Source organism: Tenrec ecaudatus, chromosome 1 (assembly GCF_050624435.1).
Source record: "Tenrec ecaudatus isolate mTenEca1 chromosome 1, mTenEca1.hap1, whole genome shotgun sequence".
Taxonomy (NCBI): domain Eukaryota; kingdom Metazoa; phylum Chordata; class Mammalia; order Afrosoricida; family Tenrecidae; genus Tenrec; species Tenrec ecaudatus.
The window spans coordinates 21846824-21968719 of record NC_134530.1 but is presented as its reverse complement, the minus strand read 5'-3'; the positions used below and the strand labels follow the sequence as shown (position 1 = coordinate 21968719).

Below are 121896 nucleotides of genomic sequence, written 5' to 3'. Positions count from 1 at the left end.
CTGAGCTCCTGCGTGAGGTTTGTCTGGGCACACCCCACTGCAAGTGGAATTGCTAAGTTCCCACGGGAACGACCTACTCTAGTCAGCTTTCTGAGAACGTGCCAAGCCCTCTTCCACAAAAGCAGTGCCCTGCAAACCCCCAGCAGTGGAGGGTCCGAGCTGGGTTGTGTTCTCAGCAAGGATGTCCCTGGGCGCCCCACCCCCCACCATGCCCCAACAGAGCCCACTCCTCAAGGCCACGAATGGACAGGAAGTGGCACAAACTTTAAAATGAGCTTTAATTCATTGGGTGGTTTTCCTTAAGTGCATTGACGGATGTAAACAGAGCATGTTAACGATTCCAGGGAACAAACTATTGCTGGTTCATTGGGTTTTAATCCCCAAATGAAGGAATTATTACACCAATGGCTTGGACTGACAGTAGCTGGGGGAAGGAGGGGTGAGAGAAATGGGAAAGGTATGTGCCCTGGTGACGCCTGACTGGCCACCTGGTCCCAGTCCTGCAGTCTCTAGGGAGCTGCCCACAGAGAAGCTGGCAAGGCCCACTCAATGCCGCAGGGCGGCTGTGCAGCAGCCTGACCACGTGGAATGTGTGTGTCTCCGCCGGACACCCGGCCCAGGAAGCAGGTGGCCCAGTCTTCTGACTCTGCTGCTGGGATTGGAGACGGGTCCCCTCATGGCCCGGAGAATCTGGCAGAGTGACATCAGGGCGAAGGGTGAAGCGGGGTGGGGTCATTGTGGTGCTGACAGTGGTGTCCTGGTCCTGGGGGCTGAGTGGGCTGCTGTCACCGTGGCTTGCGGTCACCACTGAGAGCATCCCTTCAGCAGGGGCAGCAGCGGTGCCCTGGGGTCTCGCTGGGGCCACAGGCAGGAGACCCGCCCTGGCTTCTTTCCTCCTGGCGCTCTGCTTGGGCTTCCTGTAATTTGTGCTTCCCTTTGGTTTGACAGTAAAAAAAGAGGGTGTGGGGCAGGGACAGCTCTGTCACTTCTCCGAAACGAGGGCGGAGACAGCGGGAGCTGGGGTATCTGGGTGGCTGTGTCCTGGGCCCGGAGCGCCATCGCCCTGCTTGGGCGGTGGTGGAAGGCACCTGGAAGAGCCCAGGCGGGGGCCCTCGCTGGCCAGGGGGCCACCAGCCGAGCTGCAGCAGGACCAAGGGCTGGCGGCTGGAGGCCTGGCCGCGGTCCCGTTCTTCCTGGTAACCTGGCGCGCAGGCCCGCTCTGTAGACATCACCGGAAAATAGCGCACTCCTAACTTACTCCATCTCCAGAGCTGAGAGAGACCAGGCAGTTACTAAAATAAACAATTTCTCGATTTCGTTCTGGGGGCCCTGGGCCCATGGCCTTGGCCTGGGCGGGCGTGGGAGAGGGGGAGGCCCCAGCCGAGCGAGGGGCTGGCTCGGAACAGGCACAGTCAGCTGGGCTGAGCAGAGCTCAAGTAAGGCGGCGTTCCTCACAGAAGAACACATCGGAAGAAGCTGCTTCTCTTCTGCTGGTCGGGTGTGATCTTGACTCCCTGGCTGCTCCCCTGGGGGCTGTTACCTTCCTAAAATCACAAGAGGTCCTCTGAAGTTATGGCTGACCAAGTATCCAACAAGCCAGCCAGCCACCCATCTGTCCACCCTCTTCCAACTATTCTCCTCTCCATGGACCACAAGCCCCTCCCCTCCCACTCCACCACCTCTCCATGTGTCCCCTTCCAATACGTCCTCTTCCAACCATCCATCCATTCCCTTTCAATCAAGCATCCATCCATCAGTTCCTTCCTACTTGCCTTCTGGTTTCCATCTCCTCCCATTCACCCACGGACACATCCCCTTCCCTTCCACTCACCAGTGCCCTCTCTCCTGTCATCCACCACCAGTCCCCTTCCAGCCATGTAATGGAGCCACCTCCAGCCACCCCCTCCAGGCAGTCCTCCACTCATCCCTTTCCAACTCTGTCCAATCGTCAGTTCTACCCCGGCCCCATCCAAGCCTCTTTCCAACCATCCACCGATCCATCCCTTTGAATCAAGGAATTGAGCCCTCACACACACTTGTCACATGACAACGCGGCAGCTTTTCAGACCCACAAGTTATTTCCATCTCCTACACACCCACCTCCTCCTACCAGTCCTTCTCATAACCAGGTGGTCCCCGTCCCACTCTTTTGATCCTGTACAGCCCACCTCCATTCACCTGAGCCCTTCCTCCTTTCTTGCCCACAGCAGGTGGTCAGAGAGCAGCACACCGGCTTTGTACAGGGGAGAGAGACCTAGTTGAGAAGTCCTGCTGCGACCTACATGGAAATGGCCCGGTCCCTGTGACTCACCACTTCTCCAACGAACTCACCTTCCTCATGGCTGCGGGAGTGAGGCTGGACCTACCATCTGACCTGGACAACTCCCTCCCCACTGCAGATCTGTCTGTACCCCCCTCCCCCCCACTGCTTCTAGGGGACACGCCAGGTTCTGAGTTTGACATTCAGGGCGTCAGTGTGAGCAGTCTCTTAGAGACCTGGGGAGCTAAGCTTCCGTCTCTTCCTGCCTCACCCTAAAAGAGGCTTTCCATCCTTTCTCTAACTCCTTCTCAGTGCTTTGGGAGAACCTTAAGTATTCAACAAGTAATGATCGGATGCTGTGGGATAAAGAACTCAACTGGGCTTCTTGCCTCTGGTTCTTTAAAGCAAACCTGGGAGTTTGCCAGCAATTCAGTTGCAGTGCCTTGTTTTCCACAACAGCCAGGCTACACTGAAACATATACGATGAATAGGGGATACGCAGCTCTGTCCTGGCAGCAAACCTCAGGAAGTGGGGGGTGGGGAGTGGTGGAAGGGGGCATGGAAATGATGGAACCTGCTATGCATACGCAAGTTTTAATCCGTGACTAATCATGAGGTACCTCCCGCCACCCCGACCCCCAACAGCAAATGAATATCCACTGGTCAATCAAAGCCTGGAACACAGAAGTTAGAGGATGGTGAGACTCTCTTATACAATAAACGAAAGCTGTGCATGAAGGAGATGGCCGTGCTAGCGCAATAACAGAGCCACGGGGGCAGCGAGAACCAGCAGAGGGCCTGCTGCTGCCAGGGCGAGGGAGGAGGGGGCAGAGGAGATGTGAATTCTCTCCACATTTGGGGAACTGGCCGTATGTCACTTCGGAGCACCATCAATGCCAATGCCAATGCCGGATGCTTTTCTGGGCCCTGGGTACATGGAAGCAGATGAGGCTGTCTTGAGAGCTCCGCTTGGTTGTGGGTAGGGGTGGGATGGGAACTACACAGTCATCTGAGTCAGGGGTGCCTCCCAGGGAGGGAGGGAGGAGGATATAGAAGGTGTGTTTTGATGACAACGTCTCGAGATGCCACGATGCGAAGCAGCAGAGATGCAGGAAGGCCCAGGGGTGTGGAGGGTAGACCACCAGTCCCGAGATGCTGACATCCTTGCCCCTGGAGCCTGACATGACAAAAGGGTCTCTGGGGATGGGGTGAAGCCATGGATCTGAGGTGGGGAAAGAATCCTGGATGACTCAGGTGGGCTCAATGGAAACACGCGAGAACCTAGTAATACAACTTAACACCAGAGACGAGCAATCCAATCAAAACACAGTAATGGACTGGAACAAGCGCTGTACTGCAGAGACATTGACATGGAGACGATGCTCCAACTCCTTAGTCATCCACCCAAACCCGCCACCCTCCCACCCACTCTGACTCACAGGGACCACACATGCTCTATGAGAGCAGTCATCCCATCTTTCTCTTGGAAGAATAGCTGATTTTGTGGCTAGCGGCCCAGCGCTTAGCCCGCAGTGCCACCAAAGCATCTTTCACTCGCCACTACCCACGGCCCCTGAGTCAGTTCCGACTCAGTGGGATCCTGTATCAGGTTCCCAGGCTGTAGTTCTTTTTCGGGGGCAGCAAGCCCGTCTTCCTCTCAGGGAGTGGCTGCTGGGTCGGTCACCAGGGCTCCTTTGCGTTAATTGTTGAAACGCAAACAAGCAAACAAACACACAATCCGCTGCCTTTGAGGCGGGGGCGGGGGAAGGGGGGGGCAGAGCAGAACTGCCCCTGTGGGTCTCGGAGACAGCCCCTTTCCTCGAGGGCACCAAGGAGTCATTAAAGGAGATGTGAGACTACACGGACACACCCATCAGATTGGCAATAGAGGGGGAAAATAAAAAGGAACACCACAGGTGTTGGTGAGGTTGTGGACAAACTGGGACCCGCCCCCCCAACACACACACACACGCACACACACACGCGTGCGCGCAGGAACCTAAAACGGTCCAACCACCGTGGCAGCAGTTTGGTGGTTCCTCAGAAACTACCGTAACCCAAAGCAAACACACTGCCATTCTGACTCAGTGAGCAGATAGAGGGTTTCTAGGCTTTACATCTTTTTAGGAGCAGCTGGTGGGTTTGAACCGCCAACCCCGAGGTGAGCAACCCATATTGCCACCAGGGCTCCTAACCGGTGACCCAGCCATCCCCATCCCACGTGTCTACCCAGAAGAGAAGGCAGGGACGCCCACAGGAGCCTGCACGCCAGCGTTCAGGGCAGCCTCAAGGTGGAGACAGCCCAGGGGACCGCCCATGATGATGGAGAAACCCAGAGTGGTCCACACGCACAATTACACAGCCACACAGAGAAATCAAGTCTGGTGCATGCCCTATCACGCAGCGTGAAGTAAGTCCGTTGCAGAAGAAGAAAAACAGCGTCATTTCATGTACAACACGTGAGCAGACACCTAGAAACCCAACCCTGCCAGAGCGGAGCTTGCTTACTGGGCGGGGCTGAAGGGAGAAGGGGGTTTCTGCTTGGGAGAGCAGTACGTTCCCGTCACAGGCGGTGAGTAAGTTGAAAAAGGACAGCGAGAACGGATGCACGGCTCAAAGATGATCAATGTCGCTGCACTGTCTGGGGAGAAGATGTTAAACTGGAAAGGGTGGAGGCAGGGAGGCAGAAAGGCCTTGCAAGCGGTGGTCGGCGAGACGCTGGGCTGCAGGTTGGGGTGAGGGAGACAGGGCCACAGCAAGGGGGCGGCAACCCCGCGATCAGGGAAAAGCAGACATCGGTCAGTGCTGCGCCAGCGGCCACGTGTACGACGACTTGTCCCTGAGCAGCCACAGGGCAGGGCTGTGCATCTGTTAGACGGGAGGCTGGACCAACGAGGCGTGTCTTCAACAATAAGGGCACCAGTGCCCTTTGCCATGCTAAGTCTTAAGGAAAAATCACCTAAGGATCATTTTATTTTCCCATCCAAATTTGACACTAAATAAAAAAAGTCTTTTGTCTCTCCCTTTTCTATAAATTCCATGCAATCCCCGTCAAAATCCCTACAGTCTTCATGGCAGAATGGAAAAGTTGGGGACACACACACACACACACACACACGCACGCACGCACGCACGTCCTGGTTTAACAGGTGCAGCAGCCAGAGCAGCCTCCAAGTGGCAGGTCATTAGATCCAGACCAATGGACTAGCACCCAGGGCCGGAGACAGACCCATACCTCTGCGATCCATGTAGTGATACCAGGCGCTCTAACCCTTCATGGAAAGGGAGTCTCTTTAACAAACGGCTGAGATAACTGTGTTTCACACGTCAAAGAACGAAGCTGGAATGGATCCTGAGCTCACAGTTGGGGTCATAAAGCTGTTGTGTGGGGATTCGTTTCTCCTAATATGGAAATTCACTCCAGATGGACCCTCTTGATCTACAACCTTAGAAGAAAACATCAGGGACTCCGTTCGCAACAGCGGTTTCTCAGTTACAACACCGACAGCACAAACTAGATCAAAGGATGATTCTGCCGCCTGGAGGATGGCGACATGGGTGTGAGACGCAGACCACCCAGGGTGCGAGTCCCATGAGGAGCTGGGGCCAAGCCCACCTGGGTGATCTGGTGGCCCTTCTCCTTCCTCTTGGCATGGTTGTGCCCGGGTACCCTTCTCAAGGAGAAACGGAAAGGTCTGAGTACTTCCCTATCTGTCTGGGTGACCTGGCACTGATGACTGTCCAGGGAGGGAGCTGGCGAGTGGGAGATGCTCCAATCTGCACCTGCAAGCCCTTCCCTTCTCCTGAAGCGCATCCTCGGGGGCTGGCTGGGCCTGGCAATGCATCCTGTCCTAGGCCAAGGACACGTGGGTTTGGGAGAGCACAGACTTACCAATTTTTTGTCCATTTTTGCTTTGATGTCTCTGGCGAGTGTGAAGAAGGCCTGTGGAGGAGTCAGGCTGTGAGCCCGGGGCAGTGCCAAAGGCAAACCCGCTGGGCTGCCAGCTGAAAGGTTAGAGCCTCACACCCACCCAGCAGCGCCGTGGAAGAAAGGTCTGATAATCTGTCCTCCAAAACCAGTCACCGAACACCTTACGGAACAGAGCTCTACTGTGCCACACGGGGCCCTGTGTGGGGGCGTGAAACAGCCGGTCTGGGGGGGATCCTCCACTCAGCCTAAGCCTGAGTGGGGGTTCTTCAGACTGATGGGAGAAGACCCAGCCTCCCAGAGACAGATGCCTTGTTGAGGGAACCCGTGGCAAAATGGCTACCACGGGAGGAGGAGCCAGTCCTATGCTTCAAGGGCCTGCCTATGCCTGTCCACTCGGGGCCCCTGGAGGCCGCACAGGCAGAGACAGACAGATCGAGAGACGCCCGAGGCAGTGCCAGCTACAAAGGGGGAGGCACAGAGGCACAGGCAGGGCGGGGAGAGGTTCATCTCACAGGGAGCAACCTGAGCTGGCCTGACCTGGTCCCTATGTCCTGCCTCATACGGTTCACATACTAGCTGTCTGCTCAGCCCACTCTCAACTTGTCACCCAGTCATGGGAGAAAAAATGAGCCCAGTGAGGGAGTCCTGGCTGGCAGGAGGCAGAACCCAGTAGAGGACTGCAGGATGCAGCACGCTCCACCATGGCTCATGGTGTGGGATGCTTTAGGATAGGGGCTGGGGCGACCTCCTGGGGATACTGGGGCTGGGCTCTGTGGGGTAACATCCTGTCAGGCAATGGGGAGTAGGAGCAGAGGACACTGGAAGGGATGGGGGCAGGAATGATGAGTGTGAGTACACTGATTCTGCTTGGGAGTGTGGAACTATCCACATGGTCCCGTGGTGGCATCTCGAGTCTGAGTCAGGGCCTGGGAACCCAGCGAGTGGGGCCTCTCCAAGCCTCAGTTTCCCTGATTACAAAACCTGTTGTTGGGACAGGGGACAATTCTCACGGGGCCAGGTCAGGGCCTGGCATGCAGGTACTGCTTGGGGCGTGCCTCTCAGGGGTAAGGGAGACACAGGACGGACACCTGGTGGTGGGACTTACATTCTCCACGTTGATGTTGGCCTTGGCGCTGGTCTCCATGAACTTGATCCCGTAGTCCAGGGCCAGCTGTAGGGGGGCAGAGGGAGGAATGATACACACACACACCACATACCATGCACGTACATCCACCCGCCACCACTACCCACCCCACTCTCCCACCAGGCTTGGCCCCCTCTCCCAGGAGCGGGGGCAGCAGGGGGTGGGGGTAAGCCTAGCTTAGCGGCTCCGAGGCCAGCAGAGGTAGGGGCTGGGAAAGGAGGTCCTGGGGCTTTTGGGGGCCCAGGAAGGGGCCAGCACCCAAGGAACATGTTCTAGCCTGCAGCCTGGCAGGGTGCCAGCATCTGACCCTCCCTCCACATGTTATGTGGGTGATAAACTCTCTGACGCCCCAGGAACAATGGTGAGGGAGCCCTGACATGATATCACCCCGGCGGCAGCCAGGCCCACCTTCTCTCCTCGCTCCTTGGAGACCTGTCTCTTGTCGTTCACGTCACACTTATTCCCTAGGATCATCTTTTCGACGTCGGCAGAGGCATGCTGGGGGAGGGGGCAGATGGAAAGGTGTGAGGCGGCAGGCTGGAGCTCGGGAGGCAGACGGAGAGAACAAACGGGATGGATATCCTGGCCTCTTCTAGACAAGCCAGGGTCGAGGCCACAGGCCTCTGCCACCCACCTCAGCAGGCACGTGTGGGAACGCTCTCTGCTGGGGCCCCGGGCTCTGGGTGGGGCCTGGTTTATGGGGAGCTCCAAGGCAGATTCAGCTGCTCCAGCAGCCTCCTCATCATCCCTTTTGCCAGAGGCCGCACCCCTGACTTCCTGATGCCCAGAGGCCTCCCATCCCAAGCAGACCAGTGGGTCAAGCTAGGCTACACCCCCACATCACACTGAGGGTTGGTGAGTCTCAGCCAGCAGTGACAGACCTTTCTCATGGCTCCTGGGGGTGGGGGGGCGGGGTGACGTTTTCTGGCTGCTTCCCACACCTGCTTAGTCATGAACACTGTGAGGGGAGCCAGCCAGCGCATGATCTTGGGGTGCAAGAACGGAAAGCAGAGCTGGCCTCCTCCTCCCAGAGTTCAAGGTCTGATCTCTAGGATGCAGCTGCCGCAGAGAAGCCCACACCTACCTTGCTGCAGCTCAAAGTACAACCTGACATGCCTTTACACCACACCCACCAAAGGATCACGGTGGCTCTAGAACCTTCCCTCTCCAGCCTCTTCCCCTAACTGAGGGACTGGCCAAACCCAATGGCCTTGGTGGGTATGTGGATGCTCAGAGCCATGGGGTGGGCCTAGATGCACAGCCGCTACCCAGGCTTGTCCGAGTCAGCATGGGGCCCAGGGGCCGGTCCTGCGGGAACCACTTAAGAGTCTCCGTGAACCCAGAGCTCTGGCACAAGGGCTCAGCCAGCCTGCCTCACCTCCTCAATGTTCCGGATCCAGTTCCGGATGTTGTCAAAAGACTTCTCGTTGGTGATGTCGTAGACCAGCATGATGCCCTGTGTGAGGGGACAGAAATGTTCCTGCATGACAGGCCACAACCAGGTCCCCTTTTCAGCTGACACGAGGCCCCCACAGTTCCTCCCTGTGCACTGGCGATCTGCTTCCTTTGCACACTACCTTGCTCGGTTTGAAGCCTCCAGCCTGGCCCCACTGGAAGAGCCCCGTCACCCCCCAGCTAAACGCCCTCCCAGGTGCTAGGCACCTGTACTAACAAGCCCTGGCTAACAAACCTTGCCAGCCCCTTCTGCAGACGAGGGTCTTAAGTATGGGGGTGTTTAGGTCCATCCACAGGCAGATGGGGGAATAAGTGGTACAACCAGACCCCAAAGTCAGTGTCTTCCAGTGGCTCTAAGTCCCAGCAATTCCCCAACAGATGTGTGGGCATCTACCCCCAGATCCCAGGGTCCATGACAGAGAAGGAGACGTTGGGTACCTCCTGTGGGCAGAGTTTGGGGTAGATAGGTCAGCACACACTGCCTCTCCTGTCCTGCAGGAGGGCAGGCCACCCTGGGCTGGGGGAAACTGACTCAAAGTTGAGTCCAGGCCGAAGAGCCAGCCCTTACTCAGGAGTCATCGGCCTCCTCTGCAGTGAAGCCTTGGGTCCTAGGATCCTCAGCCAGCCCACCTTTGCCGTCCCTCCACTCTGCTCTGCCCTGGGGCCCTGGGCGGCATCCAGGAGACCCAGAGGGCCCCCCTGATCCCACCAGTGTTTGCAGAACACAGCTAGGGGCACACGGTAACTGCTGCTACGTGGGTATGACTTACCCACGGTTGGGGTAAGATGGGGGCAGGCCTGATTCTGTGAAGGCAAGCATCCATCGGCACTGCCCATGCCCAAGGCAGGACCCCATACATGCTGTCTGAGTCCCCCCCATGCTGAGATCAAAAGGTCAGAGCCGGGCTAGGCGGAGAAAGACCAGGAGGATACGTTCATCAAGGGGCCTCCGCCTCTTGCTTGAGACCAGCCCTGATCCCAAAGCCCCAAGCACCCGATGTTTATCTATCACTGGGGGCAGGGGCACAGGCCAGGACTCTGGGACAGGAACTTGGGTGGAAGTTTCTGGGCGGGGCAAATGGTCCATGGACTCTGCTGCTTTCACGGAAAGGTGGAGGATCGAACCCATCCAGAGGTGAGGTTCCTTGGAAGAAAGGCCTGGCAATCATCGTCTGAGAAACAAGTTGCTGACACAGGTCTCGGGGATAGGCCCATGTTTATTTGTAACCTGACTACGGTCTACCACCACCTTTTTGGAAATGACATCCAGGACTTCCCACACCTCGGATTCCTAAGCGTCTATGTGAAGCCGGATGGGAACAAGGCCAGAACATCCTCCATTAGCTGCCAGCGTGGCTCCTGAGAACCCAGGAGGGGGTGGGGGCCTGGAGCCGTTCATGTCCATCCACTCCCATGCAAACAGCCACTTGGGGCTGGGGCTTCTGGACAAACCAGCAAGCGCAGGTGCAGGAGGCCAGACAGAAGGCAGGGGCAGCCTTCTCACCTTCTTTAGGGAGGCCTGGGTTCAAGCCCCGGCCAGTGCACCTCACACACATTGCCACCATCTGCCAGGGCAGGTCTGCAGCCTGGCTGGATGCAGAACAGGCCTCAGCTGAGCTTCCAGACTCAGACCAACTAGGAAAAGTGCCTAGTGACTGGCTTCCAAAAACCCACCAACGAAAGCCCATGCCACAAGGGTCCAGGCTACACCCAGCCAGGGGAAGGCGCAGGATCAGGCCGTGAATTGCTCTGTTGTGCCTGGGGTCTCCGGGGTGGTGGTTGGGTCAACCCTGATGGCAACTAGCCCAGGGATCCTTGGCGCCACAGCACAGGCCGGGGGGAGGTTCTATCCAGGCTGGCCTGGACCTGGTGGAGGTGGACATCGTAGGTGCCGGGGACAGACGGACAGACAGCAGGTTGAGAACCAGCCTCACCTTTTACCCCTTGGGTACATTCAAGCCTCAGGCTGTCTGTAAATTGGGAAGGCCGCCTTTGTGGGAGAGAGGTGGGCTACAGCCATGACACACTGAAGGAGGTGGGCAAAGACTTGGGCCCTGCACCCACGCCAGCCCAGAGAGAGATAGGTCCCACTGGCCGAGACAGCAGAATGTGGCCCTCCAATACCGAGGGCCCTGCGCACTGTTTTGCCCTGCCCCTGTACCCTACCCATTGTGCTTCTGAGCCAGCAGGGCCGTCTTCACCATGCCCAGTCTAGAGGGAACAAGGACCTTGGCGATCAAGCCATGGGATTGCTAAGGAAATGTGGAGCTGCCCCCCGTCCCCATGGCCTATTCTGTTCCTGAACAAGGAGACATCACTCTTGTTCCCAACCCGTTGGGGCCTGCAGCCCCATCCTGCTCCCGGCCACCACTGGTCTAGTCCAGGCCTGACCCAGAGAAGGAGCCCAATGAATACTTCAGGGGTGAGCGAACATGTCTTCCTACCACGCGCGTCACATGCCTCGGGCCCAGGCGAGCAGCTTACCACCACCCACCCGGGCGTGTTGGCTCCTGGAGGACCCCAAGGTGCAGGTCCCAAATTCACAGCCTGACTCGGGCCAAGCGAATGCTGTGCAGTACCTGGAAGAACCGGCTTTTGGGTCCCGCCCTGTGTCCCTAGAGACGGCGGCTTTGACTTCACCCCTACGACTCACTGCATTTGTGGCTGAGGAGCTATCCAGAAGTGGGGGGCGGGAAATGCATGATACTCTTGTTCAGAGGGGCTTGACCAAGTACCCACCCCTAGAGGGTATGCTGCCCAGAAGGCAGGGCCCCAACGTTGACCACCTTCCCCCATGCATACCATGGCGCCCCGGTAGTAGGCAGTGGTGATCGTCCGGAACCGCTCCTGACCGGCTGTGTCCCTACAGGAGAAAGTGGGGTGGTGTGAGAGCAGGGAGGAGGCCCCTCCCTGCTCTCGGGGAGGATGATGATGAGACTGGTTAGGATGGGCACACTGAACATGTGGTAGAGGCCCCACCCCAGTCTAACCCATGAGTTTTTCCCTTCCCAGAGTTTCAGAGGCACAAGGGAGCCCTAGCTAATTGTGATGAGTTAAAGTGTCTCCCCGCCAAAACGTCCATGTCCCCCATTTCAGGAGTGGTCAAGGCTACTGGAGACGGGGTCTTTTCACATGGAAGCTGTTAGGTTGACATGAGGTCATGGGGGGTGGTGTGGCACATTAGAAGGAAAGGGAGAGAAAGACACACAGGAAAAGGCCATGTAGAGAAGGCAGCAGACACTGGAGTGACATGGCCACCAGCAGCAAGGGAGGTGCCACCCCTCCCACCACATGCCTAGCCTGTGTGCAAAGGTCTCACTTGACTTGGAGCTACCACTAACAGGTGGCTTCAGAAGCTCTAAAAATTCCCTTTCTCCTGGTCCTGCTCACTGGCCCTCGAGGAGCAGGGGCTTTTTTTTTTTAAAACATTAGGGGCTCATACAACTCTTATCACAATCCATACATATACATACATCAATTGTATAAAGCACATCCATACATTCTTTGCCCTAATCATTTCCAAAGCATTTGCTCTCCACTTAAGCCCTTTGCATCAGGTCCTCTTTTTTCCCCCCTCCCTCCCCGCTGGCCCCTCCCTCATGAGCCCTTGATAATTTATAGATTGTTATTTTGTCATATCTTGCCCGATCTGGAGTCCCCCCCCCCTTCTCTGCCATCCATCTCCCAGGGAGGAGGTCATATGTGGATCCTTGTAATCAGTTCCCCCTTTCCAACCCACTCACCCTCCACTCTCCCAGCATCACCCCTCACACCCCTGGTCCTGAAAGTATTGTCCACCCTGGATTCCCTGTGCCTCCAGCTCCTATCTGCACCAGTGTACAAACTCTGCTCTATCCAGTCCTGCAAGGTAGAATTCAGATCATGGTAGTTGTGGGGAAGAAGCATCCAGGATCTGAGGGAAAGCTGTGTTCTTCATCGGTACTACATCGCACCCTGACTGACCCATCTCCTCTCCTAAAACCCTCTATGAGGGGATCTCCAGTGGCTGACAAATGGGTCTTGGGTCTCCACTCTGCACTTCCCCTTCATTCATTATGGTATATATATATTTGCATGATGCCTTATACCTGGTCCCTTTGGCACCTTGTAATCGCACAGGCTGGTGTGCTTCTTCCATGTGGGTTTTATTGCTTCTGAGCTAGATGGCCGCTTGTTCACCTTTAGGCCTTTAAGACCCAAGACTATCTCTTTTGATAGCTGGGCACCATCAGCTTTCTTTGCCACATTTGCTTATGTACCCGTTTGTCTTCGGCGATTGTATCATGGAGGTGTGCAGCCAATGATATGATTTTTTGTTCTTTGATGCCTGATAACTGATCCCTTCGGGACCACGCGATCACACAGGCTGGTGTGTTCTTCCACGTGGGCTTTGTTGCTTCTGAGCTAGATGGCCGCTTGTTTATCTTCAAGCCTTTAAGACCCCAGACATTATCTCTTTTGACAGCCGGGCACCATCAGCTTTCTTCACCACATTTACTTATTCACCAGCTTTGGCTTCAGCAGTTGTGTCGGGAGGGTGAGCATCGTAGAGTGCCAATTTAATAAAAGAAAGTATTCATGCATTGAGGGAGTGCTTGAGTAGAGGCCCAAGGTCCTTCCGCCACCTTAACACTAAACCTATAAATATAGACACATAGATCTATTTCCCATCCTCATATATATATTTGCATGTACATGTCTTTGTCTAGACCTCCATAAATGCCCCTTGACTCCATCTCCCTTGACTTTCCTCCTGCCCCACTACCATGCTCCGTCCCCACCTGGGTACAGCTATACCTCTTCTCTACGCAACCTTACCCTTGATCATTCCCTACCAGGCCTGCCAGTCCCCCCTCACTACCATTTTGGGTCCCATGTTGTTCCCTTGTCCCTGTGTTTGTTAACACTACTTCCTTACCCCCCACCCCAAACCCCCGCCAGAACTGTCGGTCCCGTTGTTTTTTCTCCAGATAGTTGAGGAGCAGGGGCTTTTCTGCTTCACATGGAGTTATATGAACACTCTGCCAGACTTGTGAGAGCAGAAGTGGGGCCATGAACTAAACAGTGTCTCCCCCCACAGGGGTGGTCAATCTGCCCCTCTGCCTGTGGTTATCATCCCATTGGGACCTGCGGTCTGTGCTATGTTCAACAGATACGGTGAGTGAAGGGTCAATCTCTTTTGAGACACAAACTCACCCCCCCACCCCCCGCCCAACTCATTGCCATTGATTCCCACTCATAGGGAGCCTACAGGACAGGGGTTCTGAGACTAACTTTTTATGGGAGTGGAAAGCCTATTTCTCATGGTGAGGCTGGTGGTTTCGAACTGCTGACCCTGAGGTTAGCACCCCAAAAAGTCACCACCATGCCACCAGGGCTCCTTTGGAGACATAAAAAGGTGAAGCCAGCCAGGCACAGCAGCAGAGTTGGCGGGAGAGATGGCAGGCTGCATGAAGGCCGCCCAGGAGTGGAAGCTGAAAGACCAGAGCCAGGGCCTAGGATGCAGACCTCCAGCCCAGTCTCCCTGGGCGGTGAGAGAGCACACTTGTCTGCTCCGGCCCCCACATGGAGCCTTCCTAGAAACCGGAGTAAGATAAGAAAGAAACGGAAGCAAGGGGAGCTCCCGACTGGGACAGTGTCCCTTTGGGCTTGGACACAAAGGTGGCTGGGGAACCAGGTGTTGGGAGGCAGAGGACTGTCCAGAGGGGCTAAATGTCCACATTGGTGGGAAAATGACAGGATGCTGAGGCCGGTGGGGCAGGTAGGGCATCAGCCTTTGTCCAGATCTGGGATCTGAGGTCAGCCTTTGCAGAATGGTACCAGGAGTCCAGGGGAAAGCGTTCTGAGAGTGGTGGGTGCGCCACTCTGAGCTCTGGCACTTGCCGGAACTGTGCCATCATTTCTTGTCATGCTGCTCCCAGCAGGGCGCCACACAGGGTGTGTGGGTGCAAGGCCTGACTCCCCTACCTCTGACCATCTGGAGTCCGGGAGGCAGACTCTGAGACTCAGCCTGCCCTCCTGCTGTGAAGGCCCCAGGTCTGAGGCATGGAACCACGGCTCGGCACCAGGCCTGGACTCAACTGACTTTCAGTTTTGGGTCTTGGGTCAGCCTGCTAGGAAGTGTGTGCTGGTCTTCCCCAGGAAAACAGAGGATGCTACACCAATCCTCTCTCAGTGGGAGCCAGGGATGGGAGGGAGCTAACTTAAGGTGACCAGATTTTAACATTGGTAAAGTGGGACACCATTGATAAAACTCATATCCTGGTGAAATAGCCACATGGCAGCCGAAAACCGTGTACCCTAGCTTGTCGTGCATTCTTTCCAAAACTCGGGGCTTTTCAAAAATGCTGTGGGATGCTGGATAAATTGTTAAAAATCGGGACTGTCCCGCCAAAAGTGGGACGTCTGGTGACCTTAAAACCGGTTGGGGCCTGCTGCTGGTGATGAGCTAAAAAATGGGCTCAACTCTTACCCTCTGCACCCGAGACTATGAACCTGCTTGGGAGCCCCTCCATGATGCAGATGGTTAAGTGCTCAGCGGCTGAGTCAGCCCATCCACAGGTGCATTGGAAGAAAGGCCTGGAGATCGACTCCTGAAAGACCAGCCAGTGAAAACCCTGGGGAGCCCGGGTGTCCTCGGACACCGAGCGGCCACAAGCAGGAGGCCCCCCCAGGGAAGCTGCGTTTGGAAGCAGGCTCTCCACTTGTTTTGTGAAGGAAGTCAGATCAAGCCTCACCCCTTCTGGGTGATGTTGCACACACAGACTCACAGGGGGAGGCAGACACCGTGGGAGCCACCCTCTCTGCGTCAAATGATGGTAAAGCCCGCCCGGCAGCTCCTCGAGGTGGACGGAGACAAAGCTGGGCCCTGCACCCCCAGCTGCCAAAACTCAGAGGAAGAAAGTCCCTCTCCATTCGCTCACTCACTTGTGGGACTTTTTGTTGGCATCTCTGCCTGTATGGGGGTGGGGTAGGGGTGGAGGTTGGGGCCCACACCCTGGCTCAAGGGGAGCAGAGTAGCCCCTGCAGCCCTGGCTCATCAGCATGGACCCTGAGCCAATGGGGATGGGACAGTTGTGTGCAAAAGGCCCGGACCCCGAATCCAGACCGCAGAGGCAGGCAGAGCACTGCTCCTGGGGCAGGGTGTGGGAGTTGAGGGGCTTCTGAAGATCAAGGCCATGGTCCCAGGGCCCAGAGGGGGCTGCCAGAGAACCCTGGAGCTTACCAGATCTGCAGTTTGATTCTTTTGCCATCGAGTTCTATGGTTCTAATTTTAAAGTCAATTCCTAGAAGGAGAAAAAAAAAAGGGAAAGGGCACATCACTGCCAGCTTCTCCAAGCTGGGTCAGAGAGGGTGCTGCTGAGTGGACAGGGCACAGCCCTCCTCTCCAGCTCACCTCTCTGGCCTCGATCTCTGCACAGTGCTCCTTCTCTATGTATACCCCTCCTTATGCCCCCGCCCCCCCGCCGCGCGCGCAAAGCATAGACTTACCCAAGACCCTGCTCAGATCTCGGCTCTGCCCCGGGCACTAGGCCCAGCTCCCTCCCGCCAGCACAGCCTCCTGATGCTTCCATGCCCCCTTGGCTTGCTCCCCACAGAGACCTTCAGAACAAGCCAGGGGGTCAGTGGCTAGACTGGACCCTTTCCCAATCACACACCATTTGATTGGCAAGCCCCACTATTAGGTCCATAGAGCCAGCAAAAAGACATAAAATGTCAGGAGGTTACACGTACACTGAGGGGAACAAGCAAGGTGACCAGTTACTGACACGTGGATTCCGACAGATGGTGACCGTGTGTTGGAGTAGAACTGCTCAGAAGCAGGTTGCCGGGCCTTTCTTACACGTGGCCTCTAGTTCTAGCTGCCAACCTTGGGGTTAGCACCACCCAGGGACCCTAAAAGTTTGGTTGGGTAGAGAATGAAGCTACTCAGGACAGGCTTCCCCAATGAGGTGGCACAAAGGAAACTGAGGGGAGGGAGCCAGGTGGCTGTGGAAGGGAAGAACTTTCTGGGAAAAGGAGGAGCCAGGCAGGCAGGCAGAAGCTTTATCCAGGAGAGCTGAGGGACAGGCAGTTGTGGGAGCAAAGGGCAGCAGTTTGCATTTTACTCTAGGGTGGAGGGCAGCCCCTACTTGGGGGGTTTGTTGTTTTCTGGAACCATTTTACTGAGATACACTCACGTACCACACAAGACACCACTTAAAAGAGCAGAGTTCAGTGGTTTTGTCCATTCACCATATGTGAAGGCCCCACCTTTATCTAGTTCCAGAATGTTCTCAGTGCTCGGAAGAAGAACGGTGCCTGTTAGCGCTCACTCCTCACTCCCTTTCGAACCTAGTGGACCAGAAGCCTCCTTCCCGCTTCTGGCATTGCCTGTTCTGGAACTGTCATGTCGTTGGGCTCAGACACTGTGTGAACTTTTGTGTCTGGGAACCCGCACCCCATTGCCATTTCTATCAGGGCTTCAGGCCTGTCTGTCCTCCCTCCTAGCACGGACACTTGGAAAGTCTGGGCGGAAAGTGGCAGGGGCAGGAGGCGGCGGCCCCTGGGTGGTGCGGATGGCTTGTGCTCAGTGGCTAGCCTAAATATCAGTGGCTGGAACCTACCCAAAGGTGCTGTGCAAGAAAGGCCTGGCGAGCAGAGCTGCTTCTGGGAAGATGACAGCCAATCCTGTGGAGTAGTTCTACTCAGCCACACCGGGGTCGCCACAAGTCAGGAATGACTTGGGTTTGGTATTTTGAGGGTTGGGGGCTAGAAGCCACCTGCTCAGTTCTGTACACAGCCCCTGGCCCTGCCTGGAGATATACCCATCACTTCTTCCCAGCAGCACTGGGGCAGATGCCTGGTCCTCAGAGGCCTCTGTGAAACGGGCAGGATCAAAGAGAGACAAGCACCAGGGACCAGAAGAGTGGTGCCCTTTGGTAGGTGTAGAAAGCCCTTCTGTACATACCCTCTACCTCACTGAAAGAGGGACTGGCCTCCAAAGGGGGGTGGGAGGCCAAACTAGCCAGCCGAGAATCCACTCCAGGAGCCACAGGGCCATGGTTCCCTGATCGATGGCTGGAGCACATGGAAAGTGATAGTGTGGCTTGGCACAATGTCACCCGGGCAGAAAATGAACAGGCATTCAATTGCCGATCCATAAAGAGAACCCAAAGGAGCAGCTGCTGCCAACACGGATCCCTCGGCAGTCAGCTCGGCTTCAGGCCCAGAGCTGATTCCACCTCCGGAGGCAGACAGATGGGTGTCCAGGAAAGAAAGGAGCCTTGCTCAGTCGAGAGAGCCCTGAGCCAGCACTCTTCTCCTGGGTTTTATGAACACATCCTGTTTAGTTAGGAAGTGCAAACTTTATGAGGCTGTATCCGTTAGGATTACGAGGCCATAACTTCAAGGTCCCACTGAATTACATTTTCCTAGAAGGCGACCTGTGTGGCCAAAGTGGCAAAGTGCTTGCCTACTAGCTGAAAGGGTGGTAGGCTGAGCCCATCCAGGGGCACCTCGGAAGAAAGGCCTGGCGATATACCACAGAAAGATTTGGAAAGCAAATGGAGCAGTTGTCTCCCTGCACATAGACAGGGTCACTGGGAGGCCTGCTAACACCAGCAAACATGAAGGGAACATGACAGAGGGGAGGGCTCCTGGGTCCAATGCTCCTGCCCCCTCCCACCTCTCCCCTCCTCCTCTCCCTCTGAAGTGGCGCTCACCTCTGCTCATGGGTACTGGGAAGGTTTTGAGGCTGCAGAACTGAGGTCTGGGTTGAGATCAAGCCACAGTGCTGCCAGCAGTTAAAGTCACTTCCGGGTTAAAGGTGGGGAGGTGCCTCTGGTGATCCCCAGGTTTGACCTTGGAGTGAGGGAGGACTCAGACACACCTGTCCCCAAGGGTAGAGCACCATCTCTGCAGGAGCCATTCTGCTTCCTCTAGATGGCCTTTGGGAGCCAGTCACCCCTTCTCAACAACAACTCATGGCTGTTAACTTGATTCTAATTCACAGCGACTCTACAGGCACCATATAATTCTGGTCCTTGGCCACCAGGGCACTGGCTGAGGTGGGCACTGCCCCTCACACCAAGAAATGGCTCAGAGAGGTCATGTGGCTTGTTCAAGGGCAAACAGCAATGGGAAACCAAGTCTCGTGGCTCTGAGTCTAATTCTATCTTACACCTGGCGCCTGAGGATTTTACAGAAGTACAAGCCCTGGGCAGGGGGTGGGGGGAGAGGTAGGTGTGCAAAACTCATCCCCTAGGCTTTCTCCATTTAGAATGAGCTCCTGCGTTTGGCGGGGAGAGTGGCGGTTCGGTGGCAGAGTCCTCACCTTACATATGGGAGACGTGGGTTAGAATCCTGACCAATGCACCTCATGCCCAGCCACCACCCAAATGTCAGTGCAGGCTTGCGTGTGGCTAGGATACTGAGCACATTTCAGCAGAGCTTCTAAACTAAGACAGACGAGGAAGAAAGGTCTGGTGAACTGCTTCTGAGAAACCAGCCGATGAAGGCCCCATGGATCCCCCCAGGGTCCAATGCACAACTGACCACGAGAATGGCAGTGTCTCTGTCCGAGGTGCGGAGGGTCCCCCTGAGGGAAGCTAACAACACCTGGGTTTGGCAACTCTTCCCTGCTCACCCGCTCCTAGGCAGAGCCATACCACCTGATCCACGCAGGACCTTTGAATGTGGGCAGCGATGATTTCTGTGGCGAGGTCCATTCCACTTTGGTGGCTGTCAGAACCGAGATGCCACAGGCCGATTCTGTGCAACCACCCATATGGGCTGGCTCTGCAGGAAACGCTGCTCTGCACAAAGTACAAACTGTGGTCTGGGCCTCTTAATAGGGAAGTGTGCAGCAGGGGCCGATCTCGGTGTCTGGTGGAGGTTTGCATCTGGCATTTCCTCTGAGTGACAGGCCTCGGGGCAGGCAGCTGCCACTGACCACTGCTGTCACCCATGAGGGGGGATGCAAAGCAGGAAAGCCCTCTGGTTCCCTATCACCAATCCTTCGCAGGAAGGGTCACCCCAGGAGCAGATCCACCCTGGAGCTCTCCAAGGTTAAGAGCTAGAGGCGTCCCCTGGGCCGGTCTGTCTGCCCTGCAGGCTCGAGCTCTGGGATGGCTGAGATTTTGAGTTTAAATCCCATCCTGGCCACCTGCACACCCATCGTGTGACCTCGGGGAGGCTCTCCCGCCCCGGAGCCTCCAATTCCTCACCTGGGAAACGGGAATCTCAACAGAACCTAATCCGGCGGGCAGCTGGGAGGGGGAAACGCGCAAAGTACACCTGAGAGCAAACGCTCCGTGAGTCAGCTGGCCCAGCCCTTTCTCCCTAGGCTAACGATCGGTACCCAGTTCCACTTCTGTCAGGCGGGGACCCGCCAAGACCGCCCGGAGCGCTGCTGCAGTGGCAGAACTCGAAGAGGGGCGCGGGGACTCCAGCCAGGGGTGAACACGCCCGGACGAGCGGGCTAAGGGTCGGGCCTCAGTTTCCTCATCTGCAAAATGGGCACCTGGTACCCTCCCCCCCCCCCGACTGCTCTTAAGATCCGGGAATCCCCGCACGGCGGTGGAGGTGGCTGTTTGTCACCACGAGTGTTCCCTCGACCCACCGAGACCCCCTCAGCTCATCTGTCCCGGCCGCTCCCTCAGCCTCGGCCCTTCAGGGGAGCACCCGGCTCGGGCCTCCCGCGTCCCCGGCCGCCCCCCCGGCCACGCTACCTATGGTGGAGATGAAGGTGGAGTTGAAGGCGTCCTCAGAGAAGCGGAACAGGACACAGGTCTTCCCCACCCCCGAGTCCCCGATCAGCAGCAGCTTGAACAGGTAATCGTAGGTCTTCGCCATATTACACTCTCTCCCCGACGGGAAGTGCAGCCACCGCCTCGCCACTGGACGCCCGTCCCGTCCATCAGCACCGAGCCCACCCCCCATTGGCTGCCGGCCCGCAGCGCGTCATCGCGGCCGACGCCCGCCCCCGCGCCCCGCCCAGAGCGCGGAGACCAGGGAAGGGGCTAGCGGGCACGGAGGCGGAAGCGGCACGAGCGTGCCGCCCATTGGCCAGTGCTCCCGACCGGGAGAGCTGCGATTGGCTGACGGCGCAGAGCCGAGGGGCTTCAAATGAGGACGAGGGCGGGGGCGTGGCGTGCCGTGCTCTCGCTTCTTCCAAACTCTGGGGCGGCCCCGCCTCAGCCCTTTATGGGACGGGGAGGGCGGGAAGTGTCGCCAACGGCCTCGCGCGCCGGCAGCCCGGGGGGCGGGGCCGGTGGCGGGTGCGTGTACGCATGCGCAGAGGGAGACCGTTAGGTGCCAGCAGAGGGCGTACGCGTCGGCAGCTCCGGGGCCCGCCCTGACGGCCTGCGCAGCCTCAGTAGGCGCTGAGGAGAGCGCGGGAAAAGAGGCTCGCGGGTCGGGGTGGGGTGTGCGTGACGTTGTCTAGGGAATGCAGAGAAGAGGCAGTCGCAATCGGAAAGAGCTCTGGAAATCTCTGTGGTGGACCGGGAGGCTGCTTGAGACAATCCGGACAACCTCCAGGACCTCATCACCACAAACTGCGCCCTGCGGGCTCCTCTGGACCAGCCCTGGACCGCACTGACCTGTCCTGGCTCAGCCTGGACATGACAGCGTGTGACACGCTAGTGCGCCACTTGATGCAGGCTGGGCACCTCCAGTGCCCGGTTTCTGGTTGCCTCGGTAGTTTTTCCATCAGTGTTGGGAGATCATTCCATTCCGCTTGTTAAAAACCGAGGGGGACACGGAACAGAAACGTGGGTGAAGGGGGGGCAGCGGTCATGTAAGATATGAAAATAATAATAATTTATAATTTATGAAGGGTTCACGAGGGTGGGAGAAGGCAGGAAAAAAGAGGAGCTGATACCAAGGGCTCAAATAAATGTTTAGAAAACGATGATGGCAACATATGTACAAATACGCTTGATAAATTGATGCATGCATTGATGTAAGAGCCCCCAATAAAGTGATCTGAGAAACAAACGTAAACAACCTACAGCCGGAGGCACTATTTTCCAGTGGCCACCTCGGGGCAGGGTTGGGGTAAGGAATGCCCCAGGGTGCTCTGAGCACAAGGATGACCGTAATTATAACCCATGAGCCTGTTCCTTGCTTAGCCATGTTCTCAGCACATGTATTAACCTCCACACCAACGCAGGGAGGGAAGTGAGGTAGTGGTTAAGCTGATAACTGCACATAGGTGAGCAGTTTGAAACCATCAGTCACTTCGTGGGCGAAAGATGAGGCTTTCCACTCCCGTAGAGTCGATTCAAGTCTTGGAATCGCACCGGAGCTCTCCTCCCCTGCCTGTAGGGTCATCATGAGTCAGCATTGACTCAGTGGCAGTATAGTAGTGAGTCCCATAAGGTTAGCAGTTAGTGACGTTCCCAAGCTCCAAAGGGGGGTTTTGTATTGTACATCTGCAAGCCTGAGAGGCCAAGGTGTTTTGTTTTGTTTTTCTCCTTTCCCCTATAACAAATCTTTTTATTGGGACAGACATAGGTGAAATGCAAGATGCACTGTCTCTGGAATGTCTACTTGTATGATTCTGTGACGTTGATTGTCCTCTTTGGAGTCCCTTTTCCTAGAGGCCAAGGGTGCAACGGATGCTCCTAGATGACTTCCAGTTAGCAGCTGGGCCCTTTCCCTCGAAGCACCTCATCACCAGGCCTCCTTCCCCCAAACCCAATTGTCACTCGGGCAGTGGTCTCATCCCTCTTGAGGATGGTTCCTTCAGATGGTCTCTGCTCCTGTCTCCTGGCCATGGTCCTGGATTATTGAACTACTTTCCTAGCCAGCTTTCCTGTCTCGTCTCCCCCTTTCGTTGCCATTGTCATGGGTTGTGAAGTTGATTCCCATTTATGGCAACCCACGTGGCAAGAGGAGACCCTGCCCCATAGGATCTTTTTTGGTTGTGAACTTTACAGAAGCAGATCACCAGGTCTGCCTGACGAGTACTTGGTTGGATTTGAAGCATCAACCTCTTGATTAGCAACCCAGCTGTTCACATGAGGGCTCGTTTCCCCTTCTCCTCACCCAAACCAAGCTTGCTGCCATTCAGCCAATTCTGACTCAGAGTGACCCTACTACAGGACGGAGTAGACTGCCCCTGTGGATTCCTGAGACAATCTTTACAGAAGTAGAAAGTCTCATCTTCCTGTAGAATGGCTGGTGGTTTTGAACTGCCGAGCTTGTGGTTAGAAGCCCAAGCATAGCCCACTATGCCACCAAAGCTCTTTCCCCTCCTCTAGGGGCCTTCCTTTAAAATGAAGGCAGAGTGGATTTTCCTTATTATTTCATCTCTCTCATTAGTCTCGACCCACCCTGTCTCCTACTTCGACCCAGCTTTCCTACTTCTGCCCCACAGAGAAAACTTCCCCCAAACAGGTCTCATGCATTCCTGAGCAGGTCGTCCCTGATGCTATCTCCAGCTATTAAAATTCAACTCATTCTTGACCGCCTGCCTCAGGCAGGATGGGGGAGAAGGAAGCCCGGGAGCTTGTGTGTGACCAAGGGGAGCTTGTGTGTGACCAAGGCACAGCGCTGTCATCCACAGGATGAAGAACGTGATTGTTGTATCATGGCGCCGTGGCATAAAGCAAACATTTGCCAAGTCACGCCACCGTTCTCTTTCCTTTCCCTGCCACCAACCTGCAAACACAGGCGTTGGTTTGCCCCCACACATCCTACAACGGACACATGTATAGTTTATGTAAAAATTTATTTGACCAAAATGTAGAAAAAGAGATACTATTACATATGATACAGTTGCAAGAATCGTAAATGAAAAGTATGGATCTTAAGTCAATTACACAATTGCTAGTGTATCTCCTGGGTAGTGTGATGCTTAATAAATAGGAGTGAGGGGCAGAGGAGGTGGATAAACTCAAAGCAAGGTGATTTTGGCCGGGATTGTAAACTTGACTTGGGCCCCCCCCTGCTCTGCTGGGGAATGTGGAATGTTTCAGCTCTGAGATGCTAATAATGGAGAAAGCAGAAATATAACCAAGCCAACATGTGCAGCCCCGTCTACAACTCCATATCCAGTCTCATCAGGAGTGTCTTGGTCTCTTATTACTTGGTCCTGAAGAAGGAATTGAAGTCTTACACCAGTACTCTTCAACCTGCTATGCCCTGAAGTATGGAGATCAAGCTGGGCCAGCTACTCTTTTACCTCTACTTTGAGAGGCCCCTTATGCCCAGTGTTTGTTAAGCGAAAATCACTTTGGTCCAGTTTATGGGTGGCTAGCAGGTTTTTTGAGATGGCGGGCCTGGGGAGGACTGAACTCCACCCTATTCATCCCTGTTGAGAAAGATGGCCTCACACCAGAGCAGAGAAGCATGGGTCATTATTGGAAAAGACATCTCAAAGGCCCACTCGGGAAGGAAAGAAACCCGCAGAAGCACATAACCTCGAGGATTGTTCAGAAAACACTTGGGCGGCTCTCAAGACTATTTCCCAAACACTCTCATGCTGGCTGCTCAGAGGATGTTTGCTGCCCAGTGGAGTGTGGAAAAGGGCCACAAGGATTAGGCTAATCGATCTGTGGTTTATAACTTCCCACTGTGGTCATTGCCCCCACTCCTGGATGGAAAATCCCCACCCATAGTAACTCGACGGTCCCTAGCCTCCCGCCGTCTGAAGAATGGTGGCCCAGAAAGAAGGCCTTGTTCTCCAAACTTTGCAATTGATTCACGAAGAGCCAATCGACTGTGTTCTTGCAAGTATGTGTGGGTAGAGGGGAATCCTCTTATGCTCCCAGGAGCCAAACACCCTCAAGCTGAAGAAAGTCTACTCAATAGGAAATATCCTGCCTATTTTAGGAATAAATGCAACATAAGGATTAAAAAAAAAAGAGAGAGAGAGAGCTGAAAAAGCTGGTGCCATTGGGGAAAAAAGAAGGACATTATTTAACTGGTGCTCAAAGCTTCTCTGATACAAAACAATTGGTCATGGAGTCATAATTTGCTTGACATTTCCAGCAAAGCGAAGATGCAGTAACAAAAGGAACTTCTTACAAGAGAAGAGAAAGACACGGAGCGCTGGAGTTTCTGTTGGAAGAAGACTCTTCTGTCTTGGTTATATACAGTTAAGTTCATTTAGCGTCTGGTCCAGTGTCTGATGTAAGCCCACGTTCTCTTCTTTGGCCTGGGCGAGTTTTTCTGGTAAGGATTAAGAGTGAGGGGAAACAGAAATTAATACGCATCTTTGTTAAAGCTTCCTAAGCCCCAAACTGCCAGAGTGAAATCCATACCGGGGAGAGCACTTTGTATTTCAACTACAACCACCCACCATGGACAACTGGGGACCAGGTATCAACACTTGGGAGTCAGAGCATTTTCATAAAATAGAGAGCACCAAGTTACATCTGAATCTCAGATGAGACACAAAGAATCTCTTAGTATCGTATTCCCAAGTACTGCCTGCAGTGTGCGCACACACACACAAGGAATCTCAAATTCAAATTTAACTGGGTGTCCTGTTTCGTTTCGTTTTGTATTTTTAATTTAAATCTGGCAGCTACAGAATGCCTGGATATAAGCCCAGTTGTGTCATCTCACCTTACCCAGGTCTCAGTTTTCCCATGAAGTGGGGACACGGATACAATGTGTGGTGATGGATTCCTTAGGAGGCGCACATGGGAAACACTTCATGCTACCCAAACATGAGACTTGAATCCAAAATACTGCTGATGCCTTTTATTAAAAATGGGTGCTAGAACAGCCCTTTGTTAGCTGGCAGTGTTTTGAAGCCTTTTCAGATAATAAGGGACTGACTGCTATGAAATCACTGCAGTTTGCAAACAATGGACTCAAGCACAGGAACAATTGTGAGGACGGTGCCCAGCCAAGCCTCGGGTTACTGTGGTTAGGAAGGGACTCACCGGCAACGAGTAACCACAGCGATCTACTGTTAGTATTGGGTGCTGTTAAGTCCAGTTCAACTAAACGTGCCCCATGTGACAGAGGAGAACTATCCCCTAGGGTTATGAAAACTTCTTAGACACAACCAAACGCCTCGATGGGAAGCTCAGGCCCACAGTTCCGGGAGACACCAAGGTCCACTGGCAGAACATAGTTCACAAAGACAATGTTGAACATCCTACTTTGGTGAATATCGACTGGCATCTTAAAGGTTCATGAGCGGACATCCATGGTGCAAATATTGGTCTCTCCCCATACAAAGAAGAGTAATCAAAATTTAAAGGCACGTGGAAACGATTTAGTCCAATAGACTCATGGACCATTCAAATACCAGTCTTCACAACCCAGAGCCCAGAAGAACTAGAATGGTGCCCAACTTCCACTACCAACGACTTGGAAAAGGATCACATTATCAAGTCCTGGATAGAGTGGGAGAAAAATATGGAACAGAATTCAAAATAATAATAATTTAAAAAGACCCAGCTTACTGGTCAGAGAGACACTGGTGGGAACCCCAAGACTATGGCCCTTAGTCACCCCGAGATCTGGAACGGAACTCACCCCCGCGTGAGAATAATCCACCATCAAAAGGACAGTATTTACCCCAGGTTCAGAGGGTTTAGAGAGGAGGGGAAATGGAAGCAGGAAACAATGAGAGGAGGAAGGAGGATAGGAGATGGTACATTGAGTGGATGAGCTGAAACAAAATGTTTACAAAATTGCTGAATGTAATATTGATCATCCCTTTATGTAAACTCTCACCCCAATCTCTCTCTCTCTCTCTCTCTCTCTCTCTCTCTCTCTCACACACACACACACACACACACACACACACACACCTTGCTCTAGAGGGTTTCAAAGCCTATCTTCCTTGTGAGAGCAGAAAGCCAGATCTTTTCTCCCTGAGACCAGCTAGCAGATTCAAGTGGCTGATCTTTTGTGGTTAACAGTTGAGTGCTTAACCACTGTGCCACCAGGGCTCCTCAGATAGTCCCTGAGTGCCAGTCCATGGGTCCTCAAGTCTTTGGTAAGAAAATATACTTCTACAACCCATCTTTCCTTTGGAGTTTCTAGAAATCGCTGTGTCACAATTGGGTGTCTGTGCATGCAGTGCCATAAAGTCAAACCCCAGGTATATGCAACATGATTGAGATTTAAAACTAGAATATGGTCCACTGTGGGAGGAGTAGTGGTTACACGTTGGGCTTCTAACTGCAAGGTTAGCAGTTCCAAACTACCAGCCGCTCCATGGGAGAAAGACGGGCTTTCTACTCCTGTAAAGAGTTAAGAGTTTCAGAAACTCAGAGGCAGAGCTACCCTGCCCTATAGGGCCACTCGCTATGAGCCGGCATCAACGGGAGGGCAGTGAATTTGGAAAAATGCTTTGGGAGGGTCGCTGTGAGTTGCAATTGACTTGATAGCAGGGAGTTGGATGTGGCTGGCGATACTGTCTACTCTCATAAAAAGTTGTAGTCTCGAAACCCCCAAAGGAGCAGTGGTTCTCAGCCTTCCTCATGCCGTGACCCTTTCATACAGTTCCTCATGTGGTGGTGACCCCCAACCATAAGATTATTTTTGTTGCTACTTCATCACTGTCATGAATTGGGTGATCTCTGAGAAAGGGCCGTTGGACCCCCAAAGGGGTTGCATGCACCCACAGGTTGAGAACCACCCTCCTCAACAGCGGTCACTGTGAATCAGAATTGACTCATGACAGTGACTGAGTGCGTGATGTATTGGGTAACAAGGTGTGACGCTGATCGCAGGTTAGCAGTTTGAAAGCACCAGCCACGAGAAAAAGATGAATGTTCTACTCTCATATAGAGGTATGGCTTTGGAAACCCACGGGGACAGCGCTACCCTGTCCTACAGGGTCCCTGTGAGTCCGAGTCAGCCCGAGAGCAGTGAGCGAGTGAGACAGCAGTGGTGCTGTGGGACAAAGGCCTGACGAACTGCTCCTGTGAGAACTACAGCCAAGGACCACCCCCTCCACCCCCCAAGTAATTCTATTCCATCACACCATGTCTCCAGGAGCTGGAATCGACTCGACGCCCATGGACCCGTCCTTCGTTTGGCTTACAGGCCTGCCAGTAAGTGGCTGAGCTGATGACATACAACGGAAACAAAAGTAAAACCGCCAACCAGTGCTGTGCGTGACAGAGCACAGGGGAGCTGGTGTGTAGACCCATGACAACTGATAAGGGACTGGGCCAAGGCTGAGTCAGCTAAAAGGTCTCATAAAGGTCTGATACGATCAGCCAGGAAAATTCCAAAGGTCGTGTGTGTGGGGAGTGTGGTTGAGAATCAGTGCAGAGCACGGCAGCTTTCCTCCGGCCACTACTGACCCATGCCTATGACTTGGCATCACCACAAAACCCATGCTGCCGTGACCCAGAGAACACTGGCCTGCCTGCACTGACCCAGGCTGGATGGACAGCCTGTCATCGAGTCCCGGGTCTGGTACAGGCGAGCCAATTTCTCCATCATCTCACTTAGGGGCCACCACAACCTGGAGCGGCTGCCTGGATTTTGCAGATAGGCAGCTAACTCCAGGCCGCACAAGGTGGAATAGCGTGTGGGGCTGGGATTCAAACTGCGGTTTCCTGATTTGCTGGACTACCAGTCCTACTTCCCCACCCCTCGCCAGCCAGATCTTTTGTTCTCTGTTATCATCAGTCGTCATCCAGTCGCTGGTGACTCCGTGCACATCACCGTAGAAACGTGCTCCGTTTGGAAGCTGATAGCCAGCGTTCCAAAGTGCCTCCGTGTGGGTTCGAGTCCCCAACCTCTTGGCGAATAGTCCTACCCAAGGGACTCCACCTGAAATAAAGCCGCCTTCCCGTCAAGTGTGAACTGCCCTGCATAGAACTCCAGGGCACAAATCTCTGCCCGTGAAGCTCCACCTCGGTGCTTCCTCAGGCGGAATGACCGGCTGGGCAGGGCTGCACTTCTGTCAAAGGGCGGAGGGGAAAACTCTCTGGAAAACCCCCAGAAGTAGCCCCTCCTCCAGGCCCACCCCATGTGCCCTGCCAAGGACCTGTTTTCTCAAGGGCCTGTGCAGGGCAGTGTGGTTCAGGATGGGTGGTGAGCAGAGAGAGGCGAAGGGTTAGACAGCTGCGAGTTGTGTAGGGGAGATGTGTCTTGGAAGAATCATCTAGGGAAACATTGGGAAAGGGGTTCCCACCTTGGAGAAGAAAAGAAAAAAGACACAGGAGGCCTAGCAAGCTGTGCTGCTTGTTGCTACTGGGTGGATCCCAACCAAAGGCCCCCTCCCCGGGGACAGCGTAGAACAGCTTCATAGGGTCTTCACGGCTGTGTCTCTCCCGAAGCAGTTCGCCAGGCCTTACTTCCACCCTACCCCTGGGCAGGTTTGAACCAGCAGTCTTTCAGCTAGTAAGCCAAGTGCTTAGCCAGCGTGCCACCCATCGACGCCACCACAAATCATAGTGACTCAGCAAACTACCAGAATAAAAAACGCTCCAATGGAAAACTCGTGCCAGCTCAGCTAGAAGGGAAAGTTTGGAAAGTCACCGTTTCTGGGACACTCTGAGGAGGTGTGTGTCACTGAGCAAAACTGGACAGACTGGAATGTGGAATATCTTGGGGCGGGGGTGGGGGATCAAGATCAGTATGACTTCTTAGCACCCGCAGGCCAATTTCCAGTTCTTGGTAAGCCAGAGCCAAGGCTCTCGGTCATGGTTCCCTCAAGGTCGGGAAGGGCAGAAGCCAGTGACCCAGTCTGCTGTGTTGTGACCCTGATAATGGGGTGCCCCCTTTAATTCTTTGTGCAGAGAGGTGAGGCCCCGTGGGGGCACTGTCTCTTGGCTTGGGGAGCTGGATGGAAGTGCCACCAACAGTGAAGATGCAGGGACCCCTGGGTGCTGTTTGCACAGAAGACACACAAGAAAAGGAGGAACAAGGAGACCAGAAGGCCGCTGCTGCTCTTTGAATCTGTAGCCCGAGCCCCCTTGGAGGGCAGCCTCCTTGTAGAAGTCTTTGCCAGTTGTGGCAATTTTAAGACGCTGCCGTGAGGCTTCCCGGGGAGCAAGCTCCATTCAAGACGGTTTCAATTTAAGGAAAGAGGCACCACTAGCATGCACGCAGCTGCAGTGAGCCAGGCAGCTCGCTGGAGGGCCCCAGCGAAGTTGGCTTTCGTTTCCATGCCTGCAGGAGAGCCTCAGGCGGGCATGATCCACCTTCCCACCCAACCACTTATGGAGCAATTTTGGAAACTCAGCTCCTGGTTGGCACGGCCAGCCACTTCCTTTCAGGGGCCTCCCAGCCACGGCTCAAAAGCGGCAAGCGGAGCACCGCGAACACGAGAGGACGTGGAGGCAAGGGCCACCTGTCTTTATTTTGCCAAGCGGTCAAAGGCACATCAGAAGCAGGGAGCGAGCGGGTGCCCCCGGCAACCCCTAGGGGCAGAGGCACAGAGGAAGAGGCCGACCGCCCGCGGCGGCACCGCCAGGGCAGAGGGCAGCACCGAGCGGCTCCTCACAGAGAAGTCATGTCGTTCAGGGCATGGTCCAGCTCCTCGCTGATAGCTTTGTACTTCAGCTTCTGAGCGTATAACTCGTCTAGAGAGACGGCGGAGGTCCCCGGGGGAGAGAGTTCGGAAGAAGAGGTACAGGGAACAGAGCACAGCGCGAGGGTCGGGATGGAGGGTCACAGATGCGCCACGTGAGGGAAAGGAAAAGAAAAGGAAAAAGTGAGAAAACCAAGCGTGAACTGGGAGAGAGGGAGGTGACTCATGAAGCACCAAGAGAAACAAAAGGTCCGGTCTCAGCGCTATATGTTTGGAAGCCCCACCGGGTGGGGGGTAGCTGGGGACTACCAATGGACAGAGCTCCACTCCTCCCGCCCCAGTTATTTCTGGCTTCCAATGATGTCACCAGACCAAAGGTTATCCTTTGGAATGAGGCGTTTTCTCTTATATGGAAACCTCCACCCACCCACCCACCCCCAACCAAACAGTGGGATGTGCAAGCGGCGGAATGCGCTATAAGCCCTTTCTGTGTGCAGATAGGCCACTGGGAAGGATGTTTGTTGGGACCTCAGGATTCTGGAATTCCCAGACTATTCCATGAAGGACCACGGGGCAGCTTTTTAAAAACAGGCACCCCACCAGCCCATGCTGTAATAAATACACTGTCGCCAGACTGGCCGCCTTCACTCAGGCCTCTCACCAGAACCGGCAGCCAACAAGTGGATTCTGATTCCTGGCGACTCCCACAGGAGCAGGGTCCAACTGCTCCGCAGGCTTTCCAGAGCAGACAGCCTCTTGGAAGCGGAGAGCCAGGCCTTTCACCCCCGGCAGCGATCTAGATTTTTGGTTCACAGTCAGGCGTTTGACCATTTGGACTGCTCAGGGGACTCTAACAGGCAGCCTCCAAAGGCTTGTGGAGAAAGAGGCGCCCCCCCACCTAACAATCTTGTATAGTTCCATTTTCTCATCCTGCCATAAGCTTTGACCTCCCAGGGAGTGCCGCTCAATAAAAAATGCAAAGCGTCCCTCAGGAATGACCAAGCTACAAGAATCTCTAAAGACTTAAAAAAAAAAGCGCCAAACCAGACCGCCGTCTTTGGGTCTGGACTCTCACATGTGGGGCCAATTAAGCAGAGAATATTTTTCATTCCTTGAAAATGCCAACGCCAGTCCGAATGGGAGTTCCACTCCCCGATTCCCTGGCCTCAGACCGCCAGATGCGCTATCACCGCTTGACTTTCTGAAAGGGAGCGGTGGGCCCCACTCAGCCCCTCCGGGGGCCTCCCCCGACTGGCTGGGGGATGCAGCCTCCCGGGAGGAGCAGGGCAAACCCACTGAGGGGCGAAGTGCCTACCTTCCAGGTCATCGATGGTCTTTTCCAGCTTGGCAACTGTTCTCTCTGCGAACTCGGCGCGGGTCTCCGCCTGGACAGGGAGAAAGGTGTCACCATGGGTGCTTGGGATTGCCCCCCTGCCCACCCCCCAGGAAACTGGGGCTAGTTGGGGTGGGCCCATATTTCATATTTACCTCTTTCAGTTTGTCAGACACCAGTTTGATCTCTTCTTCATATTTATCTTCCTTTTCAGAATACTATGGGGGAGAATGAAACACAGCTTTAGCAAAAGGGGGTGAGGGTCGGGGTGTGGGGGGAGCAAAGGCAGGTTCCAAAGCCCTTGGAAAAAAGTCCTTCAGGCCAACACGCCAGGAGCCGCTAAGAAGCGACCAGGGGTCACGGCTGCCCTTTCCACCAGAGCCACAAGGTGGCGACAACCCACGTGTCTGTCCACAGATGCCGGGGAAACGCCACGTGGTCCCTTCCACGCAAGAAAGCACTGCCCACTGCTCTCAAGGCAATTCCAACTCACAGCGACTGCTCAGCCGCAGGAGAAATGCCACCACCTGGCCGAACCTCGAAATGTCCAGGTGGAGTGAAATTAGCCAGCCCCCCTAGAAAACCCTGGTGGGCAGCAGCTCCGCTCTAGAACGCACGGCATCTCTCCGAGTCGAAAATCCACCAGACGGAACCTACTCCACCACCAACCAGGGGAGGGAGGCGCCTGTGTTTGGGGTGGTGGTCACGGCCGTGCAGTGACTTGGGCGAGTGGCTACACGGCTTGAGGAACACCATCGGTGTAACTCAGTCGTGGACGGCAGAAATCCGTGAGGCGCTGTGTATTTTGTTGAGGGTAATTGTCCAGTAAAAAGAAATTTAGGTAAGAAGAAGAAGGTGCACTGAAGATGGGGCAGGCCGGCTGCGACAGAACGGAGGACCCCGCCACTTGAGACCCCTGACCTGGTCTGTTTCCAACCCCACCTTCCACCCACCTCCATGGGGGCGGGTCGCACTATGCTCGCTCCTGTCTCCCAGGTGTGTGCAGCCTAGCCTGCGACGGCCTGTCCCCAGGGCCACCTGCTGGACCCTGTGTCCTTCAAGGCTCAATTCAGATGAGTGTTGTTAGTACTGTCAAGTTACCCCGGACTCATGAGACCCCACGCACAGAATGGTGACACGCTTTGCGGCTGTCACCCCTCCCCCAGGGCTGTGTACACCCCCTCACCCCCAGCTCAGACCGCTGTGCTACAGGGCTCTCACGGGCTGATGTTCGGACGTCGATAGCCAGACCCTTTCTTCCTAATCCCTCTTGCTCTGAAAGCACCACTGAAAATCGCTGCCACGTCCCACAGCCACACGTGTCTCTGCTGACGGGGTGGGTGGTGGCTGTGCATGAGGTCCACTGCGCAGTGGACCTGCGCGGTGTCCTGCACGGTAGAGATGAGAATTCTACCACCGAGGATCATGTCAACATCTAGCTTTGTGTTGGGCCCAGAGCCAGGCCAAGCGCTTGCTGTGTGGACAGGAATCCTCACCACGTTCAGAGACAAGGACATAGTCACCGTGGTGAAGTCACGATCTAGGGTCACTGGCCTGGCTCTTGGGCAACAGAGCCATGGTTGGACCTGGCTCTGGAACCAATGCTCCTGACTGTTCCGTACGTCACTTCCTCTGGGGCACCTTTGTCAAAGTATCAAGGTCCCCCAATCTGACTCCCAAATCACTTGGGTTACTTGGTATGTGCTTTTGCCCACTGGACTAGACCCCGAGCTCTTCAGGGATTGATTATCTTTGTAACACCTGTCCCCAGGCCTGGTGCGGCATTGATTGCTCACACACCCGACTATCACAAATGCACCAGGCTCAGGAGCAGGGAAACATCTCTGAACAAGCGAGCTAAGACACCTGTCGTTGGAAGTCACAATCTAGTATGGTGGACATGCAACGGACAGTCGTCACACTGGGTGGGATCAACAGGCAGAGCAGTGGGTCACACGTCAGAGAGACACAGCCAACCTCGAAGAGAGACCTCGGAAGTGACTCGGCGGCCGGGGCTGGAAGGAGGAGTCCACTCCTGTCAGTGTGTCGTACCGTGGTGGCTTGCGTGTTGCCGGAAGCGATGCCACCACTATTTCAAACACCAGGAGGGTCACCTGTGGTGGGCAGGTTTCAGAGGAGCTTCCAGACCAACAGAGACTAGTTGGAAAGGCCTGGAAATGGACCTCCCTTCCCGGAAACTCAGCCGACGGAAGCCACATGCGTCGTCACAGAACGCAGCGGGCTCTCTGGCTCTAACGGAGGACTTCCTGTTAGGGGAGACCTGCAGTGCACAGCGCCGGGCTGGCACACTGGCGACAGGCTGGGCACCGTTTCCTTCCGTTGGCTAAGGGGTCATCAGGTCAGAGGCAACCCAGTGGCAGTGAATGATAACAAATGAACGAGAAGGGGTCTTCCCGAGGAGAGAAGGAAGGGGAGGGGACAGAGGAGGGAGGGAAGCGGGGACTGTGTGAGACTGAAGCTCGTAGCAGATGGAGCGCAGCAGCAGGAGGGAGAATCTGAAGCCGGGCTTCTGCAGGGACACTGCCCTCCCTCTGCCCCCAGGGCCGGGTCCTGTCTCCAGAGACTGCTTTGGGGAAGGCTCCCATCTAAAAAGCCCAAGAACTCACTGACTGCCCTCCTCCGGTCGATGCCGGCTCACAGTGACCACCCTATAGGACAGGGCAGACCTGCTCCTGTGGGTTTCCGAGACACTAACTCTTTATGGGAGTAGAAAGCCCTGTCTTTCTCCCGCAACAAAGCCCAGTACCGCCACTCAGCCTTGGAGAAGGCATTTCTGGAGGTACTGGGGTAAGAGCAGGCCGCGTGCTCACACCGCTGTGCCCAGGGTCTCCCTAAGGAGTCTCAGACGGAGGAAAAGCAAACTACTGCCAGCGAGTCGATCCTGCCGCATGGGGACCCCGCCCATGTGGGGCAGAAAGATGGTACAGGCAAGGCTGTGACCTACGGGAAGCGGTTCTCCTTTCCTGTCCGGTGTGTCTGCGCGGAGTTGAACTGACAACCTTTCAGTTAGCCGTCGAGTGCTTTAACCACTTGTACCATTAATACACACACACTCACACACACCACCAACCCCGTTGCTGTTGATTCTGACCCCAAAGTGTGGGGGTAAAACTGAGCCCTGTAGGCTTTTAAAGACCTTCCAGAAGCCGATTGCCAGGCCTCTCCTTCCACGGCACTGCCAGGTGAGTTCCCACAAGGTGAGCAGGCGAGGGCTCCCCCATCTCATCCTGCATCCTCAGGTAAGAGGAGCTCAAAGAGGGTGCCCAGACCCCAGGAGCCTGCAGTCGGGGTGGGGGAGGGTCTTGAGCCCGCTGGCACCCATCCCCACAGGGAACGAACCTAGCTGCTAGGTCCCCCGAAACTCCTGTTCACAAGGAAAGGTTCAGATTCCCGCCACCCCTTGGCACACACACCCCATCCTTGGAGAAGCAAAGACCACCAGCCGGTCGCTGCCACCCACCTTTTCGGAGGCCGCCTCCAGCGATTTCAGATTATTGGTGACATTTTTCAGTTCTTCTTCCAGGTCGCCGCATTTTCTGCCCAGAGAAGACAAAGGGCTTTTGTGACGAACCCACGGCTCCCCGAAAAGATGTCCTTGCCCCCGGGCCCCAGGAAGGAATGTGGGAACGCATTTTTCAGCGGATTCTTCCGGGAGGGAGGGCTGTGTCCTTACTCATCACCCCCCTTTCCCCCACCGGCAATCCTCCAAGACCGAGGCCCGGCCTGCCTGGCAGTCTCTGAGAGGTTTGCAAAGGGCCCCTGGGCTCCTGCCAAGCGTGAGACAATGCGAGCCAGCGGCCTTGTGCAATCTGTGACTGCCCAGGCCAGCTCCGCTGCGGAAGGCGGGAGGAAGAGACGGGGCAGGAGCCTGGGAGCCGGCAGCCAGCTCCTCCACTGGGCACTCAGGGGAGACGGGTGTGCCCTCGGCCCCCCGGGAGCTCTCTGAGATGGAGTCCTCGGCCTCCACCAACGGGGAGAATTTGGGGCGAACTTCTCACCTCTCCCCCAGGAAGGTGTGTGTCTCAGGCAAACTGATGCCCGGAGGTAGATATTTGGACACCACAGGGGCTGCATGGCTTCCCCAGAGACCCTCTCTTGGGAAATGGGGTGGTTATCGACGGAATTGCGTCCACCCCACCTGCCACTGGCCCCCTAAAAATGCGAGTTAGCATCCTAACCCCTGTGCGTTCGGGTCTCATCCATTTTGAAAAACGGGTTTCCTTGTTGGGTTAACGAGGCCCCATCTGTGCAGGGCTGGCCTGTCTTAGGCCAATTCCTTTTGGGACATGAGAGGAACCGATAAGGCACAGCACTGACGGCGGTGGATGCCTCCGGAAGAGACACTAAAGGAGATGAGCATCCTCTGCCCCCCGCCCCCCTCCCCCGAGACTTCCTCTGAGTCAGCACCCTGAACTTGGAAGTCTGGCTTCTGGAACTCTGAGACGATACATTTTCTTGTCCTTGAAACCAACCTCCTGTCCCCGTTATGGCATTTCTTCTCCATCCACTTGGGCACACGGAGACCCAGCCCAATCTACCCCCCTCTCTGCAGGAGCAGTCTGCACGTGAGCATTGTTTTCCAGGGCCAGGGGAACAGGCACCGTCTGACACCCTCCCCCATCACCCAGGGAGGCAACAAGCAGGGCGACCCAGGTCCCCACACCCACAGCTCCCGCCCATGGGCCGGGCCCGGCCCGTCCGGTTCTGCCACTCACAGCTCAGACACTTCTGCTCGCTCCTCGGCCCTCTCCAGCTCGCCCTCTAGGATCACCAGCTTACGAGCTACCTGTAGAGACAGAAAGCCTCCACTGAGGCCCCCTCCTTCAGGAGGTCTCCCGGCCCCGAGGGAAGCCCATCCGCAGTGCGGGCTTCCTGCCTCATCCCCAGCTCAGGGAGTCCTGCTTGTCAGGCCCCACGCCCGCCAACTGCGGCACCCCTCCCTCATGTGGCAGTCAACTGGCTCTGCAGGGGGGTCCCGGGCTGTGAGCTTTTTGGAGCAGACTGCCAGGTCTTCCTTCCGATGGGCCTTTGGATGGGTTAAACCACCAGCCTTGCTGTTCGTCCAGAGCTTCACTGCTTGGTCACCAGGCCATTCTTCTGGGTGGACTAGAACGTCTCACCTTCCAGACAGCAGTATCTGCAGCTTCTCCACCCCTTGGGCCTCAGGAGTGAGGCAGATGAGGAAGGGCAGAAGAGCAGGGCCAGGGGGGTGTACAAGTGGGTGTGGGCTTCTGGTCTGCAGATGCAGGACCATCTGGGTTTTAGCCCCACAGTACTGCCAAAGGGCCCCTGGGTGCACTCCGTCCACGGTCAGCCGCTAACCGGAAGGTGGGCAGCTCCAATCCAACCAGCGGGCGCCCCGGAAGAAAAGCCTGGCTGTCCACTTCTATAAAGAGGATGGCCCGGAAAAGCCCAGGAAGCGGTTCTACTGTGGCACACACAGGGTGGCCAAGAGTCAGAAAGGATTGCACGGTGTTACCCAGAGTCAGGGCGCTCTGATCACCCGGTGTTTTCCCAAACACAGCTCCCTGGGGACCCTCGCTCGCCAGCACAGAGTCGATTCTGACTCCTCATGCCCCAACAGAGTGGAGTGGAACCGCCATTGGCTTTGGGGGAGGTGCAGTTTTCTGGCCAAGGGGTCGACTCTGGGACAACATGTGGCTGCAGGGCAGCTGCCCCAGTCCCGAGGCTCTCCCCGGCCAAGCTCCACTCACCTCCTCGTATTTGCGGTCGGCCTCCTCAGCGATGTGCTTGGCCTCCTTGAGCTGCATCTCCTGGATCTCCATCTTCTCCTCATCTTTCATGGCCCGGTTTTCTATCACCTTCATGCCTCTGCAAGGAGCCACCTCATCAAGACCACCACCCACTCCAATACGACCCCACATAGGTGCCAGTAAGCACTGTCTCCAATCTCTGCTGAGCACCAGCCCCAAGCGGCCCTGCAGGCCATCTGCCAGGCTCACAGACTGGCACCCTTCATGTTCCCTGCTGTGTGCAGACCGAAGGGGAACTCTGACCTCTACATCTGTGGATGCCCCTGTGTTTGGGAATTGAGTTTCCTTTGTTAGATTCAGGAAGCCACTTCAGGGTGGGTCCTCAACCTAATCACTTCTGAGCCTTAAGGTACAGCACACAGGCATCGTGATTGGTGACTGCAGAATGGAACTGTGCTCCCAGGCTTTTCAGGAACAGGAAGTCAGGGCTGTCCTCGGAGGTGCCGATAGGTGGGTTTGAACCGATGACCTGTCATCTAGGTATGGAGTACTTAACTGTTTGTGCCAGGTGGGGACGCCATAGGACAGGCACAGAGACAAATGGGAGAAAAGTAGATGCCACATGAAGACTGGCAAGGAAGCAAGAGAAGCTGAGCCAAGCAAGGGCCATTCCTCAGTGAGGACAGATGGCAGACACCTTCCCCTGGAGCTGGCTCCCTGAATTTAGACTTGTAGCTCCCTGAATGGTGAGAAAAGCAACTTCTGCTTGGGAACAAGGAGGAGCTGATGCCAGGGCTCAAGTAGAAAGGACATGCTTTGAAAATGATGATGGCAACCTGTGATTGGTACAGTTGGCGTATGGATTGTTCTAAGAGCTGTAAGAGCCCTCAATCCAGTGATCAAAGAAACAAAACAAACAACCACTTGTTTGTGGTCTCTGTGGGACACGCATTCTAGCTGATAAAGGCTGTTTTATACTGAAACTCTGTCACTGAGGCAATTCTGAATCATAGCGACACTGGAGAGCAGAACAGGACAGAGCTAGTCCTTGGGTTGCTGAGGCTGTGAACCTTTTATGGGAGCAGAAAGCCTCATCTTCCTCCTGTGGAGCGGCCAGTGGGTTCGAACTGCTGACCTTGCAGTTAGCAGCCCAACCCGTTAGTGCCTCAGCTACCAGTGCTCCTGTTCTATGAGCCCCGTTTTAGAGAGGAGAAAACTGAGGCACAGAAAGGGTAAGCGCAAGGTGGGTGGTGGCTCTCAGCTGCCGTGGAGCCGGGCCCCAACTCATGGTGACGCCGTGGAAAGAGAAGGCGGGGATGCCTGGTCAGGAGCCACAGGATTTCCATCAGCTGACTTCCGGAAGCAGTTTGCTAGGCCTTCCTTCTGCGGCACCTCTGGGTGGGCTTACCCACCAGTCTTTCAGTGAGTGCTCCAGCAACTAGCCATCTGGGCCCCCGGGGACCCTCTTCAGATCACACGGAGCGTCAGATAAACTGAGGACCTGAAGAGGCTGAGCCAGGCTCCCATGTCAGCACGTGTGGCGGTTGCTCAGAACACAGGGACGCACACTTGGAGCCATCATCACACCACTCTCAGCTGTCCACACACCCTCAGGCCGGCCCCGGCACACACAGAGGTCCCTCCAACCCCCCACCCCCCACCATGGTACTCCTCTGGTAGGGCGCAGGGGAAGCCATGAATCTGGGCCTTCCAGTTCCAAGTCTAGATCTCCTTCTACCAATCACCTGGAAACCCCCAACACCCAACACCAGGACAAACACTTCAAACTCGTTACCATCTAATCCATTCCACCACCACCCACCCCCCGGTGACCCCAGGCGTTTGCTACAGTGTCGAACCGCTCCATAGGGCTTTCTGGGCTGTGGTTCTTAATGGAACTGGATCAGGTCGCTTCTTTCTGCAGGTGGGTTTGAACCGCCAACCTTTAGGTTATCAGAAGAGCCCAAACCATCTGCGGCACCCAAGAACCTATCAAAACACAGCCATCTCCAACACAGGTGTCACCGAAGGTCTCTGGGGGGTCCTGTGCAGAGCAGTGTGTGGCCTGCCCAGCTCCCTGCCATTGGAGCCTCCTTGAAGGTGCGACATCTGGCTGGGCTGACTGCGAACAGGACCAGCAGCTAGGCACAGCCGTGAGCTCCCCGGGCCTGGGACCTTCATAGGCTCTCTGGGCTGCTGTCACCTCCCTCTACCACAGGGCGGAAGCCTCCATTGGGTCCCTGTCCCAGCTCTTCCATAAACCCTCCCCCATCTGCCGGCAGAAGGAAGCCTGGCTGACTGTGGGCTGAAAGTCAGTGGTACAAGCCCACCAGCTGCTCTGTGAGGGAAGGGTGTAGCCCTCTGGGCCCATGAGGGTTCTATCAGGGCAGGGCGGGTCCTAGATCTAATCACTTGTGGGTTATAAAGCAAGCAGGGTTGGGCTCGGCCCAGAGGGGAAGAGCGCTGCTAGGGGAGATCACCAAGGAACTGAGCAAGTCCCGGTATACAGAAACTCAGAGACAAGGTCCTTCCCCCAGAGCAGATGGAGAGGGCCTTCCTGCAGAGAACTGAGCTGGATGGACCAACGAGGATCCTGGTGGAGTCACATGGCAGAAACCCAGTGATCGCCATCACCCCATGTGGCTGAGCCATGAACCCTGTGCCCTGAGAATCACAGTCGACCTCCACCCTGCGGTGCCCACGTCACGGAGTGCCAGAGAGTAGGCTGCTGCCCGGAGGGAGCATCCGGCTGTAGGCGGGGGAGTGCCGCCAGCCTCGCGTCCCTGATCGGGACTGAATGTCTGGTGTGATCGCTGAGTGGACTGACCCTCCTAGTGATCCTATGGGACAGAGTGGAACTGCCCCACTGGGTTGGCAAAACTGCAGTCTTTATGGGGGCAATTAGAGGATTTAAACCACCAGCCTTTGCCTCAGCAGCTGAGCACTATGGTGCCCCTTCGAATACGTACTGTAAATCCTAACCTTGTTATCTGTGGATAGGTGGTATGTGGAACACATTGGCTATGTTCTCCCTCACAGCTATGGGGTCGATTCTGACTCAGAGTGACCCCAGGGGACAGGGTAGGGCTGCCCCTGTGGGTTTCCCAGACAGGAACTCATAACCCTCGTCTTTCTTCCGCAGAGCAGCTGGTGGCTTCAAACTGCTGACCTTGTGGTTCGCAGCCCAACATCTCACCTACCATACCACCAAGGTGGGTGAGACCATGTCTGTGTAGGGTGGGTCCTAAATCCAGTCACGTTTGAGACATAAAAGGCACAGCTTAGGCAGAGACAAGAGAGCCTGTGCAGGGAAAGTAGAGTGACTCCTGGTGATCACCAAGGTGCCAAGGGAGAGAAGCTGAAAGGGACAGGCGGAGCACCTTCCCCCAGAGCCAAAAGTCAAAACCGCACCCACTGCCATCGAGTCAATTGACTCACCGTGACCCTAGAGGGCAGTAGAACTGCCCCCTTGGGTTTCTGAGGTTATACATCTGTCCGGGAGCAGAAAGCCTCATTTTCCTACCTCGGAGCAGCTGGTAGGTTTGAACTGCTGACCTTGTGCTTAGCAGCCCAACTCATACCCCCTATGCCACAAGGGCTCCTTAACCCCCAGAGCTGGTGCACGTAATTCAGATGGCCCAGCCTCCCGCCCTGTGAGAAAATGAGTTTCCATTCTTGCCGGTTGTCTGTGAGTCAATACAACCACTGCACCGTGTCTATGTCTCATGTGTGCGATCCGACCAAACTCAACGGACCCAAGGGTTGGTGCCGCTGGGCGGGATCCCTATCCCAGTCGCATGGGGGCTCCTTGGGTCCAAACGGTGCCTTGAAGACAACCTGCGTATGCGCACGCACAATGCAGATCTCACCAAGGTCCACCCCAGCCGCCTGACCCTCATTTCCCGGGAGCCAACACTGGGTCGGGAGCATCCTCACCTCTCACTCTCATCCGCCGCCTTCTCGGCCTCCTCCAGCTTCTGCAGGGCTGTGGCCAGGCGTTCCTGGGCCCTGTCCAGCTCCTCCTCCACCAGCTGGATACGACGGTTGAGAGCTGCCACATCGCCTTCGGCCTGCAGGGTGGGAAGTGGACAGAGGGCGGCCAGGTTAAGAAAGGAACAGAACAGCCAGCGGCAGGAACACAAACGCCGTACCCTTTCCTCGGCGATGCCACTCTCCCACCGAAGCCCACCCAGGAACCCAGGCAGTAAGGCACTCGCACTCCTGTCGGGAGCTGGAATGGAAATTGCTACTAGCGTGGTCCCCCCAGATGGGGGCGTATGTCACTTAACAACAAAAGGGGTGCGTTGCAGCACAGGATGGGGGGTCAGGTCGACATCAGGAAAGAGATGAGCTCCAATCATGAGCTCCGAAACTAGAGCGCCGGCCTCTCTAGCAACCCGTGAAGGACCCACGTGTAAGGACCCACGTGGTAAGGACCGTGGCAAAGATACAGCACACAGACTATTGCTGGTTCCTAGAGAGCAAGCCCACTGGTGACCCAGCTCACCCTGCTGCGGGGTTACCTGAAGGGCATGGAGCCGCAGCCTGTAGAAAATCCTGATCAAAAGGAGGGAATGTAGACAAGAGCCACAAAGACTCATAAAACCCAGACTCTCCAGAGCGACCGGTCCTGGAGGAGCCCCTAGCCACTGTTGCTGCAAGGAAATCTCTATGCCTGATGCCGAAACTCCCCTGAAGGTGTCAGCAAACCAAACCCACAACCATTGAGCGTTTCCAAGAATGTCTGCCTCGAGCACTGTGTGCTTTAAAAGAATGATCTTCCCGGGGACCACACTGAGGACAGCAGCTTGAGAAGCTAGACGGGACGCTCAGGGGGCAGTTAGTTTGTGCTAATGATGGTGAAATGACAGAAAAAGATACTGAGGCACAGCCTAAAGAAGGCAGCCAATGACGGCGCCAAACCGTACATGTAGACTGGCTAACTGTTGAGCAAACCCAAACCAAACTCACTGCCATCAAGCCAGTGCTGACTCAGTGACTCCTCATGGGTTTCCGAGACTGTAACTGTTTACGGGAGTAGAAAGTCCAGTCTTCCTCCCTCGGAGCTGCTGGTGGTTTCAAACTGCTGGCCATGCAGATCGCAGCCCAACGCGCATAACAACTACACCACCGGGGCTCCTAGAACTGGTGTGGAAGGGGCTTCAAAAAGTGCATGTAAAAGTGGAATGCAGAGATAAAGAAAGGGATTTCCCTATGAGCTTTCTGAAGGCCCCTTATGTTTTGCTGTGTCGATTTTCATAAAAGTAAAACTAGTTAGGGAAGACATCGTTGCCTGGTAAAAAGTGTTTTAAAGACTAAGGTAGCCTCGCCGAACGGAGATACCCCCCTGACTCCTGTTAGAAAGGCCACATTCCATAAATAAAACCAAAAACCAAGGGATGGAAAACCGGTGTGGGTGAGGTTGTGGAGAAACCGGAGGCTCATCTACTGCTGATGGGAGGAAGGTCAGTGGGGTAGCCGCTGGGCAAACAGTTTGGTAGCTCCTCAAACAGCTGGAACGCCGACCCAGCCACCCTCCCCCAGGTGTCTGCCCAGGGGACGGGCAAGCAGGACCGTACACAGAAACCCGTGCACCGGTGTTTACAGCAGCGTGAGGACTTCAGTGTCCATCTACACAATGGAATACTACTTGGCCAGCAAGAGAAACGGAGCCCTCGTGCACGCCCTACCCGGATGAACCTGGAAAGCATCGTGCTGAGCAAACCTGGTACGATCTCAGTTCACAATAGGCCAAGATGTACAAGGAGCCCAGGCGGTGTACTGGGCTGACGGGTTGGGTTGCTAACCACAAGGTCAGCAGTTTAAAACCACCAGGTGCTCCGTGGGAGCAAGATGCGGCTTTCTGCTCCCATGAAGAGTTACAGCCTTGGAAAGCCACGGGGGCGGTTCTGCTCTGTCCTAGAGGGTCAGAATTGACCCCATAGCAGGATGTTATAGAAACCAAGGGTGGTTGGTGGTCTTCAGAGGTGGGAGGGGGGCTAGAGAGAGTCCTTGCTGGTAGAAGGAGGGTGAGTTTACATTCATGGCAGGAGAACAATCAGGGGAGAAACAGAAAAGTACAACTGATGCCACTGAATGGTTCGTCAGACTATTGAACACGCCACAACGCAAAAAACAAAACAAAAAAACCCAAAAATCAAACCCCGCAGATGTCTCAGTAAACTGTAGGGCAGGCAGGGGGACCAACAACAGGTCTGCAAGGGAGCGAAAACTCGACTTCAGGTAGAGAAGGTGTCTGAATGGTGGTGATGGCTTTCTAAGATGCTTTCACCCACTTTAAGGCAGGGGACTTGGGCCAGAAGGCTTCCCCTCTCTGAGCCTTTCCCCTCTCTGCTGGGAGGATGACCATGGAAGGGTGGGGGGCTGAACTCGATATATGCCCCCAAAGAGCCCCAAACCAATTGCCACGGAGTTGAGTCTGACTCAGGGAACCCCATGAGTGTAAATCCACTGAGGTGTGGAGGTCAGTCAATCTTTAGGGCAGCAGATTGCCAGTACTTTCTTCCACTGCACCTTTCTCTCACTCGCTGCCATCGAGTTGATGCGAACTTAATGACCCACCCTATAGGACAGGGAGAGCTGCCCTGGCGAGTTCCTGAGTCTGTACTCTTCATAGGAGTGGAAAACCTTGCCTTTCTCCCACAGAGTGTCTGGTGGTTTCAAACTGCTCACCCTTGGGATCGCAGTCAAACTCGTAACCACTATGCCACCAGGACTCCTTACAGCAGCACTGGGCGGGTTTAAGCTGCCAACCTTCACATCAGCCAGTAGTTGAACAAAAAACATTTATAGCACGCAGGGACCTCTGAAGCCACACAATCTTCTTCATACCAGAACAAAGAAAACTCTCTGAACTGGGGGAGGGCACACTGAGTTTACAGCCAGGAAAAAAAAGTAATAAAATGAGCATGAAACTTCTTAGTCCGAGAGTTCTAGAGACAGACAGACAGACTGCCACAGGGGTTAGGGATCACAACTTTTCTAAAACATCCATTTGGAGAAGCATTAAAACCACTGGCAATGCCTAGGAGACACTTGATAAAAACAGAACTAACTCACTGCCCTCGAGTTGATTTGATGCCGAATGATCCTTTAGGACAGAGGAGAACTGCCCCTGTGGGTTTCCAAGCCTGTAAATCTTTGTAAGAACAGAAAGCCTCATCTTTCTCCTACGGAGTGACTGGTGGTTTTGAACCGCTAACCCTGCAGCCCAACATGGAACCCACTGCACCAGCAGACCTCCTTGAACCACACACCGGATATATTTAATGTCGCTGAACTATCCATGTAAAGATTGCCGAAATGGCAACTGTTTAGTTATCCATCTATCACCCATAATTCAGAACAAAATACAACACTGACCAGCAAATAAGACGTATCCCTCAAGTCCTCCCTCTGATGACTGGGCACCTTTGGTTTTTGTATTGGGTTTTTTTTTTCAATCACAGGATCTTTCAGTCAGCCCATTCATCTTCAGCAACTGGGGCGGGACTTTTTATTGCTTCTCTCAATGGTTTTTCAGAGCCACAAGAGTGTCTAGCCGAGCCACGATCTAATTCGGAACACGTTGAATCGCACCAAAGAGAAACCTTGTGCCCATCAGCAGTCAAGAAATTGATGCTTAAGATCAAACACTGCCCTGCTCGATTCATGAGTTTATCTTTGAAAAATAGTGAGCAATCCCCCCTTCCTCTCTTTTGTAGGAAATGCTAGATCTTAGCCAACTCTGCTTTTTGCATATCTACAATTGCCTAGAATCAAGAGAGACCAGAGATACAGACCTACACTCCCAGGGGAGTGAAAAAAAAAAAAAGTCACGGAAAAACAGAATGGGCAAATAATGGAAAATTCCCACAAACATTTGGAAACCTCCTTGTTTGAGCCCGTTTATGTGTGTGTCCGTGTGTGGGTGTGTCCAGGGATGTGGACAGTAGGATCTGTGAGTGCCAGACCTCCAGGGGATGACCTTGTTTTCCACGTCCGAAAGCTTCTTGCGGGGCTTCTGTTGTACACAGGTTACGGTACACATGCTGGCAGGTGCTGCCTTCTGACCCCACGTGTGCAGAGTAGACGCCTAGGGGGTTACCTTTCAGAAGCAGATCACCAGGCCTCACAGGGTGGGCTTGAACTGGACACCTTTGGGCACCTGTACCTATGTTACATATTTTGCAGTAAGCAGCCTAGGCGGTGCTCTAGATTGAGTTGGCGGTTCAAAACCCATCGGTTGCTCCGATGGAGCAAGAGGAGGCTGTGTGTTCCTATAAAAATCCAGAGACTTGGAAACTTTACATAGGATTTGCTGTGCGGGGAGATCAAACCCATGGCAGTGAGTATGTGTACACATACATATAAGCGTTTTTGGGAAAAAAAAAATGCTTGTCACTGCTAGTCATGTCGGGCTCCACCTCTTCCTGCAATCAAAGCCTTCCACAGGCTACAAAGGATTTCCCTTATAAGGTAAAAGAGACTCTAGATACATGTGGCAAAGAAACAGGAAGATGTCGGTTAATCACACAAAAATCTAAATGAAACCAGCTGTTGGGCGGCTGCCCCAGAAGCCTGCCTCTGAGAGGCTCCCCTGCCCCCCTCCACCCCCCCCCCCCACTCTAGGCTTGGTTCCTCTCCCCAGAGGCCCTCTCCAGCTCCCAGTCTCCTGCCCACGGGAAGCATGCTTTGTAGAAGGAAGTTTTAAAGAGCCCTCAACTTTCCAAACACATCTTCCCAACCAATTGGCCTGCCCTGTTACTGAGTCTTGGCACACCACAGAAGGCCATTTTTAAAGCAGAAGTAATTGTCCTCCAGCGACACGACTTGGGAGGAGATCAGACAAGAGGTTCCGAGCAAGAGGCCAAAGCAGCTACTGTGTGAGGCCCGCACTGAGTGCCTCTCCTGGCCCAGGCAGCCCCATCGAATTCAGCGGCCCAGCACTGTGAGTGGGGGGACGGCCCTGGCCGAGCGAGTTCTCCCCAAGATCTTGCCTACAGATCCCAGCAACTCTTTTCCCTTTCAGGACCCCTCGCCCAGCCCCCACCCCACCCCCCAACATCCTTGCCTCGGAGCCTTTCTTTGTACTGGGAGGGCCCTATCCCAGCAAACGCTTATCCATCCTTTAAAACCTTGCCCATTCTCCATTTCGAGACTGCCCCGTTCACAGTCTAGGGAGCACCCACTACACGAATCGCCCCCACATCTGTGCATGTCCACAAAAAGAGCTGAGAACTCCCCAGGAAGATAAAGGGAGAGGACAAAGACACAGGCGGAGTACCTACTATGTGCCTGCCTCCACGCCGGGGTCCTTGCCGATGGTTTTACAGGGGTGGGGGGACAAGTACATAGCCAGAGTGGGGTTCTAGGTGAGACGGGACTAGAAGCCAGGTGTCTACCGAGCACAGGTGGGGCCACCCTGTCTCAAGAGGCGGTGTTAAGGGGCAGTTGAGACCCCTCCTTTCAGTCTCAGGCCTCCCAGCCTGTGGCGCAGGTCACAGAAAGCACCCAAAGTATGTGGAGAGAGGATTCCAAGTTAGATAACATCACGCCCTAAGCGCTCGCGCCCGGCCTGGCCGGGAGGGGCAGGCCAGCGGCTGGGGCAGCACTTCCGCCGGCCCGCCCGCCCGCCCGGGAGAGACACGTCGTCGCCGCCGCCGCCGCGCCCTGGGAAAGTTCGGCGGGAGTGGATCTGAGCGGGAAAGCCAGCCAGTGAGCCGCCCCTGGGCGCCCCGCCGCACCCAAGGGGAGTTCCACATCCCCCTCCGGCCTCGAATTTGCACCCTGGGCCAGGCGGGGCGCCCACCCGTGCTTAGAGCGTGCCCCTACCCCGATCGATCGCGTATCCCACCCCTCCCCCCATCCCCCCTACTGGCCCACCCGGCCCCGCCCTGCCTGGCTGGGTGCGGGGCGCCCCCTGCTCGGGCTACGGGCTGAAGGGCCTTGCTGAGGCCTCGGTGGGCGGCGGGGGGACTGGGGGTCGGCAGGATCTGAAAGCAAGGGATCCCAGCGAGTGGCGGGCAGGGAGGGCAGGAACTGGGTGGCACCGGGAGAAAGAAAGAAAGGAGGGGCGCCAGGGGGAAGGAAAGGCTGAGAGCAGGGGACCTAGAGCTGGATCGGCGGGGTGGGGGGGGCGCAGAGGGTTGGGGTTCCTGGGAAAGGGAAATGGAGGACCAGATAAAGCGTTAGGGTGCCGCGGGGGGGCGCAAAGAGAGGTTTCAAAGAGAGCTAGGCAGGCAGGTCCCAGGTGGGGGACTCGGGGTGCAAGGCTGGGGGCTGGGAGCGGGGAGGGGTGTAAGGCTCCAAGGAAGGAGCTCAGGGGTGGCCCGTGGGGGGGCCCGGGGCAGCCAGGGGGGTCCAGGTCTGGGAGGCGCCGGGCAGGGAACGCAGGGCTGGGAAGAGGCTGGGAAGGGTGTGCCTGGCTGGGATCCCCAGGTCTAGGGCCAGGTCCCGGGGGATGGAGGCGCCTGGGGTGGGGTGGGGTGGGGTGGGATGGTAGGATGGCAGGGCCGGGGAGCGGGTGGTGAGCCGCGGGCCCAGGAGGGTCAGCACGGGGATGCTGGGAGCCCCTCACTTTCTCTCGTCGCTCGCGTTCGCCGTCCAGCTCCCGCTGCAGGCCCTGCGCGCGGTCCTCCGCCTCATCCGCCTGCTGCTGCAGGGCCTGGATCTTGCGCTTCACCGCCTCCAGAGAGTTGAGGCCGGCCATGGCGGGACACGGCGGGGCGCAGGCTGGGCTCAGCAATGCTGCAGCACCGCGGCCCGGGCCTTTGCTACACCGGCTGCCCCCGCCCGTCCCCGCCCCCGGCCCGGCCGCCGTCGGGGTGAGGTCAGCGCGGCCGGGGCGACGTCACACCGCGGGGGCGGGCCTGACGTCTGCACCGCTGGCCGCAGCTGCTGGAGAAGGCCCCGATTCGGGACATATTTGGAGAAAGCGCCAGGAAGGCTCCTCCTTTCCCTCGGGCATGCACGCCCTCCCGGCCGGACCCTGGTGACCCTGCCGCGCGCGCGTGCGCCTGCGCGCCCATTACTGCACACGTACGTCGGAGGCTTTCTTCTCGGTCAGCTCCAGCTTCTCCTGAGCATCCTTCAGGTCCTCCGAGTACTTGTCCAGCTCGTCCTCTGTCCCCTTCAGCTTCTTCTGGAGATGCGTCAGCTCCTCCTCCACCTGGGGACAGATGGGGGCATGGGTCAGCTCGGGGCCACTTCCCCGAGGTGCAGAGGTGGCCCGTGCATTCACTGCTCCTGGCCTGTAAAATAGGGGTGGCAGTAAACGTGTTGTTGGCAACTGCTTCTCCAGGGCTTCCAACTCCTGGCGACCTCAAGTGTGCAGGGTAGACCGGCATTCCCCAGAGCTTGCCAGGCCTTACTTCCTAGCTTCCTCTAGGTGGTTTTGAACTACCCACCTTTCATTTCATAGTCAAATACCCACCCATTGGCATGCCCTAGGGACTGTACATAGATTGTTAGTTCTTATAGTTAATCAAGCCAACTCCACTCACAGTGACTCTTGCTCCCTAAAGTTTTCTTGGCTGATTTTTTACGGAAGCAGCTCATGCTGTGTCGCCTCTCCTAAGGAGGCAGTGGGTGGGTTCCAACTAACAACCTTCCCCACAGCAACCGAGCACTTAGCTGTTGGGCTACCAGGTCTCCTTATAATAACCCCAGCACCCAAGGCCATCATAGTCACCCTATTGGGCAGACTAGAACTGCTCCCTCAGGTTCCCAAGACCATAAACATTTATCAAGGCAGAAAGCCTGCTCTTCCTGCTCTTTCTGTTTTCTTCCAAGCTGCTGGTGCATTCTAACTGCTGACTTTACCCGACCTTGGGGTCAGTAGGCCACTCTATGTCCAAAACCCAAGGCCCTGAAGTCAAGTTGATTCCAGCTCAGCGACCACACTCGGATTCAGTTGAATGGCTCAAAAGGCTTTTAAGGCTGTAAGTCTTTAGAGAAGCAGACTGCCCCATCTTTCTCTCTCAGAGCATCTGGTGGGTTTGAACACCCAACCTTTGGGTTAGTAGACAAGTGGATTTTAACCACTGTATTACCAGGACCCACAGTAGTATGTAGCCTTGAAATTGCTACCTGTTAACATTATCTTCAAGGTCCCTAGGTAGCACAGATGGTTTGTGCCCAACTGTCTGTCAACCTTTAGCAGTTCAACCTCACCCAGAAGTAATGTGGAAGAAAGACCTGACAATCTGTTTCCATAAAAACTCTATGGCGTAAAAGAAAAAAAACAAACTCTTGGAGGGAGGGGGAAAAAAAGAGGACCTGATGCAAAGGGCTTAAGTGGAGAGCAAATGCTTTGAGAATGATTGGGGCAGGGAATGTGCGAATGTGCTTTATACAATTGATGTATGTATATGTATGAATTGTGATAAGACTTGTATGAGCCCCTAATAAAATGTAAAAAAAGAAAAGAGGAGAAAAAAAAGAAAATGATTAGGGCAAAGAATGTGCAGATGTGCTTTATACAATTGATGTATGTATATGTATGGATTGTGATAAGAGTTGTATGAGCCCCTAATAAAATGTTTTTTAAAAAACTCTTTCAAATAGTTCACACTCCAGTGTAACATACATCATCACCATGAATTGTAACTGACTCAGTGATAGCTAACAACAGTAACAATATTAGTTTAAAAGTCTCCATCCTCCCTGCAGCTCTGGCCTGGGTGCCAGGGCTTCTTCCCTCTGCGTGTCTCTCATACCCTGGTGGTGTAGGGATTCCTCGTGGGCTGCTAACTGCAAGGTCGGTGGTACAAAACCACCAGCTGCTCCATGGAAAACAAGGCTTTCTATTCCCATAAAGAGTTAGTCTTGGAAACTCACAGAGCCCCTTCTACCGATCCTGTCAGCATCGATTTTCTGCCAGTGAGTTTGTTTGTTTTTTCATGTCCTTGTACAATTGAGAACTGCTTTTGGGCAGCGGATAGATGTTCCCACACATTTCCCAGAAAAATATGTTAAAGTTTGCATCCCAGTTTCAGGAATACACCCTCTTTATGACCCTGGGTTTAGTGGAAAAGGGGTCTCACCTGAGCCCGAACCCTCTCCCACTCCCATCCCCAGGCTCTCCCACTGTGGGCCCTCTCTTCTCTACACACACACACACAGCCAAAGAGATGATATAACCATATCCAGCTGCCATCGAGTCGATCCCGACTCACAGCGACCGTGTATAGGGTATTAAATCTTAATGGGAACAGATGGTTTCATCCGTCTCCCGAGGAATCACTAAGTGGATTTGACCCACTAACCTTGCAGTTAGTCCAACACTTCCCAGATTTTGGAACGCTCCCCATATGGAGCCCTGGTAGCAGAGTGGGCTATATGTTGGGGTGCTAACTACAAGGTCAGCAGTTCAAAAGCACTGGTAGCCCGGTGGGAGAAAGGTGACGCTTTCTACTCCTATAAGGATGTATAACCTCAGAAATTCACAGGGCTGTTCTACTCTGTCCTATAAGGTCACTCTGAGTCAGAATCAACTTGATGGCAGTGAGAGTTTGTTTTTTATAGGGGTGGGGGGAAGGCTCCCCATTGCCCTTTGGCATTGATTCTCAGATTCAAAACCAAACTCACTGCCATCAAGTCGACTGTGACTCAAGAGTGACCTTATAGGGCAGAGTAGGACATCCCTTGTGAATTTCTGAGTAGAAAGCTAAACGTTCTCCCTCGGCGCTAGTGGTGGCTTTGAACCGCTAACCTTACCGTTAGCAACCCAACATGCTGCAACCACTATGCTGCCGCCAGGGCTCCTTAATTCTCAGATGGTCTCAGCTAAATACTCCAAGGGGTATGGTGCTCAGAGCCCCAGTGGAGAACTTTGGGGACCTAGCTAAAAGTGATTCCGCCCCCACCCCAAAGTCCATGTTCCTTATAGGCGCTGGTGAAATCTGTTAAATTCTTGCACATTTGCCTGCATTTGAATAAAATGTCACTCCCCCCCCCCAGATGTTTCATCTTCTCTGTCGTCTCCAAGTCTGATCCACTACCCATTTCACCCTCCTTTGAGAACCCCTGGTGGCAGGCAGGTTAGGGGTTTGGCTGCTAACAGCAAGGTCCGCAGTTCAAAACCCATAAAGCCTTCCAGCCTCTGAAACCCACAGGAGCAGTTGTACCCTGCCCTATAGGGTCGCAGTGAGTTGGAATGGCCTGGATGACAGCGAGCTTAGAAGTTCAGCCCTGGGGGATACAGATTCCAGACCCCAGAACGCTCCATCCCTCCCAAGCCCCCACCTCACAGGTCAAGGGTCAGCTGAGGTAGGTGTGTGTGTGTGTGTGTGTGTGTGTGTGTGTGTGCAGTCAAGTTCAGCTCAGAGCTGGAGCCTGGCTCAACCCTGCTCTAGCTTGTCTGGTGGTTTGACCCCTGGTCCTCCAAGGTGGACAGGTCCTCAATCTTCCCCCTTCACTCTCCTCAGCTGGAGACCCAGAGAGGTGAGGCAACTTTCCCTAGATCACTCTGCATATCAGTGCCTGGCCCATCGCTCACCTCAGGCCTGCTCTCCTGCCCCCTTCCTTTCTTTCCTTGCTTCTTATCCTCCCTCCACCCCCCGAGGCCACTCCGCACCCCCTGTCCAAGGGCTGTGCCCTAAGGCCTGCAGCTCCCATTGCTGTAAACCAAGTTCTAGGTCTGGGTTGCACATTCATGTGAAATATGCAGAATGGGCCAGGTGCAATGTTCCGGGTTAAGGTACCAGTGCTGTGGGACTGTGCATGTATCAGTACAAATTCTTAAAAATGTACCTGCCTGGGCATCTTGTCCCTGCCAAGTGTCCTGAGCTAGAGGAGGGGGCACGAGTGGCAACCAGATGGGGATGGGGATTCAACTGAAGTTATGGAGGTGTCCTATGATGGTCCCTGGCTGAGGTGTTGTGGAGAGGGAGGGAGGACTGGCCGGTCACAAGGTCCCGAAGGCCACTCATCCTCTTGTTCCAGACTGTCCACGGTGGTCAAGGGAGGTGGCAGGGCCCAGCCAGGGAGAGAGTGAGGCATCTCAGACCACAATCTGAATCTACAAAGCCCGACACTGACATCCAGGCAGGGAGACTTGGAGCTGGCCTCCCCATCCCTCCTGGATCTTGTGCGTTTTTCTGGTCTGTTTCTGCAGAATGCAGCCTTCTCTGAACTCTGGCCTCACCCGGGACATGAGCCAGCCTTCTTACAGGTGGTCACAGGCCAGCTGACGCCTCTGGAGCCACCTGGCTTCCTCCCAGACCTGTGGGGTGTGGCAGTCACCTGGCACTGACTGGGTACCTGGCACAGCACGCAGAACCAGGAAGAGGGCGAGCAAAATGTTCAGTGTCAGCTGGAAAGGGTTTTGTATTGGTGTCTTGAAAACTTTTTTCAGCCTCATTTGGACAGGGGCACAGGGGTGAGAGAGGCCTGCGGAGCATTTTGAAGGTGCCCAAACTAAACGCATCGCCCTCTAGTCGATTCCAACTCCATGGCAACCCGGTGTATTTGGGGCTGGAAACCACAGAAATGGATTGCCAGGCCTTTCTTCTGTGGTGCTGCCAGGGAGCTTCAAGCTACCAACATTGACAACAGTCACCGTAAAGCCCCTGTGTGATAGCAGCGTACACTGAACCCCAGAAGGGGTGGGGCTTGCCCAAGGTCACGAAGATTAGGGAGCTGTTCCCCTGACAGACTGACTCCAGAGCCGGGTTTGTCTGAGCACTACACCTGCCATGTCCACTGCTCCCCACCTTCTGCTGAGATGGGGGTCTCCTACTCACCCTGGACACCTCAGCCCTCACACTCCCTGCCCTGAGAAGAGACCTCACTATTGTGCAGAGTTGCCCACTGCCCTCATTTTGGCTGTTGAGGCTGGGGCATCTGTGTGTCTGTCTGTCCTAACCTGGGCACTCTTCTGAGGTTGGGCCTGGGGCTCAGGTCACTCTGAGCCCCAGTATCAGCCAGCACAGGGCCAGGTCTGTCACAGCAGGAGCCGAGGGGAAGTTTGGGGAATGAATACATGCCCCACCCCAAATCCTTGGGTGGAAGTCCGCCAGGTATGAGGATAAGGAAGAGTGGCATGAATCAGGTTCCTGTCAGCGTCTGTCTGCATTCCAAGGGGGTGAAGAAGCTAGCCTGGAAGGCGGAGCCTGGGCCCGGTGCTGGGAGGTCAGGCCAGTCACCTTCCTTTGGACCTCAGTTTCTCCATCTATGAAATGGTCCGGAGGGAAGGGACCCAACCCCTTGGTCCCTGCAAATGGAGCCTTGGGGCAGGGCTGAGGCAGGATGTGGGGTCAAAGGCCAGGAGTGGCGGATGTCACTGCCCTGGGAGGGGAGCAGCAGGAAGGGAGGCTGTGGGCTTCCCTGTCCTGTTCTCACACTGCACAGGATATCACTGCTTGCCCTTGGGGCAGGCTGGCCTCTAGACCATGCTGCCTGCCCGCCATGTACATTGGGTCCTGGCTAGGCTGAGTCCTTGTTTCCTGAGAGATCTGGTGGCTTGTAGTGGTTCCGCATTGAGTTGCTAACTGCAAGGTCAGCGGTTTGGAACCCACAGCTGCACTGTGGAAAAGATAAGGCTTTCTGCTCCTGCCAAGAGTCACAGTCTTGGAAACCCACCGGGGCAGTTCTGCCCCATCCTTGAGGGTTGCTGTGAGTCCGAGTCTGGCCATCCGAGTCTGAGAGCCTTGCTTCTGAGCCAAGACTGCCAGGACTGGCCATCTTGGTTGGGGCTGGGATGTGGGGGTCTTGAGTTCCACGCTGGCTCTCAGAAGGCATCCTCTGCCCCCATTTCACAGATGAGAAAACTACGGGGCTCAGAGAATATGCCCCGAGTCAGGACTAGAGGTGGATCCAGCCAGGCTTTTAGCTCAATCGGCCTCAGTGGGCAGCCTTGTGACGGAGGAACGGACGGAAAAACAGCTGGAAAAGGCATCTCCGCGGTGACCCAGCTGGCTTTTGAGGAATATTTTCTTCCGTACACTTAGCTGGCTCGGGAAATCAAAGCCTATCAGCCACTCATACTTTAGTGAGAACGAGAGGCATAAACTTGCTTTCCTCAGAATCCCTGGCTGCGTGTTCCTCAGGGTGAGGGTGGCCCGATGAGGAAGGAAAAACTTTGGCTCCGGACCCATGGAGGAGGGGTTCAGGGAGGGGCTCTGGGAGCAGGGCTGGTGGCAGGCAGTGTTGGGGCGGGGCTGGCCTGTGTGGATGTGTCACAGGCACCTGGGCACCCCCAGGATCCTGGGGGTGGGGAGGCCTACTGGGGAGGTTGGGCGGGGCAGGAGATGGCCCCACATTGAGTGTGTGCTCACTCTGTGCCAGGCGCCAGGTGTGAAGTCAAGGGGTCCAGCTACACAGCCACCCCTAAGCCTCCCACTCTGCTGGGGAGGCAGCTGGGGTCAGGCCCCAAGCTCAGGGTCACCGCAGAGAGGTCCCTGGGACGGAGCTGTGATTTGTATGGGACCTGATTGAGGGTTGGCCTGGCACCGGACTGGGCTGGGTACTGGTGCCACAGTGTGCGTGTTCCCAGGTTTATCTGAGTTGGGCACACCTGAGGGCAGGGGGGTGGGGAGCCTGCAGGAAATAGGTTGCTGTGGGCGGGGCAGGACCCACTGCCTCCTCCCATGGCTGCTGCAGCTGCCTAGGCCCAGGATAGGTGACATCAGTTCAGCCGGGACTTCTGGCTGCTGCCGCTCCTCCATGAGCTCCCTGGAGAGCCTCATCCGCCAAAGCCCCTGACTCATCCACAAGCTCTGGGCCCAGGGACTGTGTGTGCTTCTGGGCCAGGAAGGTGTGGGGACCTGTCTACCTGCCCTCTGAGGGCCACCTCTGAGGACTACCTGCCTCTTCAACAGGGATGGAGAGTCACCCCCAGGGACAGCGAAAAGCTCTCAGGCCCACCCTCAGCTCTCCACCCACTTCGTCCCCAGGCCCCACCCTCCCGGACCCAGAGAATGCACCACAGCTCACAGACACTGCATCCATCACCCACATCCACCCCTTAGCCCCTCACACAGACGGGTCCACCCCAACACACGCTCACACCATGCATACACTCACTCACCATTGCTGAGAGACACATATACCTACCGCACACACACACCACCCCAACACACACGCTCACCCCATACCGAGAAAGACACACACACCTATCACCCAGACCACTCCAACCTACTCACACACACCATGCTGAAACACACACTCACCACACCCAAACCACCCCAACACACATGCTCCCCCGACACACAAACACCCCTAGCATAGACTCATTCACCCTGACATACAGGCCCTCATCGAACACGCACACACACATTTACCACACACAGATCTACTGCAACACACACTCACCCTGACACACAAACATCCTTACACGACAAGCTCCAACAGAAACCCATTCACCCTGACATACAATTGTCAAACACACACCCAGTCCAACACTCATCACATGTCACACACACTCACCCAACACACACGCTCCAACATGCATGCCAACCCTGACTACTGCACACCCAGATCAACACACACAAACACACACACGTCCAACTTGACACATAAACACCCTCACACACGGACCCCCCAACATAAACATATAACCATGACATGCACATGTACTCACACTTTGACACACACATACACACTCAGCTCCATCCCCCAAACAGGTGACATGTGCCCACAGAAACACACACCCCGTGTGCTGACACACTCACCCCCGACACATGTGTACCCCAACACCGCACCAACCCGGTCACTCCTGCTAACAGAAACACACTCCCCTGAGACACACACGCCCAACACCTGCCGTCATCAGCATTTACGGACCTTGACATGCACACGACACACCATGGCTTCCACACCACATTTGGTACAAACATGCGCACGGACCCAGCCTCTCCCTTCTGTACCAACCTGACACTCCGTCTCTGCTCACACATGTGCACACACTTTTTCACACCTGCACAGGCTCTCCCTGTCACCGCCACCCTCCGTCCGTCCTCTTCCCCTCCAGTTGACCACACACACCTACACTCACAAGCACACGAGGGTGCACAGTGCACGCACCTCCGGCCGGTCCGTCGCCGGCACACATGCCCGCCCACCACACTCTCCCCTTCCCATCCGGCGCCCACTGTCCCCACTGGTGGTGTGCCCAGCCTCTCTCCTGCCTGGTGGGTCCCCTCACTCTGGCCCCCAGCGCAGAGGGAGGTGGCCCGCGCCCGGCCGTCCCAGCGCACCTGCTTGTACTTGTCCTCGGCGGCCTTCTTGTCGGCCTCGGCCTGCTCGGCGCGGTCGATGGCGTTCTCCTTGTCCAGCTTCAGCATCTGCATCTTCTTCTTGATGGCCTCCATGGCTGCGGCGGGGCTGCGGGCCGAGTGTGAGGCGAGGCTGGAGGAGCGGCCTTTTAACCTCCGTGGGCGCCGCCTCCTGCCCCGCTGCCGGGCCAGCCGCCACTCGCCCGCCGGCCCGCCCGCCCTCACTGACTTGGCGGCTCACCGCCGCCCCGGCCCTCGCCTTATTTGGACTTAGGATTTTCTTCAAGGGGGGGAGAAAAAAGATGGAAAGGCCCAAGCCGTTTCCATTTTTAACCTGGTGACACAGTCCTGTGTGGGTGTGTGGGCCCCTGTGCCCCCTCCTCCTGCTCTCTGGGGGTGCCTCTAGGGATGGGGTCCCAGCTCCTGCCACCCCTCCCCGTGTCTCGCTGGGTCTCCCTCACCAACTTCTGGAGGGAGTCTGCCTCTGCCATCCTGAGTCTACCCCAGGAGGACAGTCTCTGCCTCTGTCTTTCTCTCCATTTCTCCGTGTCACTACGTCTCTGTGGGTCACTCGGGCTTCGTCTCCCTGTCTCGGTTTCTCTCAGTATCTTTCTGTGTATCTCTGTCTTCATCTTCTCTGTCTCTGTCTCCATCACTCGCTCTGTGTCTCTGTCTCCATCATCATCCTCTCTCTGTCTCTTGGTTTTTGCTTCTTAGACTCTCACTGTGTCCCTCTCTCCATTTCTGTGTCTCTCTCCATCCTCCTCCTCCTCTCTCTGTCTCTTGGTTTTTGCCTCTTAGACTCTCACTGTGTCTCTCTCTCCATCTCTGTGTCTCTGTCTCCATTATCATCATCATCATCATCATCCTCTCTCTGTCTCTTGGTTTTTGCCTTAGACTCTCATTGTGTGTGTCTCTCTCTCCATCTCTGTGGCTCTGTCATTTTCTATTTTCCTCTCTCTGTCTCCATCTCTCTCCCTCTCTGCCCCCCCCCCTTCAGGCTCCCTCCTGCTCTCTGCTCCCCCAGGCCTTTGTCTCGCTCCGTCTCCCTGCCTCCTGGGTCCCTTCCATGCCATTTGGGTCCCAGGGAGACAAAACCAGTCCACTGGTTGATCTGAGGAGCTCCCCCCACCTCTGCTCAGAACCAGCAGAGCCTCTGTGCACCCACAGGACACCAGCTTCTCCCCACCGCCCCCCACTCGTGGCTCCTCCTACCACAGGGCCTTTGCACATGCAGCCCCTCCGTCTGCAGTACCTGCAGTTCCCCGCCAGAGAAGCCTACACCAGAGAGGCCATTCACTGGCTTGTGTGCTCAGCAGATGCAGATGGTCTAGCGGCCGAGCCCTCAAGGGGTGCCCTGAAGACATTGGGAACGGCTGCTCTTGCTGTGGCGGTTACTGCTGTTGCCCTCAGCTGCCATCCAGTCAGTGCTGACCCATGGAGGCCCCCGGGCACAGCACTGGTATGCTGGACCCCACTGTCTCAGCCATTGAGACACCACCTCGGGGCGTCCATCACTGAACTGGACAATGTTCTGTGAGTTCCACAGGGAAGCATACCGCCAGACCTTTCCTCCTCGCCTGTCTGTCCTGAGAGCAGCTATGAGACCTGTCCACCAGGACCATGCCAGTGTTTGAAACACCAGTGCCGTGGCTTCAAGCATCATGGCACATACAAGCCACCACAGTACGACAGACCGACTGACAAACCCCAACCAAACTCACTGCCGTCCAGTCTCTGCCAACTGAGAGCGACCCTCTAGGACAGGCTGGAACTTCCCCTGTGAGTTTCCCAGACTAGTCCTTTATGGAGTAGAAAGCTCCATTTCTCTCCAGACTGATGGGCGGTGATTTATGATCTGTTGTTATTAAGTAATTGTGAATGACTGGAGGCTGTGACTCTTCCACAGGAAACCAGAAGATGCTCGTTAAATAAAATGAAGTCAAATAACATTTACACACACACACACACACACACACACACACACACTCTTTTCTGCCTAGAGAACTTCCACTGCAAGGTCCAAATCAGGTGACACCTTCTCTGAGCAGCTTTCCTGGTGCCCTGGGCCAGCATGAGGCCACAAGCTTCTATGTCCCTGTTGTTCTGCGGGAGGACACAGGGCCAGGCCACCATGCAGCGTCCCCAGCTCCCCCTGCCCCACCAGGCATCTTTGGGGTCCCCTCAATCAGCGCCCCTCCTCTTCATCATGAGATGTTCACCTCCATTGGTGCACAGGCTTAAACAAGTGCACACAGAACAGGCTGACCTCCTGCTTGCATGCCTCCCTCAGCACCCCTCCCCCGACATTGCCTTTAGACTCCGTTGCCTCTTGTGATAACAGAATAATTGCCTCCAAGAATGCCCATGAAGATGGAGAAGATGGAAGGATCCCACAGGGAGACGGCGTGGCCTGCCTGGAGCGCTCACCAAGCGCCTGGAGCTGGGCTAGCACTGCCCCCTCATGACACCCCATCCCCCTGCCCTGAATCCTAACCCGCTTGTCTTTATTCCCCTCAGCCAGATCAGAGGACCCCTCATGGTAAGCCCAGTGGTTACCTGTTGGGCTGCTATCCACATGGTCGTCAGTTCGTAACCACCAGCCACTCTTTGGGCGAAAGACGAGGCTTTCTAATCCCGAGTTACAGTCTCGGAAACTCACAAGGGCAGTTCTACCCTGTCCTCCAGGGTCCTTATGACTCGATTTGATGGCAATGACTTTGGCTTTTTTTTTTTTTGAGGTACAGATTGGGAAGTTGAGGCTCACCTGCCAGGCCACACGGCCAAGCAGGTCCAGGCAGCTCACCACCGCCTTTCTCTGTCTACACAGCTCAGAAACCAGCCCCTCCCCACTTTGTGAGTGGTCTTCTTAGTTGCCATGGAGCCAGTTTCCCCTTCTCAAAACTCAACTCGCTGCCACGGAGTTGGTTTCCACTCACAGGGAACCCTGGGGATGTAGTAGGTGTTGGGCTGCTAACTTCAAGGCCAGCAGTTCGAAACCACCAGCCGCTCAGAGGGAGAAAGATGAGGCTTCCCACTCCCGTGAAGCGTCATGGCCTTGGGAACCCACAGGGACAGTTCTACCCTGTCCTGCAGAGTCGCTCTGAATATGAGCTTCCTCTTACAGGGAACTTGTGGACACAGTGCCCAGGCCTGTGCCCACTCCATCATCATCGGCGTGCCTGCATCCGTTGATCATTCTGGCCCATCAGGAACGTCCCTCATCCCATGCATTCTCTTCTTCACCAAATACAGTGTCTTTTGCTAGCAGTTGGTCACTCCTGATGATGGGCTCCTGAGAAGGGGCACAAAGTCTCGATTTCTTGAGTCTACCGAGCCTTCTGGCTGGGTCCCTTTGAGACCCATTTGCTTGTTCTTTTGGCAGTTCACGGTATAGTCCACATTTTTCGCCAACACCATCATTTGAACCTAACTGTGCCTCTGTATTCCCTTTGCCCCATCAAGCATTTGAGGCAATTAAAAAGACCACGGCCTGGCCCAGCTGCACCCCAGTCCCTGTTTTGTAGATGGGGAAACCGAGGCACAGAGCAGTTTGCCCATGCTCACCCCAGCTTGTGAGTGGCAGAGCTGGGAGGTGATCCAGCTGCATCTACAGCAGGGTGAAGGGGGATCCTGTGAACCCCCTTCCCTGTGCCCCCCACCCCCTGACTGTCTCACTCTGGATCTGCAGAGGTCAGTCCTCACCTCTCCGGCTGCCCCCAGAGACCCTGGGTCAGCCTCACCACAGGTGCAGTGGCTAATTCCAGGTCTGACACCACTGTCTCCGGAAAGAGATCCCTCCCTCAGGAGTATCTGACTTGCTCCGTGGCCTTGTAGGGCAGACCCCGGTTCCTTGGCCTGGCCCCTTGCTCAGGGAGCTCCCGCAGTGGAATCTGATGCCCAGGGTGGAGGAGGCCAGACATGCGTCTTCTGTTGGGGCTGGGGGCCTCTGGTGCCCCAGGGACACCCCAGGAGTCCTAGCCAGGGCTGCAAGGGTTATCCAGATTTTCTGGCCCCTGGGGCTCTGGCCCAGCTGTCTAGGCTATGTGGCCTGCTACAGGGAACTGCCTTTTATAGCTCAGAGTGAGTGAGCTCCCAGTCTGTGCAGAACCTCCTCTTTGGGGGCTTCTGAGGACAGGAGAGAGGGCCCAGCACCTTTGGCACCGTTATGGCCACCAAAGCATGGTGAGACCCTGGGGCATTTGTGAGTGGACTCCCACCTAGCACTTAGTCCCCGGGTGGTGAATGTGGTGAAAGTGTTTGGCTGCTAACAAGTGGTTGGAGGTCAAGTCTACCAGAGGTGCCTCAGAGTAAAGGCCTGGTGCTCTGCTTCTGAAAAACTGACCATGAAACCCGTGTAAAGCAGAGATCGGCTCTGACATACGCATGTTTGCCACATGTCAGAGTCTGCTTGGTGACAACTGTTTGTTTGTTTGGGGTTCTTTTAGCCCATTGGGAGCCCAACGGTGATGCAAACATTGAACATGCGTGGATGTGAACTGAAAGGGTTGAAGGTTCAAGTCTACCCTGATGCACCTTGGAAGAATTTCCTGATCATCTACTTTTGCTTTCTGAAAAGTCAGTCCCTTTAAACCCATGGCCTTCAGTTCTAGACTCAACCATATGAGCTCACCAGGAGAGACAAGTGATGGGTTTGGGTTTCTTGTTCTCCCTCTTAGGAGTTCCTGGGGGCTGTTAATGGTGGACATACGCAGCTGCTAACTGCAAGATTTGGAGGTTCACATCCCCCCAGATGTGTCTTGGAAGAAAGGCCTGGCAATCTACTTCTGAAAAACCCCAAAACCAAAAACAACCCAGGCATGACTAATTCTACAGAGCACAGTTATCCTCTCACACAGGCTTGCTGTGAGTCAGCCCTGGCACCTTGGCACTGGATGGGTTCTGGCGACATCATGGAGGACGGACATGGCCCAGCCTGGTGGAGAACCAACTGGGTCTTAGACCAGATTTACCCCCCACGCAGACCCTGAGACCAAGATTTCAGGGCAAATAGCTTGTCCTTGGTGCCCCAGGAGACATGGGTTGGGGAGTGAGGTAGGGGCGTGTATTAGTTTTCTAGTTCTGATTTAACACTGATACCAGAAGGGGGTGGCGCTCAAAAACAGAGCTTTCTTCCCTCAAAGTTTAGGGGGTTAGGGGGTCCACACTCAGGATGCGGCTTCTGGTCGAGGTCTTCTTTGTCTGTGTTAGCCTCTGTGGTGGTGAGTTGCTCTCCGGACTCAGATCACGGCAGCCCCACGTGGGCAGAGGACAACCATGCTCGGGGAGCTTTCCCCGACTGGGACCTTTCAGAAGCAGAGCACCAGGCCTGTTTTCTGAGGCACCTCTGCATGGATTCAACCCACTGTCCAACCTTTCGGCTCGAACCCTCCCTGGTGGAGCTCATGGTTATGCGTTGGGCTGCTAACCAGCAGATCGGCAATTGGAAACCATGGGTCCGCCCCACAGGAGAAAGATGAAGTCTTCTAGCTCTGCAGAGTGTTACAGTCTCAGAAACCCACAGGGGCAGTTCGACTCTGTCTTCTAGGGTCACTTGGAAGTCAGTGAGGATTCCATGGAAGTGGCCTTAGTTTTGGGTTTTTTTGGCCAACCTGGTTCTATTTCAGCTTGTCTTGTGGGGCATCCAGCTGATTCTGACTCACCACACCCCCATGAACTAGACTAGAACTGCCCCAGGGAGGTTTGCTGGTGGTAGTCCCCATGGAACGGATCACCAGGTCTTTCTCCCGTGGAACTGCCCAGTGGGTTTGAACTGCCAACCTTTTGGTTAGCAGCAAGCACTGAACCATGATCAACTGAGGGCTTCTATTTCAGCTTCTCGTGGCTGAAACCCGACACGTTCCTAGACTTTCAGAGAGCACGCTCTTTTTTCTGGGTCTGCACGCACCTCTACGGCTGGGTGGCTCTTGGCATAGCTCAGAAATGATTAGGTCTTGAATCCAACCTATACCCGTGTGAACTCAACTGAGTGAGTTGGGTGCATTGGGTGCTTTAGGGACAGTAATTACATTGCGATAGACAACCTCCACCGAGCTGCTGTGAGTTGCTGTCTAGGTGGCTCCCACTCATGGTGGCCTTACACATAGTAGGGAGAGGGTTGCCCACTCTTGGCCCATCTTCGTGATCTTTGCTACCTGTGAGTCCATAGGGGTGGCCACAGTGCCAACTAATCTCATGGAAGCTTCCCCTCATTTTCACTGATCTGCTTTACCAAACGTGGTTGTCCTCTTTCTAGAGATTAACCTTTCCTGATGACCTGTCCACGGTGAGATGTAAGTCGACATTCCCATGTCTAAAGAGAATTCTGGCAGGACTTCCTGTCAGGTGACTCCTCGGTTCTTCTAGTGGACCACACCCTATTTAGTTTTCTTGCAGATGAGCCAAAATCAAACGGACGCATAGCGACCCTATAGGACAACGTAGAACTGCCCCCATGGGTTTCCAAGACTGTAACTCTTTACGAGAGTAGAAAGTTCTCTTTCTCCCGTGAAGCTGTGGTAGTTACATAATTTCTTGTCACTTTGAGTGTAGGGATGGTATTCAACCCAACAATCAGGTCAAAGCCCGATGGTTCTTCCTTGTGGATGTGACCTCCTCTTAAGGAGAGTCCTGAGAACCTCCCACCCTCTCTCTGCCTTCACTTTCCTGTTGACAAGTCATGCTGAGACCTGTGGGAGTCCTGGGGATGCGTCCACCGCCATTGGATCCACAAGCCTATTCACCCACCAGCCTGTGATCTTCCTGCATTTTGCATCATTGCTTGTGGCTGTGTGAGTTTGAAGAGGGATTTATGGACTAGTATTGGACTTAAGGACTTGATCTGGATTGGGCTGGGTTGTTTTCCTGATATATAACGTCGTCTTGATATAAAGCTTTCTCTTACACCTATATGAGTGTGTCTGGATTGGCTTCTCTAGTCAACCTGGCCTAGCACAGGAGCCACGGGTGATGTTGAACTACTGACTCTACAGTTTAGCAACCCAACTCTTAGCCCATTTTGCCTCTTGGTCTCCTCATTCTTTGCCAATACTATGAGCCAAATGCATAACTTCTTCTTCTCCGTCTTTCTTTTACATTGTCTAACTTTCACATGTGTTTGAGGCCACTGATTATGCCGTGGCTTGGGTCAGGGCATCTTAGCTTTCAGAGTGACTTCTTGGCTTTTGATCCAGAGGTACAGGAGGTAGGATTCCAATACTTTTTGTATGGGGGTGGGTTGGGGAGGGGGCCACAACGCTGTCCACCACAAGAAGGCAGCCAGTACAGCCTATTCCATGAAGCAAAATACCGCTCATCACTCTGGATCCCAATCTCTCAGGGTAAACTGGTCCTGATGATGCCCAGTGACCTGTGGCTTTGATGCCTCAATCCCCATCGTCCATCTTTGGTTTGATCTCTGGCTTGCCTTCTTGCTGATGGTCCACATCAGCTTCAGAAGCCTGGAGACACCTCTTCCTGCAGCAGGAAGGTTCTTGTGTTGGAGCAAGAAACCCACACAGTGTGCAAGCTGAGGGGCCCTGGGCAGGACCCCAAAGGTGCCAGCTCATAATGGAATATACAATTCATCTTAGGTGGCAGTCAGGGAGGGCTTCCCAGAGGAGGTGGTAATTGAGGTGAAGGCAACAAGATGATTGAAAGTTGGGGTGTGGGTGGTGGAGACAGACCCTCACCTGCCTAGGTGGGAGGGACTGAAAGGAGGTGAGGGGACCCTGAGGACAGAGAGAAGAGGGAATGTGGTGGGTGATGAGGTTGTAGATTTCAGATGACTGAGTAGGGTGTGGACTATTTCCCCATGAATGTGTCTCCTGGGTTAGGGGGAAAAGTGAGTGTGGTAGTTAGGCAGTTTCATGCCAACCTTATAAAAGAACGAAGGGGTGGAGTCTACCTGCCAATCAGGTCACAGCCCCTCTGTGGGGCATGGCCTTTTATGTGTATTCTGGAAACTTTCTCTCTCCCTCTCTCAGTTTAACATTCCTTTTGACAAGCCACATGGAGCCACGGTGATGGAGGCCAGAGCCCTGCGGTCTTCTTGCATTCAGCATTTTTGCATGTGCTGCATGAGTCTGAAGAGGGATTCATGGGCTAATATCAGACTTAGTGGGCTAATATTAAACTTATGGACTTGATCTGGACTGGACTGGGATGTTTTATTGATGCGTAATTACTTCTTGTTATAAGGTTCTCTCTCACACACGTATATGAGTGTCTGGATTTGTCTCTCTAGTCAACTTGAACTAACACCGTGAGTCTATCAAGCAGTGCTGGAAAAGAGCCAAGATGTTTTCAGCTTGCACCCTACGGAGTCTCTATGTTTTAATAATAAGATGACACTGTTGATAAAAGTGATGTTGTCTAAGAGTAAGCCAGAGGGTTTGGTGGATCAGCAGTGGACTCCTCGTCTTCCACCCAGGAGACCCAAGTTTGATTCCTGGTCAATACACCTTGTGTGCGGCCACTATTTGTCTGCTCGTGGAAGCTTGTATGTGGCTGTGATGCTGAACAGGTTTCCGCAGCGCTTCCAGGATAAGACAGACTAGGAAGAAAGGGTTGGCCTTGAGATCTACCTTTGAAAACCAGCCAATGGCAACCCTGTAATGACTATGGTCTGGGCCACAGTGGATCACGTGGTTGGCGCAGGACGGAGCACCGCTTTGTTGCGCTGTGAATGGGGTCACCAGGAGCTGGGACTGACTTGACATCAGCAAACAAGAAGAAGCAGCGTGATCCAGAGAGTTTCATGTGCCGTGGGCTCTTTCCCAGAATGCTGTTCACTGTGTACAAATGCCCAAGACTTGAACCTGCAGTTGGCTGATTCCCAGGGACCCCAAAACCATCCCTGCCCCAGCCTTGCTGCCATTTTTATTATGAATCACTGGAGAAAATAGCCTCTACGGAGAGAAATTATTTGCAAATCACACGTCTGATAAGGGATGAATATGCTGAATATAGTGTAGTGGTTACGAGATGGGCTGTGATCCGCATGGTTGGCAGTTTGAAACCACCAGCAGCTCCGCGGAAGAAAGACAGGACTTTCTCCTCTTGTAAATAGTTACCGTCTTGGAACCCCATAGGAGTCAGTATTGACTCAATAACAGTGAATTTGTTTTTACCCAGAAAATATCAAGATCCCGTATGACTCAATATAAAGACAAGCAAGCCAGTTGAAAATGGGCAACGGACTTGAACAGATACATGAAAAGATACTCTGTATCATTTATCCTCAGGGGGATGCGAACCCACACGACAGGGAGACGTCACGTCACACCCACTCTGGACTAATCTTAAGAAGCTGGAAAACAGCAGGTGCTGGCCGGAAGACAGACAGACTGGAACCCTCGTCCACTGCTAGTGGGGAGGCAAAATCACGTAGTCGCTGTGGACATGAGTTTGCGAGTCCTTCAAATGTTCAACATGGAAATGCCATGTGACCCAGCAATGGTATAGTCCCAAGGGAAGGAAAGGACAGCCTCGAACAGACGCTGGGCACCAGTGTTCCCCGCAGCAGTACTCACACCAGCCTAAAGGTGGAAACAGGCCCAGTGTCTATCAACAGTTGTTGGATAAACACACTGTCCAGACAATGGAGTATTATTTAGCTGTCGGGAGAAACGAAGTCCTGGGACATGTTATAACACGGAGGCATCTTGGAAATACTGTGCTCCGTGAAATAGACCAGACACAAAGGACACATATGATATGATCTCACTTACAGGAAATAAGGGCTATCCGTGTATCCATAGAGACAGCCCATAGTGGTTGCCAGGGGCTGGGGGAAGTGGGAAATGGGGTCGTTGCGTAAGGGGGACCGAGTTTCTGTTTGGGGTGGTGATACCATTTTGACATTAGTGGTGATGCTTGGACAGCATTGTGGGCACCATTCATGTCTCTGACTTGTACCACGTGAAAGTGGTAACAGTGGCAAGTTTTATGTTACAGACATCTTACTCCAATTCAAAGAAACTGTAAGTACCATTGGGGAAGGCACATGCCAGACTAGGGGAAGAGAGCAAAGATCCTCCAGTCCTCCGCAAACTTTCTCAGACGGACTCCGACCGGAATTTAGCCCATGAATGCAGAAAAACAGGCATGACCACAAGCTTTACAGCACCTCATGATAATTACGACTAATTATAGTCAACTCTGACATAGCTCTCAGTATGCCCGCACTGTCCTAAGTGCCTTGCACACCCAGACTCAGTTAATTTTCATAATAACTCTGTGAAGTAAGGACTATTATTATTTCTATTTTACAGAAGGAGGAACTAGGGCGGAGAGAAGCCAAGTCACTTTCCCAAGGCCATTCAATTAAGAAGGGGCAGAGCCAATATTCCAACTCCGGCTGTCTGACTCTAGAATCTACACACCGAATCTCACACCTCTGCTCAACTTGGAGCCCAGGACACTCCCACACAAAAGAGCCATTGCCTTCTGGGATATTGTGTTAGGCTCGGTTCTCGAGGGGCGCCAGGCCAGTAATGACTTATTTTTCTTACTAATAGTCATATATGCATATAAATTTATAAACTGTCTTACACAATTGTAGAAGGTGGTAAAGCCCAGTATTGGTTCAAGTCTGGGCATCAGAGATTAAGTGAGAGGCTGACCTGTGGCTGAGGGGACTGATGAACCAGGAAGGTCCACTAGGAAGACCACAGGCTGGTGGATGCAGCGGCAGATGAACCCAAAGGCAGTAGACTAGATGGTCGGTTATTGATGGCTCTCAGGGTCTGCAGACAATATGCGAGGTCTTTGGCTCAAATCCAAAGAACTGGAGGTCTGTGAGCCAGAGGCAGGACCCAGGGGCAGGAGGAAGCAAATACTCCAACAGATCTACTTATATAGGAATTAGGCCACGCCCTTGAGGAAACCTTATCAGGCATGGGGTCAGAGCAGGGGTGGGGGCTGCATTCCAGCCTAATCTCTTTACAACCAATTGGTTTCTCACAGCAGATTCCATTCTGGGGTTGATTACACTGTGTTAGGTCACAACATGGGGGATTACTAGGCCTTAGCTGCCAAACCACTGAGCATCCTGGCCCAGTTGACAAAAACCAGCCATCATGGATTTCAATGCCATTATCGGGGGAGAATTCTCTAAGCGTCTCTTGCATTCTGAGGGCTCTCAGGGGTGGCAGACAAGCAACCACTTGTCTGGCAGTTTGTCGTACTGAGGTGGCTTGTGTGTTGCTGGAAGCTAGATGACTGGTGCTTCCAATACCAGCAGTCGCCCATAGTGAACAGGTCTCAGTGAACCTTCCAGAATAAGAACAGACTACACGGAAGGAAGAGGCTGTCCACTTCTGAGGAATTAGCCCCCGACAACCTTATGGGGAGCATTGAAACACTGTCAGACTCTGAAAACCTCATGAGCAGAAGCAGAACATTGTCAGAATTAGTGTCCAAAAGACAGTGCCCCTCTGGTTGGGAGGCACTCAAAATACGGCTGAGGAAGAGCTGCCTTCTCAAAAGAAAGTCAGCCATAAAGACGGAAATAGAGCAGAGCCTGTCGAGTGAAGCCTTCAGGACCTTCATTTGCTGACGGGGCATGGTTCAGGGCAAGGAGAAACAACTGCAAAGATCTGCTGATGATCGGAACTTGGAATGTGCGAAATGCGAACTTAGGAAAGTTGGAAGTCGCCCCAAATGGAGCGGAATGCACAAAGACTGATATCTTAAGCATCGGTAAGCTGAAATGGCCTGTTAGGGACCATTTTGAATAAGAAAAATCACATTTCCCCCCCTTTTACTATGCTGGGGTTGACACAATCAAGAGGAATGGCGTTGCATTCATTGTCAAAAAGGATATTTCAAGAAGTGTGATGCTGCCAGTGATAGGATTACACCTAGCCACCTTCAAGGAAATCCAATCAATACAACTATTATTCAAACTTACGCACCACCACCAAAGGTAATTTTGAAGAAATAATCCTATCAATGACGTCAGCTGGAAACTGATCAAACATGCAATCAAGAGGCATTGATAAGTGCCGGTGATCGTAATGCAAGAATTGGAAGCAAGAAGTAACGATAGCTGACGGACACGGGCTTGGTGATAGGAATGAAGCTGGACATGGCACGATAGCATCTTCTTCATAGCAAATGCCTTTATTCCACAACACAAACACGAACCATGTCTGTCGACCTCTCCAGACGGAATACACACAAATCAAATGGATACATCAGTGGGAAGAAATGACGGAGAAGCTCAATATCAGCAGCTAAACCCAGACCGGTGGGTGACTGTGGAACGGACCATCAACTGCTCCTATGTAAGTTCAAGTTGAAGCTGAAGAAAATAAAAACAAGTCCATGAGAGTCAAAATACTATTTGGAGCATATCTTTCCCCTCCCCCTCCGCCAAACATTTGAGACCATCTCAAGAACAGATCGGATGCATTGAGCACTAATGACAGAAGGTTAGATGAGCTGTGGGAGGACATGAAGAACATATATCAAGAAAGGAAAATGTCATTAAGAAAATAGAGAAAATGGGTTGTGATAAGAGTTGTATGAGCCCCTAATAAAATGTTTAAAAAAAAAAACCAGAGAAGAAAGCAGAGATTAGGATGGATGCCAGAAGAGACTCTGAAACTTGCTCTTAATCATAGAGTAGCTAAGGACCAAGGAAGAAATGATGAAGCCAAAGAACTAAACAGAACATTCCAAAGGGCAGCTCAAGAAGACAAAATCAAATCTTACCAGGAACTGTGCAGAGGCCTAGAGTCAGAAAACCAAAAGGAAGAACACATTCAGCATATCCTACTCTGAAAGAACTCAAGAAAAAAATCCAAGCCTCAAGATACAATACTGAAAGATTCTTGAGGCAAAATATTGAACGACACAGAAGCATCAAAAGAAGATGGAAAAATACCCAAAAGAGCTAGTAGACATTCCACCATTTCAAGAGGTAGCAACTGAGCAAGAACCAATGGCCCGAAGGAAAAAGACCGAGCTGCACAGAAAGCAATCGCCAGAAACAAGGCTCTCGGAATGGATGGAATACCAATCGAAATGTCTCAATAAGCCGATGAAGAGCTGGAAGCTAAAAAAAAACTTTGTAAGACAGCTGCTTGGCCACTAACGGGAAGAAATGCCTATTTGTACTCATTCTGAAAGTTGAGCCCAAAGAATGCTCCAATTGTAGAATAAGATCATTGATATCACATGCAAATAAAACGTTGCATCCAACAATGGTTGCAGCAGTACGTTGACAGGGAGCAGCCCGGGGCTCAGTATTCTGAAGAGGACATGGGGTGAAGGATATTACTGCTGATGCCAGATGGATGTTGGTTGGAAGCAGAGCACACCAGAAAGATGCTCACTGTGTTTTATTGACTATACCAGCAATCGGCTGTGGGGACTGTAACAAACAATGGATGGCCTTGAGTAGAAAGGGAATTCAAGACCACCTCATTGTGCTCATGTGGGGCTCGTGCATGAATCATGAGTCAGTTATGTGAATAGAATGGGTGACTACTGTATGGTTTTAAATCAGGAAGGTGTGCATCCAGCTTGCCTCTTCTTGTCATGTGTATTCAATCTTCATGTTGAGGAAACAGAAGCGAGATTATATGAAGAATAATTCAGCAATCAGCATTGGAGGAAGGCTTCTAAGTAGCCTGCAATATGCAGATGACACAACCTTGCTTGCTGCCAGCGAGGAGGACTAGAAGCACTTGCTGATGAAGGTCAAGGACTGCAGCCTTCCATATGGATTACAACTCAATGCAAAGAAAACCCCAATCTGCAAACTGGACCAGTAGGTAACACCATGAAAAACGGAGAAAAAGATTGAAGTTGTTAAGGATTTCTTCTTGCTTGGATTCATGAGCAGGGCAATGTTACAAGGCTCTTTTCGGACTGCCAGTGGGTACTCCAAGAACATACTACCATACTGGGAATTTCCTCCCGAAGACACTGTGCTCCCAGCTCTGTGGGTCAGCAGAACTCAACTCCTCCAATGAAGTGCCCAGAGGCACCCCACTCCACAAGCCAGCTTCCTGCCCCAAAGCATTCAGCTTTACTTACTCTGTGGGCTGGGAAGACCACCTCTCTGCTTTATGCTTTGGTTCCTGGTTCTGCTGTTCCTCCTCTGCCATTCCTCCAGGGTCACGGCCGTCTCCTGTGCAGCTGTTCAATGGGCAGGGAACTCGGGGTCCAAAGGACCGCACTCTACTCTTGGCTCTCCCCTTCTTCCAGTGGTGAAAACCCTACTCCCCGCTTCTGAGATGGGTTTGTTTTATACCCCAGCAAATGGCAATCACAATCAACCTTGTTCACGGTCACTCACAGCTGAATTATAGAATTCAATCAGTATCTTCCCCACCTTCTTACCCAGATCCATCAGGAAAGTGAAGGTCGTTTGGTGGGCATAACAAAGGCTGTGGTTAGTGGAGTCTTGTTAAATAATTCGCTGCATTACATCAGTACAATAAACCGACAGAGAGGCTTGTAGGCCTGTCGCTGCTATTGTTGGCAGGTGACATCAAGTCGCTTCCAACTCATAGTGACCCCAAAGCAAACACTGCCTAGTCCTGTGCCACATTCCCAGTTAGGTTTGAACTTGTTGCAGTCATTGCGTCAATCCATCTCACGGAAGTCTTCCTCTTTATCAAGCACGTCTCTCCTGATAACATGTCCAAAGTAAATGAGACCAGGTTTCCCCATCCTCCCTTCTTCTTCTTATTTTTAAATGAAACACTTTTACTGGGGGCTCTTACATCTCTTATCACAATCCATACATTCATCCAGTGTGTCAAGCACATTTGCACATATGACGCCATCATCATTTCCAAAGCATCCTCTTCCCACTTGAGCCCCTGATATCAGCTCCCCATTTCTTCCCCCTCCTCCCCTCATGAACCCTTGACAAATTATAAATTATTATTTTCATATCTTACATCATTCTCCATTGCTTTTCACCCACTTTTCTATTGTTCGTCCCCCTGGGAGGGGATGATATGTTGATCCATGTGATCAATTCTCCCTTTCTTCCCCCACACTCCCCTAATCCTCATGGTACCCCTACTCTCACTCATTGTTGGCCCTGAGGGGCTTATCTGTCCTGGATTCCCTGTGTTGTGGACTCTTATCTGTAGCAGTGTGGCCCACTTTCGCATGTATATGAGTGAGGTGATTGAAAATAGCTTGGCTTGGTTCAGGTGCACCTTAGTTCTCAAAGTGACATGCTTGCTCTTCAACACATTCAAGAAGTCTGTGCAGCAGATTTGCCTGATGACATACACCGTTAGATTTCCCGCCAGCTGCTTCCAGGAGCATGGATTGCGTCTCCAAGTGAAACGAAATCCTTGACAACGTCCATCTTTTTCATTTCCGTCAGCGAGTGCTTCTATACCTACACCCCTAAAATGATAGCTAAGACTGCAGGGGCTTCAGCTCCCGTTTTGAGGTGCCACCAAGTCAGATCTGACTCAAAAGCGAGCCTCTGTGCAGCAGAAAGCCACCGCTCCGTTCACTCCCACCCTCACAGTGGTTATGTTTGAGCTGTTGTTTCAGCCATGGGGCCATCCATCACGTGGATGGCTTTTCTCTTGGTCACGGCCCCTCTGCTTTACCAAGTGTGAGGTCTTTCTCGGTCTCTCCTGACCACATGTCCAAAGTCCGTGAGATGAAGTCTCGCCATCCTCGCCTCTAAGGAGCATGCTGGCTGTACTTCTTCCAAGAGAGACTTGTTTGTTCTCTTGGCAGTCCCTGGTGCATTCCATAGCCTTTACCAGATGCGCCATTCTTCTTTAGGCGTCTTCGTTCACCAGTACTTCCAAATAACGATAAAATGAATGAACATTCATCATGACAGTGGGGGGGGGGGGAATAAAAGCGATTTCACTCTCTAAGTATACGATACGTGAAAATTCTATCCAGTAAACTACTGGAAAAAGGAGGAGGAGGAGGAGGAGGAGGAGGAGGAGGAGGAGGAGGAGGAGAAGAAACCAAACGTGACCAATGGTTGCCATGGGTGAAGGAGGAAGAGGTTTTGCTTAGGGGGCATTGAGTTTATGCTAATGGTGGTGGAATCATTTGGAAAAGGATGTCAAGAATGATTGTACGACATGAAGAGCACGATCAATAGCACCGGTTTATACATGTAGAAGTTGCTGACTTGGAGAATGTGTTGTGTGTATTTTTTGCCACAAGTGAAGAGAAAAATGACACGAAGAACAATTAGTACAAGGAAGGAGAAAATGTTCTAGAAGTGACCGTGGCAATGATTATGTGACACGTGGATGCAGTGCTGGGAAAATTATGTGACATGGGAGTCGCTGGGAAAATTGGTTTGGTTGATAACCAGAAGGGTTTAGCTTTGATTCCACTCCGAGGGGCCTTGGAAGAAAGGCTTGGTGATCTACTTCCCAAAAAGCCACAGTCACTGAAGTACCCACAGAGCACAGTCCTCCTCTGACATGCATTTTGAGGAGCAGTGGGACTGGAAGAGCATTTGGTCCCTGACGGACAGCATCTGGGTCTGTGGCAGGAAGGGCAGGTTGAAAATCTTGTTAGGTTATTTTCTGCATTATAAAGTATGAGAAACGAGTGGTAGACTTTCAGAAAATAGCTGTCGTTTTTGTTGTCCCTTTATGTGTCATAAATACTCTTCTAACAGGGAAATGAATACTTTAATTGGCATTGCAAGAAATGAATGTTTTGGTTATTAATTTCGATGAAAACTTGAAATATAAGTGGTGATTGAGAGGAGAGGGGAACCCACCGCCTCAGCAGAACAGAGTAGCTGTGGAGGGTGATGGGAAGTGTGGAACTGGACAGTAGTGATGGATGGACATCAGGATGGACATAATCAATGTCACCAAATTGTTCACACAGAAACAAAATGCCATAGCCAATGTGTCTACCCAGGGGGGGGGGGAGCTTCAAAAAATTAGTGGAAAAATTCTGGGTTCGTTTGGGTTCTCTAGAGAAGCAAAACCAATGATGCTTGCATGGGTGTCTTTCTAGGAAGACATTTATACCAAGAAACGACGTACACAGTTATAGAAGTAGCTAAGTCCAGTCTGATTCATGTCCGTAGGTCAAGTGGAAGCTGGAAGCTTCTCCTGGTTCGTGTAACTGCAAGCTGGTGGATGCAGAGCTGAATGAATCCAAAGTCTGATGAATGAATCCCAGGGGACAGTCCTCCAATGACTCCTGGCATCTGCAGGCTACAGGATGGAGTGGTGAAGCGGATGCAGAAGCCAGATCCAGTAGAAGATTAAGGGGCTAGAGACTCGATTCTGCTCAGGGTCTCTCTCATATAAAAGGTCACACCTCCCAAGGAAGCGTCATTAGGTGGTGAACTGATAGGTTGGACTTCACCCGCACTTTTACCTGGGACTGTGTAATGAACACAAAATCTAGCCATCACAAATTCTATTACCTTTTCATTTAAGTTTCCACAGAGTTTTCCTTTGTTTTAAAAAATTTGGTTAATGTTTGGAAATTGATTGTGGTAGCAAATGTACAATGTTGCTGGATGTAATCGAAATATGGAATGATATGATACATGCATTAAGCCTAATTAATAATAATAAAACACTTATTTAATAAGAAAATATCATTTGTTTATTGAAACTCCCTCGTGCGTATATGTGTGTATACAGTAATACAAATTATTCATTAAAAGTGATTGATGATGAATGGTTAGCACGATGAGGTCATTTAATGTCACCTGAGGTCATTTAATGCCAGCTGTACCTGCGAAGAGCATTAAAATGGCAAAAGGTTTGTCACCTATGTATTTACCACAATGAGAGACTGTGTGCTTACTTAACCGGAGTGACTGAACACATAGGCCAAGAGCACCCTACAACAGGAGGATGTGATAATGTTGACATGGAGTGGCATGCGTTTCTATTCGAAAGCCAACAGGATAGACATCATCCTGAGGGAACAAAGGTTATTAGGAGAGATGACCAACTTTCAGAGAAGTGAATTTTGGCTGATGACAAAAGTGAAAGAAATAGCATTAACTTGATTGAATCCTGGCATGTGGTGAAAGGCTATTTGGGGAGCAACTACGGATGGTAAGAAACTGGCCACATGAAGTGGGAATTAAACCACTGGGGTGGCGTCACTAATGTTGAAGGTTCTGACTCTAGAAAAACTCAACCATCGAGCTCAGAAGCAACAAAGCCCACATGGAAGAAGCACACCAGCCTGGGTGATCACGAGGTGTCGAAGGGATGTGGTACCAGGCATAAGGGAACAAAAAACTTATAGTGAATGAGAGGGGAGTATAGATTGGGGACCCAAAGCCCATCTGTGACATCCCCTTACAGAAGGGTCTCGGGGAGGAGACAAGCCAGTCAGGGTGCAGTGTAGCAACGATGAAACATATAACTTTCTTTTAATTCTTAAATGCTTCCTCCTCCACACTATCATGATCCCAATTCTACCTTACAAATCCGGCTAGACCAGAGGATGTATACTGGCACAGATAGGAACTGGAAACACAGGTAGCCCAGGACATATGAACCCCTCAGGACCAGTGGTGAGAGGGGCAACGAGACCAGAGGGTGGAGCAAAGGTGGGGTAGAAAGGGGGGACCAATTATAAGGAACTACATATAACCTCCTCTCTGGGGGATGGACAACAGAAAAGTGGGTGAAGGGAAATGTTGGACAGTGTAAGATATGACAAAATAATAATAATTGATAAATTATCAAGGGTTCATGAGGGAAGGGGGAGCGGGGAGGGAGGGGAAAAATGAGGCGCTGACACCAAGGGCTCAAGTAGAAAGCAAATGTTTTGAGAATGATGATGGCAACACATGTACAAATGTGCTTGACACAATGGACAGATGTATGGATTGTGATAAGAGTTGTACAAGCCCCCAATAAAATGATTAAAAAAATAAAATAATAAGAAATAAATATTTCTAATTTAAAAAAAAGGAGATGGGTTTTGTCCCACCTGGATGTGATCTGACCCCGCTTGGAACTTCCATGGTGCTTTCTTACCACCTTCTGTTGTAGCTCCTGGTGCATATTGCTAAATGTTCTACATCGGAAAAAAAACCTCAGACAGGTTTAGGATAGCCAAGATTTTCGCATAATCATAACGCAGTGAAGTCAGTAGAAACCTAGAGAGGATTCGGAAATGGAATAATGCTGACATTAAACGAAAATCTCTCCATCAACAGATGAATGGCTAAACAAAATGTGGTACAGGTAGTCACTGGCATATGACTCAGCCCTGGTGGTCTAGTGGTCACACATTGGGGCGCTCGCCACAAGATCAGGAGTTCGAAACTACTAGCGTCTCCTTGGGAGAAAGAGGAGGCTTTTTCTCCCATAAAGAGTTATTGTCTCAGAAACCCACAGGGGCAGTTCTACCCTGTCCTATAGGGTCGCTGTGAGTCAGCATCAACTTGATGGCAGTGAGTTTTTTGAAAAGAGAAATGAAGTCCTGATACATGCTACCCTTGACTGCTTGTTCACTCACATGGTGCTCACATCTGCGCCTTTCGCAAATACTGGCGACTCCACCTTCGAGATCCACTCAGTGTCCCCTCCACGTCTCGCTGCCTTCTCTTCCTCCACTCAGGTCCCGGTGTCTCCACCGCCTGCTTCCTGCAGTTGTCAGCTCGCTGGCCTGCCTGCCGCTGCCTTTGCCTGGACTGGCTGGCCTTCACAGGGATGGCGAGGGCTCTGTGTTTGCGCTTTGCTTTTAGATTTTTTTTTTGACTTTTGAAAATTTCTTTACTGATAGATGCTTTTACAACTAACGAACATTTGGGAGTAATTATTCTGGAGATATCTGTGTTTAGATTTTTTACTTTTTTTTTGGTTGTGGTTTTCCGCGTCAACCATTTTCACACACACACACACACTTCAGTGATACTAATGCTACCCACCGTGTCGTGTAAGTAAATTCCTCCACAGTTTTAAATCCCTCTTCACAGAAACCCGGTGCCTCTCCCTGTTTGACCACTAATCAATTTGGGTCACTCCGGGTTTGTCTAGAGATTTCATCTAAGCAGCATAGCTGTTCTCTTCTGCGTCTTTCACTCGGCATCCCGTGGGAGCGTGCGTCAGACGCTCATTCCGATGGAAGCTGAGTCATGCCCCATTAAGGACCCTGGCGGTGCTGTGGGTTAGGCGTCGGACTGCTAACCGCAGGGTAGGTGGTTCGAAGCCACCGGCTGCTCAGTGGGAGGCAGACAGATGAAGCTGCCTTCTCCCTTAAGGATTTACAACTTGGAAGCTCTGCGTGGGGCCCCTACGGGTTGCAATAGACTCAGTGACAATGGGGTTGGCTTTGGGCTAATATTCCATCGCACGGATGAACCAGATCGTGTCTCCACTCAACGACTGATGGGCACTTGGGTTTTCTCCACCGGGGCACCATTGTGAATAGGACTGCTATGCGCACGGGTGTCCAAGGGAGCGGGACAGACAGGATTCCTTTGGAAACATATTATTCATTCTGCTTAAGCCCAGCTCAAAGCCTTCCAGTGGAGAAAAGTCCAAAGGCCCTTATTTGCCTACAATGTCCTCTCAGACGTGGCCCCAGGCCGTTCTGCTCCCATCCCCTGTGCCCCCCTCGCCCACTCATTGTGTCTCTGCTGTCCCTGACTCAGGACCGACGCCTGGAATATGCTTTTCTTTGGATCTCCACGTGGCTCTGCTTTCCGCTCCTGGCCCCAACACGACTTCTCCAAGGTAGACAGGAGGAGCTTTTACAAGCAGATCTTGTTCTCTTGGTCCACTCCCCAAACCCTGAACATCTGGTCCCCAACCACCTCCCCAGTCTCAATTTATTACTAGCCTCCAGCCACAAGGACCTCTTGCCTGTCTCTCAAGCAGGTGCAGCCCCAGGGCCTTAGTCTGTGCTACTTCCTCTTCCTCCAGTGCTCTTCCCTCAGACTTCCCTCAGGCTTTCATGACACATCTCAGGTCCTTCTTTCTCCCAAAGTTTAGCCCACGTGTTGCTCCCATTGTATTCTCCTTGTGTTACCTGGGCCTGGGCCACGTAAGGAGAACTCTCTCCCTGGGCACCTCTGTCTGCGGTCTCATCTCTCTCCAATTCTGCCCAGGAAGTTTACAGTGCACCCTTTCTGTTTCTATGTCTTATTGCATATCTTCAGTGAGGTCTCTTCCAAACCATGGCTAGTGATTCTGACATGGTGACTAAGGCAGGGTCGCGCCAAGCCCCAGCTCCGAACAAGCAAGCCGCAAAAGAGGTTTCTCAGATGCTCGTCTCTCAGTAAGTTAGAAGATGCCCCTCATTTTTAACGACAGACCAGCAATCGTTGCCAGATGCCATTTCACATCCACTAAAACAACCCAAAAGCAAAGAGCCGACATCCCCACGGGTTGACCTGGCTAAGACGCCACAGGAATGTTCACGCGTGCGTCTGGTGACGACATTCTGGAGCGCAATTTGGCCGTTGCTAACGAAGTTGAATGAGGGTCCTGGTTGTTTCCCCCAAACAGGAAACCTGGGTTCTGTTCCCAGCCAGTGCACCTCCTATGCAACACGCCTGTTCACCAGTGGAGGCTTGTATGTTGCTATGATGGTGAACGGGCTCCAGTGGAGCTTTCTGGCGAAGGCAGACTAGGGAGAAAGTCCTGGTAATGGGCTTCCAAATATTAGGGAGTGAGAATCACAGTGAAATTATGGGGGAGGTAACAGCTCAGGGGGAATTTTATGCCATTGTGCATGGGGTCATGGTGTGTGGTAGTTAGATGATCGTATGTTAACTTGAATTTCTGTGAATGAGTAGGGGTGAAGTCCAGCCTGTCAATCAGTTTACAGCCTGATGATGCCTCCCTGGCGGTGTGGCCTTCTTATAAGTGGGGAAATGTGGACTCTCCCTCTCTCTTTCTGCCACATTGCCTTCCTGCCCTCTGCAACTCTGATGGCAACTTGCAAAGGGGTGGAGTCTAGCCTGTCAATCAGGTCGCAGCTTGATGACATCATCTGGAGGCGCCACAGAGATACATAGCTCACTGGAGATCAGATGCAGACAGACTCTCTGCTTTGTCTCCCTGTGAGACATTCCCGTTGACAAGCCACATGGAGCTGTGCTGGAGGAGCCATGTGGAGATGCTTCCACCGTCACTGGGTCCATAAGACTCCACCCACTGGCCTGTGATCTTCCTGCACTCAGCCTCATTGCATGTGTTGCATGAGTCTGAAGAGGAATTTACAGACTGGTATCAAACAGATGGGCTAGAATCACTATGGACTTGACCTGGACTGGGCTGAGATATTTCCTCAACAAACAATTGCTCTTTTATACAAAGCTCTTTCGTACACACCTATGACTGTCTATCAATTTGTTTCTCTAGTCAACTCAGTCTAACACACAGGAGTAGAACCTTCTTGCCCAGAGAGGCTGGCGATCTTGAGCGGCTGACTTTGGGGCTCACAGCCCAATGCCTAACACACGATGTCACTAGGACACAGCCACCCTACGGCCCACAGAGAGAAACACGAGCTGGCCCGGCACGCCCTTCCCATTGTTGTTCTGTTGCAGCCCCCGTTCAGTCTATCTCATAGAGTGTTTTTTCTGGCTCTCTCTCACTGTCTGTTGTCTCCCTTCCTTGCCTTGTTGAACATTTCATGGGGGTTTGGGTGAGCGCTCACGGAGCACATTCGTTTCCCATTTAACAATGAATACGCATCTTGTTTCTTCACCCGAGATGCAGTCCCCTCAGGGTGTCAGCACTCTTTCCACTTCCTCTCTGCCTTTCCTGTTTCCATCCATCCTGCCTCCTCCCCATACCTGAACTTGGTTTTGGACAAATGCTGCCCTCTTGGTCTCGAGGGGCTGATTGTTTTGAGTTTTCTCACAGGTGTTATTGTTCACTTTCTAGGCCTGTCGATTGGTTGGCTGAGCCAAGGTGTCATTGTAAGGGCCAAGCCGTGCCTGACGCAGGCTTTGGTACTTTTCATTGCTTCATCTGCGCGGGGAAGGTGGGCAAAGAGCAAAGAAGGCTGGAGAAAACAGACGCGTTTGGAGGGTGCTGTTGGCCAAGGGTACCGCCGTGACCACGGACCGTGAGCAGAACAAACAAGCCCGTCTTGGAAGAAGTACGGCCAGAGTGTTCCATAGAAGTGAGGATGGCAAGACTTTGTCTCGTGTACTTTGGACTAGTTATCTGGAGGGAACCAGCCCCTGGCAAAGTAGTGGGCCAGGGAAGAAGAGAAAGACCCTCAGCTAGATCAACACAGTGGCTGCAAACGGGGCTCACGCATAAAAATTGTGAGAATGGCACAGGACCGGGCAGTGTTTTGTTCTGTTTTGTCGCTATGAGTTGAAATAGCCTTCACGGTAAACAACAACAACAACAATGATCTGGCTATAAGGTAGTTGCTGAGGGTGGCTCACTCCCAGATTTGAAGGGGTTCTAAAGGTCATCGTCTCTGGGGATCTACTAGTCTCCATCGGACCAGTACTTCTGGTCCCCTTCACGACTTTGCATTTTGTCCTGTATGTTTCTCCCATTCCATCCAAAGCAATTGTGATCAAGTCAATCCTGACTCGCAAGAAGCTGCAGAACAGAAAATTGCCCCCAACCCAAACAACAAAGCCCAACCTCCACGGAGTTGATTCCGACTCATGCTGTTGAGAGAAGCTCGGAGTCACTTCCGGCCCTATACCCAGCAGACGGGAACTTCGTCCCATCCTGCGCCATCCTCACGATAGTTCCCGGGCTTGACCCCATGGTGGCAGCCACTGGGTCAATCCATCATGTCACGGGCCTTCCTTTTGGCTGCCCCACCTACTTTACCTAGCCTGATGTCCTTCTGCAGGGACGGGTCTCTCCTGACAACATGTCCAAACTATGTCAGATGCAATCATCTCTCCATCCTTGCCTCTAAGGAGCATTCTGGTGGTGACTCATGGTGATCCGAGATATGGTCTCCGAGGCCTATGGGGGCAGATAGCCTCACCTTGGAATGACTGGCGGCTTTACAGCATTCCCAGGCTGTATGTTGGAACCAAAGTAAACTGCCATATTTGGCAGCTACGGAGCAGCTGGTAGGGTTGAAGAGCTGACCAGTGAGAAGCCAAACAGTTAACCATGGCACCACCAAAGCGCCTCTTGAATGGGATTAAGCCCAACCCCCAAATACTGCCATCAAGTCGATTCCAACTCATAACGACTCTATAGGACAGAGTAGAGCGGCCCCCAGGGGCTTGCAACTGTAGACTTTTATGGGAGTACAAAGTCTCATCTTTCCCCTGTGAGGGTATTGGTGGTTTCAAACTGCTGCCCTTGAGGCTATCAGCCCACCGCCAGGCCTCCTGTCAGAGGTGATTAGGACTCCAGAGCAGCTACACCATTGAATATTTCTCCAGCAATGCATGAAAGCTCTGGTTTCTTTTTTGTTTTTACAAAAGTCATTTTATTGGGGGCTCTTAGAGTTCTTATAACAATCCATACGTTTATTGTGTCAAACACATTTGTACATATGTTGCCATAATCCCTTTCTTCTTTTTATAAAAAATTCATTTTATTGAGGGCCCTTACAGCTCTTATCACAGCCCATCCATCCATCCATTGTGTCAAGCACATTTGTCCATATGTTGCCATCATCCTTTTCAAAGCATTTTCTTTCTACTTGAGCCCGTGGTCTCAGCTCCTCATTTCCCCCCCTCTCTCCCGAAAGTTCTGGTTTCAACCATCTTTGTCAGCACTTGGTTTGGTCAGAAATTTTTATTTTAGCAATCTAACAGGCGTGCAGTGGTATCTCGCCTGGCTTAAATGTGCATTTCTCTCCTGACTGGTGCCGGACAAAGGAATAGGAAGATGGAGGAAGCGTGGGCACATTTGCATCAAGGTTTTGGCACATAACCTTGCCTAGCTTGTGGGCTGCCAGGAGGATGACTAACCTCCGCACTGGAGGAAGACCAGTGGAACACTGCTCAGAATCGAGACTGGCGAGACTTTGTTTCTCTTACTTGGGACAGTCAGCCGGAGGGTGGACACCATGCTTGGTAAAGTAGAGAGTGGGTCAGCAAAGGGAGCAAGACCCTCAAGGAGATGGGCGGACACAGGGTCCGCAGCCATGAGCTCAAACATTTTGTTCTGTTACATATCAGGTCCCTGAGTCAGAGCTGCCTTGACAGCCCCTAACAACACAGCAACAACAGCAGCAACAGTGGTGCATGATGCTGGACATGTGTCTGTGGACTTATTTGTCATCTGTTTATCCTCTTTGCAGTCCAAAGCCTTTTTGTCCACTTTCCTAATTAGTTATTGTTGTTTTAAAATGTTTTTCTTTTGTAAGAGAAAAACAAACGCAAGTCAAACGTCTTCAGTTTTCTTCTGACACCCAGTTATATTGCACAAGCCGTGCACGGGCTTAAGGCTGGGAGTGTGTGCTGGTGAGTGTGTGCTTCAGCGAGAGGGGGAGGGGATTAGGGAGAGGGGGGGGAAGAGAGGCGAGATAGGCGAGGGAGGGGTTCCCCGTCGTCTGAGTGAGTGTGCCCCCTGGTGTTAGTGCTGTGTACACACGTGCCGGCTTTGTTCTTCATTCTCTTTGTATAAAAACCTACACGTGGTGGTCATGCATGGAGACACTGTGTGAGTCTTTACAATACGATCAGGGAATTCTTGGAAGGGGGGCTTCGCCAGCCCCACTTTGACACCCGTTGATGCTGACTCTATTCTTGAGTTCTGAGATGGGGCCCAGCCTCACCTGCCTCACCTTCAGGGTCCCTCCCAGCTTGCTTCCTGTTGACCTAGAGAACTCCTTCCCCACACCTCCCCCGTCCTATGCAGAGCCTTGCACAACAAAAGCACCACCACATTTTCTCTAAGTTCAATTTCATGTGTCAACAATCTTTGCCTGATATTTAACAACAGACATACAATGTTATGTCATCATTTTATTATTTCAGTGACTTGCTGAGTCATAGCTTTATTTCCTTTAAATCTAACATCATCAAAGCCAATAGTTTAAATGAGATAATTCATGCCATTTACCCATAGGTTATTTTTCATTGCTATATAAATATTTAGAGGCTTAATGATCTTAGTCTATTAATATGGTGTGACTATTTAATACTATTCTAAAAATATCCCATTATATCCAAAACTATTTTAAAAATAAAAATAAATCATTGTGTATAGTTTAAAATGCCTTATCTAAAATTTATGTTTACTTAATTTTATTTGACTTTCTAATGGTTTAATAATTCCCATCAAGTCTTTTATGGTAAACATTATTATTATAAATTAGCTACAAATATTTTAAAATGTCACATACAGCTACATTTAAAACCATAATTAAAAGTTTCCACTTGGCCTAAGAAACAAACAAAAATGACTAGTATTAAGTTTTCTTTGAAACTTAAAAAAATCTAAGATATAAAATTAAAACCCAGTAAGGTTAGCTGTCCTATGGCAACCTCAGATTGTTGAGAACATAAACTCCAAATGACCAGGAACAGTGCTAGGCCTTCAAACAGAGAATTACGGGAATAAGAGACAATATATTTAACTACTTTAAAAAATACATTGTCCCATCATGTTATACCAAGATACAGATACATTTTAGACTTTATTGTTAAATACTTATACATCTTTTTAAAAAATTTGTTCATTACAAACTCTTAAGTGCCAAATTATTCTGTTAGCTGCCTCTTCATAGAAATGTCAACACACACAAAAAAAAATTAAAAAAAAAAAAAGAAATGTCAACACATTGACACCTTAATTCAAACAACAAGAAATCTTTAACACCCTAATGACCCCAAACAGGCAACACCTAAAAGAGGCAGCTGATCCCACCATCAGAATACAGGTACCATACAACCTGTTACAATGTTTGGACTTTAGTTTACACTTATAACCATTCCTAGTTCACTGGCTGTGTTTCCTTTTTATAGACTTCTTCCCTAATAGTTTGTTCATAATAAAAAAATAATCGAGTTTCATACGTTTCTCCTATTTTTTCCCCCCTGAAACAGGGACTTTCGGACAAATAAATTTTGGAACCTATGGGCTAGAGGGTAGACAGGTGCTAACTTGGGTTTAGGGGAAGACAGTATTCTACAAGGGAAAGAAGAGAAAACAAAAGGGGTGCGGTGGGTAGGATAAGATATTGGGAGATTTGATAAGTAGTTACTTAAAATTTTTTTAGTAGTTTTATTGACATCTAATTTAAGTGCTGTACAATTCAATCATTTGAATACATTAAAAAGAGTTGTGCAATCATCCCCACAATCAATTTTAGAACATTTTCTTCATCTGTCCCCATTATTATTAGCTTCCCATTACCTCCCAAACTCTCCTGCCACAACCCTAAGGAACTATTAATCTAGTTCCTGTCCCTAGATAAGTAGTTTAAATTGTTGAATACTAAATTGGTTATCTGTAATATAAACCTCACCTAATTCACAATAAAAAGTTTTTAAAAAAGAAAATGATTAACAAACGAGCAAACAAAAAAACCCAGAGGCCAAGCTATCACATGACAAAAACAAAACTGATAATGCCTGGCTACCTTTCATAGATAGCATCTACGATCTTAAAGCCTATCTCCAAAATAGACAGTTATCTAAAATCCATAAAAAAATACATCATATCCTCCCCCCCCAGCTCCAAGACACTGTAATGATCAGCGAATGTCAATAGAAATTCTTAATCCAAAGGAGGGGTGTGTGAAAGAGCCTCTAAAATGTAGGTGCTTGGCAAATGGGAGACTTGGGACCAGGATGCAAACCAAACTCTATTTTTCTTTATGATAGCAGACCTGAGTAATGACACACTCAAATGGAGCTCCCTTTACCAGTACAGGGATGATGAGGACGAGGGGGCAGAACTGCTATGACCCAGAAAGCATGTTTTTGCAGAAGCTGTCTTATTCTCGAGGAGCCCTGGTGGCATAATGATTACACATTGGGCTACAACCTGAAAGGCCAGCAGTTTGAAACCACTTGCCACTCTGGGGGAGAACGGCCTGGCTTTCTACTCCCATAAACCGCTACAGTCTTAGAAACTCAATGGGCAGTTCTACTCCATCCTACAGGGTTACTATGAGCCAGCATCAATTCAACACCAGTGAGGGTGTGTGTGTGTGTGTTATCCTAAAAGCGAAGTCAACTATTTTCAGAAAGATGCTCGTGTAGGCTAGCATCAGGACAGGACTCTAGAAATGAACTGATTCATGACTTTACTGATATATGACTTACAGTTACTGTTTGTGAAGACAAGGTATTATAATGAAATGTTCAAAGATCTGGACTTAGAAAGTCAGAAAGGAAGAACATGTTCAGCATATCTCAAGCTGAAAGAACTGAAGCAAAATTCAAGCCTTGAGGTGCAATGTTAAGGAATTTATGGGCAAAATATCGAACAATGCGGGAAGCTTCAAAAGACGATGGAAAGAATACACAAAGTACTGTGCCCCAAAGAATCAGTTGATTTTCAACTCTTCCGAAAAGTATTCTATGTTCAAGAACTGATGATATTGAAAGAAGTCCAGACTGCACTGAGGCTTTAGGGAAAAGCAAGTCTCCAGGAATTGACAGAATTCCAATGGAGATGCTTCAACAAGTGGACGAAGAACTGGAGGTACTCATTAATCTATGCCCAGAAATTTGGAAGACAGCTAGCTGGCCAATTGACTGGAAGCGATCCATATTTGTGGCCAACAAAAGATGACCCACAGGAAGGCAAATTATAATGATAAATTATAAAAGTATAATTAATACCACTTGTAAATAAAATTGTGTGGAAGGTAATGCTAAAATAGCTACAGCAGTACACTGACAGGAAACTCAGAAATCCAAGCCAGTTTCAGATGAAGCCATAGAACGAGGGATAGCAGTCAGATGGACCCTGGCGGACAGCAGAGAATACCAGAAAGATGAGTACTTGTTTATTTATTTATTTATATTTTATGTAGCTTGAAAATGGAGGTGTTCCTTGGTCTGATGATCAAGGAATGAGAGAGAGAGAGTGTGAGAGAGTGAGAGAGTGAGAGAGTGAGAATGTGAGAGTGTGAGCGAGTGAAAGACAGTGAGAGAGAGAGTGAGAGAGTGAGAGAGTGAGAGAGTGAGAGAGAGAGAGAGAGAGAGAGAGAGAGAACTTGTTTTTACTGACTATGCAAAGGTATTCTGGAAGCATGAATTTACATGTATGCAACTGATGGCTTGTCCACCATCAGCACCTAGCCTTGTGTTGGTGGATGATATTGAGCTTTTGCCTTGTCTCTTTCCATTGATGTGATCGATTTGACTCCTGTCTTTCATCTGGTGGGATTCACTTAGTCACTATTCATGTCATTGAAAAACGCTCCTTGTAATAATTAATCAGTCTTGCCTGTCATTTTGGTGTATTGTGGTGGATTGGATACATGTACAGGCACGCTGTTCTTAGATACCATTGGGTTGGTTCTGACCCATAGCGACCCTCTGTATGACAGAATGAAACAGTTTGGTCCTGGGCCATCCTCACCATTGTTCTTATGTCTGAGCCCATTGTTGCAGCCACTGTGTCCATCCATCTTATGGAGGCTCTTCCTCTTGTTTTCCCGCCTCTCTACTTTATCAAGCATGACGTCCTTCCCCTAGGACTAATCTCTCCTGAAAACACGTCCAACGTGTATAAGACGGAGTCCTGACATCCTTGCTTCTAAGGAGCATTCTGGCTGTACTTCCTCCCAGAAAGATTTATTGTTCTTTTGGCAGTCCATGGTACTTTCAATATTCTTCCCCAGCACCATAATTCAAAGGTGTCCATTCTTCTTTGGTCTTTCTTATTCAGTGTCCACATTTCATATGCATATGTTGATTGGAAATGCCATGGCTTGGGTAGGCACACCTTATTCCTTAGAGTAACATCAAAGTAGCTTTCCAACGCTTTAAAGAGATAATTGGGCAGCAGATTTACAATGAGTTGCTTGATCTCTTGACTTCTGCTTCCATGAGCATTGACTGTGGATCCAATCAAACCAAAATCCTTGACAACTTCAATCTTTCCTCCATTTATCATGATGTCACCTCTTGGTCCAGTTATAAGGATTTGGGTCTTTTTACATTGAGTAGTGATCCATACTGAAGACTGCAATTCTTGATCGTCATCAGCAAGTGCCTCAAGTCCTCCTCACTTTCGGCAAGCAAGGTTGTATCATCTGCATGACACAGGTTGTTGATCAACCTTCCTCCAACCCTCCAAGACCTTGATGATCAAGAGGAGGCCAGGGTCAGGAGCAGGAACAGGGAGAGAGGGGTAGGATGTTGAGGAGGGCAGGAGGAAAGACTGGGGGATGGGCAGAGAAAGAGAGCCACATGTATGGAAGGTTTAACAGGACAGTGCTGTTGATTTCATTTCTTGAGATGGGCTGTGTAAATAGATACAATATTTAAAAAAATCCCTCCAGATTCCTTATCCTCCCAAGCCTAAATAATTGTCTGAGTGGTTAAGAAAAATGAGGAAAAGCAAAACTGAAATGGACTTGGAGTCTTTTGTGATAAACAAGTTAATCTCAAGCAAGCAAGCAAAAACCTTCCTTCTGATGCCACATTCTTCCTCATATAATCCAGCTGCTCAGTATCCAGATCATATAATTATGATAAGAAGATAAAACCCCGACACACGCCTTTCCTGATTTTCAGCCGAGCAGTGTTTCATTGCTGTGTTCATACCACTGCCTCTTGATCCATGTACAGATTCTGCATGACCACCTTGAAGTCTTCCGGGATTCCCATTCTTCTCAAGGCTGTCCGTAGTTTGTTGTGATTCACACAGTCGAATGCCTTTGTATTCTCCTCTTTCAGCCAAGATTCATCGGATGTCAGCAACAATATTTCTTGTTCCCCGTCCTTTTCTGAATTCAGCCAAACCTCTGGAAGCTCCCTGTCAATGTACAGCTGCAACAATTGGTGGATAATCTGCAGCAAAATTTTACTTGTGCGCAGTTTAGTGATATTGTTCTACAATTTGAGCATTCTGTTGGACAACCTTTTCTTGGGATGGGTACAAATATGGGTCTTCTCCAGTCTGTTGGTCAAGTAGATGTCTTCCAAAATGTTTGGCCTAGACCTGTGAGTGCTTCCAGTGCTTCATCAGCTTGTTGAAACATTTCAACCATTTTTGGAGCCTTGATTTTGGCTAAGGCTTTCATTGATGCTTGGACTTATTCCTTCTTTGTCATTGGTTCTTGCTTATATGCTACTTCTTGAAATGGCTGGATGTCAATTAGTCTTTTTTGGTACAGCGACTGTGTATTCTTGCATCTTCTTTTGCTGTGTCTTGTGTCATCCAGTATTTTGCCCATAGAATCTTTCAGTATTGCAACTGGAGACTTGACTTTTTCTTTTGTTCTTTCAGTTTAAGAGGTGGTGACGTGTTCTTCGTTCCTGGTTTTCTAGCTCCAGGTCTTTGTGCAATTCACTATACGACTTTGCTTTGTCTTCTCTAGCTGCACTTTGGAAATTTCTGTTCAGCTCTTTGACGTTACCATTTCTTTCATCCGTCTTAGCTACTCAATGACTAGCGGCTTTTCAGTCTCTTCTGACATCCAATATAATCGTTGCTTTCTTTCCTGTCTTTTACTTATTTTTTTAAAAAATAAATGTATGTTTATTAATTAAAAAAAGAAAAATCCTTCCCAAGGATAAGCCCTGGGACACCGAGATCAATGCTTCCTCTGAACGCCAGTAACAGCAGTGTCAGCACACCCAAGACATACAGGCGTCTCAATCCAAACGGCCAGTCCCACATAGTCTGCTGGGGTCAGTGGGGTCAAAGCTGCCACTCATCAAGTCGCTGGTCTCTGTGACAATTGTAACCATTGGATATGTGGCTGACCAATTCTACTGTGGCAACCCAGAGTCACGGCCCCCAGTCTGGAGAAAGTTACATGTCTCCAACACCCCACTTGTAGGCGAGTTCCTCCACTGCCTTCTTGCCGGCCAGTCTGGCAAAGTGCTTCTGCTCAAACCCATTGGACCTGTCTACTCCATCCCAGTGATACCAGGGCAGATACTGAATCTGTTGGGAGGAGGCGCTGGGCCACTGTAGCGCGGTCTCCCTTTCTCATTCTTGTTCACCTTGGCTTTTTTTTTTTTTTAATGAAGTTGGCCCTGGGGCCCCCATCTCTTTATTGCTCTCTCAGCATCTGGTCCAGGTCTTCATCATCAATGGAGCGGGCCCGAGGCTTCTACATCTCCTTCATTACAGCCTCCACGTTTCATTCTACATCTCTTTCATTACAGCCTCTACATTTCATTCTACATCTCCTTCATTACAGCCTCCCTTTCCCACACTGGGCATATAGCTCATCTCTTTCCGTGTCCTTCTCAGCTTTGCCTTTTTTGCTCTAAACGTTCCAGTTTCAAGGTCCTCTTCTGCCCAGACTTATCTAAACAAACAAACAAAAAAACACAACAACAAACAAATGGTTTCACCATACTGGAATTCAGCTGCAACCCCCTGGGCTGTTTGGTCCCGCTTCTTGAGCTTGGGCTCTCCCGCTGTATGTCAGTTAGCACCAAGCCAGTTTGGACCCCAGATAACATGTGGGCAGCCTTCTTCCCAGGAGGCTGGCTCCTCTGGGCTGGCGACAGGTCAGAATCAGAAGAGCGGGTCCTCCTTTTCCTTCTTGGTGGCAGAGGTCGGAATCCGGGCTCCGCTGCGAAGGTCTGTTCCGCGGGGGTGACAGATCTGAGCCAGAATCTGGGTGTGCCTTAGAAGCGCGCTTATGTAGAAAATGGGATTTTGCCTGCTTTTTTTCCGCGGAGGGGAGAGGTGCGAGGCACACCCACCTTTGCTGTTCTTCGGGGTCAATGGATGTGAACGAAGGGCCTGACCCCTTGCGAGATGGAGAGGACTTCCTACTCTGTCTGGGGCTTGACTGCTGTTGGTTCTGGGTGGTGAATGAGGGGAACCGGAAGACAAACTGGGGGAGTCACGACGAGCCCTGGGCGGGGAGATACAGCTGAGAAACTGTGATGACTCCTCCGCAGAGAAGACAGAGCCCGTGAGTCGTGAGGGGCTTTCCAACGAGAGACAATGGAAGAATTCCGATGTGGCCTCTGGAGTGGGGAAGGATCCAGGGAGCCATGGCAGACCCTCCTGGGAGGAGATGAGGCTGGAACACCCTGATGGAAATGCTTCTGTGAGGCTAGGTCTTCACTGTGGTCTCCTAGAAGTTTCTATTTGGCACTGGTACGAAAGGCCTCCATCTGCTTGACCTCTTCTGGCCGCTCAGCCACAAACTCAGCCACAACAGGCAGGCCTCCATCATCTTCGTCTTCCTCCTTTTCTGGTTTAGGGGTGGAGATTGTGGCCCAGCTCACATCGTCATCCACAGTCCTCATTCCCTTGCCTCCGGGCCCGCCGGGCTTCAGCCTCTTTTTGCGGCGATCGCGACCAGACTCGGGGCCCCAGCATCAGTCCCGAACAAGTAGCGCTTCAGACACTCGGCCTTGGAGAGCAGCGGAGCTGCCACCATCTCCGCGGGCGACAAAGTTACTCGAGAACGTGAACTGGCTGGTAGTCTCTTTCCTGTCTTTTAATGACCTTGTGTTTTCTTTGTGTCTATCTTTTTACGTTAGCTCATCAGGTCTGCTGTCATCAGCATTCACAGTGCCAAATATGCGCGCGAGATGGTCAAAATTCAGGAGGGACGGTCTCAAGCTCGTATGTTGGCCCCTGTGACCTTGTTTTCATTTTCCTCAGCCTCAACCTGAACTTGCATATGAGCATTTGGTGGTTTGCTCCCCAGTCGGCCCCTGGTCTGAGGTGGAGCAGCTGATATGCTTGTGGCCAGTTTGATTTCTGTGTATCCCATCTGATGAAGTCCATGTCCGTAGTTGCTTTTTGTGCTGTTGAAAAAAGGTATTTGTGATCAAGAAGCCACTGGTCTTGCCAAATTGTATCATGTGATCGCTCCAGCTTCATTTCTATTACCAAGGCCATCTTTTCCAAGTGCCATTCCTTCTTTTTTGTTTCCAACTTTTGCATTCCAACTGCCAATAATTACCCATCCATCTTGATGGTGTGTTTGATCAATTTTCGACTGCAGACATTGGTAGAATTCAATTTCTTTATCACTAGCTTTTGTGGTTGGTGCATTCATTTGAATAATACTTGTATGGACTGGATTTCCTTTAATTTGGATAATTATCCTATTACAGAGATCATCGAACTTCAAGGGAGATCTTGAAATGTCCTTTTTGATGAATTCAACGCCAATCCTTGGGATGGTTTCATTCCTGACCTAGTAAACCATATGTTTTTTTGATTCAAAAAGTGACCCATATCAGCCCATTTCAGTTCACTAATATCTAGCATATCAGTCTTTATGCATTCCATCTCGTTTTTGACAACTTCCAATTTTACGAGGTACATATATCATACATTCCACTTGCGATTGTTGATTTCAGCTATATCTTCTCATTTTGAGCCATGCCCCACCAGCACATGGAGGTCCTTTAGGCATTTCTCACAAATGCTTTACTCCATCTGTGTCATAGCAGTTGACTCTACTTTGAGAAAGCAGATCTTCTTGTTTATTTTAAATTAAAAAAATAATTTCAAGGGGGCTCGTACAACTCTTATCACAATCTATATATACATCCATGTGTCAAGCACATTTATACACTTGTTACCATCATCATTTTCAAAACATTTTCTTTCTACTTGAGCTGCTGGTATCAGCTCCTCATTATTTCCCTCCCTCCCTCATCTTCCCTCCCACATGAACTCTTTGTAATTTATAAATTATTACTTTTTTTCGTCTTACACTGACCTATGTCTCCCCTCACCCACTTATCTGTTGTCAGTCCCCCTTGGAGGGAGATATATGTAGATCATTGTGATCAGTTCTCCCTTTCTACCCCAACCTTCCACTTCCCCTCCTGGCATCGCTACTCTCATTATTGGTCCTGAGGGGTTTATCTGCCCAGGATTTCCTGTGTTTCCAGCTCTGACCTGTACCAGTGCATATGCTCTGGTCTAGCCATATTTGTAAGGTAGAATTGGGGTCATGATAGTGGGGAGGGAGGAAGCATTAAAGAACTAGAGGAAAGTGTGTGTTTGTCAGTGCTTTACTGCATCCTGGCTGGCTTGTCTCTTTCTTGAGACCCTTCTGTAAGGGAATGTCCAATTGTCTACAGATGGGCTTTGGGTCTCCACTCCGCACTCCCCCTCATTCACAATGATATGATTTTTTGTTCTGAGTCTTTGATGCCTGATAGCTGATCCCATCGACACCTCATGAGCGCACAGGCTGGTGTGCTTCCTCCATGTGGACTTTCTTGGAGAAGGCAGACCTTCCTCAGTCATATTTTGAGTGCCTTCTGACCTGAGGGGCTTATCTTCTGGCACGATGTCTGACATTGTTCTGTTTCTGTTCTTGAGGTTTTCAGTACCAGACAATATTTCAATGCTACCTGTAAGGTTCCCAGTGGCTAATGCCTCCGAAGGGGACAGCCAATTATTTCTTCATGGTGGGTTCTTAGTCTCTGCTCTGATGAGCCTGTTTACCTTGGGAGTCCCTGCTGGCATCTGAGACAACAGTGACTTAATTTCCAGCACCACAGCAACACACAGCCACCACAGTATGACAAATGGACAGACAGGTGGCGCACTCATTGAGATCCAGTTGTTAATAATATAGCCTTATTGAGTCAGAATCAACTTGATAGTACACAGCAACCAAAACGAGTATCTTTCTAATGTCTGCAGAATCTGAAACAATGACTTTTCTTTCATTCTTTTTTCCCTTTCATTCTGGATATTGGCACTTTGTGTGTTCTCTCCTCAAACTTTCCCCACACCTTGGATCAGTCTGTTGTTGAACACTTAATTTTATTACTGTTTTTAAGGAATAATTGTTGACTTAAAAATGTCTTCTCCATTGCTTGTAGCAAGCCTTCTTAATGTATCTATGATCTTATCTTTATCACTTTCTGCAACTATTTTAGGTTTAAAAAAACAAAAAAAAAAGGTCGCTTCTAGGACTCAGGTGAGGCTGACCCACACTGTAGTATTTTTACTTTCTCTCCGTATGTGTGTGTATATACATATGAAAAAGCAGGAAAATGAATAAATGGGACTGAAAAGTAGTTGCTGTCTCTTTATGGTGAAACTGCTGAAAAACACTGAGTATGTGACAGACTTCCAGAATAATGAACAGATCAATTTTGGAAGAAATACAGTCAGAACGATCCTTAGAATGAGGATGGAAACACTCTGTCTCATGTACTTGGAACATGTTATTAAGAAGGACCAATTACTGGAGAAGAACTAATTCTGACCCTTTGATAAAGTAAAGGGTCAGTAAACAAGAGGAAGATGCTCACTGAAACCAACTGACACAGCTGCTGCAACATTGAGCTCAACGATAGCAATGAGTGTGAGGACGTATTGTGTTTCATTGTGCATGGGGCCACTATGAGTCAGAACGGACTTACTGGCATCTAAGAACACTCACATAAACCTGCAAAGAACATGCGATTTTGCTTTTGTTGGTGCAGTGTTTTCTGGCTTGTGTTTTACTGAGAGTCTAATGTCTGTAGGTTGATTATCTTTCATTACTTTTGGGGGAAATTTGTGTTAGTTAGATAATTTTATGTCCACTTGAAGATGTATAAAAGTGTAGGGGTGGAGGTCTGTCTAAATAAGATAGATCGGATGAACAATCTGGAGGAGAAAACAATGGGACCGACAGTTCCGGGGAGACATGGAGAGAGTGAGATTGGGGGAAGGAAGTGGTGTTAACAAACCCAGGGACAAGGGAACAACAAGTGATCCAAATCGGTGGTGAGGAAGGTGTAGGAAGCCTGGTAGGGCATGATCAAGGGTAATGTAACCGAGTGGAATTACTGAAGCACAAATGAAGACTGAGCATGATAGTGGGACAAGAGGAAAGTAAAAGGAAAGAGAGGAAAGAGCTAGAAGGCAAAGGGCATAGATAGAGGTCTAAATAAAGGCATGTACATATGTAAATATATTTATATGTGAGGATGTGGAAATAGATCTATGTGCATATATGTATAGGTTTAGTATTAAGGTATCAGATGGACATTGGGCCTCCACTCAAGTACTCACTCAATGCAAGAATATTTTGTTCTATTAAACTGGCATTCCATGATGCTCACCTTCCCGACACAATCACTGAAGACAAAGCGGGTACATAAGCAAATGTAGTGAAGAAAGTGGATGGTGCCTGGTTATCAAATGATATAGCATCTGGGGTCTTAAACAAGTGGTCATCTAGCTCAGAAACAACAAGGCCCACATGGAAGAAGCACACCAGCCTGCATGATCCTGAGGTGCTGAGGGGATATTTATCAGGCATTATCAGAACAAAAAAATCATATCATTGTGAATGAGGGGGAGTGTGGAGTAGAGACCCAAAGCCCATCTGTAGGCAATTGGACATCCCCTTATGGAAGGGTCATGGGGAGGAGATGAGCCAGTCAGGGTGCAGTGTAGCAACGATGAAACATACAACTTTCATCTAGTTCCTAAATGCTTCCCCACCACCCCACTATCATGATCCTAATTCTACCTTACAAATATGACTAGAGGATATACACTGGTACAGATAGGAACTGGAACCACAGAGAATCCAGGAAGGATGATCCCTTCAGGACCAGTGGTGAGAGTGGCAATAACGGGAGAATAGAGGGAGGGTGGGGTGGAAAGGGGGACCCGATTACAAGCATCTAATATAACCTCCTCCCTGGGGGATGGACAACAGAAAAGTGGGTGAAGGGAGATGTCAGACAGTGTAAGATATGACAAAATAATAATTTATAAATTATCAAGTATTCATGAGGGAGGGGAACGGGGAGGGAGGGGGAAAATGAGGAGCTGACACCATGGGCTTAAGTGGAGAGCAAATGTTTTGAGAATGATGAGGGCAATGAATGTACAAAGGTGCTTGACACAATTGATGTATGTATGGAATGTGATGAGTTGTATGAGCCCCTAATAAAATGATTTTTTTAAAAATGTAGGGGTGGAATCCAACCTGTCAATCAGGTCACAGCCTGATGCTGTCTCCTTGGGGGCATGGCCTTCTTACAAGGAGGACCCTGGAATCTACTGTCTCTTTTCTGCTCTGCCCTCCTGCCGGCTGTCATTCCACTCACCTTGGATCCACATGATCCTCCTGCGCTTTGAGCCATTGCATGTAGCTGCTTGAGTCTGAAGAGGGACTTGTCGATTAGTATCACACTTAGGGACTTGAGTTGGACCAGGCTGGGATGCTTTCTTGACATGCAATTAATTCAGATATAAAGCTCTTTCGTATACATATATGAGTGTCACTGGATTTGTTTCTCTAGTCAGCCTGGCCTAACACTCAATTCCTTCAATTTCTTTTCAAATGTTTCTCCTGCCACATAATAGTTCCTCTAACCATCAGGGATTTCTATTTCATGTACGCCAAGTTGTTTTTTATTGTCTCAGCTGTCAACAATGCCATTGATAGCTTTAGTTTGTATTCCACCCGTTTCCTGGATATTTCCTCTTTGTCTTTTAAGTTCACTGATCGTTTTTTCTGCTACTAAGGACGTACAATAAATTCTTCGTGTCAGATGTTATGGTTTTTCATTTGTACAATTCCCACTTGGCCGTTTTTCAGAGCTTTAAGTTCTCTCTTGAAATCTGCTGTCTGTTAGCCCATTTTGTCCTCTAATTTCTTCTATGGCACGTATATATTGATCCTTATCTGCTTATTCCACTGAGGTCAATCTATAGATCTGCTTCCCTTGCTTTTTGCTTGCTTTATGCCTTTGCATTATGCTTTGGGTATTTTAAGCATAAAAATCGGTAGAAACCATGCCATAAAATATTTTTTAAAACTTTTGTCTTTCCTAAAGCATTTCCCCCTCCAGTTGGTGAAAGTCTAATCCTTTTGATCTCACACAAAATTTTGAGAGATATTCACATCTGTAAAGGTCTTACAGATCTGTAAAAACTATAGTGTCACCCCAACAAAGACACCACAGAGGACCATCAGGGACACGGATCTTAGAACCATGTAGCCCATCAGTGTCAGAGTACCACACTCTGGGTCCCTTTCTTGCTTTATTGTTAATGGTTGAGTCCTAGACCCATCATTCTTTGTGCAGAAAGAGTTAACAGTGCAGTGGGAGGCAGAGCACTGTGGGTTGGTTGTTAGTGATTATTGAGTCGATTCATACAATGCGCAGAGTAGAGGTGGGCTTCGCAGGATCTTCAATAGCGGATTTGGTGGTGGGAGATACATGGCTAAGAATTTCTTCTGATGTGCCGTTGAGTGGACTCAAACCACCAACCTTTCTCTCCTAGTGGAGAATTTAATCATTTGTACTAACTGGGATCCATTGTTGTTTGGGCGTGGCATTCTTGTAGTAAAAAAAAAATCCCTTTGCTTAAAACCATAATGACAGTGCAAGATAAGCTAAAATAATAATTTATAAATTATTAAGGGTTCATGAAGGAGGGGGGAATGGGGAGGGAGGGGGAGAGAAAAAAAGGAAAATGAGCTGATTCCAGGAACCCAAATGGAAGGCGAATTTTGAGAATGATGAAAGCAATGAATTTATAAGGGTGCTTTACTTAATTGATGTATGTATGGATTGTGATAAGAGTTGTATGAGCCCCCCAAAAGTGATTTAAAAAAACCGTAATGAAAAGTCCTCCTTTTGTTTAAGTGATTGGAATCACTAATGCTTTTACTTTTTCTTTCATTCATTCATTCATTCTTTCTTTCTTTCCTTTCTTTTCCTCCCCCCCGTCCTCCTCCTTCTACAAAATTGTAAAGGAAAACAAAAACTAGTCTAGGAGGCCTGGAATGACCTGGCCAGAGAATGAACCATGGACCAGGTGGATTACAAATGAGTATCTTTGAGACAGGTTTCAGATGTCAGGGAGAGTCCCTGGGACAGTCCAGCACCCTCCTTTGAGGTCATCTCTTAGGCCTGAAGCCAGCTCTCCCCAGGACCTTGACCAAAGCCACACGTACTTCCCGGTTCCTCAGGCTGTAGATGAGAGGGTTGAGGGTGGGGGTGACCAGACTATAGAAAAGGGAGACCACGTTGTCCTGGTGCGGACTGTGGTAGGTGCCTGGTACCATGTACATGAACACGGCAGCCCCATAAAAGAGCCCCACCACGGTGATGTGTGAAGAACAAGTGGTGAAAGCCTTGTGTCTGGCCTCTGCCGAGCGCATGCGTATGATGGCCCCCAGCACGTGACCGTAGGAGGTGCCTATGAGCGACATGGGCAGCAGCAAAATCAGCACTCCCGAAATGGACAGCGCCAACTCATAGGCAGAGGTGTCTTCGCAGGAGAGCTTCAGCAGGGCGGGCAGCTCACAGAAGAAGTGATCTACGGTGCGGGAGGCACAGAAGGGAAAGTGCAAGGTGATGGAGGTCTGGACGGTGGCGACAAGCAGCCCTGACAGCCAGGAAGCGCACACCATGAGCAAGCACACCTGGCGTCTCAGGAGCACAGGGTAATGCAGGGGGTGGCACACGGCCACGTAGCGGTCATAGGACATGAGGGACAGCAGGACGCCCTCAGAGACTCCAGTCAGCATCAAGAAGAACATCTGAGCGCCACAACCCCCAAAGGAGATGGATCCACCGCCATGCAGAAAGTCGGCTGCCATCTTGGGGATGGTGACCAAGGGGAAACCAACGTCCAAGAGGGAGAGTTGGCTGAGCAGGAAGTACATGGGCGTGTGGAGCCGAGAGTCCATGTGGATCAGGAAGATCAGGATGGTGTTCCCCAGCAGGCCTATGGTGAACATGATGGCCACAAGGGAGAAGAGGAGCAAATGTGACCCCGAGTGACTGAAGAGTCCCACAAGTGTGAAGTCCGAGGTTGCTGATTGATTGGTTGTCCCCATTCTCCAGGAGGTATTATTCATCTGCAGGAAGAACAGAACTTTGGGTGAGACATTTCAGTGAAGATGATAAATGGGTTTCATCTCATATACTGTTATGGATGGAATTGTGTCCCTTCCCCACCCCAAATTGTTGCAAATCTTAATTCCAATACCCATCATTAGATCCCATTTGGGAATAGGATTTTCTTGATTATGTTGATGAGACCACATCGGTGTTGGGTGTATCATAAACCAATCACCCTTGAGAGCTAGAAAGAGCAGATCAGGCATAGCTTCCACACTCACTGCCATGGAATCAATGCTGACTCACAGCAACCCTGTAAGACAGGGCAGACCAGCCCACGTGGGTTTACAAGGCTGCAAATCTGCATAGGAGCAGAAAGCCCCATCTTTCTCCTGGGACATGGCTGCTAAGTTGAAATGCGGACTGACCTTGTGGTTAGCAGCCCAACACAGCCCGCCACACCACCAGGGTTCTTCAGGCACAGGTGCAAGGGAGCACTAATGGGGAAAGGTAGAGGCACCACGGAGATGGCCAAGGAACTAAGGAAAACACAGTTGAAAGAGGCAACCGTTTTTCAGAGGGAACAGAGAAAGCTGAACAGAGTTTCTTAAACAGTGGTTTGAGAACCCCATATGGGATTGTATAGTCACTGTAACCCTTACAGTCAGGATCTCTGTCCTAAACTATATATATTGAACTTATTGATCTCCATTTCCACCTGTGTTTCCCATCGCCCATTGCTATCAAGGCAATTCTCACACATCAGGAGGGCTTATTAAAATTTTCCCACTTATGTCCTTTTGCCCAAGAACTTTTTATTTGATCTCGGGCAGAGAAGTATATGAAATAAGCATACAAATCAAACATACCTTTAATGAAGTTTACAATTTTGATAGAATTAGGAAGCACAAGACCTAACTGTTAATTTCTATTTTGGCTACAAGGGCGTGTTGTGTGCACAGAACCAAGGCTGAACCGAAGTCCTGTGATGGAACACAGACACGTGCTGCCAAAAACACCTCAGATTCGTCACATGTCTGATTCTGAATTACTTTTTGGTTGTTACTCAACACAAATATCACTGCCATTGAGTAGCTGTCAACTCACAGTGGCCCTATAGGAGAGGGCAGAACTGCCTCTCTGAGTTTACTTCTTCACGGGAGTAGAAAGCCTCCTTTTTCTCCTGTGGAGAAGAAGGTGGCTTCAAACTGCTGACCTTGCAGTTTGCAGCCCCATATGTAACCACTACTTGGCTGAGAAATATTATACTGTTGCCAAATGTTTCACCACATCCATAATGAGTTATATAACCACACATGGGGCCATGAACCACAGTTTAAGACGTTCTGTGAGCTAGCTCCCTGAAGTCAGTCTGCCAGTTTCCTAAACTGTGAGAAAATCATTTTCTGTTTACTACAGATGCCTACTTGTGGTATTTTCATTATAGCAACATGAGGGACTTAAGGCATATACCAACAACAATGATTTGGTCACGGTTCCCTGGAGTTTTGAGCTGGATGATGAACCCATCCATGCTCAATCTGGGAAAAATAATCCATGATTGATTTATTATGTCTGCTCTGGTCAGGAGGTTGGGGGTAGCACCAAGAGGCTCTGTGTTTGTAATTTCTGAGTTAAGGACTTGCCTTCATCCTCCAGGCAGGCACTACCGAGCAACGCCCAGATGCTCTGGGGTGGGAGGCACCGGAAATTGTCAAGAGACTGGGATATGAAGATGGGAGACTTTGCCCAACATGACAGAGGATGATGGGGCTGTATCAAAAATCAAGTCATAAACCACAGGGCAAGCCTGTTTCTAAGTTCTGATATAAGAGCAGGGAAAGAACAAAGTCTGCAATGACATTTAGGACTTGACCGAAGATGCCTATGCTTTGATGGCAGAGTTGGAAACCAATGGCCTGGGGAGGTGAGTGACAAGTTGTTATGAATATCAGCTACCTGTTTGAGGCTTGACTTCATAGGATGTGAGTGGAGCATCTTACACTTAGCATGAAAAGGTGAACGGAGGATCAGGAGGGATTGCCTCACTAAGCTAAGACTGTTGGACCTTCCTGATGTCAACCCCACTCTTTCAGATAAACTCATATAGTCAGATTTCAGCCTCAAAATATTTTTCTCTACACATTGTCTACAACATTGAGAATATCCTGACCTAACAGGGAGCCATCACCATCTGCTAGGAGTTAGAAGAGGTATATGCCCAAAGGAGAGGGCTGCCCGGGGACCAGGAAAAGTCAGTGGAGGTGTCTATGGAAGACATTCTGGTGTCCAAAGTATCGATGATGCTTACTTTGGGTATCTTTCATCTATTGCAGCAATTGCTCTAATCCATCTCACCCAGGCTCTTCCGTGCCCTTGCTGGCCATTTTCTTGACTTCTAATCCTGAACCTTGGTCAAGCTTTGACCCTTAGCTAATATCTAACTGCTCTTCTATGTCTCAATCTCTTTTTTCTCTCTCTCACCTTCATGCTACACTAAAGTTGGCATTTAATGCTTTACATTCTTGACCACCACCCATCTGTCCATTCATTGTACTGTGGTAGCTTGCATGTTGTGATGCTGGGCGATATGTCACTGATGATTCAACTACCGGCAGGGTCTTCTATGGTGGGTGGCTTTCAGAAGAGCTTCCAGACTCAGACTGACTAGCAAGAAAGGTTTGGTGATGTCCTTCTGAAGGTGAGGCAATTAAAACCTGACAGATCACAACAGGGCATTGCGTGACTTGCTTGCCTCAGATATGTTGTTAGCAGGGGTCAATCTCTGGAGGAGGACATCAAGTTTGCTAAAGTAGAGAATCAGTGAAAAAGAGTAAGACTCGCAATGAGATGACCTGACACAGCAGCTGCAACAATAGGCTCAAAAAATAGGAGAGATTGTGCAGATGTTACAGGTCTGGGTAGTATTTTGTTCTGTTTTCCATCAGGTCGATGAGAGTTGACGTTAACTGGATAATAATGATTTTTGGCTTGTTTGTTTTTCTCTAGACCAGCACCATTCTAAAGTCAGCGAAGAGCTGATGGGTTTCAGTTGAATGGTTTCTCAGCCTCAGCACTAATGGTATTTTGGGCTAGATAATGCAAAGTTTTACCAGTTTTCTCCCCAACCCCTCTTACTCAATATTTGCCAGTAGATATTGTCATGGAGTCCTGGGTGGTGCTCAGCTGAAAGGTCGGCAGTTTGAAACCACCCAATGAGACCATTGGAAGAAAGGTCTGGCATTCTACTTCATAAAGATTACAGCCAAGATTACCCCCATAGAGCTTAGCACCAACCTTGACACATGTGGTCATTAAGAGTTGGGATGAATTCTATGGTAACTAATGGCAACAGATGCTATTGTGATTTATAATGTGAGGGAACAGAGACCCAAAGCCATGCAGTAACCAATCCAACATCACACAGCAGACATCATAGAACCCATACTTAAGCAACACGTGATGTCATTCAGATTTCCTTCCCTTCCCTACCACATGTTTCCCATTGTTCCTGGCCTATGCACAGCACGTGCCTGGTTCTACACCGCCCTCACACGAGATATGTTTGGGTGCATTGTTGCAGCCACTGTGTCAATCTCTCTTGTGAGGACTTCCTCTACGTTGCCCTTCTACTTTACTGAGCACGATGTCCTTTTCCCGCGGACTGGTCTCTCCTAATCACATGTCCAAACTATTCAAGACAAAGTCTCACCATCTTTGCTTCAAAGGGGCATTCTGGTTGTACTTCTTCTGAGATACATTTGTTTGTTCTTCTGGCAGTTCACGATACTTTCAATATTCTTTGCCAGCTCCGTACTTCAAATGCACCGATTGTTTTCTGGTCTTCCTTATTCACTGTTCAACTTTCACATGCAGGCGAGGTGATTGAAAACACTGTGGCATGAGTCTGGCACACCTTAGTCTTCAAAGAGATCTCCTTGCTCTTCAACACTCTGAAGAGATCTTAAGCAGAAGGTTTTCCCAACACAATGCATCATTTGATCTCTTACTGCTTCTTTAACGAACTATTGGTTGTGGATTCAAGCAGGATGAAATACTTGAAAACGTCAATCTTTCTTCGTTTATCATGATGCTGTTGAGTTGCAATCCATACCAAAAGCTGAAGTCCTTGGTCTCCATCAGCAAATGCTTCAAATCCTCTTTGCTTTCAGCAATCAAGGTTGTGTCATCGTCATATTACAACTTGTTACTGAGCCTTCCTCCAGTCCTGATGCTTCCTCCTTCTTCATGTCCAGCTGCTGCAATCACTTCCTCAGCATACATATTGAGGAAGTACAGTGAATGGATACAATTTAGACTCTTACATTTTCTGATTTTACACCATATAGTATTATTCCTTTGTCGATTTGAAAGACAACCTCTTGGTCCAGGTCCAGGTTCCGCATGAACACAATGAAGTGTTCTGAAACTCCCAATCTTTGTAATGCCATTAATAGTTTGTTATTATCTACACAGTTGAAAGTATTTGCATAGTCAGTAAAATATAAGTTAACATCTTTCTGGTATTTTCAACTTTCAGCCGAGAGCCATCTAACATCATCAATGATACCATTCATGCCTTGTCCTTTTCTAAATCCACCTTGAATCACTGGCAGCTTTGTGTAGAGGGACTCCTGCCACCTTTGTTGAATGATCTTCAGCAAAATTTTACTTGTATGCGCTACTAATGATATTGTTCAATAATTTCCACATCGTGTCAGATCACCTTTCTCCTTATTAGCATTGTAATCAATCGTTTAGGATCTACTTCGCCAAATAATACTCAACTCCCTGTCTCAACCACACTATGCTTGTCTCTACTCTTTGATGATTAGCTTTCTGCCTGGCCTGATGCAGAAACCACACTCACCAGCCCACAGGATGCTTGGTTCCATTTATCAAAGCATTATCCAAGAATGACCCCAAATCAACCCAAACCAAACCTAGTGCCATCAAGCTGATTCTAACTCAGAGCACCCTCATGTATTACAGAGCGGGGCTGAACTCCATTGGGTTTTCTGGAGAGCAATCTTCATGAACTAGATCTCCATGCCTTTCCTCCAATGGTCTGGCTGAATGGGTTTGAACCATCAACGTTTCTCAGATTAGCAGTTGAGCACAAACCATATGCGTTATTCTGGGATCACCTAAGAATGACATCAACCACAAAATGGGACACGCAGCTTCATGAGTTAATGTTTGACTTTTCAGTCAATAGTGTGCAGGCTAGAAAAACAGATATTCTTTCGTATTTTCCCTGAAAGGTCTTAAAGTTTGATGGAGGATCGAAGTAGGAAAGTGAATCACTCTGTCCTTGCCTTGGACCTCCCAGGGTCACTCACCTGGCTGTGGCACGATGGTCTTTTCTGATGACCGAGAAGCTGATTCATCAACAACTCTCCAGTGTTCACCTCATGGACAGGCTGTACAGGGCTGCTTGGTGGTTGACCTTCATGAATGGCTGACTGTCTGAAATTAGATGAACAGGTACAGCTTACTCACTAAGCAAGGTCAGCCTGTGCTGAGGAAATCAATAAAACAGGGCCACCAGTTTTCCAGAGCAACGATTCATAAATGCTAAGCATATAGGACACAAGGAAAAACAAGTGCAATAGTGAGAGCGAACTGGCAAGGCACTAGATGAAATGGATACCAGCCTCAATGCATGAGAATGTATTGGTAAGAAATAAGCTATGAGGCCCCTATCACTTTACCATTTCAAGAAAAACCCTTGTCTTAGCAGATCTTCTGGGAACATATGATTTCTTTCTAATAAACAAGAGGTGGGGGTGGATTGTTGAGTCTAACTCTTGCACATTCACCCAATACTTAACAGGATCCAACAGGACCAGTTACTGGCAGGAATGGATTATTTTAATGGACAACAGATCTCTAATTCCTTTGAGAAAACCATCATGGACATTCATGTCTGCTCATACAGCCACTCTAGCCAGGAGGGCTAGCAATGCGCTTTATCATGATACAGGCACAAGCAGCAAATCCTCATGAATAACCAGTTGGGAACTCTGAAACCAGAAAACGGGTAAAATAAGGGAACCCTAACAAATAGACCATTGCAATGAATTCCATCAGGATACTTTTCAACTATGTGGTATTTGTGTACAGAGTTATGTCCTAAGGTTTTTTCAGTTTATTATTTATTTATTTAAATAGTTTTATTAGGGACTCATACAAGTGTCCTAAGGCTTAGAAGCAATAATATTTAAATGTAACTTTAAAATTAATATGTTTGGTGTACATAGGACACAGTCTAGGATATAATTAGCATCATAATAACATGGGTAATAATTTAAATATAACATCATAGCAAATATAAATATACTATAAATAGCAATATTTATCTAACATGAAAAGTTTTAATTTATACTGAAAGGAGCTCATTTTTATTGTAAGGGACACAGTGTTTATTATTACCCAGTTATTCACTTAGTATTATAGTATTTATTATAAAACATGCATTAGAACTGGTAAAACAAAATTGGTGCAAGTCAAGGTTTTGTTGTGGGAGATCAACAGAATTTTACTTTTAGTGGTGAAACAGTTAAGTTCATGGGCTCATTTTCTTTGCTGTGAAATATTCCTTTTGTAGGGAATGTGGTATGTAGTAAAAATCTTAGTACCTTACACCCAATGAAATGATGGGTGGCCCCTTTGTGCTCAATCACTAATACTACGAAGGGGCTTAAAAAAGTGCATGGAAACATTTTCCACGATCTCTCACTTTCATTCTTCCATGAACTTTGTGAAGCCTCCTCATAGAGTCACATATATGAAAAGTTACATCATGGATAGCTAACACACACACACACACACACTCAGAACTTACATATTCCATCTGACTGCATAAGGGGGTGTGGTGCCCCGCAGATGATCAGTTTGGGGCCCTCACCTGCCAAATCTGGTCCTGATAATGAACTCATCACTCTGAGGCTGATATATGGGATTTTCTGCCTTTGAGGCATATCTGTGATCCACCCCCCTCCTCCCACCTGTGTCTTCTCAGTAAAAGCCTCCCCCTCTCGCTGAACACACTCAGCCCTGTACTTCTGGAGTTGTCAGGTGACTCCTCGGCTAATGATGCATCTACAGTGATGAGCCCAGCTCACAGAGCCACACCATACATACATACCATACACACCATACATACATATATACATACAATACCATATACACACCATACATACATATATACATACAATACCATATCATACCATACCATACCATCTACACCATCCATAGTATACCATATCATCCATCCAACCAACCAACCAATCATACATACATACAAACATACACATACATACATACATACATACATACATAATACATACATACCGGTGTCAGTGAGCCCACTCTGCATCAGTGTGGCCCCGTGTGTCACAGCAGAACTGTGGTCCACCGGGTTTTCTAAAGGTGTTTTTCAGAAGTAGATCCTCCCCTTTCAGAGTTACTGAGTCAGTCCCTCTGCTAATGATGTCTTGACAAAACCAACCTTTCCGCTCCTCAGTGGCTTTTGAATCTTCCTGCGTGCAGCCTCTCCAATATAATTAATCCAATAACAAGACCGTGACACCTTCTGCCCCACTTTGCCCGGGGCTTTGGACAAACACTTTCCTCAGCATGTCCTAAGGAAAAAGACTTTCTCCTGCACCAAGCCCACCTTCCCCGTCCAAGAAAACAAAACTGGCCAGACACAAGTATTGCTCGGGCTAAACTTGGATGGATTGTTTCCTATTTTTGCATCAGTTCCTCTGCAAGAATCCTTCTGAAAGCTCCTGAGTTGGTTTTTCAATCCTCCCTTTTGACCTTTTCCTCACTGCGGCCACCATTTAAGGTCTGGTGCTCCCTGCCGAGAAAGCAAGAGCAGCTGATTTGAGGTGGGCGGCCTCTCTGTTGCCAGTGAAACCCTCACACCATCTTTCCCCTATGAGAGAGCAGGGATAAACCCTTTCTCCGGGAATGGCATCCATTAGCTTCTCAAGATAGTGCTCTAATTCCTCTTAGATTCGGAAGAAGGATGACTATACTCAGCCTGGGTTACAATTGGATTTAAACCAATAGTATTTCAAATAATGATATATCTAGTGGAAGGGACCTGTGGAAGTGCCTCCATCCCTTGAAAGTCACATGCCACCCTGCCTTTTCCTGTGCTTTTTGGTTTGGCCATCAAATGACTTACTGGAGCACTCAGTGCACAGAGCCCTACCTGATCCTGCCACTTACCATCAACTTGACTCCACTTGACTCCTGCCTCTTGACTCCAACTCATGGCAACCTTCGTGTATCAGAGTAGACCCGTGCTCCACAGGGGCTTCGATGTCTGTGACACTGGTTTTAGGGGTCAGTGTTTGAGACTGTCCCTGGAAGGGGTGCTGCAGGTCTAGGGCTGTGCCGGGGAGCGTTTCTAGCTCTCAACCTCTCAGCAGTGGTCAAATGCTTCAGAAGCTTCTGGGAAGTTCAAGCATGGACACCAGGACATGAAAGTACATGATGTCTCTTGGATCATGGCAGCGTGATAGATGGAGATGAATCCAGTTGGGGAAGTTGGGGAAGACACGTGCAGGCTCTCTTCCCTTCCAGGTGCCTGCATGATCATAAGCCACAACACAGAACCAGCAGCCCTGTAGGTCCCTGGGTGGCACAAGCAGCTTGCAAAGTTGACAATGAACCCAAGAGGTTGGCAGTTTGAACCTAGCTGGTGGTTTTGAGGAAGAAAGGTTTGCTGAACTATTTCTGTCAAAAGTACAGCCAAGAGAAACTCTCTGGGGCAGGGCTACTGTGCCACGAGTCTGGAGTTAATAGCTGACCCAAATGGCTGGTGGCTTGGAGCTGTCCAGCAGCACCACAGGAGGGAGACCTGGTGAATTGCCTCCGTGAGGGGTTTAGCTGAGACAACCCTGTGGGCTCCATGAGTCAAAATGTGCTGGACCATGGTGAGTTTGGCTGTGGTTTCAGCAGCTCCCTGGGCTCTTTCTTGCCACCAGTGTCTTCTCTTGGATCATCACTAGTCCCTAGGAAGCCTCACAGCATGGGCTTCCAGGTTCCAGACCACTCCTCCTTTCTGGGGTTCCAGAGACCACCCCCTCCATCAGCCATTCCATGTACCTCGGCTGTGCTTATCCTGGGCTGACCTCTTGATAAAAGTCCTTGGAACCCAGCACCTTTGGTTAATGAATCTTGCTTCAGTCCCTGGGGCGCTCAACACCGTCATTTGAGGATCAAGTCTCAGGGACGGGGTGGGGTGGGGTGGGTGACATTGCATCAGAAAGTGACTTCTCCTCTCCCCATGTGCCAGGCGGGAAATTAGTAGCTGAGGGATTTGGAGCCCATGAGACTTGGATCAACCCACCAGGAGAGTGGAAAACATGTTCACGTCTCAATTCCAAGCAGGTGGGAAACGCTGCGCTGGATAATTGAACTTTCTGGAGAATTCAAATGCAAATACCTGTGTCAGACAACTCAGAAGCCTGTATTTATTCTCTTGTAGAAGGAGGGAATGTAAGATATATATACTCAACAACACAGAACAAAACAAACTTACTGCCATTGAATCGATTCTGACTCAGTGACCCTATAGGATAGGGTAGAACTACCTATCCTAACTGCCCTGTGAGTTCCTGACACTGTAACCCTCTTAAAAATTTTAAAAATAGTTTTATCAGCATATAATTCACATATCATACAATCCAAATAGTTCAATTACATCAAGAAGAGTTGTACAATCGTCACCACAATCGGTTTTAGAAAATTTTCTTCTTTCTTGTACTCACCATTAGTAGCTCTCCACCATCAACCACCAACCCCTGCCAGACCTTCAAGAAACCATTAATCCGGTTATTGTCTCTGTCCTGGATTTCACATACAAAAACATTAACAGACAAACAAAACTAAGAAGAACCAAAAAGTAAAACAGACAAACTGCTCACTCTAAAAGAAAGCAGACAATATTAAAAAGTAGAACAAATTTAAATGGACCCTAAGGGAGATCAAATGACAGGGTGCTAAATTTTAACCCAAGTGCACCTGTGACAATCTACTTCCCAGCGCACTCTGCACGAGAGAAGGCTGTTCACATCCCTGGTCCATGGTCACACGGGATTCACGAGGGTTTGTTGTTGTTGTTAGGTACCACCGCATTGGCTCAGACCCAAAGGGACACAACAGAATGAAACACTGTGCAGCCCTGCGCCATCTTCACAAAGTTTCTCTACCTGAGTCCATTGATAGAGCCACTGTGTCAATCCATCTCATTGAAGGGTGTCATTTTTGCTACTCCTCCACTTTACCAAACATGATGTCCTTCTCTCTTCATTAAAAAAACAAACAAAACTGTGACTGCTTTAAAATGGGTCAGAAGGGAGATCAGGTGATAAAACATTACATTTTGACTAACTACATCTGTCCTAATCAACTTTGCTGTGCTTTCTGCCTGATAACAGGTCTACTCACATCCCTCATCTATGATCAGAGGGAATTAATCCAAGTGTAGACCCTGCAAATGAATTTTGGGCTTCCACTGTCATCTAGACCCTTTTGCATACCAGGTGTTCTCAAATTTTTTTTAATATTGAATACTTTAAAAAAATATATTGAATACCTTTATTGGGGGCTCTTACATCTCTTATCACAATCTTTTCATTCATCCATTGTGTCAAGCACATTTGTACATATGTTGCCATCATCATTTTCAAAGCATTTTCTTTCTACTTGGGCCCTAGGTATCAGCTCCTCATTTCTTCCTCCACCCTCCCTCCCTCATGAACCCTTGATAAGTTATAGATTATTATTTTCATATCTTACATTGTCCTCTGTCACCCTTCACCCACTTTTCTGTGTTCATCCCCTTAGGAAGAGGTTATATGTTGATCCTTGTGGTCAAGTCCCCTTTTCTCCCCCACCCCCACCTTCTTGTCCTCCTGGTATCTCTATTCTCATTGTTGGCCCTGAGGGGCTTATCTATCCTGGATTCCCTGTGTTGCGGGTTCTTATTTGTAGCAGTGTGGATGTTCTGGTCTAATCCGGTTTTTAAAGATAGAATTGAGGTCATGATAGTGGGGGTGGGGGTTGGGGAAGTAAGGACCAGAGAACTAGAGGAAAGTTGTGTTTTTCATCAGTGCTATGCTGCACCTTGACAGGGGGCATCTCTTCCTTGTGACCCTTCTGTTAGGGGATGTCCAATTGTCTACAGATAGGCTTTGGGTCTCTACTTCTCACCCCTCTCCCCCATTCACAATGGTATGATTTTGTTCTGGGTCTTAGATGCCTGATAACTGATCCCATCGACACCTCATGATTACACAGGCTGGTGTGCTCCTTCCATGTGGGATTAGTTGCTTCTCAGCTAGATGGCCGCTTGTTTATCTTCAAGTCTTTAAGACCCCAGATGCTTTATGTTTTGATAGTCGGACACCATCAACTCTCGTCACCACATTTGCTTATGCACCCATTTTGTCTTCAGAGATCATGTATTTTGTTAAGGATTTTTGCATTGATGTTTATTAGGGATATTGGTCTGGAGCTCTCAATTCTCGTGGGATCCTTGGCTGGTTTTGGTATCAGAGTTATACTAGCTTCATAGACGGAGTTCAGAAATTTGCCATCTTTTTCTATGTTCTGGAAGAGTTTGTGTAGGTTTAATGTCAGTTCTTCCCTGAATGCTTGGTAGAATTCTCCTGTGAAGCCATCTGGTCCGGGGGATATTTTTTTTTTGTAATCCCTTGATAACCTTATCTATTTCTTCTATTGCTATGGGTCTGTTGAGATTCTTGACGTATACCTGGGATAGCCTGGGAGGGATTGTTTTTCCAGGTATTTTTCCATGTCTTCCAAGTTGTTGAATTCATTAGCATACAGTCCTTCATAGTACTGTGTAATTATCCTTTTGATTTCATTAGGGTGCTTTGCAACGCCCCCTGTTTCATCCCTCATCCTAGCTATTGAAATTTGTTCCTTCCTTTCTTTGGTTAGGTTGCCAGTGGTCTGTCGATTATGTTAATCCTTTCAAAGAACCAACCTTTAGCTGCATTATTTTACCCCATAGTTTTCTTGTTTTCCTTCTCCTGCATCTCAGCCCTGATTTTAATTATTTCTTTCCCTTTGCTATGTAGGATTGTCCTGTTGATTCTGCTCTAACTGGTGTAAGTTTTGTGCCAGCATTTCAACCATAAGTCTCTATCCTTTTTCATGTGTGCATGTATCGCTATCAAACTTCCTCTAAATGCTTTTGTTGTATCCCAAAGATTTTGGTGCATCGTATTTTCATTCTCATTGGTTTCTAGAGACTTCCTGATTTCATCTCTGATCTGGGCCAATACCCCCTCCTTTTGAAATCCTTTTTCTGTGTTGTTTCCCTTATATCCTGTGTGACTCCAAGCAGCATTCTGAAGATTCCTTTCTGTGGAAGGTCAATGTCTGCTTCTTCTATGCTCATTGTTAGGTTCATGACTTCTTTCGTTATTTTCTTCTATTTCTCCTGCTTTTTTTGTTGAGGCTGTTTGGGCTGGTTGCTGTTTATGTGTTGTTTTAGAGGAGCCGGGCACCGTCTTCCAGAGAGTCGAAGAGCACTGGGTTATTTCTTTGGGAGACTCGTATGATTGCTTCTTTGAACTACCTGCAGCTAGCTGCATCGGGGCAGGAGGGGTCAGGTTATAACTGTGTCTTCCTGTGATTTCACTCTTACCCTAGCCAACCAGTATTTCACTGTTTGGAATGTGAGTTGGATAGTCCTCTCACCTGATGATGGTCAGGCGGTGTGGGCTCACGAGGATCTCCCAGGTGCTTCACTGGCGGATCTCCCAGGAAGCTGTGGTGGTGTAACCCACGGGACTTGGAGCACCTCGGGTGGTGTGTGGTCATTCCCGCTGCAACGGGAGTGCCGAGGAAGGTGAGTGGGTGTACTCTCCTTGGTGTAGAGCACTGTGGATGGCAGGCAGAATTACCCTAGTCGGAGAGATTGCCGTGGAGGTTGGGTGGGTGTTCCTACAGCATGGAGCACCACAAACAGTGGGCAGGAGTTCTCTCACTCACTTGTAGAGCCTTGGGGTATAGGTGGGAATTCCCCCAGCCATTCGAAGGGGAGATCCCCCAGCCTTGCACGGTGAAGTGGAGGGCAGGCGTGATTTCTCCAGCTGTGTGTAAAGCCAATGAGTGTGGGTGGGAGCTCCCCCAACTGGGCAGTTGGAGTTTCCCTAGGTGGAGGGAAGTGACCTGAAGGCTGGTAGTGGCGTGTGAAAAGCAAGCGAGGAGGAAGAGTGGGAAAAGAGAGAAAGGAGAAAACAAAGACAAAAACAAAACTAAAAACAAACTAACACACACAAAGAGCAAAGGAAAAAAAAACTGGGACTGCTGAGACTGTGGCAGGAAAGAGAGAAGAGATAGAAGAAGCAGAAAAAATGAAGAAAAAGAAGAATAAAACAAAATAAGGAAAAAGTAAAAATAAATAAATAAAGAGATAGCCGAGCCCCGTGCCGTGCCATGTGCAGCACTGGCACAGAGGGCAGGCTGGAGTTCTCCTCGCTAGGTGGGCAGAGGTGCCCTAGGCAGAGGGTAGGGGGCTGGAAGCCAGCAGTGGCGTGTGGGAAAGAAAGAGAGAGAAGAAAAAGAAAGAAAAAGGAAAGGAAAAAAAAAAACCCCAAACTGGGCTCTCTGAGACTGACTGTGGTGGGAAGGAGATAAGGGAGAAAGAAGAACAAGTAAGGAGATGGTTGAGTCCCGATTGCCTGGCCATGGGGCTGAAGGGGTTCAAATCCTGCCTCAAAGTGGCAGGGTGGTGTGCCCGCTTTGGTGTAGGGTCCCACAGATGCTGGCTGGAATTACCCTCATAGGCAAGATCACAGCGGAGGTCAGGCAGAGGTTCCCCAAGTGGTGTGGAGTGCTGGAGAGAACCAGGATAGCTGCCTTGTGCCACATGCACCCGGTTCACAACTTAAGCTCTGATGCCATTCTCTCCTTTAGAGCTTAATTATATTATTTGCAATCCTTGGATCACACAGGCTGGTGTTCTGCTTTCATGTGGACTTAGTTGATGCCTCGCTTAGATGGCTGCTTGTTTGAAAATAAGCCTTTAAGACTTCAGACACTATTCTTTCTGATAGCCGGGCGCCATGTAGTTTCTTCACCACACTTTGCTATCGCACCCGTATCATCCGTGATTGCTTTATGACGGGGACTACCAAACAGGGCCATGTCATAAAAGAGAATTTCTCTTAGATTGGAGCTAGAATTTAATGTGCACCTTGTGTAATCCCCTCTCCTTGAGTGTGGGCTGGATTCAATGATTCATTTCTATTGATACAATAAGGGAAAAGTCAGAGAATGTCATGTCGGTAATTGGGTTATCAAAATACTGGGACATCTGTCTTATGCTCGCTTGCCTTTTTCATCAGATGGAAGAGGATTATCACATCGTGAGCTGTCCCACGGAGGGGTCTGTGTGGCAAAGAACTGAGGCCATGTCCAGCCAACAGCTTATGAGGAACTGAGATCAGCAGGACAGGAGGCACTGAGCCCTGCCAATGATGCCACGCGTGAGCTTGGAAGTGATTCTCTCCCATCCCAACTTTAGAATTCCTATGGCCTCTTCAACCTCTTGCTTATAGCCTTGTGCGAACCAGGGAACCCAGCTACGCTGTGCCCAGATTCCTGACCTCAGAGACTATGAGATAATACATGGCTGCCCCAGTAAGCCATTATACTGTGTATGTGTGTGTAGAGGTGGTAGTGAAAATATACGTAACAAAACATACACCAATCTCAACATATTTACACTAACAATTCAGTGATACCGATAGATTCTTCAAGTTGTACAACCATGCTCCCTATCCTTTCCTGAATCATTCTACCATCATTAACATAAACTAAATGTCCCCTAAGCACAAACTCCCTCCCACAACCCTGGGGACAACAGATAATCTTGGGTTTCTATTACTGAAAACTCACGGTCATCAAGTCCATGCTGACTCATAGAGACCCTATAGGACAGGGTAGAACTGGCCCTGCAGGTTTCCAAGGCTGTCACTATGGGAGTGGAAAGGCTCATCTTTCTTCCCTGGAGCGGCTGGTGATTTCAAACTGGGGACGTTGCATATCACAGGCCAATGTGTATTCATGATGCCACCAGGGCTTCTTGGGTTTCTATATATCTGCTTATTTGATATACATGAGATCATACAGTGCATGTTCTTTTGTGACTGGCTTATTCACTCAGAATGATGTCTTCAAAGTTCGTTCATGCTGGGGCACGTATCAGAGCTTCATTTCTCTGGACAGTTGAGTGTGATATTCCACTGTAAGGAGAGACTGCTTTTTATTCATCCAGTCATCTGTTGTTGGGGCAACTGGGTTGTTTTCATAATTTTCTGTTGCAAAAAATGCTAGAAGGAGCATCGGCGGACAGGTTTCTGTTCACATTCCTGCTGTCTCCTCTCCAAGATAGATGTCTAAGATTGGGATTGCTGGGTCCTAGGTTCCTGGTGGTGCAATGGTTATGCTCTCAGCTTGGATCTGCATGATTGGTGGTTTCAAACCACCAGTAGCTCTGCAGGAGAAAGACGGACTTTCTACTCCTGTAAACAGTCACAGTCTCAGAAACCAACAGCAGGGGTGGGGGCACTATGAGTCAGCATTGACTCGATGGCAGTAGGTTTGCTTTTGGTTTGGATGAGCTACTGAGTTGGGTGCATTCTGATACTCAGCATTAGGTGAGCAGCGTTACGGAGGGACTCAAAGCCACCAGAAGATGACTTGCCCAACACCCCAGGACCTCCTCTTCCCTGACCAGCATTTCCTTTTCAATGGGGACCACCACAGACCTTCTGCCTTCCTTGGCGAAGCCAGGTTGGAGCAGCCTCCCATGTGTTCAAGAGCAAGGATCCTTGTCTTAGGAACCATTGTCCGTGCTCCACTGGGCCATCCCCAATGGAAGACTGGTCAGGCTGCCATTTCTCCAGCCCTGAAAGGCCTTCCCACTCTCTGACACCTGTTCCGCCTTCATGTCAGGTGGCAAGCTCTTCGACAGAGTGATCAGCCTTTGGGGTTCCTCTAAGGGCTGTGACAATGGACAACAGGAGAGAGGGAGATGATGATGGGGGTGGGGCCCAATTGACCCACCAGGGCCAGTCCCTCTCCAGATCAGAGTGTGCTGAAGCCCTCTGTTGGACAGTTCTGGGACAGTGGGCTCTAAGGTCCATAGTCTTATGTCAGTATCTGCATGGGGGCCATTTGTCTGTTCGAATGTATGAGTCTCTATGTGTGTTTGGGGGTGGCATGAGAAATTCCCTGTTTGCTCAGAACCTATAAACATACCCTTGGTGTTGACCAGGAGCCAGAATATGCATTCTACTTATGTTACTTCATTTAATGTTGGCAACTTAGTTATTGTGTCCCATTCTAAGGCACCAGAAGCCAAGCCACAATCCACTTGTTCAAATTCATGCAGCTTGAATTGATCCCAGGAAGTCTAGACCTACCACTCCCATGACCATTGCGTCATTTTGCTGACATCTCTCTTATGTATTTCCTCCCCCTTCACCAGCTTTCATCTGTCAGCGATTTTCCCTTGCTCACCCTCCCACCCCCGGGACAACTTTGTTGTTTCCCTGCTAGATGGCTACTTGTTTCTCTTCAAGCCTTTAAGACCCCAGATGCTATATCTTGTAATAGCCAGGCACCATCAGCTTTCTTCATCACATTTGCTTATGCACCCGCTTTGTATTCAGGGATCCTGTCGGGAAGGTGAACATCACAATAACGCCAGGTTATTAGAACAAAGTGTTCTTGTGTTGAGGGAGTATTTGAGTAGAGTCCCAATGTATGTCTGCTACCTTAATACTTAACATATAAATGTATGTACATAGATCTATCTCCCTATCATTATATAAAAATATATTTACATATGCATGTGCCTGTATCTATACCTCTATAAATGTATTTTGCCCCCTAGTTCTTTCCTCTATTTCCTTTTACTCTCTTTCTGTCCCACTATCATGTTCGACCTTCATTCAGCTCTCAGTAATTCCTCTTGGCTACATTGCACTTGATCAAACTCCACCAGGCATTCTATGCTTTCCTCGTCATCAATTTTAGACCACTTTGTTATTTCCTTGTCTCTGGGTGGGTTGCTCCCCACTTCCTTTCTTCCACCTCCCCTTCTCCCATGTTCCCTTGGAACCATTTGTCCCATTGTCTTCTCCTTGGGTTTGTTTATTCTGCCTATCTTATATAGATAGACATTTAAAAAAAGCCTGTAAATATTTCCAGGTCTGTCTACTGACCCTTATGAGTGTTTTCCAGTCAAGTCTGATGTGGTGCCAAGCCTTGTCCCCTGAATCCAAAGTCTGTTTTCGAGATTCCTCAAGGACTTCAGCTTTACTCCCCTTGCCACTCTGTTGCGCTCCCTTCATGTCTCTCCCTGGCGGGGGATGGTGTGGTGGTGGTGATCAGACCAGGAACAATCCCTGCACTGTGTCTCCAGTGCTGTCCCCCCTAGCGCTATGGCTCAGTGAGGGGACCTCATGTCTCGTGGGGGGCCAGCCCTACTGACTGCTATTCTTGAATGTTGTCGAGCATTCCATTGTGTCTGTGTGCCATAGTTTATCTGTTCTCCCATCGATGGGCATTTAGATGGCTTCCCTTCATCTTGCAATTGGGAAAGGTTATGTGATGAGCATGGTGGGGGGGGGGCTTATACTTCTTCAGGCCACGCTCTTGTTTCTGTAGGATGTACACGTTTCCATAGTGATTGCACCATTTCCCAGTCCCACCACTAGATAGCTGAAAGGACCAACCAATCTGTCTTGGAAGAAGTAAGGCCAGAGCGCTCCTTAGAGGCAAGGATGGAAAGACTTCATCTCGCATAGCTTGGACATGTTGTCAGGAGGGAGCAGTCCCCAGAGAAGGGCATCCTGGTTGATCAAGCAGAGGGACAGTGAAAGAGGAAGGCCCTCGATGAGATGGATGGACACAGTGGCTGCACCAATGGGCTTACAATGGTGAGGATGGCGCAGGGCTGGGCAGTGTGCCATTCTGTGTGTATAGCAAAGATAAGGGTCAGAACGGATTTGATGGCACGGAACCACCACCACCGCCACCAGAAGGGCATGAGGGCTCTAGCCTATCCGCATCCTTGTCAGCATTTGCTCTTTTTTGCTTTATTTTTATTAACATTGCTGTTCATGCCGGGTCTGCATGGTTTCTAAGGCTGTACAGAAGCAGACAGCTACATCTTCCTTCTACGGAGTGACTCAGGCCCTTTTGGTGAGCGGCTGTTTTTACCCACTGTGCCACCATACTTGTGAGTCAGAGCTTTGAATCAGTTGGAACCAGTTCAGTCATGGCCAAATTGGAACAGACTCAAAGTTGTAAAATGTAGGCATCTTGCAAAGGGTAAAACGACAGGTTGAAGCCCTGGGATGAGAGAGACGTGTAACGAGCCCGGCAAAAGTCTCGTGAGGAAGCCTGCATTGCTGTGAGGACTATGGAGTGAGACACATGCTCACTGTAATACAGGCAGTCACCGTCTTTGAGCTGGGCAGCATGGTTTCTGACTCTACTGTTCAAGACACGTAGCTGTTATACAGTGGGCAGGCTTCCCGCGTTATCCGGGAGGGAGATTAACTTTCCAGCAGGACACTGACCTGCATCTTTCCTGTGATGGTTATTGTGCCAGGATACCCACATTTTACAAATGCAAGTCTGTTCCAGTTTTGCATCGTTGGTCCTGACTGAACTGGGAAGAACTGGCTCGGAGCGTTGATTTGAAATATGGTGCCGGTGGAAAATCTTGGATAGAAGCGAGGATAGAAAGACTTCGTCTCACGTACTTTGGACTTGTCATCGGGGGTGGGGGAGGAACCCATCCCTGGAAAAGAACATCATTCTTGGTAAAGTATCAGGGCAGTGAAAAAGAGGAAGTCCTTCAACAAGATGGATGGGCACAGTGGCTGCAATGATGGGCTCAAATATAAGGGTAATTGTGAGGATGGCACAGAGTCACTATGATGTGAAACTGATTTGATAGCTCTTAACAACAACAACAGGTACTATGACTTACTGACTCAACAGCATTGAGATAGTTAGTTTATTGTGCCAACCTGGCTGATAAACACATGTGGGGTTAATTGAAGGGCGGAGGGATAAATGTCTCAGGGAACCTCGCCTTTCTAGTTCTCAGGTCTCTTGCTTTCTGATGGTCGGACCAGGGTGCAGCTGCCTTAGCCAGTTCCCTGCCTTAGCTGGCAAGGCTCACTTCCTGCAAGACATCCCTGAGGACAAGCCACATGGACCTACCCCAATGTAGCCCTGGATGCTGGAGCAGCCGTGTGGAGACCCCTGCCAGCGCTGAGATGCTTACACATTCACTGACTTGGCTTTCCTCCTGCAGTCGGCATCATTGCATCTGTTTTGTGAGATGGAGGAGGACTTTGGGGATTGGTGTTGGACATATGGGTTAATGTTGGACTTGTGGGCTTGGGCAGCACTGGGTTGGGATGTTTTCTTGATGTGCATTTAACCTTTATATGAAACTCTCTCTTATACATATGAGTTTCTGTGGATTTGATTCTTTAAAATACCCAGACTAACATAAGCAGTCTGGAGCTGAAGTTTTGACTCTTACCCATGGTTCTCTTTGGCATCTCAGAAGCCACCTCTACTGATTCCTACTGCATAGTAGGCATTGGGGGTGGGGTAGGGGCGGTAACAGTGGTGGTTCAATGGATGACCCCTCACCTTCTATGAGAGAGAGCTAGCTTTGATTCTTGGTCAATGAATCTCATGAACATCCATCACCCTTGTCAGCAGAGCCTGCGTGTTGCCTGGATCCTCAGCAGGTTTCAGCTGAGTTTCCAGACTAAGGCGAATTAGGAAGAAAGATCTAATGGCCAAGTTCCCCCAAACCAGCCAGTTAAAGCCCAATGGATCACCATGTTCAGATCCACAATGGAGCAAGGGATGACACTTTAAAAAAATGTCATTGTGTATGGGATCACCACCTGAGCACAATGAAGTGTTCTGCGATTCTCAGTCATTGTGAGGCTATCCATAGTTTATGATTCACACAGTCAAAGGACTCAGTACAGTCAATTAGACACAAGTAAACATCTTTCTGGTCTTCTCTGCCTTCCATCTGACATCAGCAATGATATCCCTTGTTCCAAGTCTTCTGAATCCGGCTTAAACTTCTGGCAGCCCCCTGTCAGTGGACTGCTGCAGCCTTTGTTGGATGATCCTTAGCAAAATCTTACTTGCATGTGATATGAATGATACTGTTCAATAGTCTGACCGTTCTGTTGGGTCACCTTTCTTGAGAATGAGTACAAATATGAGCGACTGTCAAAGGAACAAACAGGTCTGTCTTGGAAGAACCACAGACAGAATGCTCCTTAGAGACAAGGATGGTGTGAGACTTTGTCTCAGATACTTTGGATATGTGGTCAGGAGAGTCCAGTTCCCAGCGGAGGACCTCATGCTTAGGAAAGTAGAAGGGCAGTAAAACAGAGGCAGAGCTTTGATAAGATGGATGGACACCGTGCCTGCGTTGATGGGCTCAAACGTAAGAGCACTGTACGGACAGTGCCGGACTGGGCAGTGTTTCCTTCTGTTGTACATGAGGTCTCTGTGAGTCAGAACCGACTTGATGTCACCTAACAACAACAGCAACAACACGGAGTCACATGAATCTGATTCCACAGCAGCTAACAGCAACAATGTGTCAGGCAATGTGTGTCTTATCGTGATGTGTCAGCTTAACAATGTGTCAGCTTATCGTGATACGGACTTAAGTTACAAATGCTCTCGGTTTAGAGAAGTCCTGGTGGCACCACTGTTAAGCACTTGGCCGCTAAGTGGAAGTTCAGTGTGGCAGCTGGCTTCTGCAAAGATGTACAACCTTGAACACCCTATGACAGTTCTACTCTGCCCTTAAACTTACTTAAAACTTACTGCCCTCCAGGTGCTGCTGCCTCATAGTGACCTCAAAGGACAGGGTAGAACTTCCCCGTGAGCTTCCAAGGCTGCGACTGTGTACGTTACGTGCCACCAGGGCTGCTGTGATCAGGACGGACTCGCAATCATGGATTCTGGTCATAAGGCTTCATGTAGGTAAAAGACACAATTGGTACCCATTTAAAACAAACAGCCGCTGTTCCACTCCTCCATTTGGAATGTTGTGAACTTTTCTATGGCTGCACGAGTACAGACACGGCAACACTCATACAACCGGTTTGTTAAGGACTCCAGTCCCTTTGGGGAATGCGTCAGGCAGGTCCTGGCAGGAACACCCCAGGGGCAAATGAGGTAGCTGAAGATGGAGCTGTTTACAATGGCGTGGGCAGGGTTGAGGGAAAGCAGTAGGGAGGATCCCATGCCCTGGGAGCAGCTGGTTCTGGAGCCCAGAGAGAGGGGCTGAATCTGAGAGATGAACTGACTTCACTACCCACCCTGCCCTGGTCAATGGCTGGTGCCTGACTTTGACCAACCCCCCCCCCCTGCCCTTACCTGACCTGGAGACGCTGCAGGGAGGCACCACCGGTAGGTTGTTAAGGATTGAGCTGTGTCCCCTAAAAGACACTGTGACGACCTCATCCTGCCCCTGTGAACGAACGGAACGTGACCTTGTTTGGGGAAATTGGAATTCCCTTTGCAGCTGCTCCCATGGGAAGAGAGAGGAGCTCAGGCAGAGAGAGGAGTAGGGCAGGTCCTAATCCTGATGGCACCTGACAAAAGAGGGGCACAAACAGGGACGCAGAGTCACACACAGGGACGACAGATGCCACGTGAACTCGGAGATAGTCACCCACGGCTGAAAGCAGGCGCCACGCAGAGGTAGACATGACTGGAGTCTGTCTGTCCCCGCGTGTAACTGTGCCTGTGCCCGTGTGGGGGTTGTCTTCTCCAGGGTGTGACAGATGCCCCTCTCTGCCCAGCAATGGCTCTGAGAATGGCCATACCTCCTACGTCAGTCCCCCGGGCAGCCCTTGGACAGATGAAAGCAGATACACAGGGGACTGCACCAGAGAAGTCAGTGTGTTCTCCCCAGAGCAAGGGATCAGGGCCCTTGCTGAAAGCCAAGTCCTCTGCCCACTGCCACCTGGGCCAGCAAGCTGGGGAGGAGGGGGGGTGCAGGCAGTAGGAAATGAAAATGTTGCCTTTTCTTCATTCCATTTGCTTCCTTGCTGCAGCCCTCTGATGGCCTCTCAGAGCTCTCCCAGGGTTGTCTTGGTGGCTTTCCTTGCCCATCCTGTGAGCCCCAGGCGTGGAGCTGCCTGCCCCAGGCAGGGAGAGCAGCTGTCACAGAAATTCTAGAGGGTGGCATTGAAGAACAGAATTTCTCTTCTCAAAGTCTAGGAGGCAACACACCCGGATTTAGGGTGACAGCTGTAGAGCAAGGCTCTGTTGACTCAGTTGACTCAAGGAGAGGGGCATGCTTATTTCAGCGTCTATGGTCCCAGTATTCCTTGGAAATCTTCACCTGGCATCTGTTGTTGGTAGACACTGTGGTAGTAGTCAGTTCTAACCCACAGCAACCCATTGTAGACCAGAACCAGCCACCACTCCGTCCTGTGCTGTTCTCACACCGCTTCTACATTTGAGCCCGGGCTGCAGCCCCTGTGTCGATCCGTCTCGTCGAGGGTTTTCTTCTTTTTCGACGAACCTTCCATTTGACTGAGCATCATGTCCTTTTCTAGGGACTGGTCCCTCCTGGTAATGTGTCTAAAGCACGTGAGACCAAGACCACTCCTCATCCTTGCTTCTAAGGAGCACTCTGGCTCTCCCTCTTCCCAGACTCATTTGCTTGTTCTTTTGGCAGTCCACAGTCCTTTCAATATTCTCTGAGAGCACCATGATTCAGATGCATCGGTTCTTCTTCAGTCTTCCTTATTCAAGTTTCAGGATAGTCATGGCAGATAACTGTGGACCCTGAACAAGCAGGCAGTACAATAAGTTCTTTTAAGTCTTGGTCTCAGGGAATCGCTGCTGACTACCCGGATAGCAGGGATTAGCTAGCTGTTGGATCACTAATAGGCAAGTAAGAGAAGATTCTCAGAGTCATCTGGGCCTTCCAGGTGGTATCTGAATGCAACCTGTTTGCTTCTGAGCGAATTGCCACCGAGACTGAGGCGAGGAGCAAGGCAACCATGGTGTGAGTTAGGCTAGCTACAAATGGAGTAAATTTAGAGAAAATTGGGACGGCATGTGCCACGACTGAGAGGAAGGTGTCCTGGCACTCAAGCTGTGAGACTTCTGTCCCAATCAGTGGTCACCACAGAGGAAGCCAGAGCTGACCCTGCACACTGAGAGTGGGTGGTGGCTTCAAGTGAAGCCGAGTTGACAGCACTGAGAGATTTGTCCCAGCTCACCATCTAGTTTAGTTGACCCCCAGAGAAAAAACTCAGCCATCACCTCTGGCTGAGCCTCCCAGGAACCAGCAGGGGTACTTGGAGACCAGGGGGACCTGGGAGTGGGGGGTAACTGGATGGAGGCTGGCTGGTCTATCTGAACCCGAGTGGCCACAGGTCCTCCAGAGTCTGAAGATGGAATTAACTTTACGGAGCCATAGGAGGTGTTTGAGCAGGAGAGGGATCAAGGTTTGAATGGACATAAGGGATAACATTGAGGTCCTGGTTAGAGGGCAAATCCAGAAGATCTCTTCTGGTCTGTCTGCCAAGACAAAGGTTCTTGGTCTCAGTGGGTCTCTGCAGCCCACACCCGGGCAGTATGTCTAGGACTTTTAGTTTCCTCCCTCGTGTTGCCAATGACCAACTCCATCCTGGTGCTTTCTCTGTCCATCAGTCTAGGGTGATCCCTTTCTCCCTTCTCCCTCTACCCCCTCCCTTCTCCCCATCACCCCCCTTCCCCACCCCTGGTTCCCAGGCAGACTGGTCAATAGACACACAATGAACCCCACTGTGTGCCCAGTGCTGTCACGGGAGTGTTGGGGGATGCTCCCCCTATCCTTCACCATCAGGCTCCTCCTTCTTTCTCATCGAGGCTCTCCTGGCACAGCTGGGATGGTTTGGAGAGCAGGGGTTCTTGTTAGACTCAGGATATTCCCAGTGAGACCACTGGGAAAAAACATAACCCTAAGAGCATGAAGCATGGAGCCAGACATCTTCGGTTCAAGTCTCAGCTCTTCTGCATGACATCGGCCAAGTGATTCTTCTCTCTGTGCCACTTATTCATGTGGAATGTTCAAGACCAATGACTTGTTCATAGCAAATACACTTTTTTTCAACAACATAAAATGCAGCCAGACACATGGACTTCTCCAGATGGAATACACAAAATTCAAATTGACTGCACCTCTGAGAAGAGGTGATGGAGAAGCTCAACTGTAGAAGAGACTTTCAATTGCTCCAATGTAAGTTCAGGTTGAAGGTGAAGGTAATGAAAATGAGCTCCCGAGAGCCCAAATACAACCTTGATTCTATCCAACCTGAATTTTACGAGCATCTCAAGGACAGATTTGACACAGTGAACCCTAATGACAAGAGACCAGACGA

At 50.6% G+C, this 121896-nt stretch overlaps 3 protein-coding genes and 1 pseudogene across 4 annotated transcripts; all 4 read right to left on the bottom strand.

The window, feature by feature from the left end:
• Positions 1 to 254: 254 nt before the first annotated feature.
• Positions 255 to 20662, bottom strand: RAB8A (RAB8A, member RAS oncogene family). The gene is made up of 8 exons (XM_075548483.1): positions 20502 to 20662; positions 16016 to 16076; positions 11593 to 11653; positions 8714 to 8791; positions 7744 to 7833; positions 7297 to 7362; positions 6153 to 6203; positions 255 to 1544 (listed from the first exon to the last, which is right to left on the bottom strand). The coding sequence occupies exons 1-8, from the start codon at positions 20623 to 20625 to the stop codon at positions 1452 to 1454; spliced, it is 624 nt and encodes a 207-aa protein (XP_075404598.1). The 5' UTR covers positions 20626 to 20662; the 3' UTR covers positions 255 to 1451.
• A 2830-nt stretch (positions 20663 to 23492) lies between these two features.
• Positions 23493 to 56661, bottom strand: TPM4 (tropomyosin 4). 2 transcript variants are annotated; one of them, XM_075548469.1, is made up of 9 exons: positions 56506 to 56661; positions 48351 to 48476; positions 41243 to 41376; positions 37307 to 37424; positions 36308 to 36378; positions 35053 to 35128; positions 31727 to 31789; positions 31554 to 31623; positions 23493 to 24951 (listed from the first exon to the last, which is right to left on the bottom strand). In XM_075548469.1, exons 1-9 carry the CDS (start codon positions 56617 to 56619, stop codon positions 24869 to 24871), a joined length of 855 nt encoding a protein of 284 aa, XP_075404584.1. In that variant the 5' UTR covers positions 56620 to 56661; the 3' UTR covers positions 23493 to 24868. The 2 variants fall into 2 exon arrangements, with proteins under 2 accessions (XP_075404584.1, XP_075404590.1); XM_075548475.1 differs by lacking the exons at positions 48351 to 48476; positions 56506 to 56661 and adding an exon at positions 47886 to 48106.
• A 31718-nt stretch (positions 56662 to 88379) lies between these two features.
• On the bottom strand, positions 88380 to 89976 carry LOC142454113 (BUD13 homolog; annotated as a pseudogene).
• Positions 89977 to 96429: 6453 nt separating this feature from the next.
• Positions 96430 to 97374, bottom strand: LOC142432477 (olfactory receptor 2Z1-like). Its single transcript, XM_075537729.1, has one exon. It carries the CDS (start codon positions 97372 to 97374, stop codon positions 96430 to 96432), a length of 945 nt encoding a protein of 314 aa, XP_075393844.1.
• Between the last annotated feature and the right edge of the window lie 24522 nt (positions 97375 to 121896).

Coding starts and splice junctions, on each gene's coding strand:
- RAB8A (XM_075548483.1), bottom strand. CDS start 20,625: ATGGCGAAGACCTACGATTACCTGTTCAAGCTGCTGCTGATCGGGGAC. Junction 16,077..20,501: donor CACCTTCATCTCCACCATAG/GTAGCGTGGCCG, acceptor TTCTCCTTCTAG/GAATTGACTTTAAAATTAGA. Junction 7,363..7,743: donor CCAAGGAGCGAGGAGAGAAG/GTGGGCCTGGCT, acceptor GCCCCCCTACAG/CTGGCCCTGGACTACGGGAT.
- TPM4 (XM_075548469.1), bottom strand. CDS start 56,619: ATGGAGGCCATCAAGAAGAAGATGCAGATGCTGAAGCTGGACAAGGAG. Junction 41,377..48,350: donor CCGAGAAGAAAGCCTCCGAC/GTACGTGTGCAG, acceptor CCCACCCTGCAG/GCCGAAGGCGATGTGGCAGC. Junction 31,790..35,052: donor TGGAGGCGGCCTCCGAAAAG/GTGGGTGGCAGC, acceptor TCTCCCCCATAG/TATTCTGAAAAGGAAGATAA.
- LOC142432477 (XM_075537729.1), bottom strand. CDS start 97,374: ATGGGGACAACCAATCAATCAGCAACCTCGGACTTCACACTTGTGGGA.